At 41.6% G+C, this 144,179-nt stretch overlaps 1 protein-coding gene and 1 long non-coding RNA gene across 7 annotated transcripts; one reads left to right on the plus strand and one right to left on the minus strand.

Moving 5' to 3' along the window:
* Nucleotides 1-59,833: 59,833 nt before the first annotated feature.
* Nucleotides 59,834-67,393, minus strand: Lgalsl (galectin like). Its single transcript, XM_015479608.2, has 5 exons — nt 66,882-67,393; nt 66,017-66,088; nt 65,766-65,854; nt 64,942-65,119; nt 59,834-62,968 (listed from the first exon to the last, which is right to left on the minus strand). The coding sequence occupies exons 1-5, from the start codon at nt 66,915-66,917 to the stop codon at nt 62,825-62,827; spliced, it is 519 nt and encodes a 172-aa protein (XP_015335094.1). The 5' UTR covers nt 66,918-67,393; the 3' UTR covers nt 59,834-62,824.
* Nucleotides 66,604-101,511, plus strand: LOC125617159. 6 transcript variants are annotated; one of them, XR_007348048.1, is made up of 5 exons: nt 66,605-66,743; nt 69,653-74,721; nt 95,584-95,695; nt 98,705-98,760; nt 101,194-101,511. It is a non-coding gene; the product is annotated as an uncharacterized LOC125617159 (long non-coding RNA). The 6 variants fall into 6 exon arrangements; XR_007348043.1 differs by lacking the exon at nt 101,194-101,511 and having other exon boundaries at nt 98,705-98,892; XR_007348046.1 differs by lacking the exons at nt 95,584-95,695; nt 98,705-98,760; nt 101,194-101,511 and adding an exon at nt 81,239-81,531 and having other exon boundaries at nt 66,604-66,743; nt 69,653-76,683.
* Nucleotides 101,512-144,179: the final 42,668 nt, after the last annotated feature.

Genomic DNA, 144,179 nt, shown 5'->3' on the forward strand with positions numbered 1-144,179 from the left:
AAATGAACTTATTTTAGACAAACACATACTTGTTTTCATTTGATGACGCTAATAAATACACTGGAATAAGAAATACATTGGATAGACAAGATCCTACAGCGACTATTTGCTAAGAAATGTTTCAATAGTGAACTTTAAATAATTTAGTGAATTTTAAAAGTTTAATGAATTTAAGTATCAGAACGTTAATTGCCTGATGTAGTGGCACACACTTGTAATCCCAGCTATTCGGGAAGCTAAGGTAGGAGGATCTCAAGTTTGAGGCCAGTTTGGGTAACTTAGAAAGACCCAGTCTCAAAAATAAAAAAGGGTTGTGGATGTAGCTCAGTGGGAAACTGCTCTTGGGTAATTCCCAGTAACCCTCCCCACACCACATACACACACACAAAGGGGGGGGGGACCTAGAAAAATTAAAAAGAAAACCCTGCTGCTAGGAAAATATCTTCCTGATTTCATATGTAACATGTGATTATAAAATGATGATTTTTATCAGGTAAATGTAGAAACCAGTTCTAGCCTCTTAAAAGCAACAATTAAAAAGATCAACTTCCAACTTTGTCTATGGATTTGAGTAGCTATTTGGCCAACTGACTTATGAGTACAATCAACCAAACTGTAACTGATACTCTTAAATGAAATTCTGAAGATAGCATTTTAATACTTACAAAATTGTACTTAAAAAAGGAAAGTCTGTGACTGTTTTTAAGATGATCAACCTGTGGGAAATATGCTTATTAAAATTCATTGCATTTGGAGGCAATGATAGTATTGTTTTTGTTTACTTAAGAATGACCTTAATTGTATTATCTGAGATTTGTTATCAAGAAAGGAAATAAAATGGCCAATTATCATTTCTTGTATTTATTTCTAGTTTTTCTCCTGCGTACACTTTTTACAAGGCTATAATCACAAAATAATTAGGTTTTGTATTCCTTTTTTCACCTAATGGTATGTTGTAAGTATTTCTTCCTATTAACATCTTATATAAGTTCAATTTTAGTTGTCTACACAATAATTGATGGAGTAGAAATACCATGATATATCTAGTTCCCTATAAATGAATAAATTCCACTATTGCAATCAATACTTTGATGAATATTTTGTGTATGTGGCTTTCTCCAATTTTCAGAATTTTTCTTAATATAAAAATTACTGAACCAACCCAGCAGCTCTGGAGGCTGAGGCAAGAGAATCACGAGTTCAAAGCCAGTTCAGCAAAAGCGAGGTGCTAAGCTACTAAAGTGAGACCCTGTCTCTAAAGAAAATACAAAAAATAGGGCTAAGGATGTGGCTCAGTAGTTGAATGTCCCTGAGTTCAATCCCGAGTACCATAAATAAATAAATAAACAAGCAAACAAATAAATAAATAACTGAACCAAAAGGCTATGAATGTATTATCTTCATATTATTTTCCAAAAAAAATCTATGTTAAGTTACATTGCCACCAGTACCAGAGGTGTGCTGATTTTAACATCTCCTCACCATAATGGATATAATTAAAAGGAAAAAAAATCGACTACACTTAAAATAAAACAAATGTAATTCAGTATATTATTTAAGAAATCAACAAATAAGCAAGCTGAAACCCCAGCAATGTAATGTTATGGAATAGGTCTATGAAGAGTCTCTATTATCATGATTTTCTAAAAGTTACCTAACTTTTGCTCAGTTTTCTTGTGTGTCAAATGAGAGAATGGAACTTGATCACAGGTTCTCACAGGTTTTTAGCACATGTATCTCTTTAAGAATATAGTGAAAGCTTTGGCCTGTTCTGTAGAAAACATCCCCACAGACATTCAAATGTCTTATATCTCCTACAGTCATTCATGGAATAAGGTCTGTGAACCATACCTTAAGAAAACTACACCAAATGATCCCCAGAGTCCTTTTTGTTTCTAAATAATTACCTATGATATTATTTTATAATTCAGTTAAAAAAAATGGATAAATAAGTGCTTTTTTAAAAAAAATTTATCTTTAGTTGAGGATGGACATAGTATCTTATTTTTATGTGGTGCTGAGGACTGAACCTAGTGCCTCACACGTACAAGGCAAGTGTTCTACCTCTGAGCTACAATCCCAGCCATAAATAAGTACTTTTTAATGGATAAAATAAATTGTGATATATTCATAAATAGATAACTATTCAGTATTTAAATAAACCAGTATGGTTAGGTTGTAAAAATAATGAAAAGTGAACAAAGGTTAAAAATGAATAAAATATAATTTTTAAAGATAAGTCAGTATGTCATTGTTTATAGATATACTTTTTTATAGTAAAGTATAAAAATATAGATGAGATGCATACACACCAAATTTATTGGGATATGGTTTGGTCATGCAGTTCATTTATAACTGTATGATGCTTCTTATCTTAAAAAAAAAGAATTGAAGAAATATGTGAACCACATATGTGATTTATAATTTTCTGGTAATTGAATTTTTAAAGAAGAAAGGGAGGGGCTAGGGTTATGGCTCAGTGGTAGAGCATTTGTCTCACATGTGTGAGGCACTGGGTTTGATTCTCAGCACTGCATATAAATAAATGAATAAAATAAAAGTCCATCAACAACTCAAAATTATCCTTGGGGCTGGGGTTGTGGCTCAGCGGTAGAATGCTCACCTAGCACATTCAAGGCCCTGGGTTCGATCCTCAGCACCACATAAAAATAAATAAATAAAGATTTAAAAAAAAAGCTAGTTTCCCTTAAAAGAAAGAAAGAAAGAAATTTTCCAAAAAAAAAAAAAAATGGAAAGGAAACAAGTGAAACTAATTTTTATAATATATTTTAGTTAACCAAATATGTCTAAAATATTTAACATGCAATAAATATCATTATATTGTTAATGAGGCAATTTGTATTATTTACAATATACCTAAAGTGTCCTTTTTTTAACATGCAATAAATACCTTTAAATTATTAATGAGATAATTTACATTATTTTTGTACCAGGACTTCAAAATCCTATATATCATATTCTTAGCATATCTCACACATTCTGAGTGCTGGACAACCACACGTGGAGAGTGGCTACCATATTGCGTGTTATTTTTTAAAGTAGCATGTTAATAAGTGAATGAAACTGAGAATTTCTGTGACATATTACCAAGATCATTAATTAAACTTGGGAACAGGGAAACTTGGCAAGTTTGCAGCCAAAGCCTAAAACTTATTTGACTATCTGAAAATGTTAAATTCCATATTAATGTAAAGTGCAAATACAACAATAGCCTACTCTTTAAATTTAGTATGTGAGGAGGAATTTTTAAATCAATTTGCAGAAATACTAAACAGATAATTCCCAAATTAGTAAATACCTCTATAAACAAATACCTTCTCTCATATGGTCCTCTCTACTTAGATTAGAAAAATCTTGGAGAATGACTGATATTAGACTGGTCTATTCACTTGGATTGGAGGTGGTTGCGAAGTAAAACTTGCAGCTCCTAGTAGAAAAAGGTGGTAGCAGGCAAGTTCTAGCACAAAAAGGAAGATTAAGGTGTCAGATGTAAAAGCAATAAATGTAGTAAAAATTGGAGTAATATCAAATTTAGATAACTGACTTATTATGAATAGCAGAATATACAGAAAACCTGACCAGAAGAAATGAAATTATTGGCGAAACTGTTATGTCTGAAACTTTTGTATCTCTACTAATGTAACCAAGAATTTCCTGTAATTATAATATTTCATCTCATCTTCCTAGACATGATTTTTACAAGATTGATAGCATAAATAGAAATTTAAATTCAAAGTCTAGGTTTTGTTGGTGTGATAATAAAATGTAAGAAAATATTCTCTTTTCCCCTACCTCCAAATAGAGTAGTAGGGGGATCAGATGAGTTCATGATCCATCTTCTCGCTCAAGCCTCGCACTGGTCTAGGAAGCATTGCCCCTGGAGGTGGCAGGGTCTTGAATACTGCTTTTCAAGAGGCGCTGAAGGCTACCCTCATCACCTCGTCCACTACTGTTCACCAAGCAGAAGATGAGCCAGTCACTTCTATGATAATTATTTCAATGTGTTACTAAGGCCAACTAAAGAGGAGCCAAATTTAGGTATTAACCTCATGTCCCCTATGTTTAGGAAATATTTGGGGTTCTTTGTTTAAATAGTACATCTTGATGCCAATTCCTACCCTCAGTAGCCTATCCTTCAGATTTTACCCTTGGAATGGTCTATAGAATTTGATGGATCTTTATATATAGAATTTGAGCCTTTGGAAAATTTGCTGAACTACAGCTTTACCTTTGTGAAAGACCTGCATCTATATTTAACTTTTGTTTGGTAGCAGGATCCAGAGAAATACAACAGAAACAAGTTTTCATGCAACTTACAGTTACTGGAGGGCAGAGTTCTGTCTTACTTCAATGTTCCCAACTTCAAGAACATGGTCCATCACATGGTTGATATTTGTCCAATAAATGAAATTATCTTAAATCAGTGGAGTATTTTCAGAAAAATATTTAAATGTAGTTGTTAATATCTTTCTTGAGAGTTTTCTATTTATCATGTTTACGTTTTATGGCTTTATAGTTGTTATGGTTTAGCATGTGTCCCCAAAAAGCTCATGTGTGCAATAATGCAAGAGGGTTTAAAGGTGAAATGATTGGATTATGAGAGCCTTAACTCAATCAGTGAATTAACCCCCTGACAGGTATTAACCGAATTGTAAGGGTAGGCTGGTAGGGTATAGCTGGAGGAGGTGCACTGGGGTCATGCTTTGGGGGCATATATTTGGTGGCTGAACTTAGTCACTTTCTGCTTCTGTGTTGGAGTGTCCTGCATTGCTTCCCTCTGCCACACTCTTCTGCCTTGATTTTCATCTTCACCTAGAGCCTAGGGGAATAGGTTCAGCCTTCTACAGACTGAGACCTCTGGAACCGTGAGCCCCAAAATAAACTTTTCCTCTGGTAATGGTTCTTGGTAGGTCTTTTGGTCTTGATAATGAAAAAGCCGACCAAAACAATAGTTTCTAGATATAATGTCAATTTATGATCGATCCTATACTTGATTATTTTTGTAATTTATCTTTGAAATTTAATTAACATTTAATTGAACTCCTTGATGCCTTCAGCACTGTACTGAGGGACTAAAATAAAGAAGCTGGCTTTGATTCTTGCCCATAAATACAAATTTACAGTCAAGGAAGACAAGACCGATATAACTAAAACAATCACTACCTTGAAACCTGATTCTATCACAATACCTTTATTTTATTTATTTATATTTATGTGGTGCTGAAGATTGAATCCAGTGCCTCATACATACTAGGCAAGTGCTTTACCACTGAGCTACAACCCCAGCCCCCTGATTCTATCAAATGGAGAACAATCAAAGGATGAGCTGTGTAGGACTGACAAGAAGAGTACCTGGAGTTCAGAGAAGAGGGAGATCTCTTGGGGTAGCTGGGAAATGCTTCACTTCAGATATGTTGGGACAAACATGCCCAAAGCCCTCTCATAGCACCCATCCTCTCTCATTAGGGGTATTCAGGGTAAGCTTCTTTTGACTTTATGCTATTCTAGTGAACTATGGCTTATCCAAGGCACAGTTCTCATGCTGTAACTCCTGGAGTATCTCAGGCTTCCTTAGGGCTTAGAATCTTGTTCCTTACTTGAAGAACTTTGCCGCAGTCTGGCTGGGCACAAATCACGAGCCACTGAAGCAGGAACAAACTTTATTTTTAAACTGCAGGAAAACACTTCACACAGCTCCCGGGGAATCCTCCCAAACGCCACGAGGCTTCTCCAGGAAAAACCCCCAGCCGGAAATATCTCTCTCGGAAATCCCTCCTCCTGCACTTCCCCAACCAATGGGAACTCTCGGGGAATCCCCGGAAATCCCCAGGAGAACTCCAAAATAGTGCGAGAACTCAAAAGTTGCGGCAGAGGCGGATAGTAATGCCTCGCCTGTCAATCAATACTGTTGGCAAAATGCCAGGGGCCATACAGACTCGGCCGTGGCTCTCAGCAGAACTTAAGGACAGACTTCCCATGGTTATTTTCTTCAATATTTTTGGCATATTCCATGATCCCATCCCAACTGTGAAGCTAATCTCATGGCTGTCTTTCCTCTTGAGTTTTCACTGATGAAGCCTCATGAAGAATATCAGTGGAACTTCTGTGAGCCCCTTGGAAACTCCAACCAGATAAATACTGATGACCTGGAAGCTTTACCCTCCTGGAACTGATACTCCTTCAAGACTGTCCGCCACACTCCTCTGCTACAGGCAGGCCTGGGATGCCTGCATTCTGGCAACTGCTCCCTGCTGTCAGAAAGAGAAGCAGGTCAGTATATGAATAGAGAATTAGCTTTAAAGTGGGATAGATCCCAGATCTGAACCTCTGCAACAGCATTGAACCTTGCTAAGTTCTTCCCTCAATTGCAAAAATCAAGATAGTGCCCCTACCCGACAGAGCTGCTATTCAGATGAGATGAATATATAAAATATTCCAACATAGAGTCTGGTATTAGTCCTTTAGCAGACGACACTACTATCATGAATTAACTCTTCCCCCAGAACAGTGATTTCCAACTAGGGGTGTTTTTTAACACAACCATCCCACTCCCTGTCCCTGACCTATGACATTTAAGAATGTCTGGAGATATTTTTGGTTGTCATAATTGAGGTGGAGGTGCAACTGATTATCTAGTAAGTAGAGGCTAGGGATGCCTCTAAATACCTTACAATGCAGAGGACAGCTTTCAACGACAAGGAATTACCCAAGCCCCAAATGCCAGTAGTGCCAAGTTTGTGAAGCCCTGCTCCAGATCATCCTGATTTCTTCTGATTCTGTCTACTGAGGTTGCCAATCCTGGACCCCTGAACACTGGCTTTTCAGAGACTGTCTGTAAAACTCCTGCAGCCATTTTGGGCCTCTATTAGTGTCAGAGACAATACTTCCAATGCTGGGGACTCTAGACCAGACCTTAAATTCTTTGGCTCTGTAGGTCCCATGAAATAAATGTTCCTGTCAGAAAGAGAAGCAGGTTGGTATATGAATAGAGAATTAGCTTTAAAGTGGGATAGATCCAGGTCTGAACCTCTGCAACAGCATAGAACCTTGCTAAGTTCTTCCCTCAACTGCAAAAATCAAGATAGTGCCCCTAGGAAATAGGGCCAAACTTTGCCCAGATTTGGGCAGAAGAGACCTGTGCAGAGCTTACACTGGGAGTTTCCTTCTCTCTGGGGTAGAAGGGTTTGGTCCTCAGATTGGGCAGGCACTTCGCTATCCCTTCATTAATACCAAAAAAGTCTCTCCTCTTAGGTGAGGATTCAGCCTAAAGCTGGCTATGCTTCTCTCTGTACCTTTAGACCTGTTGTAATCCTATCTTAGATTATTTCACCTCACTTGAACTGATAATGCTATGAATTATTTTTGCTCTTCCCCCAGCCACAAACTAAAAGACAAAGACAATTGCACACACCGAGTCTCCTGATATGATGCAAAAGGAAGTATACAAATCACAGACGAAGAATGCCGATCACAGAAATAGACAGTATTCTTGCCAAATGTAATCTATTTAACGTGGATCTACATGTACTAGTCATTTGGTCACTGAGAAAAAAATTACTGAAGAAAAACGAGATTTATTTTGGTTGAGGGTTTCAGAAGTTTCAGTCCATGACTGGCCAGCTCCATCACTCTGGGCCTAAGACAAAACAGAACATCATGGCAGAGGGGCATGGGCAAGGAAAGCTGCTCAGTTCACAGCAGCCAGGAAGTGGAGAGGGGAATGGGCAGTGAAGAGATGTACCCTTTCCAGGAACACCCCTCGTGACCTACTTCCTCCAGGTTGGCCCTGCCCCTTCCAGTTTCCACTAACTCCCAACAATGCCATCAAATATGAATCCCTCAATCAATTAATCCATTATGAGGGTAGAGCCCCCATCATTCCATTACTTAGAAAAATCCCCACTTCTGAATATTGCTGTGTTGGGGACCAAGCCTTCAACTCACGAGTCTTTGGAGGTCATTTTAGGTCCACAGCACAATGCTACATAAGCCTTTAAATCTAGCTTCCAGTTTACAGGAAATACTGGAAAAACAAGTTAAACAATACTCTAAGAGAATGCAGTACATAAATAATTCTACAAGACAAATAACTCTGTCTCTTCCAAAGGGATATTCTAGATTAAAAGAGACTTAAAAGAAATAATCAAATGCAATGCATGGTTTTTGATAGGATCCTCATTTGAATAAGTCATTAAAAATATTTTGGCAGTAAAATGGAAATATGAATATGACATTAAATGCTCTCAGATTTATAATTAATTTTTTGAATATAATATTAATGAAATTATGGATATGTACAAAACATTCTTATTTTTTAGACATGCCTGAAAATATCATGTCCATCATTTATTTTTAATTAGTTTAGGAAAAAAGCCCAATATTACTATTCCATTTTCCTGGTACTTTGAATATTTTCATAATGAGAAATAAAAGAAAAGACTATTAGAAAAATACCTGAGTGTAGAGATGAGGTATGGCTTTATTTATTTCCAAATTACTGCATTGCCCAGGCAATCATTGTCAAATACACATTTCCCACCCTGAAGCAACTCTTGTAGAGAATGATCTTGAAAAGGGTTTTAAAGATGTAGAAAGGAGAAAACAAACAAGGCCTGCAACTTCAGAATCAATTGTAATTAGTTTAAACCCCCTAATGTGCACAAATACAGTAGAATTACAACTCTGTTCAACAAGGAGCAGTTCTAATGCAGTGTTAGCAAGAGAACAGCAGGACTTATATTATCATAAATAGTGCACCACTCAAATCCTCTCTCTGACTTTCCAGTACTGTTCCCTCTAGTTGGAATATTCTTCTTTCTGCTTCTGACAGATGATGATCTGAACCCCTTTCCTCTGTTTGAAAAAATAAAATCTCCAACTTAGGAGTTTAGGTGGGAGGCAAGGCCTGACTCCTAGTATAAAAGCTGAAAATGCCAGTTAAGAAAATTAAAGATAGCTTCAGTCTTTTTTTTTCCCCCCCCATACTGGGCATTGAGCCCAGGGGTATTTACCACTGAGCTACATTCCCAGCCACTTTTTTTTTTTTCCATTTTGAGACAGGGTCTTGCCAAGTTGTTTGGCTGGCCTTGAACATGCAAATCCTCCTGCCTCAGCCTCCTGAGTCAGTGGGAATACTGGTGTATACCACCATGCCCAGCTAGCTTCAATTTTTTTTGTTTTGTTATTATTTATGTTGCAAGATGGAGCTTCTTATCTCTCTCTTTTATGAGTGTGTGCTCTCCGGTGGCGAGGTTTAACTAATAAAGTGAGTAGAAGTGATGCTATATTACTTCAGGAATTATCATTAAGAGAGATGAAACGTCTGTCTTCATTACTTGGAATTTTCTTTCTTGAAAGGGAGGCACTATGCAAAAGCATGGTGCTGTGGAAACCCAAGCTGTATGCAGAAGCCCCATGAAGAAGAACCTACCTGCTCTGCCTGAGTTCCCAGCCAACAGCTAGCCATGTCAGTGAGCCATCTTGGACATCTCAGGCACATGAGCCTTCAGCTGCTTTGAGACCCAGCTGATGCTACTTGGAGCAGAAGAACTGTCCAGATGAGACCAGTCAATCTACAGAATGTTGAGATTATACTAATGGTTATTGATAGTTTAAGCCATGGAAGTGGCTTGTTATGCAGCAATAGATAATAAAAACTGACAGATACCTGCTTTTTCTAGCTTTCCTGCGTTAGTCAGTTTTTTTGTTGCGGACAAAGTACTGACAAAAACAACTTAGAAAAAAAGTTTATTTGGGCTCACAGTTTTAGAGGTCTCAGCCCATGGTCAACTGGCCCCATTGCTCTGGACCTGCAGCAAGGCGGAACATCATGGTGGAAAGGGGTGGCAGAGGAAAGCTGTTTACCTCCTGGTGGTGGGGAAGAGGGGTGAGGGAGAAGGAGCTTCAGGGAAGGTGAACCCTTCCAGTGACCCACTTCCTTTAGCCACACCTCATTTGCCTATAGTTACCACCCACTCAGTTCATTTACATTAGATAGACAGCTTAGGTTTTGGCTATCATAATCTGATGATTTCACCTCTGAATATTCCTGCATTATTAATACAGGAGTTTTTGGGGGACACCTTATATCCAAACCATAATGCTTCCTTTTAATCTAGGTGTAGGTATGTTACCTCTGCTGGGCCAAGCCAAATGTCTCTGCCCCAGACTTTGATTTAGGAGCTATGACACAAAGAAGCAAGAACCACAGAGAATTTTTCTCTGATAGTACTATTTGTATTTGCAGCAAGACTGAACTCCTGAGGCAGCTGGGGCTGGTGGTAGTTTAATGTCCAGGGCTGGTGGGTACTGACTGACCATATCAGCTTCAGCAGCAGCCCCACAAGACCAGATCTCTGGCATGATTTGGGGAGATGTTTCTGGCTGTGTGCTTTCAGAGCCTGATTTTTGAGTTATCCAGGAAATTTAGTGAACTATCTAACGTCATTTTAATACACTTCTTTTCTACTTAATCAGCCTCTGTTGATTTCTGTTGCTTACGACTAAGAACTCTGGCACATACTTCTCTTGAATTAGCTGCCTCGTATTTTTTCCTTAAGATAAAATCCAGAGCTCAAGAATCATTCCTTCTCAAAGCCTTCAGTAACTTTCTACCCTCAAATGTGTTGCTCCTCTTCTAAGCCCATGTGTGATCTTGTGCATATCTATACCATTGGTCTTATATATACTGCAATTTCCTTTGCTTTTCTCGCTCTTTTTCTTTCATTCATTCATTCATTTTGTTTTTTTGTTTTGTAGTACCAGTGATGGAATCTAAGCCCTCACACATGATAGGCAAGTGCTCTAACCACTGAGCTACAACCAGAGCCCTATACATTGCAATTTTTAATTTCTAAACTCGGTTCCTCACTAACCTGATAACTTTAAAGGAAAAAAAAACTATATTTTTTATCTCTATATCTCTAGTGTCAAATATAGTGCTTATCTAACATTTGCTAGAGGAATAAGTAATTGAATGAACAAAATTGATGGTATGAAATTTATTATAACAGTAATGCAAATGGGCATCATTTCAAAGTTTTCATAATCATTTACATTCTTGTCATAATAGAACATCAGTAAGGTTCTACTGACAATAAAAATAGAGACAAATTTAAAACATCGCTTTTATAAAATACCGCAGTAAATTCTTTGGAAATTACCACTATCCATAATATTAATGGATTCCTTTTCAGACTAACAACAGTTCCCCTTTTAGGCACTGCCAGAAAATCTTTCATTGTTATTCCTACAATTACTTTTATTCTTTTTGATGTAAAAATGTTGAAAGTGCTAGCTTAAAAAATCCATTTAGATGATAGTCACTAGAGAACACTAATTATTTGGGTAGAAGAATTGTGTAAGAAAAATCACTTTAGAAGTAAAAAGATAAAATACTGGAGAATGATATTGGCTAAATTATATAGTTCTGTTATATGCATGTGCAAATATGTAATAACAAATCCCACCATTATGTACACCTATAATGCACCAATAAAAAATATGGGGAAAAAGAAGTAAAAAGATAACAGATACACATTATGATGCTTTTAAGCTTTATGATTTAGTGAAGTCCTGGCAAGCACATTCTCATTTGGGAAGAGCGTGGTATTAAAGATGAGTGAAAATATTTGTATGATCAAACATACAGCTGGTAAATCTGTATTCATCTACTACTTCAGGATCTCCAGGATCTCCAGGCATGTGATGTTAACAGCTGGGTTGTTCAGAGTTCCGCGCGGGATGGTGACATGTACCAAACCCTGAGAATAATTACGACAATTGTCTTTTGGCTGTGAGCATATTTTTTAACCACTTGACAAATATTATCTGCTATGCCAATTCTTGATCTCAGATGCTTTGGGAGCATAAAGATGAATAAGATACTACGTGTTCTCCAGGAGTTTGGGGTTACTATTAGGTACATGCAATTTTTTTTATCTGTGTTTTGTCCACTATACTCTAATAAAACAATTATTAAAACATAATTGTCTCTACCACATGAATCTGTATGAGACCTAGGTGAAATTCTATAAGTGAAACTCTGGACACAAGGGTTAGGACATAGTAAGTATCAGCAGATGTTACTGCTGCTGGTGCTGCTGGTGCTGCTGTGGTTATTTCATGGCATTGTACCCCTATCAGATGGGAAATAGACCCAATTAGCTGCATAGAGTTTTAGACACACAAGTCATGCTAAGAGAAAATGGCATATCTCTGAATACCGGAGTCCTCAGGATTCCGAGCATCAGGTGGATCAGTGTTCTAGGTATTACAGGACCCTTCCTCCCTGTGGTCCATAAAGCAGTTCCTATGGTACAGCGAGGCAGGGTTGAATCTTGGGTGTGTTACTGCAGCTCAGTCTTACCGGTTCCACCACAGATCAGCAATCCAGATCTGTAGTCATGCAGACTCTAAATCTTTCAGCCAAGTAAGGCAACCACTTTCTGGTGGAACATTCCTCAAATCCCTTTGTGAGAGGAGGTCTGTGGATTGCTGCTGTATGCATCACCTCCGGGCATGATGGTCACTTTTCCTTCTTTTGGTTTATTTATTTTTGCCAGTCCAGCCTCCTCCAAATTCAACCTTGAAATTGCTTCCAGAGTAATTATCTAATATTACAAATCTAATTGTGTCATTTATTACCAAAAATACTTCACTGGTTTCTTCCAGCCTGTCTGTGTGATAAAAACAGAATTCTTTTGCTTAGTAAACAAGATCTTTCATAATTTGCCATCAGCTTCCTCTTGTGTTGCTGCTTCATATGCATTCAATTGCTTAGATTTCCCTAAACAATTGTCAAGCATGCATTTCCCTACTTGATTCCCTCTGTCTAGAACACCCTTCCCTTTCTACTGGCTAATGACTACAAGTACTGTACGATTTGCTCAGATATCACCTACTTTGACTCACTGGTCTGAGATTGTCCTTTTTCTTTGCCTGGAACACACTGGTACCCAACATGTTGCCATAATAGGTAAGGTTCTTGAGAGCAAATAAAGGTAGGAAATACAGTATATTGATCTTAAGATGATCAAAATTAAGCACATATGTTACTAAGGGCCAGGGAATCGTTTATGACACTCAATTTTTAACAAGATACCTGAGTATCTAGAAGAAACCCATTCATTAGGTCTGGAGAAGGAGTTAAGATTCTGCATTTCTAGAAAGCACTCAGGAGATGCCAACAGTGCTGGTTTGAGGTGCACACTGAAGAGCAAGAGGTTACACTATATAAAGGTCACTGTCCTAGGTGGTGGAAATTGTAATTCCAACATATAGTCACTCTGGACAAGAGGCTTCTGGCTCAGCTGGGGAGTTGGATACACACTTTGAAAGGCAAACAAAGGTCAGATAATACTATAAAATTCTACTCCTCTTTCTAAGATGCAGAGGATTATTATCTCTGATTTTGCAGTCTCTTTCATTTTAGGTTAACATAGCTGAAGTTACCAAACCATATATACCTAGAAATGTTCAAGACTACATACATTCATAAACAATGAAGACATTCATTTAAATGTTTCAGAGTTCATTATACAGTATGAGGAAGTTCAGAAAATATTTGTCAATAGCTCTCAGGAACAATTCCAACACTTGTGCACAAGAAGTAAGTCCAAAAATAATAACTGCTGCTCTATAACAGCAAAATAGTGAATGTGATCTAACTGTTCACCTATAGCAGGGTGGATAAAAATGAAATGTGGTGTTTAACACTTAACATGAATGAATCTTCATGGATTAATCCAGATAAATCTCACACAAAAAAAGTTAACTGAAAAAGAAAGCAAGTAGCCAGGCACAGTAGCACGAGTCCATAGTCCCAGCTACTCAGGATACTGAAGCAGGAGCATCACTTCAGTCCTGGAGTTAGAAGGCACCCTGGGCAACATAGCAAGACTCTATCTCAAAAAAAAAAAAAAAAAAAAAGAAAGCAAGTGGCTAAAGGGTACACATAGCATAAAATTGCCTGTGTAAATTTAAACATAAAACAAAATGGAAGCTATTTTACAATATAAAAGCATGCACAGGAAATATTACATGATAAATATCAAGGTAATAGTGGTTGCTAGAAGAAGGTAGGGCTTGAGAAGTTGGGCTTATCTCCGGGATGCAAGATAAGGGGAAGAGCAGAGGCTTAGTAGGTAAGGGTCCCCTGTCTGTTAATGCTGAGTATGGGTGGAGGAGGGCTCTGCTATCCCAAGACTACACTCCAGACTGGGCATTTGCCAAAGATGGATAACTTGATATTTCCCCAAAAGGTGCTTTGGGCCAGTGTTTCAGGATTCCTGATGTTCTTCCTCCCCTGTGGTCTGCAAAGTAGTTCCTAGTCTGGGATGAAGAGGGTTGAATCTTGAGCTATACTCAGGTGTGAAAGAGAAACTATAATCTTCACATACTCAGGAACAGGGGTGGGTGGTCCCCAGCCCCTGGCTGGTGAGCCCTCTCCTTCTTTTTGGCAGTAAAGTTATTAGGAACAGCAAAGGCTTGCTTTTAAATTCCAAAGTTGACATCTTTTTTATCTTTGCAAAACGTATTTGTAATTTTCATATTATATAATTAAAAATAAAAATTAAGTTCTTACAAAGCCCAAAGTCAAGAAATATTTCATGTCAGATAATACGTTATAATAGAACACAAAACAGACAAAGGTAAGTGTCTTACCTCAACTTTGTGACTCCTGTCCTGAGCAATTGCCAATGTTAGTACCTCATATATATGTATGTGCATGTTCATGGACTTTTTAAAAAGCATTTTTTTTAGTTGTAGACGGACACAATACCTTTATTTATTTATTTATTATGTGGTGCTGAGGATCGAACCCAGTGCCTTACACATGCCAGGCAAGCACTCTACCACTGAGCCACAACCCCAGCCCCTAGTGTTTTTTCCTATACAAATGCACATAAACATTTTTAACAATAAAAGGAGAATAAAGCTGTCTTTTTTCTATTGGAAATATGTTGAGTACCTTTTCCCACAAAATTATATAAAAATTTATTCTAGACTCTATAGTGTTGTATTTCATTCAATACAAACACCCAATCAATTAACCAGTCCCCTTTTGGGGTATATTTATGTGTCAATTTTAGATAATACAAAGAGTACTGCAACATTTCTCATAGTGAAACTTTGAGGACTTGTGCTGCTGCTACTTCCTAGAATTGGAACTGCAAGATCAAAGTGTATGTTCCTTTTGGATGATCTGCACTCCAACTTCTTAAAATTAGGTGCAACAAAAATGTCTTATGAGTGTCAAACTATGTAATTGACATACTATGGATCAAAGCAGGAAAACATTAAGTTAATTGTCAAAAGAGTCATAGTAGATCTTATTATAATAAAGATATAAACATGCTACAGAATATTTCACTCAGAAAAAAAGGGTCGGCTGCAATTGACATATGGAAAACAATAGAAATAAACAAAGCATTATTATCTTGTTTGTGAGAAAGGAAACTTGGCTTACAATCGTGAAAGTAAACTGGTCTTTTGCTATGGTGGAAAACTAAACATTGATCTGTTACAGCTTGATGACAGCCCAACTAACCCCATACTAAACTACCTTCTAGGAATGATCTCGTTTCTCAGAAAAGTTTGTCCACAGAAAGTGCTGAGCAGAAGACGCCCAAATCTGGACCACTTGATACTTTGTTCCTCTAAAGTAATTGGCACTCTAGTCAATCTTTCATAAATGTGGTCAGCATAAGTCAGTTTACTGAGATCTGGTCCCCACTAAGTGTCCATGAAAAGGCATAAGGATGTAAAACCCCTCTCTGAAAAAAATATGGAGTCAAGTTATCACAAAAACTTACTGCAAATGTTAAATGTAGCAGTAATATTTCAGAAGCACTTTCTTTGAAATCAAGGCTAAGACAAAGATGCTTGCTATCACCTGGAGGTCCTAGCCAGCATGGTATGGTAAGAAAAAAAATTATACAGATTAGGAGCCAGGAACAGCAGTGTGTGCTTATACTCCCAGTCACATGGGAGGCTAAAGCAGGAGGCTCCAGAGTTCAAGACCCACAGGACTCCTCCTCACACACACTCACAAAGGGAACATAGTCAGAAACTGAGGATGTAGGTCACTGGTGGTGCTGATGTAGCATGTGTAATGCCCTATATTTGAGCCCCGGCACTGCAAAAACAGCAACGAATGTCAGACAATATGAATGGTCATATAGAAAACCCCAGATACTCTGCAGATAACTTGCTGGAGCTCAGCAAGTTTTCTGTATAAGATTAACATGTAAAAATCTTACCATAAAAAGCACAGTGAGAAAATCATAATTTAAATATGTATGACATTTACAATGGCAACAAAAATATAAAAATTTGTTAGGATTCAATGCTCAAGAGCCTATGGAGAAAAATCATAGATCTTTATTGGAATGCATTAAAGCCACCCTAAATAAAGAGACATACTGTATTCACAAAAAGGAAAACTCAATATGGTAGAGATTTCAATATGATAAAGATTTTTTCCATGAATAAATTTATAAGTTTTGTGAATTTCCAATAAAAACCCAAATAGTTTCTTTCTTTCATAGTTTTTATTATTATTATTTGTATCAGGGATTGAACTCAGGGGCACATAACCACTGACCCACATCCTTAGCCTTTTTAATTTTTTCTTTTGAAAACAGGCTTTCACTAAGTTGCTCAGGGCTTTGCTAAGTTGCTGAGGCTGACTTTGGATTTGGGATCCTCCTGCCTCAGCTTCCCGAGCTGCTGGGATTACAGGCATGTGCCATGACAATTGGCTCTTTCTTTTTTTGGAGTAAAATTTAACAAGCAGGTTTAAAAATTTATCTGGAAGAGCAAAGCGAGCCAAGAAAAAGTACAAATTTGAAGAACAAGGAGGGGAATCTAATTAAACCCTAATATAAAGCTATAATTTTTAAGACAATATGTATTAATTAGCTCAGGGACATGCAAGTAAACCAGCAGAATGGATTAATGCACCCAGAAACAGTCACACAAATAGTAAAACTTCACATATAATGCAGCTATCATTGCAGATCAGTGGTGAAAGAACAGACAATGGGATAAATGGTGCTGGCAAAATTAGTTATTTGAATTTTTCATTCAGACATAAAATTAGAATCACATTTCATAATAGATGAGAAATAGATTCCAGATAGATTAAAAATCTGTCTGTTAAAAACAAAAATTTTTAACTTTTGGGAAATATAGAATATTTTTATAATTTTATAAGAAAGTATTACTTAAATAAAATACAGAAAGCACAAACCTCAAAAGATTGATAAAATTGACTATATTAAAATTTAAAGATTAATACTTCAATAACTTAAAAGACACCATATTTTAAAAGTGCTAAGATGTACCTAAAACCAAAAGGAGAAATTTGCAATGCATATGACAAAGTATTAATATCCAGAATATATGAAGAATTCCTACAGACAAATAAGAAAAAAAGTAAACATCTCACTATGGAATGAATAAAAAATATTAACAAGTAATTGAAAGAAAATTGAAATGGCCATAGACATGAAAGGATTTCTAACTTTGCTGATGGGGAAAAAAATTGAACCATAATAAGATACAATTTTAAGGTCTCTCAGCTCAGTACATATGCACACACACCCCAAACCTATAAGGACTGAATGTTAATAAGAATGTGAAGTAACAGGAATTCTCATTTTCCTGTTGGTGGGAATGTAAGTTAGTAAGTAGTCCCCTTTTTTCCAAGGCAGAGACATCCCAAGACCTCCAATAGATGTCTGAAACCAAGGAAAGTACTGGGCTCTCTATGTGCTATGTTTTGTTCTTACGTAGATCTTAGCAACTTCAGCAGATTTCTTTTTTCTTATTAAGTCTGGAACTCTTACCTTTTCACTTGAAAGGAAGCCATTTATGGCTTCTCTCTGGCATCTCCAAATTGTCAGTGACAATACTCTTGTGCTTTGGGCCGTTATTAAATAAAATAAAGGTTACTGGAACAGAAACCCTATGATGTCATGATAGTCAAACTGATAACCGAGATATTACTTATTAGTGCATGGGTAACATATACAGCATGGATACACTGGATAAAGGTGATTCATGACCTGGACAGAGCTGGATTGCAAAAGATTTCATCATACTAGTTAGAGTGACATGCAGTTTCAATTTATGAATTGTTTATTTCTGAAAATTTCCATTTAATATTTTCAGATAGTGGTTGACTGTAACTAAAACCACAAAAGTAAACTGAAGATGAAGTATGTGTGAGGGAATTATGGTACACCCATCCTAGAAAGCAATTTGCCAATATCCAATAAAGCAACTAGCACAACTGCAGCTCAAATTTAGATGTACATTCCAGAGAAAACCTTCCAAGTGGGCATAATAAGACAAGAACATGAATGTTACTGGTAGCATCATTTGTAGAGATAAAAAATTTGGAAACACAAAGGGGAATGAATGGAAAGGAGGGGGGATGGGAATAGGAAAGACAGTAGAATGAATTGGATATAACTTTCCTATGTTCATATATGAATACACCACCAGTCAAACTCCACATCATGTACAGCCACAAGAACGGGATCCTAAAAAGAATAAGTTATACTCCATGTATGTATAATATGTAAAAATACACCCTACTGTCATGTGTACCTAAAAAGAACAAATAAAAATGTTGCAAAAGTAAAAAGAAAAAATTGGAAACAACTTGTATCACTGACCAGAATAGACTGGTTATAAAGTTATATAGTATTTAGAACAACTAAAATAAATGATAGAGCTACCTGTATAAATGGGTATATATATCTGAGATGCAATGTTGAAGAAGTTGCCAAAGGACACATATAATATTATACCATATATATAATGTCTGAAAGTCTACAATATCATCTATCACTTAGAAATACTTACATATATAATAAAAGCATGATGATACACTTGGAAATGAAGCACATCAAATTCAGGATGATGATTTTCATTAGCTGTGGATCCAAGAGGGTGCAGTAATCATGAGAAGGTCAGACAAAAACCTTCTGCTGTGTTTATACAGTTTTACAACCTTAGACTTCATGGGGAGTGGGTTCATTATACCATTCTTCATGCATTTTAGAAATTTTTATCAAGAACAAAATACGAAGGTTTGGTTTGGCAGGAGCATAGAAACGGAGATAGCTTTTGGGAGAGGTAAATTTGGGAGTGGTGGTGGGGTCAGATCAGGACTGTGTAGTCACCCATGCAGCCACTGTGGAGTGTAGGCAGTAGCATGGAGACCTGCATGGAGGCTGGTGATGAGTTAGGTGGATGTTACACAGTTCAAGGGCATACAATAGTGAGCAGATTAAGCAGGAATGCAGAAGAAGGGACAGAGTCGATATTAAAGCATCATGATGCTTCCATGGGCCCTTACTTTACTCCACAGCCTCCTTTGTCAAGTGGTCTGGAGAGCTTCCATTATGGGAGGTGCTGGTAAGAGGTCAGAGGTGGAAGGGAGAAGCCTGGGTATCTCTCCCACACTGTTTCTCTGCTTTGAGTGGACTCTCCAACAGGGACATTGCTTCCTCTATGCCCATCTCCCATGATAGCCCCTTTCTAGATGGAGCCAGCTCTCCCCAGGTAGCTCTGCTTCTAGGTCCTGGTAATAATGGGTCCCTGCAGCCTAGGGGAGGAGATGGCTTCCAGCTATCAGAACACAGAGTAACTGGTCCTCTGTGTTAAATCTCCCCTATGGATCTCTGCCTGGACACTGATTGGCCCAGATACTTCTTGGATATTTCGCATTGTTTTTTATGGGAAATGGAGGTATAATGACCAATGAGCAGGACTGTAGCTTCAGTTGGCAGAGCAGGAGCTACTGGCAGCTTGAGGCAACAGAAGCTCTGACTAGTGTACTTTTCATCCACAAATTGTAGTAACTGTATTTTCCTCCAGGAAGATCAATAAGATCCCCAGCCCAGGTAGGCACACCCAATGATCAGAAGTGACCCCTCCATTAAACCAGCTTTCTTGTTTGAGGAGACACCCTGATTCTTCTCTGGGAACATACAGCACATCAGCATGGAATCGAACTGTGGAACTGAATCTTTTTAAAAGCCTTCTCGTTTAATTATTGGTCTGCATTATGTTTTAAAATCATTTTTGTGGTTATAAATTAAAATAATCTATTATAAACAGTTTAGACAAAGACAATATTTAAATTTGAAATGATAACAATAGAAAAAAAAATAACAACCCAGAAATCTATTTCCTCTTAGGAAGGGAATCAGTTTATATTAGGTGGAATCTGGGAAACAAGTATCTTATAGCTGAAGTATTTTGTTTACTCAGTATTGTGTAGTAAATGTTCTGCTGTTTGCTGATAAGGAAGTTAATTCTAGTTTACCTAATGAAGTAAACTATAATCTTTTGTTAGCTGTACTGGAATGGTGGTGAAGGTCTCAAAATAGAATAAATTTGTCTGTGCTCTGATATCCATCATGGGTCAGATTTCTCTGTTGTCATTAGTTACAAAGGGATGGGATGCTTTTGTTGTCAAATGGCTTTTCTATAGAGCCTTACCCATGTGAAATACAAACTTATAACACCCGTATGGACATAAAGACGTGTGCAAAGGCTTAGTTGTGGAAGGCAATACCACAAATGTGGCCAACAGCGATGCTGTATTGGGGATTGAATTCAGGGTCTTAGGCTTCTTAGCAAGCCCAAGATAATTTGGCTTCACAAATTATCTGTTATCCATCAGGGTAATCTCTGGTTTGGAAGGCCACACATATCAGCTTCATTATCTTCTTTCTGCAGTGATTTAAAAGTAAATAAATTAAAGTTCTTCTGACAGTTTATAGTCCTAAAACTCAGTAAGCAGTTTTGTTGTTTCTACAGTATGCCAAAAATATTCTGAACTGAGACACTGGCTCTAGAAAGTGGTGATCATGTCACAACCCCACAATGACAAATCATCCACAAAGTAGTTCCTCTCCATCTGGCATCTGCTCTTTCTGTCTTGCTCAAAATCTGCCTCCTTCCACCCACTCTGCCCCTCCCCCAGGCTGGCCCTGGTTCTCTTCCTTCTTGATTTCCACATCTAGACCAGCTCAGTGTGTATTCTCAACCTTACCTATCAAGACCTGGGCCTTGGGCCTCTGCAATGCCGCACAATCTGTTGTTCCCCAAGTAAACCCTTGGGGAAGGGTTTGATCTTAAGGCACCTACGTAGTTTCTGTTGTACCTATTTTTCAAAATTGCCTTATTACTGCTGAGTGCAGTGGTGCACATCTGTAATCTCAGCAACTCAGGAGGCTGAGGCAAGAGGATCGCAAGTTCAAAGCCAACCTGGGCAACTTAGCCAGAATCTGTTTCTAAATAAATAAAAAAAGGCTGAGGATAGGGGTAGCTCAACAGTAGAGCACCCCCAGTTTCAATCCCTGGTGCCACATATATACAAAAAATATGTTATGAACATTTCCTCCTACCCACTCATACAGCGCTTTTCCTTTTTTTTTTTATGACTACATAGTATTCCCTAACATGGTTGACTATAACTTTTATTTTCAAGCCAGTTTCCATGCTGATTAACTATAAGGAATCTCTATGGTGTTATGTTCTAACAAACAATGCTATGATTTCCTTATTGCATAATTTGTTTTGGGAGTGGGGTAGAAGTGGAAGGAAAGGAGAATAATATGTTTGGAGCAGGTCACAGGGTAGGCAAGCCTGGTTCAGGCTGTGAAGGTCATTTGGGTTAGTCAGAGAGTACTTTCAGAGTGAAACTGAATTCCTGGAGATGGACTGGGAGCAAAGACAACCAGTTTTAGGTGACCACTGGTTGTTAGGCAACCAGTAATATCTATCAGTTATTGAGGTGGGGTAAATGGGGCCCAGTATTTTCCTTAATGCTGTACTGGGGATTGAATTCAGGGTCTTGGGCTTCCTACCACTGAAGTACACCTTCAGCCCTGAGGTCCAAGGTTAGCACATCTCTTCCTGATCTAATGCTGTAACTACTGACTCTTCTCTGCCTTCATTTGGAAAGGCAGCCTGAGACCGCCTCGTGGAGGATCTTTAGTTTCATACCACGTTCACAGCAATGGGGGGCTGCTAGTAGATATGTTCGAGTTCAGACTTCATTTCTCACCTCAAAAGTTGGCTTTGAAGCTACTCAAGGGTTCTTGGGAGATAAACAGCACAATTAAAGAAAAACAAAACTGTCCTTGGGGGGAAAAAAAAAACATAATGTATCACCTTCTGGTTGTGTTAAACCTAATTGTTTACCTTTATCTTACAAGAGTACCAACCCCCGCCCCATTCATTTAACTCCATATCCTTTGTACTCTTTAACTGTTCACAACCATATCCCCCTAGCATTTCCATCTGCTGATCAGCTGTGCTGATCTCTTCCCCTCCTGTTTTCCATGACAGATTCATAATGCACACTTATAGCATCCAGCAGAACTTCTAAAGGTAAATGTGACTTGTCCCCAAGCGTGACTTTTTCTAAATCGTTTAACTTTATGGCTATTTTATTTTTTATTTATTTATTTTTAAAATATACATTTATTTTTAGTTGTAGTTGAACACAATATCTTTATTTGATTTATTTATTTTATATGGTGCTAAGGATTGAACCCAGGGCCTTGCACATGTTAGGTAAATGCTTTACCGCTGAGCCACAACACCAGTCCCTGGCTATTTTATTTTTTAAAGAAAAGCTTTTTTTTTTTTTTTTTTAAACAGAATCACCCCTTCAGTTATTATTTATTTAGAGGTGGTTGTTTCCTACAAGGGATGTTGTGCAAACAATAAAGTAATTTCAACAATCATAGCAAAATGTAATATGATGTGCATATATTAGAACTACACAGCTAATTTCAACCTAACACCAGCCCCCAAATAATAGAATGCTGCAAATTCTTAATTTTTGTAGAGTACATTTGAGTCTCTTAATATAATGAATTCTAACTTCTCTGCAGGGATGACCATGGAGGAAGGATTTCATTCCTGTTTGTTCCTTCTATTGCTGCACACCTAAGGTCAAAGCATGGCTCCAAACTTTTGCTAACCTCCACTCTGTTCTTGGGTTCCCCTTTCAGCAACGTGCCACAGGGCTTCTGGGGCTTCCCAGGCTGCATTCTTCAATCTCTGTTCTCAGGATCAATTGAGGGTAACTCTCCTCACTGCTTCCCATCTGCTGCCATTTTCGGAAAACTTGAACCCACGGAGAAACACTTCGGTACCTGGAAGGAGACGCCATCAACGCTGGTGCCTTCTCTCTGGCATCAGTACCTTCCCTTGCCAACATTTTCCTTCCCCTTTCTGGAGAACCATATCATTCCTTATGAGTGCTTTCAGCCTTTGTTACCCGAGAAATGATGTTCTCAGTCTCTCCACAACATCCCAGGAGGAAGAAACTGGCATTTCATTTACAATTGGGCACAGTGTGATATGAGAAGGCAGTGGGGGTGTGAGTAAATGCGTCTTCCAACAAAAGCCAGCTGCTGCTATCACTGGAATGGGTAGAAAGTCGACTTTGTTTGGATCAATCAATATAGGATTACCAGAAAGTCAACGTGTCCAAGAGTGACTTAGGGTATTGTGATGGATGGGGAAATGCAGATCGATTTGTTTTATTCATGGTGTGTATGAATGGGTACTCATGTGTGTGATTTCTTTCCTTTGTAAAGGAGCTAGTTTCTGAAATTGAGAGGGCTAGGCTCCAAGGGGATAATTAGGATTTTAACAGCTTGCTGTGAGTGGAAAATTTCATTTCTCTAAGTATTGAAAAGTGCATGCTAATAGTTATCCCAGCCATTAGTCACTCTGCCAGAGATTTCTATCAGACTTAGACATTCAGATAGATGTTCCAACAAGCACTGCAATCAGCAGAGACCTGTAAAGGCTTTTGGAGCCAATCAATGTAGACCCAATGCATTATCTAGGCACTTTTGTTTTTCAGATTCATAAGTCATTTTTGTTGTCAGAGCCGAGCCATTTCTCTTGAGTTTCTGTTGAATTCTTCAAGGTGATTTGTCCAAACCCCTCTCAATTTTCTTGAAGAAGCTCTGATCTACCCCATCCTTGCCAGATGACCTCCACACCTAATTTACCAAGTCAAAACCTCAGCTCACCTCACTACTGTCTCAATTCTGTCTGGATCATCATCCACCCTTTGCTTTTTCATTCATTCTTTCTCCTATTTCCAGAGAAATCATACCCTATTTTTATTTCCAAAACTCACCTTATCTTGTTGATAAGGTTCATGATTTTACCAATAATTTTCCACCTCTTCCTACACCTACCATTATCTCCCTTTTTCTGGCATCTCTGGGTGGTTGTTCTCTAGCTCCTTGAAATCCACCTTAATGTTCCAACTGCAAAAGCCTGTGCCATGTGTGACCCTGCTCTTCTGTCAGATTGTAACGTGTCTTTCTCTTTTTTTCTACAAGCGTATTAGTGCACAGTGTAGGTTACAATCATTTGTTCTAATTTCCTTACCTGCTTTATACTACTCAACTCCCTGAAACCTGGAACCATCACACTGTTTATTAAAAGTGACTTCTTAAAAGTTACCAATGAACTACTTAAACACCAGAGCTAAACACCTCATCCTGCTGATCTTTGTAACACTCAATGCCCCAGACTGTGAACCATGCTTAGAAAAGAGGGAGAGTGAGATTAAGGAGGAGGAGGTTGGTAAATGGATTCCAGCAGGGAAGTTTCTGTAAGCAGCCATCAAAGAAGTAAAGTTGAATTAAATACACCAGGGCCTTGGGCGTTGTTGCATTTTATGATGACAGGTAGAGGGGACCGATTGGGCTCCCAGGCTCTGCTGTCAAAACCAGATCAGTGTATCCTGTACATTCAGATGGGTTTGGGTGCAGTACTGCCTGTGCAGATAAACAGCCATGTGGATTTTGTTTGGGGGAAAGGCATTAAACAGATATCCCAGAGCCCACAGAGGTAGCCCCTTACTTTATGGATATAGGTATGTTGATAAAGTTCAACCCAAGTTTTTCTAGTCTTCAGAACCCAATTATTCTAGATCCAAGATTATGTCCAGGAATGGAAGACTGCATTGGATACTCTCTTTCTTCAGACTTCTTTTTATTTATCTATTTATTTATTTATTTATTTTGACTGGGGATTGAACCCAGAGGCACTTAACCACTGAGCCACATCCCCAGGTCTTTTTATTTTTTATTTTGAGACAGGATCTTACTAAGTTGTTTAGAGCTTTGCTAAGTTGCTGAGGCTGGCTTTGAGCTTTCAATCCTTCTGCTTCAGCCTTCTGAGCAGCTGTTTGTGTGTGTGTGTGTGTGTGTGTGTGTGTGTTTGTATGGTGCTGAGATCAAAACCAGGGCCTGAGCATGCTAGCCAAGTATTATACTACTGAGGTACACCCTGGGCCTTTATATCTTATATTTGGGATAAATTGCCCAGGCTGGCAATTTGTGACCCTCTTGCCTGAGTTTCCTGAGCAGCTGGGATTACAGACATGTGTCACCAAGCCTGATTTGAATAAGGTTTGTAGATTAGACAATACTATTTTTCAGTATCAGTTTCTTTTTTAACAATTTTATTTTTCTATAAGAGAATGTTCTTGTTTTTAGAAAATGCACACTGAAATATTTAGAGGTGAAGAGCCACGGTTTCTGCAATTTATTCACAAATCTCTCCCAAAAATTGTGTATCTAGAGAGAATTAAAAAAAAAAAAAGGCAAGTGTGGTAAAGTATTAACACCTAAGGAATTTAGAAAGAATATATGGGATTTTTTGGGGGGACTGGTTTTGCAACTTGTTAGTCTGAAATTATTTCATAACACAGTTCAAAAACATCTCATACATCTCATAATAATAACACTAATATTTACTGAAGTCAATGGATACTTACCAAGATTCTAAAGAGATTTCACTTTTGGGCATGAAAATAACAACAATGGCTAACATTTTCAAAGCATTTTGTATGTATACTATCTTTTAATCTTCACATATGTTATGTTGATGTGTGTGAAGGAAACTCTTATCTTCAAATTATAGCTGAGGAAGCAGGTTTAGAGAGGTTGAAAAAACTTGGCCAAAGTCATACTGTTAGCAATGGAAGAACCATAATTGAAACAGAGCCTGTCTGATTCCAGGGCTCATGTACTTAACCTCTGTGTCACATATATAATGACTGAATATTACTTAGATAAATCAGCCACCTAACTGGGAAGTTCAGTTCTCTGGAAAGTTTTTCAATGCTATCACATCATACAGATATCCCCAGATGACTCTAGCTGAGACTCTATGCATAGATTCTAAAAAAAGTTTTAAACCAGGGTAGGGAAGAGACTAATACTTCTTACTTTTTCTGTCCTTTCTAGATACAAGGGAAGACTATACTGCCCGGCTTTTACAGTTGGACAAGGCCATGTGACTAGTTCTAGTCCATAAAATATGAGCTTAAGTGATGGGAATCACATCCAAGGTATAGCACTCAAGGGCCAGAGTCACCCCTCCAAGCTTTCTCTTCCTCTTCTAAAGTGACTATGAAGTCCATAGGTTTAAATGGCAGAGCCACAAGATGGAACTAACCTGCATTCTGGGAATCATTGTGTGGAGGAGAGATGCAAGGAGAGGGTTGCAATTCACCCCACACCTGTGGGATTGGTATAGATGAAAAGTAAACTGACTTTTAATATAGGGTAGAAAGCTATGTAATTTTCTTTAAATCATAATAAAACTGAACTCTGAGTCCCCATATGGCAGGACTGGAGGAAAATTCAATCTCAGTCACTATTAGGAATTCCTCCATTCAGAGTTAAACAAAGTCCTGAGGATCTTATCCAGAGCCAAATATTTAGAGGGGCCCCTGCAGTTCAGGGCATGCTGGTTACTGTGGATATAATCATTTTTCGAGCCCACATGGCTAGGGAAATGTCTCCCAGGCCCAGATAGAGGCTGGGCCACTTTTGGGCATGAAAATTACAACAATGACTAACATTTTTGCAACATTACTAAGGTGCCAGAAACTAGTGCTTTACACAAATAGTTTGGCGTGAGTCAACTACTCTTTGATCTAGAACATTCTTTTCTCAGATAACTAACAGTTTTCCCTCATCTCCTTCAGATATGTTCCTTCTCAGTAAGGCCTCTTCTGATGGCTGGTAACTGTTTTTTGTCCCCCACAACTTCCCTTTTCTCTGTTCCAGTTTTGTCCTTATTGCACTTTCTATCTTCTAACACATGATGCTGTGTCATTTATTTAATAATAGGCATTTACGGGTCAGCATTTTTCATAGCAAGAGGATTCCATGGTTTCTGTCTGCCTGTTCCCACTAGAATGTAAGATCTGTAAGGGTAGGGTTTTTTTGTTTTTTTTTTTGCACTTCTGTCTCTCAACCACTTGAACAGTACCTTGCAATATACAGTTCAATAAATATTGATGGAATAAATAAATAATCATCATTTTATAGATGAGGAAACTGACACAATAAAGGGAAGTAATTACCATGTCACTGAGCCAGCAAGTGACAGAGCTTGGAGTCAAATCCAAGTCATTTAATTTCTTTTCACCATTATTGTGCCACCTGAGTATCCACACACTCAGATCTGAGCTCCCTAGGCATATTCCCCAGTCTCTCTTCCCAGAGCCCTTGCCATATATCTGGGGCACTGGGAAAGCCCAGAATGTGGATCCCAATTCTCAGTGAGCCCATGAATCTTCTTCTCCCTTCAGCTTAATCTCTCTTCTTTCCCTACACAAACCTCATTTCCGGAATTCCTAATATTATATCTTCATTGAAATTAATCTTTAATTTAGATGAGGAAAACAGTTTATCTTTTAGAAACATTAACTTTCCACTCCTCCTGAGGTCAAGAAACAGAAGGGCTGGACACTCTCTTGGAATGAGGAAGTGGTGTGTCCAGAAAACAAAATACAAGTAGCTCTTGAGTGTCTGAATGTGTGTGTGGGCGAGGGGGTGGGGGCGACACTGTTTTTGTACCCCAACCAGCTGCAAGATCCTGTCCTTCTCTTATTTTAATTCTGCTTCCAAAATCCAGCCATGTTACCAGTAGCTGCCAAAGCCCCCCTGAATGGAACAGGCCTGCCCAAACCCACCTCTCCAGAGGGCAGGTGTGAAAGGAACATCTTTTTTAAAATTATGGATTATTTCCTCCAGTGCTTCCTGAATCCATCCAGCTGCAGCACTGAATTAGAGACTCCCCCACACTGGCTGAGAAAGTGTAATTTTCCCCTTGAGCTCCCCCACTTCCACCCCCTGGTTTAGAAAAGTATGGGAACATGTGTGGTGATGTTTTGAAACAAAAGAACATTGAACCTGTTGCAAAAAATAAGTAGAGAGGCAAAGAAAGACCTTCCCTGGCTGAGTTAGCACCTGGTAGTGTGATTCCATAGACAGTGCTTGCACTGTGAGTCCCTCATTTCTCTGCTCTGACACAAAGCTGTGTCTTCAAATTATAACCTCCTGCTGGGTGTGGTGGTACACGCCTATAATCCCAGGTAGTAAGGAGGCAGAGGCAGGAGAATCACAAGTTGAAAATCAGCCTCAGTAATTTAGTGAGGCTCTAAGCAACTCAGTGAGTCCCTATATTAAAATGAAAAATAAAAAGAGCTGGGGATGTAGCTCAGTGATCAAGCACCCCTGGATTCAATCCCCAGTACCAGAAAAAGAAAAAGTATAGTATCCTTTTTGGGATCCAATGCTTTGATGATGGTCACAAACAGTATACTAACACCATAAAGACACTATTTCCCCCTCTTTTTCTTCCCCCTCTCACCTCCTCTCTAGAAAATCAACCTTTGTAAATACCATGGGGCTGGAGAGGCAGGGCCATGTCTTCTTTGCAACCTGCTAAAAAGACCCTGGTGAGTGTCTGAAAAGACACCTGTGCCATTGGACCAGGTGCAGGGGGCTGTGTTTCCCATCTTTCCAGTGACTTCCTATCTCTTTATGATTGACAAGTACTTTTAGATACTGGAGATTGGCTTTAAAAAGACAAACCCTGTTGTGATCTCTTCACAGCTGGACCCTTCACATTCCATCTCTGAGTGAGTGGCAGCTAGGACAGTTGTGAGCAAAGGGGAACAAGGTGAATGGGACATTCAGCACCTGAGGGCAGAAAGACAAGGCAAGGGACTGCAGAAACTGTGATGGGCTAGAGCTCCGCAATGACCCAGGACTGAGCAGCTATGCAGAGCCCTGAAAACCAGAGTGGGCAGCTCAGAGGACTCTTTTGTTGTCCTCCTTTTTCCTCTCATGTAATTTGGGAAGATTGGGGGTAAATTCCCTGCCCAAATTGCCTTGGGCAAACCTCAGAGTTCTCTTCTGGGGAATGCAATAGATAGCTCTGAAATGCTGTGGTTTGAGGCTGATTGAAGCAGGAGAAGCCAAGTCTTCTGAAGCCATGCTATTTAGTAGGGCTCCCTGGGTGGCCACGCTGCTTTCTGGATCAGTGCTTCTCAGACTCAAGGGTGCCTCAGGCCCTCCTGCAGGGCTTGCTAAAGCACAGATTGCAAGGCCCACCCCAGAGCTGTCTTTTAACTCCGTTAAGTTCCCAGATGATGCTATTGCTTCTAGTGTGGGGTTCACATGCTGAGAAACACAGGTTGAGTCATCCCTGGCCAGTGGATGTAGCTCACCTGGGCAGAGAACAGCCAATCAGGGTGGCAGTCTTTGGGATACCTGGCTTTCTGTCCTCCTGTAGGGGTCAGCCTGGTCAGCCCAACCAGGATAACTACAGAATTAACACTTGCTAAGGTCCACCCATTTCCTGAAGGGACCTGGGTCTGGGGGTTCCCAGCCTTGGCTGGTGAGGGTTTTACTACTGGAAAGAGAGCAGCTCCACTTAGGGCTGGCCTCCCAAAGAAACAATAAGCATGTCCCATTCACTTCGGTGAATCCCCAGTCCTGGTCTCTGGCTTAGTGTCAGGGTCCAACCAATGTTCCACAAGTGAACAAACCAGGAGCCTGAATATTTGTGCAAGAGATAGTGAAATAGAAGGGCAGAAAATGATGGAATGAGTTTAAAGCTTTGTCAGTCTAACAGACACACTGACCATTAGTTCTGAAAGCAAGAGTACCTTCTGAAGCTTGGTAAAACTACCTAGGACCTCAAAGGGCTAAAGCATTGGGAGGGGCAGAGGCTGTAGGAGCAAAAGTCAGCCAGCAGGGGGCGCCTCCACCACCTTCACACCTTAGCTCTTTAGGAAGGCACCCCTGGTCTCTCTCTTTGTATAAAAAAAAAAAAAAAAAAAAAATTAAACTGCCTCAATCATTTTGAATCAAGATTAGAGTGAATATTCAATACACAAAAAATTCCTAAGCTAAACAAAAATTTTCTGTTTGTGAAGTACTCAGATAGTCTACCAAGTCCAGGATAGACTGCTCTGGCAGATAATAGCTCCCCACCAGGAAGCTGTGGGCAAATAGACCTGCCCACTGAGGAAGAGGAAGACATTCCAGGAACAAAAAAGGTACAACAGAGGCTCTGAGAAAAGATGAAGCTGATTGGAAGGAGGATGTCTCTCCCTACTCCATCCTTAAACTGTGAAGTCATATTTGGACAGAGTACTGAGGAGGAAGGAGCTGAGGACACTCACCCCACAGTTAGACCATCTGTCCTGGCATACTCAGTTTTCCACTACCAAGAGATTTCCATGCAGCCTCTAAATATTTAGAAGATGTGAAAGTACCACATGGATCCCACTATCAGTAGCAGGTATTGGTTGGATCTCTAAGGGTAGCCCTGGGCTTATGCTGCTTCATTCTCATACTCTCTTAAAATTTCTTTGGTAACCATGGGGCACAATCAGGATGCAAGATAAGCTATGGATGTAAGGCAGACAACTTCAATTTAAGCCGCTGGGGATCAACCTGCAATGGACCATTAGCAATGTATCCTGTTGCCTGTCCTGGTAACTGGACACAGAATTGAAATCTTAGCATCATCATTTGGCATTTTTCACCAAATAGTTCTTCAAGCTTTCTTTTTCTTTTTTTTTTTAATCACCATTTCTCCTAAACTGGATCTCTGTCTGTATTATCATTTGCTTTGAAGTGTCATCATTCACAAAGTCATCAAAATAAGAAACTTTCTAGTCATTTTTCTGAAGCTGGGTGATTATAATATTCTTCAGTGAAACTACCTAGGACCTTCAAGGGCTAAAGCATTGGGAGGGGCAGAGGCTGTAGGAGCAAAAATCAACCAGCAGAGGGAGCCTCCACCTTCACACCTTAGTTCTTTAGGAAGGCACCCCTGGTCTCTGTATTTAAAAAACAAATAAATAACCCACTTGAATCAAAGTGTGAAATATGATATATCAAGAAATATGTAATGTTTTGAACAACCAACAATAAAAAATTAAAAAAAAAATAAAAAACAAACAAATAAATAAATAAATAATGACACTGCCTCAATCATTTTGAATTAAGCTGAGAGTGAATATTCAATACATAAAAATATTACTACCCACATTCAACTAGTCAATAAATCTTGCTTAATTAATCCTGCTTAATTAATTAATTAATCTTAATTAATCTCTATCCTTTCTCCTCCAAAGGATCTAATCAGGACTCATGTAGATGGCGACCAGCCTCTGTGTTCTCTAAATTCATCCTCATTCCATATCTCATCATGGAGCCTGCTGCTTAAAAGTCATTGATGGCTTCCTAGTCCTGTTAGAGGAGAAGACTACAATATTTCCAGGGCTGAGGCAGGGTATGAATGAGTGAATGAATGAAAACAATCAAATGGGGAAGAGATATTAGGGTAAGAGAGGGTATTATTATTATTATTATTAATCTCATTTATTTGGTAGCCCATGTGCTGTGATCCTGTAAGCCCTACCATGCCCTATAATTTAATTCCAATCAGCACAGGAGAATAAAAATTGTATTTAAAATATTTATTTCACTATTAACTTTGAAAACTTTGTATCATCAAGTACATATCTCATTTTCTTCCCCACTCTCCACAGAGGTTTCAAAAGCCCTTGCACTGTTTCCCTAAGATTTATACTAATAAGAAATGAGGTACCACATGGTCTGCCCCGCTTGGCTTAGCACAGAAGTCCTTTCTGTAGTCAGTCAGGTGGGTACCTCCAGTGATCTCTTCTAGCTCTACCCAGTCTCTAGAATGTGAAAAGACTGTGGATTCAGAAGTGGGGAAATGTTTCCTCTTTGGATGCAATCCTTGTTTTATACTCACCTTAGAAAGGAGTCTTTTTCTGAATGCTTGCTTGCCTAATTTGCTTTTTTTTCTTGTTGGGCCTCATGCATACTCTGCAAATGCTCTACCTCCAACCCACACTCCCACTCCCTTGTTTAACTTTTTGTAAAACTTTAGTTACTGTATTTTGTCCTTGATATCTGGACATATATCTTGGGTGGGGTGGTAGGCCTTTGCTGCTGTACTTGACAGGATTTGACAAGTAGCCACTTGTGGTGACCTTGATGCCCATGACTTAAGTGTCTCAGAGATGAGGTGGGGAGGAACTGGTTGTGTTTATGCACCCAGGCAACTGTCATGTTTACTGTCTCTGGTCAGCTTCCAAACCAGCAGCACCGCACCCGTTAATACGGGCTCCATGGCTGGTTGCTGATGGGTTGGCTTACCAGTTGTGAGCAGTTGTTTTAGCTTGAGCAATTGGTGGTTTCATCTGAGGAGTAGCTTTACAATCATACATCAGAGTTTCGCCTGACAAAAGTCCCTAATGCTCAATGAAGCTGTAAAACTGAAATGTGTGGCGTGTACTAATCAGACCATCTGCTCTTCTTCTTGAGACACTGTTTGCTCAATACACTTAGAGTTCTTGAGCTCCTCTGTGTTTGACATAGATCTAGGCTTCAGGAACCCAAGATAAGATATGGTGAGCCAGGAGTGATGTATATGTGAGGGGGTAAATGAGATATAGGGTCATCAGGCTGGGAAGCTAGAAGGCAGGAATAAAGTCTTTCAGGGGACAGAGGATATAGGGGGTGGCTGGGGAAGATTTGCTGGATAGTTGATATTTGAGCTGGGTGTAAAAGGCAAGGAAAGACATTTTAAGAAAGCATGTGCCAGGTACTGTGCTTGGTGTTTACCTGCATTGACTCATTGCATCCTCACAATAGCCCTGTGAGAAAGGAACTATTATTACCCCTGTTTCATAGGTGAGGAGGCAAAGGCTTATGGTGGTTAAGTTGCTTCCCTATGGTCATGCAACTATTAAGTAAGGAAGTGGGTCTTGAGACATTGCCAGGTACATCATAAACACTCAGTGAACACATAGGTATTTTATAATGATAATCATTGCATCCAGGGTTGCTGCCTTTTAGAACCTGCACCCTTAACTTCTGTGTTACTGTGATTGTGATAGCATATGTTTGGACTCTCTGGAATCACGAGAGGAGTGAATCTTTTTTGGTGGCATTCGTACAATCCTAAGTTAAAAGGAAGAGCCTTATAGAAATTCTGAAGAACCAGGAGTGATCCTTTTCTGCACTTCTCTTCTATCAGGACACTCCCTCTTGCTTTTTACTCACTTTTGTAAAATCTGTTTCTTAGTAAAGGAGACTTAGAATTTGAAATACAGGGGAAGAAAACATGGAGATCATTTAATTCAGTTTCTTGGTTTTACAGATGCTAAAATGGCAGCTAAATTAATCAAGATTCTTTCTGCTACAGATAACACAATCCAATTTAAACTATCTCAAGTGAAAAACAGAGATATATTAGCTTGGGGAGCCGGTAGACCTAGCCTCTTAGATTAAAATATGTTACTAGATGTTATTTATGCCTTCTCTTTAATCGCAAATTGTCTCTGCTTCAGAATGTGATGGCCTCAGTTGTTCCTGGTGTAGTTGGAATTCCTTTACACAATTGGAAGAAGACTGGCCCCAGGAAACCCTAGACTTATATCATTCTATGTTAGTGATTTCAGACTAAAGAGAAAACTTCTCTCTCCTTATTTCAGTATATATAAATCCCAGGGAAAGTCTCTGATTGGCCAAGCTTGGGTCACATGTCTACTTTTTGAGCCAATCACCATGCCAAGAGAATATGTTATGATGATTCATCCACCTGGACTGAAGCCATACTGTATTGGGATGCAGTGAGAGTGGTGAGTATTATGGAGGACAGCCTCACCAGAATCATGTGTATCTTTAAAGAGAAAGAATTGGTTGTCCTTACCAAAAAGAAGGACTCTGAGGTAGTAAGCTTCTAAGATTGTCCCCAGTGATCACTGCCTTGTGATATGCTGGTCTTCATGTAATCTTCCCTTGAAGATTCTCCCCTAATTGTGGACTAGACCTAGTTAACTCACTTCTAATGAGTGAAATATGGGAAATGTCAATGGCACGTCCCTTCTGAAGTTATTTCATTAAAGTCTGTAATCTCTTTAGCACTATTCTAATGAAGCCAGCTCCCATGTTGTAAATTGCTCTATGGAAATGCCCATATGACAGAAACTAAGATTTTCTTCTAGCCAACAGGCAGCAAGAAACTGAGACCCTCAATCCAGTATTCCATGAGGAGGTGAGTTCTGCCAATGACCACTGAGGGAGTTTGAAAGCAGATCTTTCTCCAACCAAGCTTAGAGATGAAGGCAACCCTGGCTGACATGTTGATTGCAGCCTTGTGAGAGACCCTAAACCAGATGACCCAGCTAAGCCACACCCAAATTCCTAACCCAGAGATACTATCAGAGAATAAATGTGTATTGCTTCAGGTTGCTAAACTCTGGGGTAATTTGTTATAGGGCAACAGAAAACCAATACAGGGAGAGACATTGGGCAGACAGGAAAAAAAAAAGATAGAAAAAGAACTTATAATGATACAAAATGCCATAATTGTTTTGGTTTCTGAATATCCTAAAGCTTTCTTTTTCAGACTTATCCTTCCAGTACCATGTTCCTCCCTGCATAGATTGTCTTTTTTTCCTTCTTACTTTTTATTTTTTCCCATTCTCTATGATTTCATAAGAACCACCAGGAGAGGGAGATGTACAGAGAAGGTAATAGGTTAAAGAAGTAGGTTGGGCATAATGGCACATTCCTTTAATCCCAGCAACTCAAGAGGCTGAGACAGGAGGATCACAAGTTCAAGGACCAGCCTCAGCAATTTTGCCCTCAGCAACTTAGTGAGGCCTTAAGCAACTTAGTGAAGCCTGTTTCAAGATAAAAAGACAGGGGATGTGGCTCAGTGATGAAGTACTCCTGGGTTTAATCCCCAGAAAAAAAGAACAAGAAGGAGAAGGAGGAGAAGAAAGTAATAATGTGGGCCTACTGTGTGTCCAGCACTTTGAAGGTCAGGTTCCATGCTTGATCTCATTTAATCATTCCCCTCAACTCTATACATGGAGTTTTATTTGTCTTCTTCTATAGATAGGAACACTGAAGCCTGGAGAGCTAACACAGGGGGCTCAGGATTACTCACCTTGGAAGTGTCAGAGTTGGGACACAAGCAAAGCACATTCATTCCACGGCAGCATGCTGTTTGTCTCCTGCAGGAAGGTAATTGTTTTTATCCAGTGATGGCCTGCTGGTGATACAGGGCTAATTCCAACATCAGGCCTTCATTCAGAGAGGGCTGACCTATTTGTAGAACGTTCACTAGATTACTCTGTGCTTTTCTTTCTGTGCTAAGAGGTAAATTTCTAACCAGACCTACTATCAGTTGAACAAGTCCCCTGGGAAGGAATCCCTTTTTCACTCTCCAAGTCCCGCTGTTCAGGAGCCTGTGACAGTCCTTGTTTATTGAGGAGGGCAGCCCATCCTAGTGAAGAGGCCAGGAAGGAACTTCAGAGCCCAGACAGAGTGCCCTGGGCCTCCACACCAAGAAGTAGGAAACCCCAGTGTTGCCTTCTGCAACATCAACCAAGACATGCAATTGAGGGGAGAAGCCTAGTTTGCAGATATAACTCTGATTCTTTCATCAAGACGGCTGAACAAGAGAGCAAGCAGAATTCTCATCCACAAGAACAAGAACAAGAGAAACCACAACAGAGACTAGAGATGAAGAAAGTAATTTCCCTGAAATGTTATCCTGTGTCATGTGGCTCGTAGAAGTGTTGAAACCAGCTTTAGAACATGGTGTTGGAGACAGCCAGAGATCTAAGGCTTTACAGACTACATTTTTTTAAAGGTCAACTGCTTTTTCCCCTCCAGGTCCTTTCTAATAGGGACCTCAAGATGGATAATTACTGCTTATGATATTAAGAATGTGGCATGAAAGGTGGGGTGGTGAGACTAATTTCTCATCTAAGACCTGCCTCTCTTCTTGCTTTGTCCTCATCTAGGGACCCAATGCTGCTTTGCTCAGGTTTTCAGACCCTGGCTCTCAGTCCTGATGATCTTGCTGTTGTATTTCAATATAAATCCAATTTATAGAGCTAGGAGTGATATTTTATCAGAGACCACTATCGTGGCCATGTCTCCCAGATTATTTTTCCTCCCAATTATATTTTCAATATTCTTTCTTAATTGCCACATTCTTTTCCACACCACAAACATGTGATGTATTTGTGTATACAATTTTGAGCATTTACCCTGTGTGTACTGGTAGCCCAATTAAAAAAAAAAAATCAGGGGAAGGAAATGAATATGTGACATTTGAAGGCAACCATTTTGCTTTCCCGTTTCTGAGACAAGTCACCTGTTTTTAAATTTCTATTCTCACTCTAATGGTTTCTCCTAGGTTTTGCTTCAATCTCTACTGCCCCTGAATCCTAATGTCTTGTCTCCATAACTTGGAGTGTTCTGCCTCCAACCAGACTCCCCAAGGTTTTTTGTCTGCTGAGACTATGTATGAGCTACAGAGGCCACAACTTCCCCACGTTATAGCTCGGCCTCAGAATGGATCAGTGCTTCTTGCTCAGGATGGAATGTGATCTTAGAAGGCTTACTCCACTCCAGGAGTGGTTTATAATAATACCTGACCCTTACTAAGGACTTGGTACAATCATCCCTAGTGTCTGCAGAGGATTACTTCTGGAACTCTCTCCTTTCTATAAAACATTGTGGTATTTGCATGTAACTTATGCGCATCCTCTTCCATACTGCAAATCATCTCTAAATTATTTATGATACTTAATATAATGTAAATGCTATGTAAATGGTTGTTCTACTGTTTTGTTTAGGGAATAATGATAAGAAAAGTTTGTACATGTTTAATACAGATGCAATTTTTTTTCCTCAAAGATTTTTGATCCATGGTTGTTTGAATCCATGGAGGGCCACCTGTATATGCTAGGCATGCACTAAACTCTGTATGGGCATCATCTTATTTTTTTTTCTTTTAGTACTGAGGATTGAATACCAGGGACACTCAACCACTGAGCTATCCCCAGCCCTTTTTTATTTTGAGACAGGGTTTCACTAAGTTGCCTAGGCTGGCCTTGAACTTGAGGCCTCTTGACTCAGCCTACTGAATGGCTGGGACTAAAGCATGCACCACCAAGCTCAGCATATAAGCATCATCTTGATTAATCTCACAATAAGTTTTTCTCTCTTGTCATCACTGCCTTGCAGATGAGGACACTGAGGAAGAGAGTCTAAGTATGAAGCGCAGAGCTGTAAATCTAGAGGTGGTGCTGGATTTTTGAACCCATTTAACCTGGCTCCAGAACCTGTGCTCTTAATCATGAGACAATTGGCTGCTCCAGAATTTAGTCCTTTTCCTTTGAGTCACAGTTAATTGGGTCAAATATGGCAATATTATAAAATAAAATAGGTGGCCAATAAATTCTATCCAAGTATCATTTGTTGAACATCTACTGGGAGCAAGGCACTTTATACATTCATAAACCTGGCATGTGGGTTTAGTGTGGAGATGAAGCGTGTTAATCATTCACCAAACAAGGAGGCAGGGAATCCTGTTTTTTGAGAGGATAGCAGATTTGACCTGAGGCAAGATTGTGATGTCTCTATGTCTCATTGTCTGGTCCTCTTGAATCCTGCCTCTGTTCCTCCTTTAGCTTGGGAAGTTTCCCCTCCTCCACCCAGGCCCTCATCTCCCTCCTTCTGTGCTCAGCACTGGACTCAGAAATAGGTTACCTTCACTCAGAGAATTTTTGAAAATAAGCTTTGCCTTCAGATTATCCAGATGTGCATATATCAACATTCATTTAGTTGCCTAACTCTAGAGAAGCCATGAGAGGACATGGTACCCCCAACCTCACTGAGCTTATACTTTGGTTGAGGAAGGTGGACAAGAGTTCTTATCACAGGGTGAAAATGAAGTAAGAATACTAGAGGGGAATAACTGAGTAAGTCTCCAAGGTGACTAATAAAAGGCATTTTTTTTTCAGTAGTGATGGAAATATTATAATTTTTTTTTTTTTGGTATCAAGGATTGAACCCAAAGGTGCTCAACCATTGAGCTACATTCCCATCCTTTAAAATTTTTTTTTAAAATTTAGAGACAGGGTCTCACTAGGTGCTTATTCTTGCTATCTTCCTGCTTCAGCTTCCCAAGACGTTGGGATTATAGGCATGTACCATTGTACCTGGCTCAATATTATAAATCTTGAGTGGAGTATTGGTTGCACAGGTAATACATTTGTCAAAGCTTATTAAATTGTGCTAACAAAGACCTGAACATTTCTCTGTGCATACATCTTACCTAAAAAGAAACATTTTTTTTGTCTAGTAAATTTAAAAAGGCACAGTTCTATAAGGACACCAGTAAGTACAGAGAGAGGTGTGCCCAAGTGCATATAGGTAAATCATCTATCCGTGAGCCATTCATTTAGCATGAATGACCCAATTCAACATTGAGAACCTGATCAGGATTGGCAACAGTTCTAGGACCCATCGGTGAAGAAGACAAAGACCTCTGTCTCCAAGAGCTTACATACTAGCAGGACAGTTGAAGTGCGAGTGGGGGGGGGGCAACTTTTGCTATTGCAGCAGGAGCAACTGTAAGCTTTGGCCTTAGAGGGGCCAGTAATCCATGGAAAGGTGAGGCTGGTTTAAAAGGCTTGGAAAGCTGGAAGCAAAACTTCTTGACATGCTTCAGAGATGAGAACTGCTTTCAGGTGGTGCCCTGAAAGTGGAGAACCTTTGAGTCTTCCAGCCCTAACCCCAGCATCTCCCTGAGGCTTGGGAGGGCAGCGTCTATACCACCTTACCATCGCCGACTGTGTGGGTGCTTCAGCAAGTACCCCGCCAGAGGTGCTGGCTCTTTTTAAGCACATCTGCCAACAGGTGTGGGCTGTGGCCAAAGCTAGTGAACCAGAAGGTTGGAAACTCAGTTTCTGAGAGCTGGGAGGGGTGGGGAGGTGTCAGTTATTTTAGAAACCAAATCTAAGTACTTAGAAACACAGCAGAAGGGCTTGGCAGAGTCCTGGGGAGTTGGATGGTGCTGCTGTGAATCATAGGGACGCCAGGTGAGAAGAGGCCATCTGAGAGGGGATGGAGGTTCTTAAGTCTTTAATTTTTTTTTTTTTTTAAGAATCCAGGAAGACTTGATCGTACAGCAAAATTTAACACATTATACATATAATAAAGGACAATGAAGCAACATATAGTCATTGTTTAGAAAAGGATCTAAGTTACATATAGTCTCTGAATTTTCAAAGATAGCATAATTTATGCATTAAATCTTATTTACAGGTGTTCCCCCCGCCATTAACAATGATAGGATATTGGAGAGGTAGGCTGGGGCTGCAAAATGTGAGACTTGTTGCAATTTCTCATCTCTCTTCCCAATTTTTGCTCTTTCTACAACCCTGTTTTTAATCCTTTGATGTTTACATTGATATTGTTTGCTTTCTGTTCCATAAGTTGAGAACACAAACAGCACTTCCATGTGAATTTAAGAATTTCATCTGGAGGCTGAATAAGATCCCGGAATTACATTTAGAAAGAGTTTTCTTAAACTTCAAAACATGAAAAAAATTTAGCAATGTTAAGAAAATAACCAAAATCCCCCAGTGAAGTTCAGGAATAAATAAGCATTTGAGTTCTTTTGTAGCAGACTGGAACCTTACTTTAGAGACTGTCTCATCTAGTGGTTTACCCAGTCCAGCATGGTGACCTGTAGGAAGAAGAAAACAGGAGAGGAAAAGACAGTCAAGAGAGATCAAGTGCCAGGTGGGTGGCATACACCTGTGATCCCAGCAGCTTGGGAGGCTGAGGCAGGAGGATCGAGAGTTCAAAGCCAGCCTCAGCAAAAGTGAGGCACTAAGCAACTCAGTGAGACCCTGTCTCTAAATAAAATACAAAATAGGGCTGGAGATGAGGCTCAGTGGTCGAGTGTCCCTGAGTTCAATCCCCAGTAGCCCCCCTCAAAAAAAAAAAAAAAAAAAAGGAAAAAAAATGTCAGCTTTGAGNAAAAAAAAAAAAAAAAAAAAGAAAAAGAAAAAAAAGAGAGAGAGATCATGTACTTTGGGAATTTAGAAAGCTAGTGCATTTTTGCAGGAATTGGACATTTTTTTTTCTATAAAGTTCCAGAAAGTAAATAGTTTAGGTTTTGCTGGCCCATGGTCTGTTAAAAATGCTCAAGTCTAACATGAGAGCACGGAAACAGCCAGAGGCAGTGAGAGAGCAAGTGGGTGGGGCAGTGTCTCAATAAAATTTTATTTACCAAACCAGCCACTGGGCTGGATTTGCCCCCTGGCTGTTTGTCAATCCCAATATTATTGGTTAAATGATGGCCAGAGACAAATGAAAAAAAATAGGATTAGGGGAAATAGGGAGAAAAAATGGAGTCCAGGGCCACTGTACCTTCACTAGTCCTCCCTTTCTGCTTCCTTCTGCATATGTGCATACATTATATTTTTCAGTCTCTCTCACAGTTAGGTGGGACTATGCAACTAAGTCTAGATAGTGCAATGTGGGCAGAAATGAGGCGTGCCTGGCCTCTCACACACATCCTTGCAGATCTCTGTGTGCTCACTTGGCCTACCTTTGTGGACTGAGCACAGAGGATATCCAGGATCACCCTGAAGCCCTGGAAATGGCAAATCCGGGTTCCCAGATAACTATGTTGAGCAGAGCTTCCCTTCCAGCATTAGTAGACTTTGATGTGAGCTAGACACTAACTTTTTCTTTTGTGACGTCACTGAGAACTGGAGACTTGTTTGTTACAGCAGCCAGCTTCACTGTGACCGTATAAAAATTCAAGTATCAAGTTGCTTGGTGCCATGGGATCCTGAAAGCCAAGGAATTGGGAGCATTTATTTTTTTTTTAAATTTTCATTTATTTATTTTTTATTGTATATATTTAGGGGGTACAAAATGATGTTTTGATAGACATATTTATAATGAAATGATTACTATAATCCAGCAAACTAGTGTGGCCATCACTTCACAGAGTAATTGTGTGTGTGAGTGTGTATATGTGGTAACAGCACCTAAAATCTATTAGCAAATTTCCATGGTATGATATGATATGATATTAGTGACTTCAGTCTTCATGCTGTATATTAGATCTCCAGATGTTATAGTTTAGATATGAGGTGTCCTCCAAAAGCTCATATGTGTGACAATGCAAGAAGGTTCAGAGGAGAAATGATTGGATTGTGAGAGTCTTAACCCAACCAGTGAATTAATCCCCTGATAGGAATTAACTGAGTGGTGACTAGAGGCAAGTGGGGTGTGGCTGAAGGAAGTGGTTAATTGGGGGCATGGCTATGGGGTCTGGAGCTGGAGTCTCTGCTTCTTCTTTTTTTTTTTTTTAATTTTTTAGTTGTAGATGGACACACTTTATTATTTATTTATTTTTATTATTTGAGGATTGAACCCAGTGCTTCACACATGCTAGGCAAGCACTCTACCATTGAGCTACAGCCCCAGCCCCTCTCTCTGCTTCTTGATCACCGTGATGTGAGCTGCTTTCCTCTGCCATCCTCTCCAGCCATGATGTTCAGCCTCACCTCCAGACCCGAGGAATGGAGCTGGCCTTCTCTGGACTAAGACCTCTGAAACCATGAGCCCTCAAATAAACTTTTCCTCCCCTACAGTTGTGCTGGTCAGATCCTTTAGTCACAGCAGCAAAAGACACCAGACTTATCCATGCTACATAATTGTCACGTTGTACCCTTGGCCCTGACATCCCCATTTCCTTCCCTAACAATCTACTTTCTATTTCTATGTATTCAACTTTTTAAAGATTCCCATGGGTAAGATCAGGAAGTATTCTTCTGTCTGTGTCTGGTGTATTTCACTCAGCGTAATGTCCTCGGGGTCCATCCACGTTGTTGCAAACAGCAGCAGGTATTTCTGAACATGGGTGAAGGTTGGGTTGAAATCGACAGACGTGTTTGTGTCAGTCAGCTTTTTGTTGCTGTGACAATACTTGAGGAGGAAAATAAAGACTGAGAGGAGGAAAGATTTACTTTGGCTCATGGTTTCAGTCCATAGTTGGCTGGCTCCATTGTTCTGGGCCTGAGGTGAGGGAGATCATCATGGTGGAAGGGTGTGGCAGTGGAAAGAAAGCTGCTCAGCTCAGGGCAGCCAGGAGCTGGGGATGGAGGGGGTGGACAGGGACAAGAAATACATTTCCAGGGCATATCCCCAGTGAACTACTTCCTGCAACTAGGCCCCAGCTCCTATAGGTCCATCACCCCCCAATAATCCATTCAAATTATTAATCAAATTAATAAAAAATCCATTTGATGGATTAATCCATTGAGAGGTTGGAGCCCTCACAATCCAATCATTTCCCAAAAGACCCACTTCTGAATATTGCTGCATTTGGACCTTGAGTCTCTGGGGAACATCTCATATCCGAACCATGACATGTTGGATTTGAAGTTAAAAAATCAGTCAGACCCTGAGATGCTACCCTAACTGTAGCTAGGGGAGTCCTTGAAAAGGATTTTTTCAAATGTCTCATTTAAAATTGGTTCATTTCGGGAGGCTGAGGCAGGAGAATTGCAAGTTCAAAGCCAGCCTCAGCAACTTAGCCAGGACATAAGCAAATCAACAAGACCCTCTCTCTAAATAAAAGATATAAAAAGGGCTGGGATGTGGTTTAGTGGTTAAGTTCCCCTGGGTTCAATCCTTAGTAGCACAGTGGGGGGAAAATTGGTCCACTTCATTTTCACAAAAGCATTAGGATTGTTTAGTCATATTAGATATGGAAAATGACAAACCCCAAAATAGTATGGCCTGGGAAAAGGGAGTGAAAAGGAAACCCACATTGATAGCATTGATCCTTTCCCAATACATTCTTTCCCGGTGACAAAACAAGTCCTGGGGAGAAGGTGTCCATCAAACTTAGAATGAGAGTCTCTGGGAAGAGACTTAAGCATTGATCTCTCCCACAATAAATCCTTTCCAGATGCTGGCTGCTGACCCCGACTCTCCATCTTGTGCAGTAAAAACAAATCCCAGATACTGACCGCTGACCCCAGACCCTCCATTGCCCAGTAAAAAAAAACAAAAGTAAATTCCTGAGTGCCCAAACTGGCATGCTCATTATTTAAGTCACCTCTCCGGTTAACCTCCATAAGCCCAGACTCCCCCTTTGGCTGGTGGCTTACTTTCTACCAGGTAAGTGGGTCCATCAGAGGTTTGATTCCATTTCTGAATAAAGGCTTTGGCTGATCCGCGAAGTTTGCATCCAGCCCAGTCCTTTTGTGCTAACAAGTTATGAAAACAGAGACTAAATTAGGTTAAGTAAAATTGGGGAATTTATGATGCAAAGATAGAGGCCTTCTCCAAGTCTTGAAGATAAGCATGTAGCTCAGCCTGAGAGCCTGCTGGGCTGGGCTGGGCTTGCCACCCAGTGACACCAACTCTTTCAGCACTGCCTGTCTCAGCCAGTGCCTCTGTTCTTTTGTAATCCAGCTTTTTCTACCAAAAAAATTGGCTACTATGGTTTTAATATGGTTTGTGTCACTCCAAATATCCATTGTGATTAAACATTTGGTCCCAGGATAGTGCTGTTGGGAGGTCCTTTGGGAGGTGGGACCTAGTGGAAGGTCCTTAGGTCTTTGGAGGTATGCCCTCAGAAGGGAGAGAGATAGGGAGGGTCGGTATAAAAGCCTGAGTTTGACTCCGCTAAGTCCTCTCTGCTTTTTGGTTTGAGGTGTAATCTCCTGCTTTTGCATGCATTCCTGCCATTACCATCACCATGAGGTGATGCAGCCAACAACGGAGCCAGTTTTAGTACTATGCCTTTGAACTTCCAAAACTGAAAGCTAAAGAAACTTCTTTCTACTTCATAAGTATCCTGTCTCAGGGATTTTGCTGTAGTAACGTAAACTGACTAATATAATGGTCATGCCCAGCAAACAAAGTTTTTCATTTCTTCTGTTCATAACACCAGACTGAACCTCACTTAGTCTCCCGGTGCTCATTCTGAAATCGGAGGAGAATAAGCCTGATTAGCCTTGCATGAGGCTCATATCTGCTCCTGGTCCAATTGGCTGCAGCCAAGGAGTCATGATCATAGCATAAGAACATGGCTGCAGAGACACCTCTTGGGACAAGGGGGGGGGGGCTCATAAAATGGTCATTTTGAGAGGGGGTAGGCAGACATTGTTTCCTCATTTCATACAAGTAACACCCTTTGAAGGTAGATGTTATTTTCTCTCTCTTTTGCATAACGAACATGTGGTGGCACAGAGAGCTTAGTGGGTTCCTGAAAGTCACTCAAACTTTATCAGCCGGGGTTGTACAGCATCTACCCTGCCTCTTCATCCAGTTGCTCCATCCCTCATGACAGGCATCCTTGTTTCCAGAATAATCAGCAATTGCATTTGGTATCTAATAAAAGTTTAGCCATCACTAACAAGGCCGGGCTTTCCCTACCACCCCTCCAAAGATTTTTCTTGATTTGCCATGGCAAGAAGGACTGGTTTGAGGAAAAGAGAGTCAGGAGATCCGTGGGTTTTTAGCACTAGTAAGGTAGTTTGAGGACTAGAACTATTTGAAAGTTCCTATTATAATTTACCTTCCTGGACTGGAGCCTGAAAAATACCTCAGTGGTATGCTGGAGAAACCAGTTGAATTGAATGTGCAACATTAGACTGAAAAGTTCTACAGGACAGGGAATCTTTTTGCTCAGAACTGACCTAGCACAGCACACGATACCCAGAGGTTACTCTATAAATATTTGTTGAAAGATTGAATTAATTCATATGAATTCAATTTCCTGCAGTAAAAGGAAGGACGGAGAAGAAAAAGAAAGACAATAAGATTCCTACACAGCACCTCTTAAAATATAGCCTTCATACAGTTTCATAAAAAGATTTAAGCTGGGGATGCAGAATTAGTGATAGGGCAATGGCTTGGCATGTATGAGGCTCTGGGTTCACTCCCTAACACCACAAACTGAACCAAACCAAACCAAAACAATACACATGGCTGCTGGTATGGCTCAGTAGTTGCAAACTTGCCCTCCCCAAATAATTTTATTTTTTAAAAATTTGTTCTAATTAGTTATACATGACAGTAGAGTACATTTTGACAAATCATACATAAATGGAGTATAACTTCTCATTCTTCTGGTTTTATATAACGTCGAATTAAACCAGTCGTGTAGTCATATATGCCATAGGGTAATAATGTCCAATTCATTCTGCTATCCTTCCTACCTGCAAACTCTCTCCCCTCCCTTCACTACTCTCTGTCTAATCCAAAGTACCTCTATTCTTCTCTAGCCCACCTCCCTTATTGTGAATTGGCATCTGCCAATCAGAGAAAACATTTGGCCTTTGGTTCTTTGGGATTGGGGTATTTCATTTAGCATGATATCCCCCAGCTCCATCCACTTACCAGCAAGAGCCATAATTCCATTCTCTAGGGCTGAGTAATATTCCATTGTGTATATACATCACATTTCTTTATCCATTCATCTAGGTTGGTTCCATAGCTCAGCTACTGTGAATTGAGCTGTTATAAATATTGACATGGCTGCATTACTGTAATATGCAGATTTTAAGTCCTTTGGGTATATGCCAAGGAGTAGGATAACTGGATCAAATGGTGGTTCCATTCCAAGTTTTTGAGGAATCCCCATATTGCTTTCCATGGTGGTTGCACCAATTTGCAGTCCCACCCCCTACATAATTTTATTGTACATACAATTTTGTTTCCTTCCTTGCTTCATTCTTTTTTTTGATTTCTGCCCCCACCCCACCCCCCTTTATAATATTCTGGGAACATCATTGTAGTGGCAGCCTAGGATTCCGTCTTATGATCACACTAATTTATTGAAGCTACTCTCTTCTTTTAGGTGGTTTCTAGTTTTTTCCCTGTTCTAAACGGGGCCATGATGAATTCCTTGGCATCTCAATCCTTGAGCATATCAGACTATTTTCATAGGGGAAGTTCCTAGAAATGGAATTGCTGGCTCAAATGGCATATGCATTTTTAATGCTTTTGATGCATTTTGCCAAATGGCCTGTCAGCAAGGCTGCACCAATGAACACTTCTATCTGCACTGCTGGAGAATTCTTATTTCCAAAGGTGTGATTTTTTTTTTAAATTCTCTTCTCCTATATCAAATGCTTTTAGGAAAGCTTGTCAGTTCTTCATGTCCAGGTGAGACTCCTGCCTGCCATCTTAGTGCTTCAGGAGGTGGCGTGCTGGTAGGTACATGGGAAGCCTGTCAGGAAGGTTTTGATCTAGAATAGCCTTTTAGAACCATGAGCTGCCCTTTGCAATTCAGACAAGGAGCAGGAGAAAGGAAGTCTCCGTGTCTGCACTTTCTAAAGCTCTCAATGTGTTGTTTGACAAGCAGAATGACTTTTTAACAATGTTTATCCCAGAACTGGGCCCTTTTGAGGTTGGGGTCACATGATAGAATGGCTGTAGAAGAACTTATACCAAGTGAGATTCAGGGTGAGTCTGATGACCACAGAAGGTTATTGCTTGGATTCTCCCTGTTTGGGGATGAGAGGGTCCTATCTTACTTGGGCCAAATCTCTGGATGACTGACTCTCTATCAATAACTGAAAAAAACCAATGAATTGAGAACCAAAATTTATTGTGCCTGATGGCAAGAGGCTGCATCTTAAAGCACATTCACAATGCCCCAAATCCAGGCTACTAATTTTATAGATGAGGCCACAGAAACTGTTAATAACAGATATGCATTATCCTAGGTCCCACAAATGGTAAGTGGCAGTTTTAAAATTGGAAATCAGTTTATCATTAGGTCTTTCCACTGCCCTGTAATGAATATTCTCTTCCTTTCTATTGGTGCCTATACAGTCTTCAACAGAACCATATCATAGAAGTAAATGACACACATCAGGTCCATTTATGAAATGCTTCTTGCCCGCGTGACTGGTGCAGATGATGGCGATGCCACCTGCCTGGATGGACCTTTGGGTGAGCATAATGAACTTTTCCCAGCTGGAGAAGGACATGAAGTAGCACAGGGGATGTGACTGCATCTAAAGTGAAGTGGGTGGAGAAGCCAGTGGGGCGGGGAGGTGGAGAGAAAGTTTCTAGTAGTAGAGCTGGACCATTCTTAGCACTTTTCCCCCTCAAGACCCAAGTTACACTTGGCCTTGGTGCCTATTACCTTTGTCACTCCCACATCATTATTGGAAAGTGAAATGCTCATCTTCTGGGATTGGGTGGCAAAGAAAGGCCCAGAAACTGGAAGATCTGGCTGTGAGGACAAATGTCACATGATTCAAAGAGCCACAGATGCCTAGTAGAAATTATGTAGACTGGCAGAATCCACATAATTCTGTTCTTCTTAGCCTCAGTGACATGTAGATGCACAGGTGTGGCACTGCAGTGGGCACTGCTATTTGGCCTCCTGCCCACCATGGGGACAAATACATGTGCTGCCTTTCTCCAACATGGACTGCTCTGGGCTCTATTCAGGGTTTGAGTAGGAGCCCTGTTGGACTTAGGGAAACTTGGAGACCAGCACCCCACATCCTCCTCATTATTCCACCCCATACCCTTTCAGGATCCATAGTCCTATTTGCCAACCTAACTTAGAAGGTATCTTAGGAAAAATTTCCCTTCCCCATTTCATACAGATGAACAACCTGTATTCATAACGTGGAGAATCTCAGGTCCCACAAATAAGCAATCCCTTCAAGCCGGTGCCTTTTTGCAGTGTGGGCAGTGAGTATACCTGGCAAAATGGACACTTGGCACCTGCCTTAGGATAGTTATGGCATTCTTAGATACCACAAATAAGGCTATCTCTATTCTCTTTCAATGGCTGGAAACATCTCTATGGAGCAGAACCGTCTAGATGCTTCTAGACTTTTGTATTTGCATAAGCTTCCATGTTTGCCTGCAAATGCTTCATCTCAGTTCTTCTCTTTTGTAGGGCATCTAACTAAACGGAATAGGGCTCTTCTCTGTCTGGATCTGTTTTCCTTACTCTTGAAGTAATATTCAATTTCTTAGGGGGTCATCTTCACTATTCTGTAAATTAGGATAGTATTTGGAAAACAAGGGATATATTTGGAACACCCAACTCCTTTCCCATAGCACCACTTCAGTGATCTTGGACCCTCTCCTCTAACCCTAGTTTCTCATGCTGTTTCCTTCTCCTCCTAGTTTTTCCCCTCAAAGAGTCTTGGCCTAGGAAGCGGGAGATTTGGATTCCATCTGGACATCTACTTTTAGCAAGCTGTGATTTTAAGCAGTTGGCTTCATCTCCCTGGGCCTCGTCTTTCTCATCCGTAAAATGGCAATAGTAAGTCACCTCTAGGATGAACTCTATGCTTCCTGCCAGTTCTCTCCTCCACTTTAGACCTGGCTCATGTCCTAGTCCCTCAGGGCCAATATGTTGCTCTTCCAGATACTTTCCGTGCATTCTTCACAGGTGCCTTCCAGAGACAGGGCTTCTTCTCTGGAGTGTCACCATACTGGTGGGAACAACATTTTTTGCATAAGGTGGGAGGTGATATGTTGGAGCATGATTTTGTGGTGTCCACCACCCATGTAATCAGCTGCCCAGAACTTGCTGGCCTATTAAGTAATCTGCTGCATCCAAACATCTCCCTTGTACACATTTAGCATGTAAGTAGGAGCTTTCCTTCCTTTAGGCCATGAGGTGGGTGAGGTGGTGTGTACTTTGAACCTATTGCAGTGTGAACACTGAACAACTTTCAATTTTACATTCATGATGGAGCAGCAGATAATGTCTCACATACTCAGTTTTCATAAAAGCTTGTGACAAGACACGACTTTCCACCCTCATAACCTAAAAAAGGCTCTTGTGCTTTGTTCATTGCTCAACTAGGGAGTTACTTGTAGAAAAGAGAAAATCCAGCCTGTTTCCCCTCTGGAGACTTGGATAGGTTTTAATAGGTTCTAGAATGAATTTTTTAAAAAGTGTGCTCTTTGGATAAAGATGAAAGTCATTATAGTGAATTAAGGAGAACTTGAAATGAGGCAAATACAAATACCATCCCATAATCTTGCATTTGCAAATGACTTCAAATCTACCAGAAAGGAGGATGTGACTGAGACAAGCTCAATCAGAGCAAGAGCCTGTCCAGTGAGGAAAACCTGAAATAAACTAACATAAAACAAAGTAAAGCAAAAAACCCCAAAAGTTCAAACCACCACCACAACAAAACAAAAATGGGATAATTAGCAAGACTCTTGGGTCTCCCCAGAATTACAGATGAATCAGCTCATTAAGGCCTAAGTGGTTGTTTTCCATCTGGTTCTATCTGCTGGATGCACTCGGGTGGCTTATTGGGATAAGGATTCCCTGTCACTGCTATTTTCTCGGCCACTAATTAATCCCTTCTAACCATCACTAGGAGGTGGGTCAGGCACATGAGTCTCCCCTGTAGAATCAGCCAAGGCAATAATCAGAGTCCCAACTCACCACTCATTGCCCCAAGGGAGCCCAGAGAGATCAGTGCCACCTTGGGCCACTCATCCCAAGCCCTGACCAGGGTCCCAACAAGTAGTGAGTAACAAAGTCATAGCACATGTGTCACCTAAGCTTTCTTGTTTTTCCTCATCTGCAACAGGAGAGCCTATGAACTGAAAAGTACAGGTCCAGAATATAAGATGTGAGAGAGCTGGCGATGTAGCTCAGTGGGAGAGTGCTTGCCTCACATATGCAAGGCCCTGAGTTCAATGCCAGCACAAGGTGGTGGGGTGGAAGAATACAAAATATCAGATAAAATCCCAAGGGATGCTTACTGAGCTCTCCTGTGTACCAAGCACTGTGCTAAGTACCTTGAGAACTTCTTACCCTTAAAATAATCTAAAGAAGATTTGTGTGTGTGTGTGTGTGTGTGTGTGTGTGGTGCTGGGATTAAATCCAGGGATTTGTGCATACAAGGCATGCACTCAACCAACTGAGTTATGTCTCCAGCCCCTAAAGAAGATTTTGCAACTCCCTATCACAGATGAGAAAATGAGGCTCAAACTGGTCAAAACTAATCCAAGGAGGCTACATGACCCTTTGCACTCAAGAGACACTGACTCCTCTCAAAAAATGTTGCCAGATACAGAGGAAGAACCCCAAACAGAGTGCTTTAGTACATTGTTTCTTTCAGCTTCTATGCCCCAGTAGGCTGCCAGCCTCTCTTACCCACCCTTGACATAATTGCCTCAGGGCTTTCCAAGGATAAGCAGAGAATACCTGTGGGAAGGAGAATAAAAGACTTTGTGGGTTGAAGAACCCAAAGGCGGAGTAGCTCTCTCAAAAACTCCTCCCTCCTTTCCCCAAGCAGCAGCCAGCACCCAATCAGATGTGTAGTCACTCTCCATCTGCTGTTTAATCCATGGGAGAGGTTGTCAAATGGCAGCTTGCTGGCCAGATCCAGGTTCCAGGCCCATGTTGGTTTACAGAGTTGGAAGTCTTTTCACTTACTTGCAACATTTAGTATATTGGTTTTTATTTTTTTACAAATGCAAAAACTGGCAATAAATGCCTTATATTCTTTCATGGTGATAAGGTCTAGATCTAGGTGGCAGCTGCTTACCTGGCCCATTTCACTCATTGATATTTCCTATTGGCCTCTTGTAGGCTTTGAGTTTGAGACCTTTGGTTTATTCTAGCAGTAAATCCTCTCCCCACATGCTTCCTGTTCAATTATTGTAAAATAATAAAACATCAAACTTGAAGATAAATAAGAAAGATTTATAAATTTCTCAGGAGTATTTATATTTTTCTCTAGTCTGAAAAAAATGAGTACTTTGTTCAAATAGAATTATGTTTATTTGTGGTTTCCAATAGGAAACAATTTCCTATTCTCTATCTGTTATTTTAAATTTTTGTCATATTTTTTTATAAACCAGAAATTTGCTATATTTGGTTCTTTAGGGATTCCTGGGCTTTCTGTGCTTTCTCTGTTATAGTTTACTCTGAGGATCTGGATGTATGAGATTCAGAGGAAAGACACTCTATAGGGAACACAAATTTCCCAGGCAACAGCAGTGTGGGGGTTATACTAGGGAAGCATAATGGTCATAAACAACATTTCTTTGGCAAGGAACTCTAGAACTTTGGATAATTTTGAGGATTTATAAAGGATGTATCAAGCATTGATCATTTGTGGTAGCCAGTCTCCAAGGTGACCCTCAGTGATCCCTGAATCCTGGTATTCACTTTTGTGTGTTTCCCTCTCACATTGGATAGGGCTGACCTAGGTAGATGATGGGACATCCTGGAAGTGTGTCTTTTGAGGCTAGATCAAAAAGACATTACAGTTTCTGCTTGGCTTACTCTTGGGTCAGTCTCTATGGGGGAACCCAGCTGCCATATTGTGAAGTCACTGAAGCAACACTATGGAGAAGTCCATGGGGCCAAATAACCATGTGAAGGAGCCACGTTGGCAGTGGACCATTTATTCCCAGCTAAACCTCAGATGGCTGCAATCTTGGGCAACAATTTCACTGTAACATCATAGAGACTCCAAGTTAGTCCCACCAGCTAAGCTGCCCTCAAATTCCTGACCTACAGAAATGGAGTGGAATAATAAATATTTCTTATTATTTGAAGCATCTAAATTTTTGGAATTGGCTACCATTCATTCCTTCATCCATTCACCAAAAATATTTATTGATTTTTTTTTTATGTCTCTAGCACCATGCTGGGTGCTCAGGATGCAGTAGTAAACAAAACTAGTATGGTACCTGATGAAAATTATTATCTCTTGGCAGAGATGGACCTTAAGCAATGCAATACACAAACAAGAGAACATTGAGAGGGAAGGGACAATGTCTTTAGAATAAATTTTTTGGGGAAGTTGAAGAGGAGAAACTAAACCCGAGTCTTGAGAATAGAAAGCATAAGAGGTACCTAGCATTTTTCTTCTTACCTGAGCTGATATTGTCACTTTTTGCTGCCCTGAGTACTTTTGGAAATGAGGCAGGGTGTTAAAGAAATTAGCCAATCAATCAGATGATAGAGAAATCTTACTTTTCTTGGGGTCAGACTCTCTCTGGTGGAGAAAATGACTTTTGCTAGATGAATGCTTAAAAAACTACAATAGCCCCACTCAGTGTCACATGTCTACAATCCCAACTGAGGCAGGAAAAGCTGGAGTCCAAAGCCAGCCTCAGAACAGTGAGGCGCTGAGCAAGTCAGTGAGACCCTGTCTCTAAATAAAATACAAAATAGGGCTGGGGGTGTGGCTCAGTGGTCAAGTGCCCCTGAGTTCAATTCCTAGTACCCAAACAACAACAATAATCCTGGGAGGTCTTGTACAGGCCTAAGAGCTATGGATAGGAGGGGAATTGGAAGATGGGTAGAAGCTGCATAGAGAAGGTGTTGGGAGGGGCTAAAGACTACAGAGGGACTTGGGGGGAGAAAAAAAATTTTATTTCCTTATTTTTGGAGGAGTGAGTGATAAATGTTTTTCTTTCCAAATGGTCAGTAAAATTTCTTGCTGCCTAATGCTTTCTGGAGTAGGTTAGCTTTTTAGCAAAGCACTCCATTTTTCTTTAAGTTTGGCTTCAGGTAAACCTAAGGTTGTTCACAGGAGACCAGCCACTTATGGTTTAGACAAACACATAAAAGTAAAGAGTGCTAGTCGTAAAAATAAATAAATGCTTCTGATCATTCCTGCAATTCCCAATGGACAACTATGCTCTGGATGCTCTGTGGTGGCCTCAGTATGCTGACAACTGTGCAGAGGTTGCTGATGACAGAGACGCAGGTAGGTGCTGCAGCAGCTGCCAATAAGACTGCTAGCACCTAGCACCTTACCTGGCACTTAGGAATGCTCATGAGGTGCTGGCTGGAGGCACACCTGGGTGCTGATTACTGCCTATGCTGCTTCTGCCTTATCCTTCAGTGCTCTGGGAAGTGGGTTTCACAGAGGGGCAATGGCTGAGGGCCATCCCTTGTAAAATTCAGATGTGACTCTGTTGATTCTGAAATTGCAGTTGCTTTTTCCTTTTTTAGCTTGCCCTTCTTTCTGATACCAATTGCCCTAAGGACTTATAATTTTCCAGAAGCATCTGATGTCTGTTTAAACAGATCTCCACTAGCCTTTAGAAAGTACCTACACTTCCCCCAAAATTGAGGGCAAATTTGGCTTATGTTTAAATAGGAACTTCTGCTGCTCTAATATCATCAGAGGGTCTAGACTAAAACATAAGCTCAGCAGCCCTCATGATCAGCATCTGCACTGTCCAATAGGATCACCACTAACCACCTGTGGCCATTTAAAATTTAAATTAATTTAAATGAAATAAAATGGAAAATTCAGATCCTTCATCGCACTAGCCACATTTTAAGGGACCAATAGCCACAGTGAAGATTATAGAAACTTTTCCATTAACACAGAACGTTTTATTGGACAAGGCTGTGTCTAGAACCAGGGCTTATGGAGCTATCAAGGAACTGGTTATAATATATTAACAAGAAAATTATTCACTCAGAATAAACTGGAAGTCTATGTTGCCCATGGGTTAAGTACAAAAGTCAGCATATATATGGTAAATATAAGGCAAAGTCAGTGTATATATAAAGGAAAAATAGCTTAATGTCCATATTCCATTGAGACATTTCTTAGAAAGGGGTCATTTTAGGGCTAGTGTGGTGGGGCATGCTTGTAATCTCAGGGGCTCCGGAGACTGAGGCAGGAGGATCATAAGTTCAAAGCCTGGCTTTAGTAAAATCGAGGCACTTAGCAATTCAGTGAGACCCTGTTCTCTAAATAAAATACAAAAAAGGGCTGGGGATATAGCTCAGCGGTCGAGTGCCCCTGAATTCAGTCCCCTGTACCCACCTCCTCCAAAAAGAAAGGGTCATTTTGGAGACTAGATTTCACTCTACTACTGTGTTTTTCATCCAGCATTGAAACAGATCTTTTTTTTTTTCTTTTTTGGTTTAAGCACCAGATGAAGGATTTGGTTTGTAGTTAGAGGTAATGCATACAAAATACTAATGATTCCTTAAAACCCTTCCATAACACCACAGGGAGTCAGAGGAATAAATTGTGTGACACCCAGGTCACAAAAGCAACCAAAGGCACATTTGAATCATGTCCCCATTCTTAGATTATAGGATCTTGCCATGGGATGGCAGGTGGAATTGCCCACAGCATTCAAGTGGTTCTTTTTTTAAAAAATATTTTTATTTAGTTGTAGATGGACACAATGACTTTATTTTACTTATTTATTTTTATATGGTGTTGAGGATTAAACCCAGGGCCTCACATGCGTTAGGGGAGTGTTCTACCACTGAGCCACATCCCCAACTAGGATTCAAGTGTTCTTTATCTATGTACAGCATATTTTGTTTTGTTTTGTGGTTTGATGCCAAATGTGTGCAGCCTAAATTTGAATATGTTAAATGCATTTACTGTATGATTCCTCACAGTCTCTCAAGCGGCCTTTTCTTTGCTCAGGGCTTACTTAAAAGAAAGGTCTTCTCTTCAGCTAGACCTATGTATTTTGTAATTAACCACCCCCCCCTACACACACACACACACACACAGAGAGAGAGAGAGAGAGAGAGAGAGAGAGAGAGAGAGAGATCCTCCTAAACTCTTTCTTGGAGAGGCCAGAAATTCAACTCTACACTGAGCTTTAGGGAATACACTTTGGCCCCACAGATCAAACCTGAAGTTTGTAGGTCCTGGTGAGTTTTGTGACCACAAAAACACAAAGGACATTAAAGCCCCTGGAAGCCCAGCCGAGCTCCTTCAGACCCAGACACCTTCCAAGATCACCCCAGCAAACAGCAAGCTGTGACATACCAAGACTCCTGTCGCAAGTGATGTTCTGCCCAGTCTGGCTCTAAGTATTTATGGACATTTATCTTTACATACACTTTATATGCACTCATTCTGTCTTTCCAGTTAAGTAAAATTCTCCAAGGGCAGATGGTATATGTCTTTTATCATTTTTTTTTAAATCCACAGTGTCTAATATGGTGCCTTCTTATAGAAGTGTGCCTTTCATATCCAGCTTAATTAACATCAGTTGTAAATTATTCTCTTATAAGAGGAATTGTGAACATGAATTAATTATATAGACATACTTTAAAAGCCCAAACTATATAAAAGGCTGGTATTTGCCCTTTCAACTTAGGAGACTGAATTTTTTACAATCATTTACATCACTTTGAAGTTATTGAGGATTCCAAGGAGAGCCCCAAGTCAGGAATTTATATCATTTACAAATACAAAGAGAATGTTAGGTGTCCTAAACAAATCTGTGAGGTAACCCTATATCTAACTTTACTAAGTCATATGAGAACAGGCCTATATCCAATCTCCTTAAATAAAAGGCTGATTTTGTGCTCCATAGAGTGTATGACTTTCTTTTTAACTTGATGACTTTTAAAAAACGTGTGATAAATGAAAGTTAATTAGAATCTTAACAGACCACACTATTCCATGAAGATTCTCATCTTTAAAAAATTGTGTTTTTTTTTTCAAGCGGTTCTTCATCATTTTGTGCATATCTTCCTTGTTCACTTTCTATTATAACATTAAATGTCATTTTATGCTGAGAAAAAGGTCATTAATTGCATTAAAAGAAACCCCTGCTTTCTAATATTGGAAAAACTGTAATAATCCAGAGTTTAAACAATTCCCAAAGTTTATTTTACAAACACCATTCTAAATATTGCCTAATTTGGAGTAGGTATTTTACATAAAACTCCAATGAACTTATATGAAAAACATATTCTGATGAATTAGAAGTCTTGAGGATTAGAACTTTTTAAACCATTTTCTTTATAATACTGGAGGAGGATTATTATAGATATCGGTGTCAATATTATTTTATCTTATTTTTCCTTTTGGGGGGAGAGTACTGGGAATTGAACTCAGGGGCACTCAACCACTGAGCCCCATTCCCAGACCTATTCTGTATTTTATTTACCAATAAATAAAATACTGAGTTGCTTAGCACCTCGTTAAGTCGCTAAGACTGGCTTTGAGCTCTCGATCCTTCTGCCTCAGCCTCCCGAGCCGCTGGGATTATAGGTGTGCATCACCGCTCCTAGCTGTCATGATTATTTTAAGCTCTGGCTTTATCAGCTGTAAGAAACATTTTATTGCTGTACAAATTGTCGTTGCCTCTGGCTTTCCAGACATGTCATGGTGCCACTGCAATCCTTGAACCCACAGGAGGTTCAGTGAGGCTGGAGGTGTAAAGCATACTCCACAAAACCAGGGGACATAGGCACGGGGTTCCCAGTTCCCTGTCCTCACCACAGACTGACCCTCCACTTCCTTTTCTTCCCAGAATCACTGTTTAAGTAAGTTTCTATTATTGGCATGTGTCATTTTAGAGTTAATGACAGCTGGGCATGCCTGTAGTCCCAGCTACGGGGGAGGCTGAGGCAGGAGGATCACTGAAATTCAAGATCGCAAGATGGGCCTGGGAAACATAGTGAGATTCCCCAACTCAGAAACAAAAACAGAAAAAGAATTAATGACAGAGTACTGACAGAAAGGGAGGTGCTGGGTTATTAGCCATGTGTTATCATTCTGACTCATAGAAGCTTGGAAGGCTCCAAAACTCCACATTATTTCCACAGTCTGTGGCTGGCTTGTCTTTTCCCAGGGTCTATTATTGAGGGACCATCTGTGTTGCCCTATCAGGCTCCTTACCCTCTGTTTGCTCACCTCCTCACCCTCTTCTCTGGAGAGATGGAAGGGTGTATCAAAGCGAGAGAAAGCGTCCCCTGCTCTCTAGGTTGGTATTGTTTCGGCACCTTAGATACACCCATTTTAATTAATTATGAAGTATATGTTTCACAAGATAGTTCTGTCTCATGCAGGAGGCCCTCTCTTTTTTTAAGGAAAAATTGTGAAATTAACATGGTGATCAGGACGCCAGGGGCGAGAGGCAACCTTGCAGCATTGTATGCATACTCAGTTGCATTAAAAAAAAAGATTAATAAAAGGAAGACCTTAAATTCATTTCCAAAGTGCCATGAACACTCACCTGGGCCACCGCCACTTGCACTGTGCCTCTTTATAAACTATAAATCACCATGTGGATCTGCTTCATGGGAGAATTGGGCTGCATCCTGGAGATTCTCCAGTGAACAACCAACAGAAATGCTTACTGAGAAGGAAGATAGACCTCCCCCAGAATCTGAGTCTTTCTAGGAGCATTCACTATTAAAATGGTGTCAGAGCCCTGCCTAGGTCCTAAACCAAACAGGAGGATTTTACAAGAGTTGTTTAAGATAAACTTATTTGGCTACAGTGTATCTTAGAGTTAGAGGCAGGAGCCAGGGAGAGAGAAAGTTAAGTCAGGGACAAGGACACACATTTGTACTGCTTAATGACAGTTGCAGGGCAGGATGCCCATGTTGAAAAACAGTTTTCACAAAACAACATCCACAGATTGGAATCTCAAGGCCCAGGCACCCCCACAGTTTGATTCAGCAACTGTTCAGAGTTTCTACTGTCAGAGGTGGTTTTATGAAATGCAGGACCATCTACATCCAGGAGGCTTCTTAAAACATAAACTCCTGGGCCCTACTCCAGGCCTACTGAAACAGAATCTCCCAGGGGTCAGTCGGTCTGTCTGTCTGTCTCTCTCCCTCCCTCTTTATGTTTTAATTTCGTACTGGGGATTGAACCCAGGGTCACTTTAACACTGAACTATATCCCCAGACCTTTTATTTTTTGAGACACGGCCTACACTAAATCGCTGAGGCTGGCCTTGAACTTGCTATCCTCCTGCCTCAGCCTCCCATGTCACTGGGATTATAGGCATGTGTCACCACGCCAGACTTGAACTTCTGACTTGTAAGCAGGTTTTTCTAGGTGATTCTTAAGCACACTGAAATTTAAAACCACCAGAGTCCTTTGTATTTTTACTCATTGATGGATCTGAGAGCCTAGAACAGCCATCCACACAGCTCAATAAATACCTGTTGAATGAATGGAGGCCCTCAGGGTTTGTGGCACTCAGAGGCTCTAATTACGGATCTCTTCCAGACCATCTAATTCAAAATGCTATCATAAAACAACTATAATGTCATATCCTCCAAAATACCTTCTTAGCTGGGTTATGGGGGAAGGGGGAGCTCTCCTATCTCTTCTGAACAGTCTTAGCAAATTGTCTTCACCTTAACAGGCCTCTCCTTGCCTGCACTGAACTACAAAAGCTGTGTCATAGAAAGCAGCAAACCAGCCTCCATAGCTCTGCCACCTTTAAAGAAAGGAAAAAAGAAAAATAAAAAGGGGGGGGGGAGAGGTACTAATAAAACTAATTAAGACAAATCGGAACCTAGATTCAGCATGACTTTGTCATCTATTGATAACTGAATAACTGAAGCTGGGCAAACTTCTATAAATCATCCTCTATGTTTGTAGATTGCATAGCCAAAGGATCAAATTTCTTCTATAATCATTCAAACCACAGGAAAGAGAAGGCAAATACAATCCTGCTATTTTATATATATACTGTGCTAAGACTATATTTAATGATGTATTATATTAACAACTTTCTGTATCCTTCAATAGGTGAAAAGATAAAGAAATGGTGGCACATCTACCCAAGGGAATACTACACAGCAATATAAAGGAAAAACTATTGACACATATTACATCAATGCATATGCACTTACGTATTATTGCAAATGCATTATGCAAATTAAAAGCCAACCTCAAGAAGTTACAAATATGTGACTATTTTTTATAACATTCAGGAAAATTAAAAATTATAGGGTGGGAGAATAATTCCTTAGTTGCCTGATCAAAGTTAGAAGGTGGGAGATTAATTAACTACAAAGGGATAGCACAAAGGAATTGGGGGAATGATGCAATGATTCTGTTTCCTGATAAAATGGGAGTTACGGTCTCAATGTGTTAAAATACCTAGAACTATCCACCAACATAAGTAAATTTACTGCATGTAAATTGTTTTTAGAAAGTACATGTATGAAGACATGAATTGATGTGAACATACTTTGTATACAACCAGAGATATGAAAAATTGTGCTGTATGTGTAATAAGAATTGTAATGCATTCTGCTGTCATTTATTTTTTAAAAATCAATTAAAAATTTTTAAAAAAGTAAAAGAAAGAACTCACTGCTGGGTGCATTGGCACATGCGTATAATTCCAGAGTGTCAGGAGATAGAGGCAGGAGATTGCAAGTTTGAGGCCAGCCTCAGCAATCTAGTCAGGCCCTAAACTACTTAGCAAGACCCTATCTTAGGAGAGAGAGAGAGAGAGAGAGAGAGAGAGAGAGAGAGAGAGAGAAGCTAAGTAGCAGAGTACTCCTAGGTTCAATCTCTAGTACTGCAAAACATAAATAAATAAAAAAACAAGCACCCACTTAATCCACAATATAAGCTCATTCAGGCTCTGGGGGCCCCCTGAGTCACTTTCTCTTCCTTAATCAATGTGAGAAACACAAGACAAAGTGGTTTGGAGTGTGTGTGTGTGTGTGAAAGAGAGGGGTGCTGCACCTCAGGGTCTAAGCTAAGTGCTAAGTATGATTTAACTGGGACCAAATGCGGCATGTAATAAACTGGAAAACATTTTGTAGAAAACTCCTTTATTATAGTGCAAATAACTTTCAGCAGTGACATAATGTAACAATACATATAGCAACATTTTACACCACGCAGTAAATAAGAAAGTGTTTCTTTGAAAATATGTCATCATAGGAACATTTTTCCTACCTTAATGCTGGAAAATGCCAAGGCTGCTTCTCTCAAGGCAACAGGGCTCATGCCCTCTTTTTGGATATTTTCTTTTAAAGACAAATGGAAAGACTTGCCATTTAGCAAATAAATCATCAATCCTAAGAGTGATCTCTTAGGAGGGTCTGAACTGAGGCTGGTAAGATTTGAAATGGGGTTTCAAAATTTATAAAAATAATTTAAAAACAATTCTGGGACCACCCAGAGAGCAGAAATCACTTCCATTAGGTTTTAAGTAGATATACATTTTCACTTTAATTTTGCTGCAGAAACAGATTGTCTAAAGCCTGCCTTTTATTTCCCCAGAGCCTGATTGTTATTCCTTGGTTTGGGTTATTGCAAAACTAGGGCTCTGGTCAGAAATATCTCCTTACATACGCAAATACTTTCCTGTGAAGCTTTAAATTGCACTTTCAATCCTGAAATTCCCACCTTAGACCTCACAGGCAGAGGAGAGGGTGTGAACATGTTCCAGTTTCCAGCTAACCATTAGGATGGCGGGATTAGCCCTGAACTCATTTAGCTATACCTAAATCAAGTCATCACATCACTGAGATTAATCCCAGTAGATTTATCCAAGAAGTTCCCATTGACCTCATAGGAAAAGGAAGGGTTAACACGCATTTTCACACTAAGCTGCCTAAGGGCTTGGTTGTTAATGAGTTAGCTGATAGGCAGAGAGAACACAGCCACTTCTAATCAGTTATACTCCCTGCTCCTCTGGTTTCTGCTGAATTATGCAGTGGGTAGGAAAAGTTGACCACTCAAAAGCATCCTCCCCTGGGATTGTCCAGCATAAGTTGGATCAAAATCCCTACAAAAATATTTCAGGGTGCCCTCTAAGTCTCTCTATAGATACTCCTTAAAAATGGCTTTATAAGCCATGAGAAGTTAATCAAAGGCCTGAAAATATCTGGAGCCACCCGAACAGCTCTCCTGGCTGAATATGGCTAAGTCAGCTGGTACATAAAGCTTTTTAATGTGCAGCCAGTGTTGTTGGATAAAATATCTTCTATAACACCATAGAACTGTGCTAAACAGTTTCAAAGTTGAGAAAAATCCAAATATATCACCTATAAAAATTCACGATTTTAGTTTGCTTTGTTTATCTTAGACTTTGGTACTGAAACACTGTCTACCTTTTCAGCAAGTGAAAAATGACATAGCCACTTCCGTGCCTCTGCATGTCGTGTAAAAAAAAACAAACTCAAAAGCCAAGCAGGACAAGGACGTGTCATAACAAGACACAGTATGCTGTACAAACAAAACCTAAATTATATATAAATACACCCCCACCCCAGCACCCCTTTCTTCCCCCACTACCTGGCCAAAGCAATGCCAAGGGTCCTTCTCTCCAGAGCCAATGCACTTTGTGAGGTCCAGCATCCAACCATCCCTGGCCCTGTGGTGGCATTTGCAGTCTGCAGCCTCCTGCTGGAGCTGCTCCCAGGCTTGATCAGTTTTGCAAGCGCAGGGCAACTCCTAAGTCTTCACTGGAAGCACTCACAGTATTGGCTGGACTCAAAGACCTGGAGTCCTGGGAGTTAACCTTTCAGATAAATTAACTGGATTCTTTCCTAATCTGGATTCCATCTTATCCTACTATCTCCTCCAAGTCACTAGCTCCTCCCAGCCACAGAGCCAACACAGTAGGAAGCATCTTCTACTCTGAAGCTCCAAAGGCATTGCTTTGGGATACTGGTGAGGGTCATATAAGAAAAGTTATATAATGAGCTAACAGCTTAAGTTGACATAAATTATTTCCAAGTAGGTCATTCGGGGCCATTTGTCTGCTTTACACTACATTCCAAAATCATTTTCATATACTTTTAAAAGTTTATGTAATAATCATTCAAAAATTATCTATGCAATCCCCCTCTCTTGTATCTTCAATGAATTTAATAACAACTTAATGAGCTATTATGTAAAGCTAGGGAGAAGTATTTAATTAGTCTTAAGGAAGCCAATAGTGTGCTAATGCAGTTAGGAGAAAAAGCAATATAAATAGAATTTTACATAATCGACAACATGAATAGCAATTTTATCGAAATGTTGCAAATTTTTTTCCCAAAAGCACTTATGACAATTTATATTAAGAGATCCTATGGTCAGGAGTATGGAGGATACAACCCAACTCTTTAAGATATAAATTCACCTGTTTTATGATTGTAATACGTAATTTCCCCTCTCAGACCCAAGATATTTGTACATTCAAAAGTTCATAATTCGCTGTTCTTGAGACATTGCTCATTCTCTAATACATACATTGAATATAAATAAATAACTATAAGAAAGCTTCAAAAATCTGAACTGACATTATGCTGTGCAAAAAAAGGAAGAAAGAAAAAATAATAAATCTTGAGCAACCTACATTCTATGTAAATACCCTGACTAAAATGTTGGTTGTGCTACACAATTCTACTTCAGTGCAGAAAAGTGTTGATTTCGGTGTACCGTTGTTGTTTTTGATGTCTTTAGCACTTTGTTTCTAAACATCACCTTGCTTTGAAATAACAAATAATTTGCTATCCAATCACAAATCATCACAAATCCATTTTAGTTTTGTCTGAATAAATCCAGCATACATGTATTACTTCGTTTTGGGAATAATGGCTCGGTGTCTTTGTCCGACAGCTTTCTTCCTATGGGCAAACCATAGTTGAAGTTGTCATTTTGGGTTTAAACTGCACAGAAAGAAGAGACAGTGAAGCTTGCCTTTTGTTTTCTTTGTAAGTCTCCAGATCTTGCTGGGACATTTATTCCAGACCGACAGTCATATGGTTGTGGCACCTGATCCTATTTGAAATAGAAGTGGTTTAAATGCTGTCAGCCAAGTTTGGTGATCTGGAGGTCCCCATTTATCTTTATGGTGTCAATCGCAGATAACGTTTGAATGCGATGGTAAAAATCAAAGAGTTGATGTCCATCCACAAACACTCTGAAACGTGGGTGCTCACAAAGAATTTCCACCTGGAAGAAACAAAGTAATAATCTGAATTCACAATTTCAACAAGCCTGCAAGGGAAGACAAACAAACATAACTTTATTTTAGAGGAAAAAAATGGCAACATCTTCAGTGATTCTCAAATATCAGAATGCACTGGAAAGAACAATAGAGGGGGTTAGTTAGAACAAATTGCAGGCCTTCACTCTCCAAATTCCCAATTCAGAAGGACTAGGGTGAGGCCTAAAAATTGACATTTCTACCAAGTTCCAAGGTAACAGTGATAAGGCTGAAACAGGGAACATACTTTGAGAACCACTACTCTACACTATTCAATATCCTTTAAAGGTTTTAAATTGCTCAGGCTTCGACATTTGTCTCTGCACCCCAGAAGTCAGTAACTAGCATAGATTAAGTTACATGGCATTTAATATCTCCATTACTATCCCTCAAACCCACTTTTAGAGGAGCCCCTCACAAGGCCAAACTGGTACCCATTACTATCATGTAATAATAGTCTAGACACTCAAACATGGTAACACTAAAGCAGAGAGAAGGTTATATAGTAATTACCTACAATGTGTAATTAACAAAGCTTTGTAAGCCAAACAGAAATACAAATTCCACATGGTAAAAAAAAGCTTTGTCTTCTCCTTTTTCTTAACATAAGTAATTCGCCATAAGTTTAATTATTGGTTCTGTGCTATGATGTATTTATTAAAAGCTCTGGTATTCACCATGCAAGGGGAGACTCCATATGTGATATTAGTCACATTTAATTCATATTATTATTAAACTTGTATTACCAAGAAGGGTCTATTTCACTTTAATTTTGTTGTTGGGGAGCATTATATCCCTACTAGAAGTTCTGGTTGATCATACTCATGAGTGTGAAGATTCATCATTAGGAAACTTATAACAATCAAGAGGAGCCTAAGAGGACAAAACCATCCTACAGAAGAGGGTGGAGTGCCTTCCCCAGTCTAGGATTAGAAAGGCAATGATTTTAATTCTATCACAGATATGAAAGTCCTGGCTTCTTACTTCCCACCCAGTCTATAAAGCCTTTGAAAATTTCTAGATGAAGAGCAACATGTTAAAGGTTGATCAGGCAAATGGGAGTTTTTAATGAAGCTGCCTTTATTGGGATGTGTGTGAACAAGATCTGATGAAGGAACTTCATCACTGCACTAAGTCCTTTTCTCCACATTACTGACATGCATCTCTTATTTGGCATTGTCCTTTCTAGAGGAAGGTACTGCTAATGCTGCTTGATTAGGTGGCAAGTTTGGGTTGTGTTTCCTGCCCACTAGATAGTGGGGAGCAAATCTATATTCTTCCAGGCCCAAGGGAAGAAATCTGTCAGCCACACAGCCTGTGACCATGAAATAGACAGAGGCTTGATTAATGCAGAGGGGGAAACAAGGACATGGACATGGCTTCATTAGCAAAGGAAACAAGAGAACATAAATGATTAACCACCAAATTCTTTAAAATGTCTTAATGAATAAGGTTTCAAACTACTTAAAGGCTAAGGGAAAAAATGAGGAAAATTCTGGATACTTATTAATATGTATTAATCAGATATTTTGGGACAGATATTTATTATACGCCTAACACTATGTTGGGTACTATATACAAAAGTATTTGCTAAATTAATACTTACCATAGTAGCTAAGTGTAGTAGTAGTTTTTTTTCCTTAACAATCTGAGTATGTAAATATGGGTGTAATAACTAAATATATGGGCTGAATAGAGAGATCCAAGTGCTACTCTGGGAGCATTAATTTCTATCAGCAAACAGAGCTCTTTTGATTCCTTTTCTTTTCCTTTTTCTTTATATATATATATATATATATTTTTTTTTTTTTTTTAACCATCGGGTGACAAATTTCCTGGACATGCAGAAATTCTGGCTACTTCAATATTCTTGGCACACATGAGATTAGAACACCACCACCCTGCCAGTGGTTGTAGCTGAGGCGCTTGAGATACTTACCCTGAATGGCTGGTCTGGGATGAATGGAAAGTAAGGGATGGCTGATTGTTCTTCACCCCTTTCTCCAGATATACAAGAATTTCTAAGTAGCTGTCGGTCTGTGAACACAGCTTTGAGTTCAATTGCCACGTCAGCAGGAGGATCTTCAGAGTCACCACAGGTCAAGCTGATAGCAAAGCTGAAAACAAAGTGGTTTCATTTATTTGGGGCTGGATATTATAAAATGATCCAAGTTCTCCTCCTCTGGGTTTGTCTGTTTTTAATGGGCAACTACTCTTTTCATAAGAGATTAGACTATGGTGAAGAAGGACTACACTCAAACCAATTAATTTTGTTACCTAAAGTAGACTCTGGAGAAAACTTTGGTGGATGACTGAAATTACAAAAATCAAATACTAAATGCCCTAAGCCACTCACACATCAGTGTATTAATCCATCAAAATTCTCAAAAACAGTCCCAGCAGTTGACTAGGGGAAATAATATCTTGTCAAGTTTGGTTCTTATTTATACTAATAGTTCTTGCTCCAAACACCATGTTTCAAAACCATAAAAAAGGGGGAAAAATCCTTTGGCCTTTCTAAGGGTCAAAGAGAAAATGTGGGTCTATATTTATCATCTCTGATATAAATAGCTGTCTGGAGAAATGATGGCTGGGATTCATACACATTCTTTTCATGGGAACATGGTACTTTCTTGGCACTCCCAACTAGCAACACTGTCCACAAGGAGAGGAAGAAGAGGAAACTAAACCACAACAGGAGTGGGCAGGGCCCTGCCACTGCCTGATAGTTCTGCTGGTGAAGAGGACTCTGTCTTGACTTACCTTTCTGGGTTGAGATCTACAATGCCCATCACTAACACCTTCTTTCCTGGTCTCATGCCACCTTTAATGTGCCCACAAAATGGAACTATCTGCAAAGGAGGAGAGGAGAAACAGGAACTTTACAGGCTGTTAGAGAAGAGCCAAGCCCTCAGATCCTGAGAACCTGACCTAATAGAAAATGCAAGGAAAATGCAATTAAGAAAGGAAGGGGGTACAGGCAGAGACACGGAAAACAGAACAAAACCATTTACCAGTCGTGGGAAGTACACGTCTGCTTGAACCGGAGAGCCCAAGGAGTTGTTTAAATGCCCATCATCTAGTTTCTAAAAATAGAAGCATACAGATTGGCTTTCCACAGACCCTTTTTTTCTTAGAAGATGGGGGTGGGGGCACCTACAGAAATCTAGCAGAATCCAGCAGTCCTCCATAGACACACAAGCAGTGTCTGCAGATGATGCCTCTTTATAGCCCATTAATAACCGCATAAACCCTCAGAACAAAACCCATCCTTTCCGTCCGGTAGCTAAGACTCCAAACATCCCCAGACCCCTTCAAATCCAGATCAAATTCAAGGTCGGGGCCCACCAGGGAGCCAGAACCTGGTGCAGGGGAAGGGCAGGCCCTCTCCAACCACAAACGTTTTTGGAACCGCTGTCTGGCAGGCCTGTCCTCGGGGACGTGGCTGAAGTGGAGTGGCAGTGCTCAACTTGTCTCTGGAGCCCGGGGCGAGGACCCATTTTCAAGGGGGAATCCCGGGGACGTCTGGAGCCCGTCGCGGGGCGCGCGCCCCGACACACTCACCCTCGCGCACACTCACACGTGCAAAAGTGCACACACCTGGTCGGCGGTTGTACAGACACCGAACCGGCTGTCGGGCACCTCAACCCTGCAATCTCCCCCAAACCCTCCCCCAGTCCAGCGCCCTCTGTCCGGGAAAGCTCCTTTTGGCCGGAGTGCACGGCCGGCTCCTGCTAACAGGTACCCGGCGCCTTCCCACGCGGGGTACGCGGGGCTGGGCCTGCAGCTTCTATCCGCCCCAGCTCCGGCTGGAGCAGGCGGCAGCGGCATGCGGGGCGGCGGGAAGGGGGCGCCTCGCGTGCACCCCGCCACACTCACCACCACGGCATCACTGTCGGCCACCGATCCCGCCATGTTCTTGCACGGCGCGGTGGGGTACACCGCTGGCGGCCAGGCAGCGGGGGTCGCGGGACGCTGCGCGCGGGCGGGGATCCCGGGCCGGTCCTGCGCTGAGTGGGGGCGCGGGTCCGAGGCTGGCGCGGGCGCGCACACACTCGCGGGAGCGCGCGCGCGCACGCCCGGGGGGCCCGGCGCCGACCCGGCAGGCAGGGCCCGAGAGCAGGGGGGAGGGGAGGGAGAGGCGGCGCGGGCCAGGAGGTCTAAGGTGGCCGCTGCTGTTGGGACCTGGACTGCGGCTGACGAGTCGCGGTTGGCGCTGCTGCCGTTGCCGGTGCCGGTGCCCAAGAAAGAAAGGTGGCGAAGGCCGCGCCGTGCCGGTCTTGGGTGGCATTTAAAGGCCACCGGCCCCGCTCGGGAACCGGGAACAGGGCGGGGACCCGGCTGGGCTGCCGCGGCTTGCTCAGCTTGCCCTGCCCCTCGGTCATTGGACAGTGGCGGGAGGCCGGGGCAGGAGGGACGGGCCAGTCCAGGTCGGGGCGTGCGGGAGGGCGGGGCCCGTGTCGGCGATCCGGGGCGGGAAGGTGGGTGGGGCTGGGGGACTGGGAAAGGGAGGGCCGGGACCTGCCAGGTGACAGGTGCTTAGGACACCCCTGCCGCTCCCGTCCTGCCTTCTAATCACTAACCCCCCTTGCTACTGCCGCATCCTGGGGGCCGGTGAGATGGTGAGAGGCGAGGTCGAGGGAAGATCGGGGAGAAGGGGAGCATCCCAGAGCGGGAGATCAGTTTGATTTCTTTCAGAGATTGCCAATCAAGTGAGAGAAAGATTCATTGGGCTGTCTAGGGTAGAAAGAGAACGAAAGATCTCAAGGCTTGCAGAAGTAAATATTTGACCCTAAAGAAAGAGACAAGGAGACCTCAAGGTAGGGTGTTTTCTGTCCCGTGGGGCCAGACACCGGCTAGGCCTCGTTTCCCTGTGGAAACATGGGCGGTCTGGGCGGTCCCTTGAGGCTCTTTCCAGCAGGCCTCTGGCTAAGTCGTTGCAAATACAACTGGACTCCGAGACCCCCTCAGAGAGCCTCCACAGGGCCCTGTTTTTTTTGTTTTTTTTTTTACAAATCAGTTGCCCAGTTTGGGGGTTGTAAATTTCTCTCTGAAAATCTCTAACGACCTTTGTGGAGTAATTCCTAGGAGATACACCCCTCTTTTATTCTACAGCACAAATTCCAAATGGCATTTCCACATCAGGATGGTTATGTAACTTCTCAGATAAAGCTGTATTGACGTACCCTTTATTAGGTGACGTCTTGGCTTACACATTCCATTGTGTGAATCACTGGGGTGTTCTACACTAATAAGCAGGGAACATATGTGACCTACTGCAGTCCCAGAGGACCTCAGAAGCTCCCTTCCAGCCACTGCTACTGGCTGCATGGCCCAAAACATCACTGCAGCTTTGTGTCTTAGTTTTCCTTTTATGGACCAGAGCTAATCAGGTAATCTCAGTTGCACAGTAAGAATTACCTGCACACACCTGTAAGCCACAGTCCTTTGTGGAAGTGGTTCCCTCATTAGAGGCTGAAGTGCAGTTGTAGCTCACATTTTTACTCCTGTTTAACAGTCTTAGCTCAAATCACACCTATTATTCTAAAATTGTAGGCAGTTAAAGGAAGCTTGATGTTTGAAAATACTTTGATATATCTCAATTTCTAAGAGTCTGGAATAGGGGAAAGAGCATTAAAGTTGCTCTTTGTCATTAGCTAAACATACATCTTGGTGATTAAAGAGCTGGTGCTTTGGGTTCAAATCCTTCCTCTACTATTGACTAGCTGGGTGATTACATGAGTTACTTCATCTGTATCTTCTCTGGACCTTAGTTTCTTCACCAGAGATGATGATGATAATGATGATGATGATGACAACTAGGATGATAATGCCTATCTTGGGTTAGCTGTGATGATTAAGTAAATTGGTTCCGTAACCTTCTTTAAAATAGCACCCGGCACATTGTAAGCACTTACTCTACCAAAGTTCAGGCAGATGGCAAGCACTGGGGTTCGCAGAGACTTTTTTGTCAAGGTTAAATTCCAGTGAGGAAAGGCAAACAATGGACAAATATGTAATATGTCAGGTGGGGAAAATGTTAGGAAAAAATAATACGACAGGTAAGGAGGGCGAGAGAAGTAGCATGATGCTGTTTAAGTAGGGTGGTCAGGGAACCATCTCTGATAAAGTGACATTTGAGAAAATCCCTGAAGAAAGGAAGGGAGGGAGGGAGTCATCTGGACCTCTGGAGGAAAAGGTTGCTGGCAGAGGGAACTGCAAGGGTGATGTCCCCAAGGTGGAGTGAATGGAGAAAACATTGGGGCAAGGGTCCAGAGGCTGGTGGGTAGTTAGGTGTAGATAGGCCTTGGGAACTGTGGTGAGGACTGGCTTTTACTGTAGGGAGATGGGAAGACATCAGAAGCTGTGTAGAAAAGAGGGACAGTTTGCCTTCTGTTGTAGATGCCTCCCTCTGGCTGCTGTGTGAAGTGACCTTTGGGGAAAAGGTATTATATAGGAGAGAGGGGAAAACTTTTATTCTAAAAATGCTTGATTACTTCTCAGTCTACAGAATGGTTAATTTTGCACATGGTGAGCATAGAGAAAGCCTAAAAGAAAAAAGCCATTATCGAATTAATGAACTATAGAGCTTAAAAAACGTTTTGCTTTTTTGAGTTGTAAAGTGAAGGCAAACTATGCTTTGATTACAGGCATTTGTATCTAAAAACATTAATGAAGATTGTGACCCACGTATGAACTACAACTGAAATTTCATGATGAACTATATTTCTACTGGAAAACCACTAAAACAGCTATCAAAGGGGAGAGGGCAGTCAACCATGATTAACAGTGAAAGAAGAATAAACAGGTATTTGATGATGGACTTTGCTAAATGATCTTCCCTGTTAAAAATAGTAGCTCACTTCCTTCTTTCCTTCTCATGTTATATGTTTTATTTAAATGAATGTGCACAGAATTTCTAATATTGAGAAGAGAATGAAGCACTGATGAATGAATCATTTTATCAGCATTTCTGTGTGCAGTGTTACCATGGACCAAGAAGAAACACTTGCAAATGTTTCCATCAAGAACTTCTAACATGAAGAACAACCTATCAGGGCCCATGTGGGTGTAGCTACCAGCTCAAAATGTCCTTGTAATATTGAATATAATATTCTATGCATTTCAGACATTCCATTATAATGCCATGTTTATTTATATACAAATAAACATAATGTACTCCTCACAACTAAACCTTTAGTAAAATTGAAGCATCCCAAATGTTTATTTCTGACCGGAAGACATTGACTCCTTCCCTGCCCTAAGCCCCAAAGGGTGGTTGTAGCCCACTTTGAGAAATAAGACCCCGCACAGTGTTAACTTCCATTGAGTCTTTCAGATCTCCACAATTGTGTTTGCTGAGCTGGTCTCACGATCAATATTTATGTAGGAAGTAAAATACATAGAATCAGCATTCTTTTGTTTACTTAAGTAGGAGGGCAATCATTTAGCAAGCTATTTTTCTATACTTCAAAATATGATTACAGTTCTTAATTATTTTCGGAACTGCAGTCATACTTATCAAATAATTATTTAGACACACAAATTTGTGTTCTACCAAAGTAATTAGGGGCCAGCCATAAAACTTGGCAGTCAATGACAGTTCCCAACATTTCATTATTTTCGGTTTATTTACGAGGAAACTAGAACCAGCCTCCCTGTGTGTATTTTAATTACTCAGTCCAGGAAGGATTGACTTTAGAAAACCTCTTGGTTAAGAAGATAATCAGGAGCCCATTCCCAGAAGGAGCTCAGAGCTTCAAAGGTGCCCGCAGCTCCAGGTCCCGGGGGTGTCACCGTGGGACCTTCAGCATGCCTGAGAAGTCCTCGCTGGAGCCACCCGCTTCCCGGAGACAGCTCTCTTCTGTGAGAGGTAACAAAAGCCCCGACGACCACAGCGAGCAGAATGGGTTCTGCTGAGAGAAACAGAGAGCCCTGCATCCAGCGCTCAGACCTGGCAGCATGAATGAAAGATATTTTAAGACTCTTTTCAGCGGGGTTTGTGCGTATACTGAGTCAACAATGTGCTTCTGCACGGTCTTCGCAGCCTCACCTTCCAGCGATTCCAAGAGGCGGATCTGTCCATCAGCCAGTCTTTTACCCAAGAAGAATGTGACAGGCCTGTGAGGCGGGGCCCGGGGCCTAATTACGCTTTTCTCATTGTTGCTTTGACGCTTCTGTTTTCACTTGCTGGCGTATAGTCCTCCCTTTCATTGCCTCTGTGATTTTATTTTCTTGTTGTCAAGTGGCATAAAGGGCTCCTTAGTTTTGGAGTTTCATGGAAACTTGCCTGGCTTGGCTGGGTGGAAGGAGACCAAGATTCCGATTCAGCAGTGATCTGAAAGCCCTGACTGACTGGGAGGAAAATAGGAGGCAGGCTGCCAGGTGGGCAGTTGCATTTTAGAGGAAACATTTAGTGACACGGATTTTTGGCCTTCTTAAAAGGTGAACTACACAGAACGGGAGTTAATGCAGCACAGCTTTGGAACAAACTACCATCCAGAAGGGGCCTGGGAATTTAAGTTTGGCATCCAAATTTGACTACCAAAATAATTCAGAGAAGAAGACATGCTTCGTGTATTCAATTTAACAACTATTCATTGAGCTGAAGCTCTTAGTTGCCATTTTTATAATTTTTTTTTAACTTTCTTTAAAAAAAAGTTACCTACATACTTGCACTTATAGCATGTCGATATGTATTTCTTAAGGGTCTCTCTACTATGCTAATGTTAGGGTTGAGGACACACCATCCCAAAATATGGCTGTAGGACAGAATAATATGATGCCCCAAAATACATACCTTTGACGTAATTTGAGCTGATTATTCTGAGAAATTTCAAGAAGTAGTAGCTCTGAAAAGCTGTCCCTTTGTAAAGGAGATTTACATCTATAAAGGAACTCTGTATCAGTAAAGTATCTGTCTGGACGAAGATGCTCTAGACAACTTTTGTCACCGTAGAGTCACATTTGCATGCCTGGAGAACCTTTATTTACAGTGCATATCCTGCATCACCTTCCTGTAACTTGTGTGGCTACAATTTTCCAGGAGCCACAAGTTTCCCTAGTTTGGGATGCTACGTAAACATCACTCAGTTGCACTTTCTTTGAGCCTCAGATTTTTGTGGGACTCTTGTGGGTATGTACCTAATTAAATATGGGTTTTATTCTTTTAAGTTGTTTTATGTCAGTTTAATTCATAGCCCAGACTAGGAAGGTAGAGGGAAGCCATTTCCCCCTCACCTACATTCATGTTATAGATTCCTCTTGTGCACACTGACTCTTCTAGGTGACAATAATCAGAATGGATCTAAAAGCTTCCTTGGCAACATAGCCCAGAAAAAAAAGATATTATTAGAATTCAGGGATTGGTTTCAACCCATTTCCAATCAGGTTACATGTTTTCTGTCATGTTATTTGATGTTATTCATGTTATTTGATGCATGTTGATTTTCATCCTGAATTGTTCCAGTGATTTATGTATTTCATAGAGAAAAATTAAGAGGTAAAGAAAATATTATCATCATTATTATTTTGTGGTCCTGGGGGTCTAATTGAGGACCCTGTGCATGATAAATACATGCTTTTATCAATTAGCCATACCCCCAGCCCCCAAATATTTAAACTTATGATAGAAGTTCACATTGGCAGTCTATATTGATTAAACTCACCGTATGCCATTCATTCACAGATGTTGGCCTTTGTTGGCTCAGTGTTGCTCTTAAACCTAAGATTGGTTGGAACTCTGTAAATTCAGCAAGCTTTGGACTGAGAACCACGTTTTAAAATTGCTTGGGGTGTGTATGTGTGAGTGTGTGTGTGTGTGTATGTGTGTGTGTAAGTAAGTTCTGGTCTTTCAGAAGGCCAATATTCATCCTTTTTTTTTTTCTTTTTAATGCTATAGCCAGGACAGGTAGAAAAATGTATATCATCCTACTTCAAGCCAAAGTAGCAGAGCTAATTATTGTTCTAGAGAACTTACAACTGAGGATTGACATTGGATGATTTATATAGATTATCTAATACCAGCTGATATGCTATAAATGGAAATGAGAAGGAATGAGCTTAGTGAGAAAAGAGGATGAGTAGAATTTCTGAGGATGGGGAGGATGTGCGTGCTTTCAGGTCTAGCGCTGATTTTAATCTAGAGTGTTGTTCATTCTTGGTGTTACAAGAGAAGCTCATAAAACAGCCTTGGGCTCACCCAAAAGCCCTTAGTAATTATGACACAGGGCTAAAATAGAGCATCACCCAGGAATGGAAGCATGCCCGCACCTTTTAGTAAATTGTTATTCATTTTCCTTCTTTAGTGTTGAGTTTGCATTTAGTCAGTGTGATTTTTAAAAACATCAATCGTGAACCCTCCTGAAAATCATCAGGGAAATGGGGAGGAGGGTCCTCTTGGTGTTTAGAATGAAATTCTAATTCCTGTCCATGCCTTCAAGGCCCTGCAGGGTCTGGCTTGCCTCTCCAACTTCACCTGGGGGCCGTGCTCTGTCCTGCTCACACTCTCCAGCCAAAACTGGCTTCCCTGGCATTCTCCCAACAGACAGGTGCTGTCTTTCCTCCAGTGCTTGGCATTGGCTCTTCCTTGGGCCTGGAATGTGCTGCCTCAGGCACTTTTTTTGTTTTTGCATACTTAAATTATTAGCTCAAATGTCACCTCTTGTGGGAGGCCTTCCCTAATACACTCCAGCCCAGACTTCACTGTGTCCCCGTGGAATATTTATCTCCATCTGCAATTGTCTTTTTTTATTACTTGGTGTGGCCTTTCCACCCCACAGGGTAAGAGCCTTGAGAGCAGGATGGCTGTGAGAACTGGCATGAAGTTCTATCGTTTGAACAAATGAACTGATGAATAATGGATAGCCACGGTCGGTCTGTAGATGAAATCCAACCTCATGACTGTGAAGACTCCAGGGTCCCCAGGCTGGAGTCTACTCATTTACTTCCTGTTTCACAGCCTAAGAACAATTCTCCTTGAATTGCCCCTGCACTCAGGTGTCCTTCCCACCCCAAGGAGACTGAACCCAGCCAAGGGGTTCTCCATTAAGTCCACATTAAACATTAGCCAAAGTTGTTGGACCTAAATTTAAAATGTCTGAAAATAGCCTTGTCAGCAATGAATAGTTATATTCATGGTATTATAATTCTCTCATTTTGATTGGCTAGATCTCAGGCTCTTTAGAGTACCCTGATATGATCACAAGCATCTTCTCCAAAGAGAGATGAGCAGTGAAGATGTTGCCTTTCCAGATTGCTTCTTTAATTTTATTTAACAAACACTTGCACAGTGTTCGCTGTGTGGCATGCCCTTCTCTCAATACCTGACATAGGCTGCCACAGGTGGGGTTCTCTGGAAGCAGCAGTGGAGACAGGGCTTGGGTGTGAAGTGCTTATAGGGATTAACACCTTTGAGGGGAAGTTAGAGCAACCTCAGCCAACCAGCTGGGAACTGGAGGCAAGGGTTGCAGGACCAGGCTAAAGGGCCCAGCTTCTCCCCACCCATGTCACTCAGTCACCAAATTGCTTCCCCAGGAAGGGTGTGGCCTCGGGCAAGGCAACTGTCTGCAGCTGGGACAGATAAGTTGCTGAGAGCTGGAGGAGCTTGCTGACCACGCTCTGGAGCTGAGCGGCAAGTCCCTTCTTGAAGCAGGATGGGGACATCGCATGTCTGTCTGCTCAAATAGGAACTCTTTTGACCCTCGTAAAAACCTCTGAGGTAGGGCCTTTCATTATTCTCATTTATAGACGAGAAGACTGAGGTGTGGAGAAATTAGGTAGGAGAAATTAGGCAGAACTATGACTTGGCCCAGGCAGTGCGGCTTAGGAATCAGCCCTGTCTTCCACTGAGAGATGCTGTCTTGTTACTTCATAGGGATTAAGAATAGCCCAATAAGAACAATACAACATTGACTGTGCTTTGACATTGTGAAGGGCACTCACTTGAGTGCTTTCGTTTTTGATTTAGTTCTTTATAAGGTTCTGTGAATGTGTGTGTGTGTGTGTGTGTGTGTGTGTGTCTGTCTGTCTGTCTAGTCTGGTGCATTTATTAAAAATGACATCAAAAGGTGATAATTTAGGGTTGTCTATTGCATTCAAATATTAAACCCTACCAATAAAAATCAAAGAATTGAGGCTAGAGGCTTTAGAGACAATGACTGAGCTTGAATCCCAGGACAGGAAGGCATGCGCTGGGGTTCTTAGGTGGGCCTGGGAAGAGAAAAGGTCCACCTTGAAGTTCAGGACCACAGAGAGAGTAGGTGGAAGGAAGGCTGTAAAATGCAGGGTGAGGCTCTGCCAATCACAGGAGTGGAGCGTTAGCAAAAAAAAAAAAAAGAGCCAGAGGGAAAGGCAGGTAGCACTCTGAGGAGCGGGTAAAGGAGGGGGCAACAGAGCAGAGTACTCTTCAGAAGAGGCTGAAGACAATTCAACACTGTGAAAGGACCAAGAGGCCTGAAGAGGAGGAGGACAAAGTGGCATCGGGCTGCTCCTCAGAGTGGAGATGTGTGGGCCTGGGCTGAAGAGGGGAGGAAAGAGGAAATCCAGTGGCAGTAGAACATGTTTCCATCACCATGGAATTCGATTTCTGTTCTCAACACTGGGCTTAGGTAAAGGAGAGATCGAACATGGCAAGTTTTACTAGCATGATTCAGGAAACACATTTCCGCTTAATCTACCATTTCTTTTTACTTAGAAGAGTTTATGCAATAAAAGTTATTATCCTTAAGCCTTTTTACTCCCACAGGGTTAACTGGTTTCACATTCTTTTTTCCGGAGTTTGGTGAAATTCCCTCTTAGAGCTCAATAGAGAAATTCTGTTTTAATCCTTTCCTACTTTTATTTGTATATAAAATATGGTCCAAAAGGCTGGAACAAAGTCTCGGTAGTAAGTGCTCTTTGTAAAAATAGTCAGCAGGGATAAAGTTCAGCAACATGACATATAAACAGGCCAAACTCTGAGCCAGGGGGATTAAAGGACTCTTCATGGGATCTGAATAAAGGTTATTCTTGCTACTGAACTGATTATGTCACTGTGGTTGACCCTTATATTAACAGGTTTTTTTCTTCCTTGTGACATCTTCTTTCACATCCTCTTATGGATATTCTAACATGATTTATTTATTTGCCTATTTTTGTAACACATAAAGCCATTTGATAAACTTGCTCATGGCTCACAGTATAACACTACTCTAAATAATTCACAAGGCAAAGCAAGGTCGGGGGTGTTTAAAAAGTAATGTACAGCAACTGCAGGAGAATACAGGATGCCAAATGTTCATCTTGCTTAGAGTAATTGCTCAAACTCATTTATTATACTAAACCAAACTGGGAGAATGTGAAGAGACGCAGCGCCTCTGGAGCATAGTATATTTCTAGTTCCATCCGCTTGAAGACCAGCTTGGTTTCAGAGAAGCAGGGTTGCTTCTTAGTTTATATTTGGGGTGGGGACAAATAACTTCTTTCTGGACTCTGGCATTTCAGAAATCTGACAGATCTTATGAAGGCAGAAATGAAGTAAGTGTGGAGGAGGAGATGGCTGCGGGGATTGCGGCAATGGTGGGCTTGAAGTCTGATGCTGACCCTTCGATGATTCTGATTTGCCTTTCTGCAGTCACTTTTCAGCTGCACATGGTTTGTGGGAGCCAATGAAAGTAACCCGTATCTGGGGAACACAAAAAAGGTAGCTATGTCAGGACTTTGAAGGGCTTCTATTCAATCACTGGCCACTGCATTCAGAAGCCACACCTGCTTCCAAGACACACTTCTCTTCAAGGAGCTAGATTCAATATCAAAAAGTGAACTAGTTCATAAAATGCTTCACTCACCAATGTCAAAATATGAAATGTCAAAGCATTTGTGAAAGTGCAGGGGTCACAGGGTATGGCTAGTTTCTTTCCAGCATGGCTATACCAACTTAATATTCCCATGTGTGTTCTGTACTCAGCTGAAACAACCTTAGGACAAATTCATTTTCCCTCTTTAAAACACAAAAACAAAAATGTAATAGCCATGCCACCAAAATTTAATCTCTAAAAACTTTTCTATAGAAATTTCTAGAGAAATTCTAAAAAACAAATTTCTCTAAAAAATTTCCATAGAGGGGTGTGTTTACTTGGTCATAGATGGATCTTAAATTAATTTGATGGGCAACCAATGTGGACCCTCCTGTATCTGTGTCCTGTGATGCAGCGACACATACTCTTCAGCTCGGCATTGTTCTAGAATTAACTGTACGGTTCTTTCATGAGATGACATTCAATCCACACAAAGAACGCAAGGTCAAAAAGGGCTGGAAGGGAAAGTGAGTGTGGCCCATAAAACCAAGAGGTACTTAAGATTTAACAAGATTAACATGTGCTGTTGAAAAGAGCTACCTGGCCTGAGTCACGGGGAAGTGGGGGAATGCCAGCTCACTGTTCAGTTCTCTGGGTTTTGCTGTCACACCACACAAATGGAAAGCTCCAGAGAGCCTTGCATGGAGCTGTAATAAAAACTCTTTGGAAAATAATCAAATGATCGTAGCTTTAATAGTTATTTTTCTTGGACCTTTTTGAGTCATTCTTTTTCACTGACTTGGTTATTTGCTGTTAACATTCTTTTGTCTGCCTTGTAGGGAAGCTTATATCTGAAGCTTGCCCAGTTTCTTAAGTCCAAATCATTCAGAAAACAGAAAATTCAAACTGGACTCTTTTGCAACAATTTCCACTAAAAAAATCTATAGTGGATTCATCAACAGGAAGTGGAGGGAACAATCCTTGCCCTTCTGGGGCTGTGTCTAACTGCATGAATGAGTGGAACTCACTAAATTATATGCAAAACTCATCACTCAAATGCCTACTAATCTTTTTGTCCCTGGGCAAAGCAGTTTTTCCACATCATTTTAGCTTTCATGGCAACTACCATTTTTAGAACACCATATTTTATATGTTGAAAGTCAGCTTTAAATGCTGTATAACTGGATGATCCCAGGAATGTCGAGTAATCTGGGTATAAGCAATTTTTTAAATGCTACATATAGAAGAAACTTTCAAAGATATGCTAGGTGCATATGTGCATTACAATACAGGCAGGTAAACAGGCCATGGATGCTTATTTAGATGCCTATTTAGGTCCTTGATTTGGGGTTCTATCCATATAGAAAACATAAGTGCTCTGCCTGCCAGGGTCAGTATCTTGGTACTTTCGTTGTTCTTTTTTTTTTTCCTTGCAAACAGGACTTATTCAGGAATCAGTGGCAATTTGTCTCCTAAAAAGCTCTATTCTCCAGACTTCCTGATGTTCAGGGAGTTCTGTAATTTAATTCTGGTCAATGAAATTTACATGGAAGCCTAATTGATGAGCTTTCAGAAAAGCCCCATAAAAAGTTGACATGTGCCTTTTGCTCTTTGTTCCTCCTTTTTCTGTCTTCCTGAGATATGGACCTGGGGAGGATAGAAGCTGTGTGCTAATAATGGCTGAGCAGAAAGGTAGGAGGACTCTAGTCCTTGGTGGTGTCAAAGACCATTGAACGGCCAGACCTGGAGCCACCTTCCAGACTTCTTATTCAAGAGAAATAAGCCACTTATTTTAGGCATCACAGACAAATTTCTATTTCAAGTCACTGAAACAATGATACATGATACCTAATTTCCACAGAGTGGGGTGTTTACCTATAGTGTCCTGGTTCTGAATAAGAGTGACTCAATTGTTCCCCAGAAGTAACCGCACTTAGAGTCTGAGGAAGACTGATTTTCAAACATCCCAGTGGTTTGGTTAACCAAAGAAAGAAAGAAAGCTCTGAAATTCCCCTCTTAATCCTCTTAAACCTTGAGTTGCTTTCAGTGGTCACTGTGACCCAAATGGCAAGAAGTGCCTGCCATATTTATTTCATAGGTTTCCCCACCCCCAGCACTCCAATCTTGTAACTTTCTTCAGTAAGCAAATGAGATCACCAAGAACCAAAATCAGTTTCTTAACCTGCAATGCCAAATACAACTACTTACTGTGTGCACCCTGTGAGCATGCATGTGAATGTGTGGGCACATCTGTTCTTCATACCTTTCTTTAGCTTTGGAGGAGAACCTAGACTTTCTTTTAAAGTTAAAGTTCTAGTCCAAATCATTTTAGTTTGGTAAATTGAAGTGGACATGTGGTTGGAGAGCACAAGTATCCAGAGTGGCGGGCCCTTTCCATCTCCACACAGAAAAGAACAAGACCTGTTGGTAGAATAGTGAGTAGTTCCATCTGGATGGGGCCCATGCATGACAGGTGAAAGGCAGACTGGGGCCTGATTGTTGGTTGCCTTGAGGTCAGGTTTGGAGTTTGAAATTAATTCTGGAGCTAGCTTTTCCCAAAGGCTTCCTCAGAACTCTAGGACAATGAGATGTTAAACAAAGAAGGTTCCATGGTCAGATAAATTTGGAAGCTGTCCATGGTATCTCTCCCTCTTGAAATTCACACTGTATAATTGCATGCTAAAGGCTGAGAATATCTTCATTAAAGAAAATGGTTAAACTTAATCCAAGATTCCTCCCCCAGATAATACCTGTTAGCAGGTACAGTTACAGGCTTAACTCAATTTCTATTAAGATCTCAGAATTAAGTTTTGTGTATATAGGTAAGTATTCAAAATTTTATGTCAGAAGGCTAAGAAATAGTTAAAACAATTTTGAAAAAAAAATTAGTAGGAAGAATTAGTTACTGGATTTCAAGATGTATTATACAGCTAATGTAATCAAGATTATGTGGGATTTGGTGGAGGGATGTAAGCATATATCCACAGGACAAAACAGAGAATCCAGAAAGAAACCCACACAAATATGCCTAATTGATTTTAAAAAAATGTAGTTGTAGATGGACAGAATGGCTTTATTTTATTTGTTTATTTTTATGGATTGCTAAGATCAAACCCAGTGCTTCACAAATGCTAGGCAGGTGCTCTGCTACTGAACTATAGCCCTAGCCTTGCCCTGTTGATTTTTGACAAAGGTACAAAAACAGTTCAATGATGGAAAGACGGACTTTGATAAATGGTGCTGTAGCAACTGAATATCCACAGGCAGAACACAAGAAAGACAAACAAAAAAAACACAATGAACTTCCACCAAAGTTGAGTGCATTACAAAAAAAATTAAGTTGAAATGAACCACAGACCTAAAGATAAAATGAAAAACTATTAAACTTTTAGAAAGAAACATAGGAGGAAGTTTTTAGGATCTGGCATTAGGCAGAGAGTTCTTAGGCCAGAGAGTTCTTAGGCCTGATAATAAAAGCACAGCCCATAAAATTAAAAAATTAGTAAACTAGACTTTTTTTTAAAAAAAAATATTTTGGTAGCTGTAGATGGACAGGAGAATGCCTTTAGTTTGTTTATGTGGTGCTAAGGATTGGACCCAGTGCGTCACATATGCTAGGCAGGTGCACTGCCACTGAACTAAAGCCCCAGCCTTAAACTAGACTTATCAAATGAAAACATTTTGGTTTGCAAAAGGTCCTGTTAAGAGAATAAAAAGATGGGAGGGGGAGTAAAAGAGGATTAGATGAACTCTAGAAAGGGCAAAGGGGTGAGAGAGGAAGGGAGCAGGCAAGGGGGTAGGAAAGATGGTGGAATGAGATGGACATCATTACCCTAAGTACATGTATGAAGACACGAATGGTGTGAATATACATTATATACAACCAGAGATATGAAAAATTGTGCTCTATATGTGTAACATGAACTGTAATGCATTCTGCTGTCATACATAACAAATCAGAATAAAAAATAAAATTAAAGAATGAAAAGACAAAAATATAGAGTTGAAGAAATCATTTGCAACTGCCTGTATGAGAAAGGACTAGTATCTAGAATACATAAAGGGTCAAATTTAACAGAAAAGCTTCAATTATAAGATGGGTAAAAGACAAAAAGGGACATTTCACCAAAGAAGACATTCAGATGGCAAATAAACACCTGAAAAGATGTTTGACATCATTAGCTATTAGGAAAAGGCAAATTAAAGCCACAGATATTATTATACACCTATCGGAATGGCTAAAATAAAATAGCATCACCACCATCAAGTTGGCGAGGATATACAGGCTGGTGGGAAGATCAAGTGGTTTAGCCTCTCTGGAAAATATGCAATTTCTTCAAAAGCTAACCATGGCAACTACCATACAACCTGGCTATTTAACTCCTGAGCATTTATCCCAGAGAAATCAAGACTTACTTTCACATAAAAGCATGTATTTACAGCAACTATATTTTATTGTAGATGCAACTTCAAGTCTCCTGGGATAATCCTCTTTTTAATGCAATAGACAGCTCCTCTATGGAAATTCTGGAGTCACCACTTTTGATTTCATAGGCTGAAACAGAAAAAGTATTGAAAATAGATATTTGATTTGATTTGAAGACCAACACTAAGCCTTCTATGGAAAAGGGAAAAGTTACACATTGTATAACCTCCAGAGAATGACAGTGCTGCTCTTGTAATCATTGATCTGAACATAGATACTACTGGACATAATTCATACTCCTGCAAAAATAAAGTGATCATTTACTGAATATCTATTATGTGCAAGTGAATATTTATTGAATATCTACTATGTGCAAGTCATAAAATTACTATGTGAAATTTGCTTGCATACCAAATGATTATCTACATTTCACAGATGAACAAACTGAGGTGCAGAGAGATTTAGAATCTACTCTGTGCTGGGTGTTCTGATACTTGACCTCATCCAATTTCATTCTCATAGCTGGCCTTGGTCAGATTTCCTGCTTCCTGATTGCTCAAGCTTTGGGTCATCATTAACAAGAGTTGTATGAGGGTGCTCTGTGATTATACCCTAAAATTAGGGTAACAGGTGTCTGAAGAGCTCATTAAAATTTGCAAAGAAAAGAGGTCTTGAAATATTTATCTTTGTGCTGTTCACTTCTCCTCCTATGTTCTGGGTCCTGCCTTTAGTGCCTTGTTATTTTAAGAGTACAGAGAATCAAAGAAACAAACAAACAAACATTGAGATCTTTAAAACTTCCAAACCAGGCTCTTGAGAATTCAAAGATTAGACTGTGAAGGTCCCAGGCACACACCGTATGCCCATACAAAGACAGAAAAATGACAATCAAGAGAAGCCATTGAGGGGCTTGGGTACCACGCAGAGGGGTGACATGACAGATCTTCCTCCATCAACCACAGAAAATATACCTCCCCATGCCTATTAACTTTGTGGGGCTCCATCCATGCCACCCCTAAACAGACTCCTCCAACCCTCTGTTGTGAAGGGGTGTCCAAGTGCCCTGACCTGTAAAGAGTCCTTGGCCCCAAGAGGAGTGGGGTGGTGTGGGAGTGAAGGCCCAGCAGAGGAACTCGGGTGAGGCTGGACCCTGGGGAGAGCCTTCCCAGTTAGAGGTACAGACTCCTCAGCATGGAGCTCAGGGCAGAGCTGCATCTCTGTAGAATGAGTAACATGATTTGAAGCTGCCTGAGGCCCCAGGAGACCAGGGCAAGGAGAAACCAGTTTTCCTTCTCTCACTGGGCCCCAGCATTCCAAAGCACTCTCAGTTGAGTGGGCAGGGACTGGGCCTGTCTAACCACATTCAGGGTGGACTGGCAAGGGAGGGCATCCACAGCCTGTATAGGCCTATCATGAACCGATCATTGACCCCCACAGCTCCTGGCATCCACAGTCCCTAACCATGGCTTTGCATTGCTGAGGAGTCCCAGACAGCCAAAGGAAGAGGAGTCGGGGAAAGGCCAGCTTCTGGAGACTGGGGGTCAAGGGCTCCCACCATGTCTTGTGAGCACCAAGGGCAACCTCTGAGTGCGGGGAAGTGAGGGACATCTGTGTGACAACAGAGGCGTAGTTGTGTCCTACATTTCCTCACCTTGCTCTGATCCTCAGCCAGCGCAGCACCTTCATCCTCACAATTTTCAGGTTTGGACTTGGTGCCCAAATGACAATAGAAAGGATAAACTTGCATATATTGGAGTAAAAGAAAGCCCATGGCTTAGGCGTGGGTAACGAGAGAGAGAAATGAATTCCTTTGAAGCTCCCTCTCTCCCTCCTCTCCACATTTTTTTTTTAAACTCAAGACAGCAATTAGTTGCACAGGCAAGGAAGGGTGTGTATGAGTGTGTGTGTGTGTGTGTGTGTGTGTGTGTGTGATGTGTAGTGTGTGGCATAGCTATAGTGAGGTATAGTGCACTGTGCAGGGTGCGTTTGGTGTGTGCAGTGTGTATCTGCGTGGTATGTCAGACACAGTTTGTCCTTGCTGTCCAAAGCATCCTCCCACATTGCCCCATCTATGGCAGATTTCCGGATCCTTCGGAAATCCTCTCTCCCACACCCAGCCAAATAAGCAAGAACACATGTGAAAAGCCTTTTTTACCCCAGAGCCTCTTGAGATGCAGCCAAACAGCTGGAATTACATGCTTTACAGAGAACCAGGGACGTGGCATGGCAATGGGATATTCGGTTTGTATTTGGATGCCAGGTTCCTATTTCCAGAACCTGAGAGGGTGAGAGGCGGGGAGAGGTGGAGCTGTCTCTGACCAGCAGCTAGGGGTGTGATTGTGAGTCTGTGTGTTTAGAGGTGCCTTTCATTAAAAAGCTGCCTCCTCTGGCTTTCCCCATTCACATGTGCATTTGCCTGTCAGACTCCAGTTTGAAAATCAGCCTCTCTTTCTCTTCATTCATCTCCCCAGTCCCCTGCTTTCTCTTTTATTTGTTTCAGACAGTAAATCAAGCTCCTTCTGCACAGTAGCTCAGGGTTCTTAATCCGTTGCATGGGGCAGGCGCCCAGATTAAAGCAGGGGAGATTAGAATGCTGTGCACTTGTAAGAGTGCTGGGCCCTGGAGGCTTTCTCTGCTTCTACCTTCCTGGTTATGGGAGGGCTTGGCTTCCTCTTGATTCTGGGGGAAATCCAGAACTGCCAGCGTCTAGCTTGCATTCCACATCTGTTCCAGTCATGTGCAGCTGTTTAACAAACCACCTCAAACCAAATGGCTTAAAATCACAATCATTTATTTTGCTCAAGTATCTATACTGTTAAGCAGGATTCAAAAGGGACAGCTCATCTCTGCTTCCACATGGCACTTGCCTGGGGTGGCTGGAAGGTGTGGGGATTCACCAGCTGGGGCCTGAAGTCCTCTCAAGCTGCTTTACTCACATATCTGGCAGATGATGCTGGCTTTGCCTGGGACCTTCTCTGGGACTGTCAGCTCTTGAACCTCCATGTGACTTCTGTGACTGCCTGGTGTTCTCACACTGCATGCAGGCAGGGTTCCAAAGCAAATGCCTCAAGAATAGAAATGGAAGTGTGTGACATTTTTATGCCACCAGTCACAGAAGTCATTTAGTGTCACTTCTGCCATCCTTCCTTGGTGAGGCACTTACATAGTTGTGTCTAAGTCCAAGAGAGGGTGATATAGATGCCATCATTCAATGGGAAGAGGGTTCAATGTCACGTTGTAAAAATAGCATGTATGTGTGAGTGTGTGTAAAGTGTGCTTTGCACTTTATTGTAGTAATACAAAGCACACATATAGAGGGTCGTGAACACACACTATATTGTGGTAGCTCTGTTTGAAAATACAATCTGCCACATCTTTTTCTATCTCACCATCCCTATCTTTGAGTCTTTGGTGCTATTGGTCTAAATTTGTACACAGAGTTGGAATTTTTAGTAAGAATTATGTTCTCACATGGATTATAAAGCTTACACTTTTTCTTAAATCATGTGGTAGGCAAAATGGCCCCGTGGTGGACCCCCAGATTCCTGCCCCTGGATCATATATCTCCATCCTCCCAGGACTCTGCTTGAGTGTGTGTGTGTGTGTGTGTGTGTGTGTGTGTGTGTGGTGGGGGGTGATTAGGGAAATACCATCTTGCAAAAGTGAAGGGATGTTGCAGATGTAACTAAGGATTCCCCTCAGTTACCTTGGATTAATCAAAAGGGAGATTACCCTGATTATGTCAGATGGGCCTGACACAATCAGGCAAGTCCTAAAAAAAAGAGAGTTCAGGGGCTGGGGACATAGCTCAGTTGGTAGAGTGCTTGCCTCACATGTACAAGGCTCTGGGTTCAATCTCTGGCACCAAAAAAAAAAAATTATTATGTTTGTATACAATCAGAGATATGAAAAATTGAGCTCTATGTGTGTAATATGAATTGTAATGCATTCTGCTGTCATATATAAAAAATTAGAATAATTTTTTTAAAAAGAGAGAGAGAGAGAGAGTTCAGACCTTCCTTGAAGAGAAAAACATTCCCACTGGCTTTGAAGGAGTAAGTGGCCTGTGAGGGAGGGCCCCACAGCTAACATGTAAGGGTACCCTCTAGCTGCTGAGAGCAACCCCTGGCCAACAGCCTGCAAGAAAACAGGGACCTCAGTCCTACAAACGCAAGGAAAGAAATTCTACCTGAATGGACTTGGAAGAACTCCAGATGAGAACACAACCCAGTGCACATCTTGATTTCAGAGTTGTGAGACCTTGAACAGAGAAGCCAGCTACTCCATGTCCAGGTTCCTGACCCACAGAAATTATGAGAAAATACCAATGTGGGTTTCAAGCTACCAAGTTTGTGGTAACATGTGATGCAGCTAGAAAACTAACAGGCATAACTATGAACTCCACTTTAGAACTTTACTGGATGTGTAACTGGAGAAACACAAGGCAGATCCAATAGCGAGACTGCGCATGCTGAGAGATGCAGCTCAAATGTCACTTCTGTGCCATCTTCATGGGTTCCCTTCAGCCAGAAGTATAATCTCTTGCATCTGAAATCCTATAGCTTTGTTTGTCCCTCTTTTGTGGCACTTCTCATATTCTACTTATATTTACCAGTGTTCAGTTCTTGTCTTCCTGACTGGATTATAGAATCCTTCTGAAGGAGATGGCATCCTATTTACTTTGGTGGTGCCAAGATGCTTAACATAATTCTTTGCGTATCAACAAAGGTTTACTGACAATTCATTAAATATTTTTCTCAATGACAGAACTTCAACTTTTACTGATTGAGGCGGATGGAGAACACTTTTGATATGAGGACAATCAAGACATGTCTTCATGATTATTTTCACATGATAGCTTAAAATATCAAAAGTAGCCAAGCATTCTGCTCCTCATTTGTAGTCAGTGAGAATGTTTCTGTCATCTGAGATTCTGAAATTAAGCCCGTGAATGTGCATCCAATGGATTCTGGTTCTCTGAAACTCTCTGCCAAGACGAAATTGCAGATCTATCTGAGTAATCTTTATTTTTATCTTGAGAATGGAGAAAAGACTTTCTTTCATAAGCCACTGGGTCAGGGCCACCTCTAGAATCAGGGCCACTGTCTTTAGGAGAGGTAGGGCTGAAATTTCTTCTTGGAGCATGAAATACAAATCTATTTACAGAAATGAGTAGCCTTTAGCTCCTCTTGGAATTAAGTTTTGGGACACTAAACAAGGAGAAAGCAGAAAAGTGGAAGAATAGAAAACACCCATGCTTTTAGGATGATAAACCTTTTATAACAAAAGAAGCCAGGAGCCCCTGGGCGCTGGTTGGTTGGGGCCCCGCGGGATCAGTAAGTCTCTCTCAGAGGCCCCAGGCATTCCTGTCCCTGGGAACCCCAGGTGGAGCTATGCCTGAGGACCTACACCACAGGGAGCTGTTTGTAGCAAACTTGATTATTAATAACAAAACCATCATAATGAAGCTCATCTAAAAATAGAATTGCAGTTTTGTGAGGGATTCTTACTGGGCCAATTATTAGTTAGGTCCACATTCGTGTGTTCTTGAGGAGCATCAGCTGATTATGTTGGTCTTAAGAACACCTTTTGGGGACGTCCATATCTGGACATTAAAAAAAAAAAAACAGTGAGTAGAAACACTATGTTTATATAGCTCCTAGGAATTTGCAGAGTTTCACATATATTCTCCCTGTGTACCCAGGGACAGACAAAGCCATCTCCTCCTTACTTAAGTTAATATGGGTGGTGAAGTTCAAGGATCATGTTAAGGCCTCAAGTGGCATCCACTTTGCTTCGAAATTAGGAGCGTGTGTCCAAATTCTCATTGTCAAATCTCTCAAAGCTCCAGACATCTGGAGCCAACAGATCAGAACGCTACTAGTTAGCATCCAGATGGTGTTAAAGCCCCGAGTCAAAATTAGTCACACTGGTTTTCCCTGTGGTTAGCCCCATGGTCACTAATGAAATTGGATGTGACAAGGTCCAGATTTTACATTTCATATGGAGGACCAATAAGCATTTCAGAGATCCAGAAATTCTTTTTAAATAATCCCAGCATGGTTTCTGTGGTCTACTTGTTGTTTGGACTCTAGAAAATCCTCGGAGCTTAATGGGTATTTCCCCTTATCAGCAGCTGGCAAGAAAATGTGTTGGGGGAAATACTGCAGTAGAGTGTGTGCATATTTGGATAGTAAGAAATTAGTGAAGGAGCTGGTATCTGGTGCTTCCTTCCCCCATTGTAATGGGAGGTGGTGGTGGGGGGAGAAGGCATTAGGGTTTGAGGAATAAGAAGGTTGGGATAAGTGGGCTAGCCTTTACCATGTTCTGCCTTAGCAACACTGGAGAGCTTCATAATCATCTAGACTTCTAGTCCAGCATGAAGGAAACACAGTCTCTCAGGGTAGGGCCTAGAGGTCTGCATTCAAACCACCAGGTGATATTGATGCTCCTGGGGGCTTGCTGGTTTGAACCCTTGGAGGCCTCCTCAAAAGTCTTTCTTGGAAGAATCTGGGGACATGGTAGTATAGCACTTGCATAGCTGGGTTCCATTCCTAGCACAGAAAAAAAAAATCTCTTGAAGTCCTAGACATTCATGTCTCAAGGAACTCTGGATAGAATGGTTCCTGAGGACCTTCACAACACAGGAAACTGTTCCTCGCCGCTCAGTTATTAATAATAAAGTTTGCAGTTCACTGGTTAACCCATGATAGACAGTGTTTAAAAAGCACCAGACTAGGAGTCAGGGTCCTGAGTTCAAGTTATGCCACCAACTTGCTCTGGGCTCTTGTACAAATTGCTTTGCTTCTCTGGGCTTCAATTTCTTCACCAGTAAAATGGACTGAGGGTGTTCCAAATAAGTATTGGCATTCCACCCAGCATCCACACTCTGAGTACAAGACTGTCTATGACACAAATGCCTGGAGTCGCTCAGAGGTACTGTGAGGACTCCTGTGTAGGCGAAGGGGAAGGGAGTATGGTTTTGACAAGACCAAGGATGTGATGGTCAGCTTTTCATCAATGTGACAAATACCTGGGTAAAACAAAGGAGGAAAGATTTCTTTCAGAGCTTTCAGTTCATGGTTGGTTGACTCCATTGCTGTGGTCCTGAGTGAGGGAGACATCGTGATGGAAGGGCGTGGGAGGAAAGCTTCTCAGTTATGGCAGCCAGGGGCGGGGGTGGGGGGGGAGAGAGAGAGAGAGGAGAGAGAGAGAGAGAGGAGGGGAGGTGCAGGGACAAGGATATGAGTCATGACCAAGGCNAGAGAGAGAGAGAGAGAGAGAGAGAGAGAGAGAGAGAGTGGGGGAGGTGCCAGGGACAAGATATAGTCTCCAAGAACAGGCCCCTAAGGACCCATTCCTTCAACTGGGTCTCACCTCCCACAGTTTCCACCACCTCCTAATAATGCCATCAAATTATTAATCCACTGATGAGATCAGAGCCATTATGATCCAGTCACTTTCTCAAAACCCCATTTCTAAATATTGCTGCCTTGTGGACTAAGCCTTACACACACGAACCTTTGGAGAACATTCCAGATCCAAACCATAACAAATAGGAAGCCAAAGTTGGCTGTCAGAAGAGTCCCCTTCTTTTCCAGAACAAACCGGATTCGTTATTCCTACGGTGCTCAGTCATTGGCCAGAAACCAGATGTGGGAAGGTGGCCTGACTGCATACACAGTGAGGGATTTCAGGGCACAGAGGCTAGGGCCTTTGGTTAGTTACACTCCCTGTGAGGCACATCGTCATGGCTACCAAGAAGGAGAAAGAGAGCTTACTAAGAATAGATGTGGTCAGCTCCCAGGCTGTGCTGGGCATCCATTGGAAATTTGCAATTATGAATTTAAAGTGAAAGTCATGTTTCTGTGGAAACTGTGATGCTCAAATTTAAATACTTTCAATGCAGGATTGAGTTCTATGGCTCTGGGGGACAGATGGTTAATGCCCAGTATGAACAAATTTCAGACCAATCTCAGTGTGACCAATAATCTATGGAGTGAAGGTTTGGAAACTTGACCTTTCATTTGCCTGTGCTCTGAATTGGATCAAGAAGTATTTTCTGAGAAGAAGTTTATTTTTTCCAGAGTTCTGCTCCCCTCCACCTTTTGACAGAGATCAGATCCTTAGGTGACAGTCATGCTTCGGATGAGAATCATGGGTAGGTCCTAAATTCTCATAACTGGTGCCAACAGATAGTTTCTAAAAATTTGATTTTTATGAATATTATTTTCCTGATATCAACAGTGATATATGCAAAAAATAGGAAAATACGTTATTGGTGATCTGCCCGTATTCCTTCACCCACCCCAGAGTTCATCTGCAGTTAGTGAATAGTTCTTATATATCAATGGCTTTCTTTCTCAAGCACCTCCATCTACATCTTGAGGATCTTCTCTGGCCACAGGAGCTTTCCTGGCCTGCACACAGGGTGATTAATAGTGCTGGGTACTACCAGTCCGAATGGCAGTCAATCAAGAATACAAACAATAATAAATGCTGGAGAAGATGTAGGGGAAAAGGAACACTTGAACACTGTTGGTCAGATTGTACATTCACAACCACTATGGAAATCGGTATGGAGATTCCTCAAAAATCTAGGCATGGAGCAATTGTATGACCCAGCTATACCACTTCTTGATATTTATTCTACAGAATTAGTCATCATACCATAGTGATACATGCATACACATGTTTATTTTTTTAATTATTTTTATTTAGGGGGTACCCAGGATTAAACTCAGGGGCACTCGACCAGCCCTATATTTTGTATTTTATTTAGAAACAGGGTCTCACTGAGTTGCTTACTACCTTGCTTTTGCTGAGGCTGGCTTTGAACTAGCGATCCTCCTGCCTCAGCCTCCCAAGCCGCTGGGATTACAGGCATGAACCACCATGCTGAGCACATACCGTGTTTATAGCATCACAATTCATAGTAGCTGAACTTCAGTGGCAGAACGTTTGCCTAGTATGTGTGAGGTGCTGAGTTCAATCCTCAGCACCACATAAAAAATAAATAAATAAGCAATTGATCAAATAAATAAATAAATAGATAGATAGATAGATAAATAAACAAATAAAACAAAAACATAGTAGCCAAACTATGGAGCCAAACTAGGTGTCCATTAATGGATAAAGAAAATGTGGTATGTACATATAATGGAATTTTATTCAGCCATAAAGAAAAACAAAATTATGTCATTTGCGGGAAAATGGATGGAACTTAAGACACTATGTTAAGCATAAGGAGCTAAACTCAGAAGGTCAAGGACAAAAAAATAATGTTTTCTCTCATATGTGAAATTAGAGAGGAAAAAGGTATCCAGGCAGTGAAGGGAGTGGTTCATGAAAATCTAAGGAAAATTAGAAGAGCAGAAGAAAGAGACCAGGAAGAGAAGGGAAGAGAGGGAACGGGGAAATACTGGGGAATGACATTGGCCAAATTCTATTATTATGTTGTGTGCATGTACAAAAATGTAACAACGGATCCCACTGTCATGTACAACTGCTAAGCACCAATAAAAATACAGAGAAAGTGCATTATAGTTGTACATAACGGTAGAATAAATTGCCTAGTTAACTTAGTGAGACTCTGTCTCAAAATTTAAAAATTAAAAAGGGACAATGTTTGTAGCTCAATAATAGAATGCTTTCTACATGCCTAAGTCCCTGGGTTCATTCCCCACCCCACCCCCACACCCCATTTGTCAGGTTATGGAAATTACAATATAGAAAGTAGTTGTTAATGACTGTTTAGTATTTCTTTGGATGTGTTCTATATCAATTTTTAAGATTACTGATCTGCCTTTACTCAGTAATAGAAAACTACTCCAGTTGAGTTCTTTCCAAGCAATATATCTTCCTTCAAAGTATGCATGCATGTCTCAACTTTTAGTAAACATTTATAGAAGATTGCCTGAAGGATTTCAGTCCATCCTTTAGCTAGTGTGGGTCGTGTTTTCCAATCCAAATCAGGTAGATCTTCTCCCATGGGCTGATGACATATTTGGCCTTCTTCTCTTGTCAGCTTATAGAATTGTACTTCCTAAAATGGGTTTTGGGATATCACCTATAGGAACCCAATGGAAGTGTCCATAGAAAACACAGTGTATTTATTTCTGATAAGCTATTGAGAACACTGGAGGAAGAGGTTCACTTAATGCCTAGAATGAGGAAAAGAACTATCAATTAGCAAAAAGCTTTGCCTTATCTTTTATACATTGTCAGTTTTGTGACTTTCATATCCCCACTTCTGCATTGTTTCGTTGGAAGCTCAGAGCCTATTTAAATTACTTAAAACCAAAACAAACAAATCACTGGGTTCTGGGCTTTTTTTTTTTTTTTTTTTTTTGGTACTAGGGATTGAACCTAAGGACATAAGAACACTTTATCACTGAGCTACATCCACGGTCCTTTTATTTATTATTTTTGAGACAGGATCTCACTAAGTTGCTGAGGCTGGTCTCAAACTTGCCATCCTCCTGCCTCAGTCTCCTGAGTCACTGAAATTACAGGTAGGCACCACCAACCTTCCTTTTACATTATTCTTTTTCTATCTCTCCTTTATTTTCTCTTTACATTTTGCTTCTTTTATTATTATTATTTTTCATTGTGGATGGACACAATATCTTTATTTGATTTATTTATTTTTATGGGGTGCTGAAGATCGAACCCACTGCCTCAAATGTGCTAGGCAAGTGCTCTGCCACTGAGCTACAACCCCAAGCCCCTTATATTTTAGTCTTTTCAAATTTTTAAAAATCTTACATTGGGCAGATTAAGTCACGGAAAAATATTTTAATAATATCCATCTCGTATATCACTGCCCCCCCATTCCTTCTGCCTGTTCTGCAGGCCCTTTTGTTCATTTTTCAGAAACAGAGGAACAAAAGCTGTGTTGGCCTTTGACTCAGGCAGATTGGATGGGTCTTGCATTGTGAACAACAGCAGCACTCTGCCAGCTGTTGATGGGCAACTTTGTCACACAGAGATGTGAACCGCTTCTGCCTACGTGTTGGATGAAAAATGGGCTGCAAGTGTGGGCATCATTTCTGTACTGCCCCCTGGTACTCAGCACTGAGGGGCTGGCAGCCTTTCCAAAGAGCCTCCCTTTCCCTGCCAGGCCCCATCTCCAGCCCCCATCTGTGACAGTCCCATCCTCACAGAAGGAGGAGGTCACCTGCCTGCCCCTTTCCTTGTGTTCTCTTCTGAGTCCTCTTCATCTCCTAGAGTTCTCTGCCTGCTCATTCTCCAGAGCATCTCTTGGAAGTAAGGGGTAACACAATAGCTCTCTGTTTCTCTCTTCATCTTTCTGCTAAGAGAATCACAATGCTACTGGGCAGCACATAGGCCTCGACTGCCGAGAGGAGAGGGAATAGGGGAAGAAAAACACAATAACGAATTTATCCTAGTTTGTATGGGTGAGACACATACATTGATGTATTTAAAGCATGTATATATTTAGACAATTTAGGTATTTGCATGTATTTAGTGTCTATGCGTGTGCCTTCCAGATCTGATTATATTATGTCTAGTTCAAAACCCTTCCATAAGTTTTACTCAGCCATAAAGAAGAGTGAAATTATGCCATTTGCAGGAAAATGGATGGTACTGGAGAGCATTACGTCCAGAGAGATTAGCCAGACTCAGAAAGTCAAGGATCATGTTTCCTCCCATAAGTGGAAGCTAGAGAGAAAAAAAGGAAAGAAAGGGACCCCAGGAACATAGACGAGAGATCAGTTCACAGTGGGGATGGGAGAGGAAGAAAGGAGAGAATAGACCAAGGGGACCAACATATGCTATGTGCAAGTGTGAATATATCACAGTGAATCCCGCTATTATGTATAATTATAATACAGCAATAATTTTTTTTAAAAGAAGCAGTATACTAAAAAACATGGCGTTTTTATTAAAAAAAGGAAATTCTTCCATAGTTTCTGCTTGTTTACTCCAGGATAAAGTCCAAATTCTCCTTGGCATGGTCTCCATATCCTGCACCCTTTGCAACCCCCAGTGCCAAGCCACCAGTCACCTCCTGCCCATGCACTCAGGCTCCCTCGGACCTAACCCTTTCCCAATTTTCTGTCTTTGCAGGTTGCTAACTGCCCATAAAACTCCCTCACTCCCTCCCTATAAGCTGCCTGCCTCGGAAAGTTCTATTTATTGTCTCAATTGAACTTACTGTTCCTTCTGAGCTAAGCCTTCTTGAGGTGTCAGTGCTAGCACCATGCAACCAACACTGAATGAATGCTTAGTACCATTGGCCCACCCAGCAGTGTCCCTGCCATCTGCCCCCAGAGTTCTTGGCTTGCTGGTCCCTCTTGAGAGCACCCCCTAGATGTGTGCTGTGCAAGATGGTTCCCACCTCTCCCATTGCACCCCCTCAAGCCAGCACCTGAAAAAGGCCATTTTCAGCACTATGCACAGGGCCAGGAACATGGTTGCCACTCAGTGTATGTTCGTTGCATAAATAAATGAATATTGATAGATCCTATGCACTGGACAGATAAGTTGGGAGAGAGACACTGGAAGTAAAATGTTGGAGGCATTTCCCAAAAAACAATCATCAGAGCCAGGGATAAGGAACACTGATGGAGGGAATTGGAATTTCTTTTGCAAAGACATGGGCGTCCCCATAATTCTTGAAGAGGGATGTGGTTGTTTCTTTTGGGGTCCTCTACTGTCATCGTGGGAGACATGTGGTTGTAATGGTGTCACAGCCCATAAAATAATCAGAGCTGAGGCACCAGGCAAGGAGGTCAAGGGCCCCTCCCCCAGGCTAAAAAGATTCATGACTGCTGCTGCCCCCAGACCTGAGCAGAAAGGGATGGCCCACCTCCCTCCCCTCCATATTATGGGTTGCAGCAGAAAATCCAAAGTCATGTTTCAAATTTCCCATTCTCCTTAGCTGTTTTTCACCCTTGGCTGATTTTCTGCTGTTCCTAATCTCCAGGCCTGGTGAGCCTGGATGCCCCTTTACAACAGTGATGGGGTAAAGCTATTGTCCTAATACACTAAGCAGCCTTCAGATTACCCTCTTAATATTTCCAATGACTTCCTCTTCCTTCCTTGTATGGCATTCCTAACATCTATCAGTGCATTAGATCCATAAGGACAGGTAATTTTGCCTGTTGTATTTGCTGCCGTGGCCCCAGCACCTGCAACAACAGCTGGTAGAGACTAGATGCCTTGTTGAATAGGAAAAGAATGAATGAAAGTATGAATAAGTGAATGAAAAGCCACTTATTAGAACTAAATGGATGAAGGGCATTGTCTTCTTTCGGTTGTTTTCTATCTCTGTGATCTGTGATGGCTCAACTCTGGCCCTGTCTTGAGAAAGGGACTCCCCAGAATAGCTGCTAGAATCCTTTTGCCCCAAGGATTCCAGAACAGGGAGGCAGGAGGAGAGAGAAATGGGAGGGGCTTCAGGAAGAGGTGCCTGAAAGGTCTTTGGGAGCCTTGTTGCCCAGTGCAGTTTCCTCTGGCAGCTGTCATCTGGCCTGGAGCCTGTGCTGGCCAACAGGAGACTGGCGTGGATTGTGGTCAGGTGCCAGATCCAAGCTAGTAGTGGGGGAGGGTTGCTCCACAGGGTCGAGGGTTGGACAGGGGCAAAGGGCAAGGAACCTGGCTCTGTGGCAGCATCCGGTTTTGAACAACTCTGTTTAGAAATAGAAGAGAAGCTCTCAGGGAAATGGGCGGGCTCTGGCAGGCCTCCCAGGCCAGGAACTACAAGTTCCTGCCAACTTGAGCCGGAAGTGGGGGATTTATGGAGAGGGAGGAGGGAAGAGGGCACCAGAGGGAGCTGACACCATCAGCCACATTTTCCCTGGTAAATCCCTTCTCGGGAGTAAACATGGTCCTAAAAACCAGGGGGGTTTTCTTCTTCCAGGAGGTTGTGCACATGGCTGGCCTACTTCCTGTGAGCACAATTATTCCCAGGTGCCTGTGTTTATTTTCAGAGCAGGAATACTAGAAGCTATTCATAATCCTGCTTAAAAATTCTTTGGAATAATGGGATGGAAAAATCGGCTCCACCTCTTCGTGTTTCTGAGGCAGGAACAGCCTCCGGGCTTTCTCCAGAATGGGCCTGGAACTCTTTTTCTCCTTAGTAGCTCCCCTTCAGCATCAGAGCCACAGGGCCACCAAGGCCCTCATGGAGCTTTTTAAGCTGGAGGGTGTAAAGATCTAGATGTGCAGAAAATCTGCTCTCACTGACTGATGAGGAGGTGAGCTCAAAGGAGGGTTTAAGGGGAAGAGATTGGGGCCTTAGGGAAGAGGGGGAAGCAGTGATGAATTTTTAACTACAAAAAGGTATAAAATCAACTTTGTCTAAAGGAGACTAAACAGACCATCAGTCTGCAATCATTCATTCTCTTTCCAGGACCTGGAGTCTCCACTGTCCCTGGGGGAATCATGGCAGTTCACAACCCCTTTGACTTCAGAATATCCCTCACCTTGGCTGCCAGAAACAAAGAGCCTCCTTAGCAGAAAAAGTAGGCTGTGAATCTTGGACACTTGAAAAGCCCACCTGGAAAACATGTATCTGGGAGGGGGAGACAGGGAGAAGCAAGTGCCTTATAAGGCCACCCCCCTCTTTCTGAGAAGGGTGGATTGTGTTTGCTACTGTAGCAACACTCATACATTGGTGGTTGAAGGATGAATGGGTATAACCACTTGGGAAAACTTACTGCTTTATATAGGAAAGTTAAAGATGTGTAAAATTTACCACTCAAAAATTCCCTTTCTAGTTTCATATCTTAGAATGGAAGTCCTTAAAGCCTTTGGTTTCAGGATTCTTTACACTCTTACATATTATTGAGGACTCCAAATAACTTTGCGTAGGTGAGTTATACCATGTTAGAAATTGAAACTAAGAATTACAAAAATCAGTTCATTTAAAACTAACGATAATAAGCCCATTATGCACAAATAAGTTTACAAAATTAATTATATTTTCCAAAACAAACAAACAAATCTTAGTGAGGAGAGTGCATTGTTTTGCATATGGCAAGTCTGGCTTCATGGAAGGCAGCTGTATTCTCATATCTGCTTCTGCATCAATCTGCTGGGATGACACTGTAGATTGTCATCCCATGCAGCTGCTGGAAAACTCCAGAGGGGATGAGAGTGACAAAGATAAATTGCATCTTAGTATTAATAGTTTTAACTTCACAAACCCCCAAGAAAACCTCAGGGGGTCCCCAGAGGTCCCTGGACCATACTTCAAAATTGCTAATCCAACATAGCTCCATTCTAGTGGAGGAATGTATAAGTGTATATTATATTAGGATAAAGTTATGTAGAAGAACAGGAATGGAAATGCAAGGTCAAGGAGAAAAAAAGCAACATTGTAAAATTTCTGAGTGTTAAAAGAACTTGTTCAGGATTTATTTTTTAAAAAGGATGACTGAGAAGCTGGACGTGGTGGTGCATATCTCAATCCCAACTACTCAGGAGACTGATACAGGAAGACCACAAGTTCAAGGCCAGCCAGGGCAACTTAGCAAAATCCTGTCTCAAAATTAAAAATAAAAAAGGAGCTGAGGCTATAGCTCAGCGGTAGAGTGCTTGTCTAACATGTGCAAGGCCCTGCACTGGGGAAACAAACAAACATCAAGCATATCAAATTGCTGTGACATTAAAATTTTCTTTGGATATATTTAAATTAGAAATATACAGTTATTTAAAAAACTGTTAAAACATAAAAATATTTCAAAATTTTTAATAGAGGTAATCTTTTTTCAATGGTTTTTTTTATTATTTTAAAATTTGTTTTAATTAGTTACATGATACTAGAATGCATTTATGCACTTTGATATATCATACATAGATAGATCCTTTGCAGCTATTTAAACTCAAGATGAAAATTATTAAATACCAATGCAACGCTGTTGAAGGGGCAGTACATAAAGGTACAAAATTCTTTTAGAGAATATGCAAGCAAAAAAGGAATAATTTGTTATTCCTTTCAATTATTTGGATTTTGTGGATATGGTCTAAGAGGTCACTCTAGTGAATAGACACTGCAATTAGCAGGACACATATCCCCAAATGTAAAAAGGCCCATTACAAGCAAGCATCTTAACAAGACATAACTGCAACAAACAAAACTGAAACAAAAAATATGTCCCGCCTCTTAGATGCTCATGAGTATATGTGTACACACACACACACACACACACACAGAGTACCCCAACAGGCTCCTACTCCTACAATGGCAATTCTGGTGCAGGTTGTTTATGAACCACACCATAGAGAAGCACAAGCTTGGTTAGCAATGTGGGCTGATCTGGCTATTGGGAAATCTCCAGAGATGAAGGTAGCTTCCAAGAAAATCATTAAAGATCAAAAGTCCTATTTAAAGTTTGTATTGCTACAGTGTAAATCCTCTTGGCTTAAGCAACCCTTGGCAGAGTAGGCTATGTGTACCAAAAGACTCGGACAGATGTTTGGTTTGGTTTGGTGGAAATCAAGGCAAGGGCCTGAGTGCCACATCTGGATGTAGACATGGACAATGCACACAGGATGGCAGAGTGACTCAAACTGAAAGAATCCAGTGGGAGCAGACAGTAGGAGCCAGAAGAAAACCTCAACCACCCCACCCCCACCTGGGAATATGCAGATGTCCTGGGGGCCAGGAATTTCCAAGGGAGTAGACCAGAGGCTAGGGTCTTTCAGCTCTGTATTTCACAGTGCATGATAAACCCCGCTTGCTGTACTCACTCCAGCATGGGTGCCTTGTGGCATTGCTCACCTCTTGGTTCAGGGATAGCTGGGCAGTTCCCAGTGACAGCAAGAGGGCAGGAGGGACAGAGGAGACTAGGCAGTCAGACTTCTGAATGACTTCACCACAGCGCCCAACCTACTCTGCTGCTGGAGGAAATGGGACAGTAATTCCTTGATCCAGTAAGTGTTCCCCAAAAAAGGGAGCACTGACAGTGGGGGAGGCGCAGGGGCGATCACCTTGGCAAGTAAGTGGAGAGGAAAGCATGCGACATGCAGGGTTGCTGGGATTCTGGCTTGGCAGCCCTGTGTCATCCTGACTGGGAGGCCAGGCCTCCCTTTCCTAAGGGCTTCCAACCTCAGCTGGGCCCTGCCCAGGTCAGGTAGACAGGAGGGGTACCCTGGGACCAGCTCCCAGGGCGTGGCAGTGGGACCCAAGCAACCTTGGCACCATTTCAAAGACAGCATCAGATGCTTATCAGCTGGTTTTTTATGCAAGACCCTAGCTGAGGGTGCATAAGAGAACATGAAAAAAAGTCAGGGAAGCCAAAACAGCTTTCTTGCAGTAGGGTTCAGACCCTGGGTGATTACACCTCCATTTGGCCTGGGTGAAAGAAAGTACAAACATTACCCCAGAGTGGGAGCCAGAAACAAATGCCTCTGCAGGAATATGGAGGACTGACTCCAAAAAATTCTAAAAGATAGAGGTGCAAAAGAAAAGGGGGTCTGCATTTTATTTTATTTTACTTTTAATATTCTGCTGTGTTTCATCTCTGAAGGCCTCAGAGCTTGCTGTCCCATTGCATGGTGAATGCCAGTGACAAGCTAAGGAGAGGTAAGAGCCAGCAATGTTGATGGCCACAACAGGAGAATTCTGAAGATTTTATACTATAATGAGGAAGAGGGAGACATTCATGTATTTAACACATGTTGAAAACCCTGATTAAAAAAAATCTATAGAAATGAATAATTCTCAGCCTTTATGATAATGTAACTTATATGACCTTTATTTGCATAAATTTCCTTTAGGGACATATTGTCAGATTTTGACACAATTCTCAAATTTGTGTGCAGATCCTGGCTCCCCATGAAAGTATGGAAGAATATAGTCACCCTTTATACCTACAGGTTCCACATTTGCAGATTCAACCAACCACAAATTAAAAATAATCAAATCAGCATGGTGGCACATTCCTGTAATTCCAGCAGCTCAGGAGGCTGAGGCAGGAGGATTGTGAGTTCCAAGCCAGCATCAGCAACTCAGCAAGGCCCTAAGCAACTCAGGGAGACTCTGCCTCAAAATAAAATATAAAAGAGGGCTGGGGATGTGGCTAAGTGGTTAAATGCCCATGGGTTCAATCCCCAGTTCAAAAAAAAAATTAATCCCCAAATTGTGTCTGTATTGAGCACAGGTACAGACTTTCTTCCTTGTCACTAGTTTCTAAACAATACAACAATTATTTGCATAGTATTTATATTGTCTTAGGTATTGTGAGTGATCTAGAGATGATTTAAAGTATGGAAAAGATGTGTATATAGATTTTATGCAAATACTACACCATCTCATATAAGGGACTTGAGCCTCCATGGATTTTGGTATTCTCATGGGGGAATATCAGAACCAAATCCCCCTTAGGTACTAAGGGTAACTGTTTTGCTGTTATGTTTATGAGCCATTTAAATTCACTGAAACAGTAAATTCTTTGCAAAATTGAGGAAAGAAATGAGGCTACCTCTCTTACCTGTTCCATTGGTTTGGCTCTTGCCTCTCCTCCCACTTGTAAGAATGGCCTCAGCCTTTTCTCTTTCCTAGGGTCACTCCCCTGTAGTGCAAGCACAAGAAGTCCAGGTTCCCAGGCTGCTTATCTGAAGTCCAAGGGTCAATCCCAGTCTCTTGGGTCACTGGTGCCATCTCAGACACATGCCTGGAGACTATGGCTCACTGCCACACTGAAGGTGCCTGAAGGCTGCCAAACCCAGAGCTATCCAGAGCATGGTCAGCCAGAAAAGGTCTTCACTGTTGATATTGATAATTTGTAATTTATAACCCCATCTGATTCCCAAGCCTGTACTAAGAGTCTCCTCTACATCCTGGTGCAGGAACTGTCATGGTTACTGATCCTGGAATTTGTAGATGGCTTCAGTCCCAGCCTGCAGTCATAGTTGAGTTCCAACAGGGCCTTTTCCTTTCAGCACAAGACAGGATGGTCCCTGCCTGCTTCCTACGCTATGGGCAACTATGAGGCTGCCACTCAAATGGGACCACAGAGCCACTTCCCCAGAGCATGGTTTACCTAGGAAGGCACATGGGGACAGTTTCCACGTCTGCCCCTAACAGAGGGTCTGTAGGAAGCCAACTCCAAGGGGTTCCTTAGAAACAGAATGCCTCGAATCAGTTTTGTAGCCACTGAGTGGTTCAATCTTGAGAACTGCTGAACTTGAAGGTGGGAACTCAGCACAAATGTCCAAACCAATGCAAGTTCTGAAACTACCCAACTCCATCTCTTTCTCAGGGGACCCGTCGTAGTGCAAAGTCAGCCATGAGTATCAGCTGCCAGTTGTGTAGTAGGGTCATACTAGATGCTGAAAATGAAAGCCCAGTTCCAGGGATTTAGCCTGTTAGAAGTCTACTCACCACTCAAAGCAGAGTCTGATTTGATTCCTAGTGAGTAAGTGGCTTTTTGTCAGGGGCACAGGGCTCCTTCCATCCTGTGGCTCTTTAATCCTACAACCTAAAAGTTCTCTGTATCTAACTAGCAGACAGAGAAGTCACAAAACCTTCTTCTCTTTCTCCTCTCCTTATTGTGGTAAGATATACTTAACATAAAAATTTACCATTTTAACCATTTTTGAGTGGACAGTACAGTGGCATTAAGAACAGTGATGTTGCATGACCCTTATCACCATCCCTCTTGAGAATTCTTCCATGTTTTTAACTGAAACTCTTGTACTCATTAAACACTAACTCCGTACTCCCTGCTTTCTGTAGCCCCTGGCAAATGCTATTTTACTCTATCTCTATGAGTTTGACTACTGCAACTACCTCATTTAAGTGGAATCATATGTCTGTCCTTTGTTAACTAGTTTACTAAATTTATCTATGTTGTACCAGGTATCAGAATTTCTTTCCATAGTATGTATTCACTATATTTGTTTACCGATTCATCTATTGATAGACACTTGAATTGCTTTTACCTTTCAACTATTCACACCCTCTTAACCATCTTGACCTGCAAATGACACTGTCATTTCCAATCACATCCCACAGGAAAGCATATTGCAAAGCCCCACCTATGTGTAAGGGGAGCCAGGAAATGCAATCCCTGCCAATTCAACCTATGGAAGGTAAGGCACGATTTGTTGGATAACTAAGTAGCGTCTCCACTAGCCCTTCACCTATGCACTTCCTGTACTTACAGTGGCCTGGCACAGGGGTGGAGGGACAGGGCTGGGGAGTTTTTCTCTTTACAGTTTCAATTCCCAACAGGACAAAGATTTCAAGGTCTAAGTGCATTTTCAGTAAATAGATGCAGCTAACATTGTACAATCTTTTTTTTTTTTTGTACCTGGGATTGAACCCAGCCATATATTTTGCAGTTTTCAATGTCCTTTTCTTATACTGATTCAGATTCTGATTCCATCTCTTTCACTTTTTCACTTCTCATTGGGAGATATTTATAGAGCCCTTAGCTCTTCAATAAAAAAATCAATAAATAGTAGTCATTAATCTTCATAGCAACATGAAGTATGCATTGTTTTCCCACTATTTATATGAAGATATTGTACCTCAGAGAGATTAGGCAATTTGCCAAAAGTTACCCAAATCATAATTGGCAACCCCATCTCTGTCTCTACTCCCTTCATGGAGACCACTATCATCATGGACTTGAAAAGTAGTCTTGATATCCTTCAAAGGAAATGTTTTGCCCTCATGATAAACTCTGCCCTCTAAATGACCTTCAGAGCTGGTGGTCCTGAGCTGAGCCCCACTAGAGTGGCAAGGAAGGAGAAGAGGTTCTGTCACCTATTCCCAGCCTCAGGAAGCTGCGCAGGTCCCCCTTGAAACACAATGAATGTCTTCCACTGTGGCTGTCACTTCCCCAGAACATTCATGGAGCCCTTCCTCTGGAGATATATATATATATCTCCAGAATAAGAAGTGATTCCTCCCCTCCAAGAAGTGCATCATCCAACCAATGAGATGGAGTTTTTGAACAGACAGCTCTCATACAATGTGATGCTCCAAATAGAGAGAACTATACAATGCTATGGGAATTTGGGTGAAGGGCAATTAATTTTGACATGTGTGGCAAGTGACAACAAGAATGTGACCACCAAGGTAGGTGTAGATAGCTAAGAGGGGATGGGAGAGGGCACCTATTTCAGGAAGAAGGTAAAACAAAATAAGGGAGTCAAAGAGCATGGTGTGTTTGAAGATGAAGAGAACTTACAGCATGGCTAAGTATGGTGGAGAGGCAGGCACAGAGAGAGACTGGAAGGGTAGATGAGGTGGGACAAGGAGCAAAGGACCATGATTCTCTAGATGAGGCAAGAAGATTATTAGCTGGGGACTAATAGGATCAGGCCATCTTTTACAAAGCTTCCTCTGGCTGGGGTGAATAATGGGAAGATAAACGAATTAACACATTCATTCCAATACCATCATTCCCAGAGGACAGAACCATCCAAGCCTTGGGGTCATCCCTGATACCAACTGACAGGCTCACCCTAGGCAAAGGCCAGAGGAGATACCACCTGAGGACACCCATTTTCCCATGATGATATTTCCCTGTAGTCTATAGATGATAAAAGACTTCTCATAGACTTTCTTTCCTCTTTTTGGCTGATAGACCAAGTCAAACTCCAAATTGGGTGTCATGAAGCCAGGGATTTGTTTGTTTGTTTGTTTGGTACTAGGGATTGAACCCAGGGGCACTTAACCACTGAGCCATATCCCCAGGCCTTTTATGTATTTTATTTAGAGAACAGCGTCTCACTGAGTTGATTAGAACCTCACTAAGTTGCTGAGGCTGGTTTTGAATTCAGGATTCTCTTGCCTCAGACTCCCAAGCCGCTGGGATTACAGGAAGTGTCGCTGCGCCCAGTGAAGCCAGAGTTTGTATCTGACCCCTGCAAGTTCAAAATTAGAGCCTGGGGATGACAGGGCCACTGTGGCCTGTTTCTCCTCCTGTGGATCAAGTGTGCAAAAGGAGACAGGAAAGGCAGGTAGGAGATGGGATAGCAGATGGTGTCAGACCCAGTCGGCCATATGCAACATGTCCTCCTGGCACTCCACTCACATGACAGCTGGATTCCCCTGTGTCCTGAGAGCAGCATGAGATTCCCAGGCATGGTTCCTTCCTTCCTTCCTTCTTTCCTTCCTCTAACCAACCTATCTTCCTTCCTTCCTTCCTTCCTTCCTTCCTTCCTTCCTTCCTCCATTTCTTTCTTTCTTTGAACTCAGGGGCATTCGTCCACTGAGCCACATCCCCAGCCTTATTTTGTATTGTATTTAGAGACAGGGTCTTACTGAGTTTCTTAGCACCTTGCTTTTACTGAGGTTAGCTTTGAACTCATAATCCTCCTGCCTCAGCCTCCAGAGTCACTGGAATTATAGGCATGCACCACCATGCACCAGGCATGTTTTTCTAAGAAATTTACAAACAGGCAGAAAGCAAAGGCTTTCTGAGTTGATAGTGATGTGTGGTGAGAAATCAAAACCTGAAAACAACAGTTGCCTTTCCCAAGAAGCCAGAGGCCTTCTCTGAGGGTTGCTTGATCTGGGAAGGTCCTTGGAAGTGCCAATCCTCCTGTGGATACAGATAAGTCTGGATTGAAGCCACACTCTGAGTAACTTTGGGAGGCATTAATCTCTCTAAGCTTCAGCTCTGTTATTTGAAAAATGCCTCATTGGATGGCTGCCATGACTAAATAGCAGTATTTAAATGTCGGTCCCCTTCCTTTGACTCTAGAGGCCATAGGGATTTGCATTACTGAGGTTTCTGTGCTCCAAGGGAGATGGGACTTTCATGCCTGCATTCACCAGGTTTTGCTTAGGGTTCAAGAATATGAAAAGCAGCTTACCTCAAACTGCTCAAGTCCTTCTTACTTTTTCTCCAGGCCCCTTGACGTGATGACATATGCCAGCAGAAATGTACAAAGGATTAAAATGATCCTGAATTTGTCAGGGCTGAACTCAAACATGTCATTGACCACATTCCCGGTATGTCTCCAGGAGCTACAGAGAGCATCCTTCCCTTGTGATAAATGCACTCACTCAGCAGCTGACAAAAGCTTTGTAAATTGAATTGTTGGAAATAGTAGAGGAGAGTTCATTGTTTAGAGTGGCTGTGGGGCAAACCTTTTTTAAAGTAAGTTATTCAGGAGTATATATCACCTCCTGATCTGTATATTGGAGTTTGCTGTCCAGGGTGTGTTCACTTATGCACACTGCTGTGCTGAGATACACAGTACAAGAAGGCCAAAGTACACCAGCCGTCAATTCCTGTGCACTGCTAAGCCAGGGAATGGGCACCTCTGCTGAATCAATTTATCCAACAAACATTTGCTGGAAACCCACCTTCTGCTAAATCCCAAGGGCACAGTGCTGGATAGCACACACATCCTGCCTCCAAGGGCCCCACAGTCTAGTGACCAGAACAGGAAGGTGCACAGCTGCCCACAGCACAGCATCATAGGTGCCTTGACTTGTGTAGATGGTGATTAGTTCTAGTCTCCGGATGTTGGACATCCCATCAAGACAGTGGGTATGTGGTTTCCCCTTCCCCAAACTGGCCTTCACTAGGATCTGTGTCTAATGTTAGAAGGGTTGCACAATAGCATTATGAACTAGTCATAAATTGTGCTGTCTGGTGATTAAACAAAATTCATTCAGCTGGGTATGGTGGTACATGCCTATAATCCCAGCGACTTGGGAGGCTGAGGCAGGAGGATTGCAAGTTCAAAACCAGCCTTAGAAACTTGACCCTAAGCAACTTAGCGAGACCCTGTCTCAAAATTAAAAAAATAAAAAGGAAGGGCTGGGGATGTAGCTCAGTGGTTAAGGGCCCCTGGGCTCAATCTCCAGTATACACATATTAAAAAAAAAAAAAAAAAAAAAAACTGTTCAGAAAAAAAATGCAGATGCAGGTTCTCCTGTTGACATATGTCACTATAATGGTAAAAGCTCTTATTAAAATACTTAGTTCATTTTCCTCTCCAGTTTTGTGCTAGTGTCAAAATAATTTCATACAACAAGGCACAGATGGGGTTCCCTAGTTCCACTGACCTCTGTTGGATCTGTAGCTGGGAGAGTATTCAAAAGTCAGGCAGGGTCATGATTGGTCTCATAATTATCTGAGCTTCTAATCAGCATACTTTGGTAGAGGAAGCTTCATGGGACCCAGAATTATTTTCAGGGAATGAAGTTGGGGAAGTTAAGAAATGGCATTGGAGGACTAAGGGATAAAAGAACTTTGAATGAAAGTCTGGGAAAAGTAGATTTGGGAAGAGCCTTCCTGATGGGATTCATCCACTGCTGGGGGAGGCAGTGGACTTGCTATTATTAACAGAGGCCAAGCATCGGTGTGACAACAGTCATGGGTTCCTAAAGTGGGTGGAAGGTTGGATCAGATGGGCTCTATGACCCTTTGTGCAAGAAAGTCATAGCTCTACTTTCAGTTGATGGACCCAACCTGGGCTAGCCATTTTATCACTAAGTTGGAAAGAAGGACCAGTTCTCGGAGTTCTGGCGGCCCACCGAAGAGGAATCCCAGACCCATAGCACTGAGTCTTACAAGTGAATGAGCATAGTCTTGGGAGTTGGACCTTTAGATCCACCAACTCTGATGACTCGGAAGTTCCTTCAACCTCCAACAGTGGAGACTAGTGAGGCTGGTTTGTCTTGTTCTAATTATTATTTAGATTACTATTAGGCTCATTCCTGGGCAAGGCTTGAATCAAGTCAAACCTGATAATTAATTGAATTAAGGTTATATAATCATATTTGGGCATTTAAATACAAAGCAATTATGTCGGAGCCCAAGCATCTAGTACACAAGGAGGGAGTTCTAAGTGTCAGGAATGTATGCTAACGCCCAGAGCCTAACCCCCAAAGTGGAGGGTGGAGCCCTGCAGGGTAGTCCTGTTTCGGGGAGGTTGTTGTAATCATTACTGCTCTGGGCACATTCTCAGAAGATGCTGGGAACATCTCAAACAAAAATGATATCCACTTTATCCCGGAAGGTGGAACCCCTTATATTTGAAACATGTCTCTCTGTATTCTTCGGCTTGGCTTATAAATATACTGTCAGAATCAGCAGGAGACATCGCAAGAGGCCTCCTGACCTTTCCAGTTATCACTTTTCCCATATTTTCTCTCTCCATAGACATACACCATAAGGTCTGCTTAGTTATGTTTTTTCACTTGGACCTCTTTCTAGTTACCAGTCTTGACCCCAGTGTCTCCTAATCTCAAATGTTAGCCCTCTGTACATCATGAAAGGAAAACAGGGAAGACAGTGGAAAAGTTAGTGACAAGTTTATCCAGGACAGGCAATGTACAGCAATCATCAGGAAGAGGGAACTGGGCTTGAGTTTGAAGTGTTTGCCACTAAACTGTCAATACTTAGCCAGGCTTGGGCTGGGTCTATGGCTCAGTGGTAGAGCGCTCGCCTACCATACATGAGGCACTGGGTTCAATCCTCAGCACCATGGAAAAATAAAAAATAAAGATATTGTGTCCATCTAAAGCTAAAAAAATAAATATTAAAAAGGAAAAAGACTTAGCCAGGCTCAATAACCTCAAAGGGCCCATTGGCTCCCCTTTCTGCCCTTTTCACTTGAGAGACCAGATGCTCAGGCTATTTTTTTTTTTCAGTGTTAAGAGCTGGCATGGTGATGCACACCTGCAATCCCACTGACTTGGGAGGCTGAGGCAGGAGAAGTTCAAGGCCAGCCTGGATGATTTATCAAGACTGTGTCAAAATTAAAAACCAAAAAACAAACAGCTGAGGCTGTAGCTCAGTGGTAAAGCACTCCTGGATTCAATCCCCAGTACTGAGAAAGAAAGAAAGAAAGAAAGAAAGAAAGAAAGAAAGAAAGAAAGAAAGGAAGGAAGGAAGGAAGGAAGGAAGGAAGGAAGGAAGGAAGGAAGGAAGGAAGGAAGGAAGGAAGGAAGGAAGGAAGGAAGGAAGGAAGGAAGGAAGGAAGGAAGGAAGGAAGAGAAAGGAAGAACGAACTTACCTTGAAAGCCTCACAGGTAGATGCCATCACAGCCAGATGCTATCTCATCTTGTCTGTGTCCTCCCTGTCCTTGCCCCCCACCCCATGTTGGGATCAAACCCAGGCCCTGGGGAAAGTTAGGCCTGCACTCTGCCACTGAGCTATGCTCCAGCCCCACTGTCTGTATCTCTTACCTGAAATCGTCAGTCTACCTCTGAACAGGAACATTCTAGGAGGAATTTCATCCTCATCACCCTCCTGGGGGGTGAACCTGAGCAGACTCAGAGTTATAAAAGTCAGAAAGAGGCCACTTGTGCAGCAGGTGGGGTCCTTGAGGCTGGTTTCATTGTAAATGCATGGCTGAAATCTGTTGCTGTGCTTAATGGCCCCGCATACAGCTTCTGGCCAAAGGACACTGACTTCAGCAAGGCCAAATGAGCGAATTTTTTTCAAATAGGCTTTGCTAGACCCATGGAAGGCTGACTCTAAGCCTGACTTTGGATTACCCTTTTCTAGCCAGGACTTATATTAAATGATTCTATTTGGAACCAGTGGTTCTGATAGCCACATTTTTTCTTCATGTGGCTTCTCATGTTTTGAAACTCAGCTATCAGGGACTCCTATTTATTTCAGAAAGACCTTTCACCTGCTTCCTCCCAGGGCATCTGTGGGGAAGATAAACCCACGACATCTGGCAAGCCTGGCAGGAGTTTTAAGTTCAGGTAGAATGTGGGTGTTAGCACAGCAGGGTAGAGCCGAGAAAACATTCCAAACCAACCCTTTCACATCAGGGACTCAACCCCTAGGGAATCACCAAATATAAGGGAACAGTCTCCCCTCTCAGAGGGAAGTTCAGGGCAAAGGCTCCTGTGAGCCAGAGATCAAGGAAGGCAGAGGCTCAGCCTGGTCCAGCTCATTCACTTGATGAACTTCCATAAACAATGCTCTGGGACACCTTATCTGGGAGTGATAAGGCCACTGTGTCACTGTGACCAAAATATCTGACAAGAACAACTTAGAGAATAAAAAGTATTTTGAGCTCACAGTTTCAGAGATGTAGTCCATGGTGGGTCAACTCCATCGTTCTGGGCCTTAGGTGAGATAGAACATCATGGTGGAACAATGTGGTAGAGGAGCACTGCTCCATTACTGGCAACCAGAAGCAGAGAGGGGACAGAGAAAGGGCCATAGGGAAGATGAAGATGACATTTTCAAGGTCATCCTCCCAGGGACCCCCTGCCAAACCATGACACATCTGCCTATAGTTACCACCCAGTCAGGATAGATTGATTAGGTTACAGCTCTAGTAATCTAATCTTTTCACCTCGAATACTCCTGAATTAACACAGGAGCTTTTGGGCAAGACCTCAGATCCAAACCATAAGAGATGGGGACTGTAAGCTCCCAAAGGATGCCTGCAGATCTGAATGGTGGACTGCAACTGTGGCTGAAGGATAATGGTCTCCAGCTTAAACTTATTTGTATCCTTTAGGACTCTGACCACAAGCTATTTTCAGATGATACAGATCCCCAAGGTGCACTTGCCTTCTACCTATGTCCCCTCCGAGAGTGGCTCCTGACACAGGACCATACAGGGAAGTGAAGCTTTTCTCTAGGGATGTCATTGGGAAATCCAAACTTCCCAGAAGGGAGAGGCCGTGCCTGGAACTACAGACTTCCTAGTGTATCCTGTTCATTATTCTCTCAGATCTTTGGGCAGAGAAAAAAAGCCTTTATAATGGTGGGTATCCTACCAGTAAGAAGAAACGTGCTTTTCCAGTTATGAAATCTGGCTCTTGTCATTGCTAGTTTAAAGTACACAGTGCCGTTTCAGTTTCTGAAACTGGAGGTGGCTAGATCCAGAGTTCAAAATGTCTAAGTGATTGGCAACAGATGTTTAGAAACAAATGAGAGAAGAGTATTAGGGCCATGGGTCTGTCATTGCTCTCCCAGCAGTGCTTGGAGGTCTTGGGTTTCATAAAAGGTAACCATAGTTCCTACTTTTAAGGGAAGTTGAGTCTGATGGTACTTTTTCCAGCTTGGTGTTCCTGCATCTCCTTATTTCCTAATCTAATATGTCTTTCAAGACCCTGCTCAAATACCACCTCTTTCCATAAACTTCCCATGCTTTGCAATAGCTGTAATTTTCTTATTCCTCCCCTAACTCCCAAAGCACCTCTCTGATGGCCACTTTCCACTTTATATAAAATAGATCACACACGTGTTTTATAAACAAAAAAAAAAAAAAAGAAAAACTTCAAAAGATTGAAATTTAATAGAGTTTGTTCTCTGATTACAATGGAATTAAATTAACCATCAATAAAATAATTGGGTAATTGTATATCCTTGGAAATTAAATAACATGCTTATATATACTATATATCAAAGAATAAATTTTAAGGGAAGTTAGAAAATACTCTAATTGATAATGAAAATTTAATACTACATTTCAACATTTGTAAAAGAGTGTTTAGAGGAAAATCAATAGCTTTATTTTATAATATTAGAAAGGAAGACAGTTTTAAAATGAGTTATCCAAATTTCCACCTTAAAAAATGTAGAAAAAGATAAGAAAATTAAATCCCCAAACTAGAAGGAAATAATAAATATAAAATGAGAAATCAAAATTTTGGAAAACAAGCTATAAAGATTATTTAACAAAGTAAAAAATTGGTTCTTATAACATTTCATAAAACTGATAAACCCTCTAGAAAAATTGATCAATTAAAAAGAAGGGAGAAAATACAAATTATTAATATAGGAATGAAAGGGGATAGCATTATCAACCTATAGGTATTATAATGATAGTAGGAAAATGATATGAACAACTTTATGATAATAAAGTCCATAACTTAGGTGAAATGAGAAATTCTTTAAAGAACACAAATTATCAAAATAGACACAAGAAGAAATAGAAAATTTAAATAACCCAAATTTTATAGAGAATTTAACTTATCAAAAACTGTCTACAAAGAAAACTCCATATTACATGATTTCACTTGTGAATTCTACTGAACATTTAAGTGGGGGAAATACAAATCTTGCATAAATTCTTTCAAAAAGAGAGAAGAGAAATTTTTTAATTCACTTTATGAGGTCAGAATAACTCTAATACAAAAATCTGATAAAGCGGCTTAAAAAAATGAAAATGACAGATGAATATACCTGTGAGCATAGACACAAACATCCTTAACACAATATTAGCAAATGGAATTCAGCAATTCATAAAAATGATAATGCATCATAACCAAGTGGGTTTATCTCAGGATTGTAAGATTGAGTTGTAATTTACCCTATTAACAGAAGAGAAAAACTGTACAAATATCTCAGCAAAAACAGAAAAGGAAAATAAAAAAATTCAATGCCTATTCATGATAAAAACTCTCAGAAATCTAGGAGTAGAAAAAAAATTTCCCCATCTGCCACAGTCTGGCTGGGCAAAATAACCGGGAGCTGACAAGCAACTTGAAGGTTGAAGTGGGAACTGCTTTATTGCGCGGGAACTCAGCGGGAACTGAGCGGGAACTCAAGGTAGTGGGAACCTAAGGTAACAGGAACCGCTTTATTGCGGGACAGCAGAGGTATATATACCTAACTGATTACACACAGCTTGACTCAATTAGCATCATCTAGATACAGCAGTCAGCCAATAAGGAATCCTCACCATCTTAATGGCTTGGTGGTGTTGCCTCACAAACCACTCCTCCTGGCAAACTGCCAGGTGCCATCTTGACTTGATTTGCGGTCCCCAACACCCATCTAGTAGAATATATCTATGAAACTCCTACATATAAACAATAGTGAAATATTGAATATTTGTATCCTAAAACTAGGAAAAAGGAAACGTTGTCCACAGCTAATATTAGTACTCAATCTATCTCTTAATAGATTAATAGATGGAGGTCTTAGCCAGTGCAATAAGAGAAGAAAATAAAAGAATTAAAGATTGGAAATAAATAATAAACTGTCTTTATTTGCAGATGACAGAATTCTTTGCATAGATGATCCTAAAGATAGAGGGGTAATATTGGAAAATAAATTGCATTTCTACAAATAATTGGAAAATAAAATTCAAAATGTAAAACATTGAGTAATTAATTTAGTAAAAGATCTGTGATATCTTCATATTAAAAAAGAGAAAGAAGACCTACAAAATGGAAAGATGCAAGTCATGGGTTGGAAAATTCAATATTGTTATGATGTCAAGTTTACTTAAAGTGACCTTAGGATTCAACACAATCTTAATTGCAATCCTAACAGGCTTTTGTAGAAATCAACAGGTTGATCCTATAATTTATATGAAAATACAAAGGGCTTAGAATAGCCAAAAAATTCTGGGGGAGGGGAAGACAAAGTTGGAGGACACACATCACCTGATCTCAGTACTTACTATGAAGCTACTATAATCACAGTAGGGTGTTATTTAGGTAAGGATATACAAATAGGTCAGTTGAACAAAATAAAGAATGCAAAAATAGACCCATAAATATATAATTTATTGATTTTTTATGGAGACATCAAGGATTTTCAATGAAAAAAGAAAATCTTTTCAACAAGTAGTTCTAGGATAACTGAGTACACTAAATTGTATAAAATGAATCCCTACTTATACAACACAAAATTTGATTCAAGATGGAATATTGCCCTATATGTAAAAGCTAAAATTTTAGTTTCAAGAGAAAACAGAATATCTTCTTGAAGTTAAGAAACTTTTTATATCAAACAATTCAACTAAATATAATAGGAAAAAAGTAGACTTCATCCAAATTAAAATCTTTAGCTCACTAAAACCAACAAACAAGAATGTTTGGAAAAAATAGGAAAAATAGATATGGGCCCAATGGCACATTGTCTGTAATTCCAGCAACTCAGGAGACCGAGGAAAGAAGATTACAAGTTCAAGGACAGCCTGGGAAACTTGGTGAGATCCTGTCTCAAAAATAAATAATAATTAAAAAAAAAAAAAAAAGCCCTGGGAACGTAGCTCAGTGGTAGAGTGCCCCTGGCTTCAATTCCCAGTATTGGGGGAAGAAAATGGGTAAGCTAAAGAATAGGAAAATATCCATAGTGCATTTTTCTGGCAGAGGACTTATAGCTGGAATATACAAAGGACTCTTATAAATCAATAACAAAAATAACAAACAGCTCAATTTTTAAAATGTGGTCAAAAGACTTGAACAGTTCATGAAATAAGATATATAGCTAGGCACGGTGGTGTAAGCCTATAATCCCAGAGGCTCAGGGGGCTGAGGCAGAAGGATTGCTAGTTTGAAGTCAGCCTCAGTAATTTAGCAAGGCCCTAACCAACTCAGCGAGACCCTGTCTCTAAATAAAACACAAAAAAGGGATGGGGATGTGGCTCATGGTTAAGTACCTCTGAGTTCAATCCTCGGTACCAAAAAAAAAAAAAAGATATAAAAATGGCAAAAAGCACATGATAATATGCTCAATATCATCATCATCTGGGAAATACATATTGAAAGCCCCAAATATGGAGCAACTAGATCTCCTGCACATTGGTGATTGTAAAAATGGGTATGACCACCTCAGAAAATCTTTTGATGATGATCTCATTTAATGTAAACAAGACATACCCTTTAACTCAATAAATCTACTTGTGGGTATTTACTTGAGAGAATTAAAAACATCCAAAAGAAATTATGTAAAGATGTTCATGGAAACTTTATTTATAATGGCCATTAGACTGGAAATAACCCAAATGTCTATTAACAGGATGGGTAAATAATAGTAGTATAATCATACAATGAAATACTACTTAGCAATCTCCACCCCTTCACTCACATATATACACACATTTATATTTGTTTTTATTCCTAAATTTCTATCTATGGAAAACTGTGCATTCACACTGATGTCTATAATTCCAATCCAGTCGCCACAAGTGTCATTTTTCTCTCTTTCCATTCTCACAACTCCTTGCTCCAACAGGAGCTACTCTTAATATACTTATTTAGTTGATCAGCCCTCCCGTGTATACTTGATCTCCCATCTGTACCACCATCTGGATGCTCAGGCTCTGACACTGCACACTGAGCTGTTCCCCCAATATGGACACTCTGCTTACCCCACCATATTGAACACACTGCTCCTGGCCACTGCAAGTCTCCCACTGTGGACACCTGCCTTGCCCTGTCCCTCTTAATGACTATAGAATGAAATGATTCTCAAAGGAAAGGGAAGAGACTAGACAAGGAAAGGAAGGCATGGCTCTTATTTATTATTTTATAACTTAAGCTCATTCTTTTTTTTTCTAAATCACATGCTAGAACCCTCAACTTTTATAATAAAGTGGGGTAGACAGAAAGACAGTTCTCTAAGATAAATATTCTTGTTCTCAGGACATTTAGTCAAACAACTGCTGATTTTTAAAATAACAATATTTGTTTGTTTTCCTGTCAGTGCTATCAATAGTCTTTCTTTGGGCCAAATGCTTTATTCACTGTAGCTCCTCTGAACTAGGTTATCCTTGGTTTCCTTGATAGGGCAGGTGATGAGGCCATTAGTGGAGTTCGGGAGTTGAGTGTCTTTGGGGACACGGGGCACTTTGTATGGCCAGTGTGGAAAATGAAAAAGAAGGAGAAAAGGAAAGGGGTCCCTGAGTGGAGCTAGATCCACATTCTTCAAGAATATATTTTAAGACTTTAGCCATCTTATGCATTCCTAATAACTCCACAAAGTCCCTGCCCCCAGCCTGCCTATCTATTCCTGGCCCATCTCACCTGCTTAAGCAGTTTAGGCATCACTTTTGACTCGTCAGGTGGGGCTAGTGAAAAGGTGAGTTTGATTTCTTTCTCCTGAAGGTGATTAGAAAAGAGTGCAGGCTCTAGATTCAGAAGGCCCGATCCTGGATCTCTACTCCAATTCACACTAGCTGTGTGAATTTATCTGTTCCTCCACTGCCTCCAGAGGAGAATCACAGTGCCTGTAGGGCTGTGGTGAGGGTTAAACAGAATGGTGTATAAGAAGCATCTTAGAACTGCACCCAACACATAAGTGCTCAGAAATGTTCCTTGTTATTATGAGATCTTACATTTTGATCAATTGACCTTGAAAGAGGCAGAGAAAGTTCTGGCTGAAGCTATGATTGGCCAGTAGCTCATGGCAAGGCTCTAATGTCACTCATTTTTTCAACCTGCCAATGTGTTTTTTTTTCTCCCCATTATTCTGCCAAATATAAAGAAGGAAAGGCTTAAACTCACTTCTAAGGATGGATCCTGTTGCCTTGGCAACATTTAAGATGCTCATAGCCACTCCTCAAGGCTCCAGAAAGTTGGATCTGAGCAGCATAAGAGCAGTTGACATTACTCCCAGCTCCTTCAGCCAGCGCTCGTGACCTTAAGGTTTCGCAAGTTCATATTTGTATTAGTCAGGACTTTTCCAGGGTCAACAGACAGAAAAATCAACGAAAATTGTTTCAGCCAAATCGGAAAAGTCAAAGGGTGGATTTGGTAAGTTTGCAGCCACAGCTGGCTCTAGTGGCTCCATCCTCAGTTTCTTTGTACCCTTGACTCTTTTTGCTTTTTTTCTGCTGCTTTTCTTTGGTCTCCCCCATTTCAATTCGTATAGAGGATTCTTTCCCGGTCATTTGCATAGACATTCTAGGATTAACTCTGAATTATACTAATTTGGGCCACAAGCCTATCCCTGAATTGCCGTTTTGGATTAGGAATGAAATACACTGATTGGACAGGCCAGGCTTAGGTTTCTACCCTGCAGGGAAAGAAATCATACAGGTGTGTCCCACACCTGTGACCATCCCCATGCACTCTCTGATCATGGTCATTGAATTTGGCCCAACACTACAAGTGGGTTTCCTGGATGAAAACAACAGATTTTTAGTTAAAGGTCTCCCTTTGCCCATCCTGTAAAAGCTATTATTGCATGAGCCTCAGTCCCATTAACACTAAGAGGGAACACAAGGTTCTTGTTCACTTGCAGTTAGATATAAAGATAGAGGCCTCTTATAGCTGTCTGTCCCTTGGGAATATAAGCATGTGTGCATCAGGTGCTGCCAGAGGCCCAACAATATTTTGCTGGTCCTAGCCACAGTGTAAAGAGTAGTTGACTGCTGACTGCATGTGGCTTCTCTGACCCTGGAGTCTGTACCATCTGTGTGCACGATAGGCAGGAGTTCCAAAAAGTTAACACCTCGGCATCCCTGGAGTGGCCCTCCACCTATGATTGATGCAGTTAGTGAAGAAACAGCTCCTTTGATGGGAAAACTCTGGGGCAACTATACTGCATTGGCTTCCAGAGTTCTACAGAGGAAATAACACCATTTTTCCTTGATGGTAATTGGCTTGTGCATGTTCCCATCACTGCCAGCTTTCCCCTCCCTATTTTGGCCTGCCCTTGAGTCTCTGTCTCAGGTCTCTTTCTGGGTAACCAAAGTTAAACCTGAGTCTGCCTTCCCATGTGCGTGTGCATGCATGTGTCCATATGTGTTCACATTTCCATAAAGATTTGTCTGTCCAACTCCTCTCTTTCCCCTGGAGAAAATGCTACTTCATTTTGAGGGTGCTTCTTTCCCTTTCCCAAGAGCCATGTGGTCCAAATGGAAGTTGTCCCTTACATGATTCCACTATTTCAGCCTCAGTGATGGATCTAGGAGATAAAAAGATAGCCTTAAAAGGGCTAATTAGAATCTTCCCTGAGAATTTTCCAATTGGAATGAGGAGGAAAGGGGAAGAGCCTTTTAGGACTCATTTGCCAAGAAGTAACTCATCCCAGAGTGATGCTTGTGAGTCTAGACTCCTCTTGAGTTTAGTACATCTTCTCTAGAGATGGCAGCTGAAGATTCTCTCATCCGTGAAGGTCATTCTGCCATTATGTGCCATCATGTCACATCACTGGTTATGCACCTTTGCTACACCATCCCAGCACACAGCAGATGCCAGGAGGACATGTCATACCTATGTAATGCATGCATGTGGAAAATGACATGTTTGAGAAGCATCATCACCTTCGGGAAACTTTTCCTTCAGATCCCTGACCCAAGAGTAGCCAGGCCAATGCCCTTGGGACTAGACTTTTCTCCTGGTCCACATGCCAAAGAGAACTAATTGTTGGGTGTGTGCAGAAATAAATGCCTCGAGTGTTGTGAATGAATATAGCCATCTTACAAAAGCAAAGTGGCCATGTGAATAAGAAGTCATAAGGGCGGGCTGTCACTCCTGAAAGTCCACCCCAAAGAAAACACATACACATGAAGGAGAATTATAATAAGGAGTGAAAAAATGGAACAGATTTGTAGATAAGCTTGATAAGTACAAGGACTAGAAGAAATGGAGATAGGGGCTGGGGTTGTGGCTCAGTAGTAGAGTGGTTCCCTAGCATGCACGAGGCATTGGGTTTGATCCTCAGCACCACATAAATGTAAAATAAAGATATTGTGTCCACCTAAAACTTAAGAATAAATATTAAAAAAAAGAAATGGAGATAGATAATAGGTAGGTAAAAACTTAAAAAATAATTCTGTCAATGATTAGTGAAAATCTGGAGCACAAAATTCTTCTACTATTATTTTAATTTTTCAATGAAAAAATTATTTGAAAAACCACTTTAAATCCTTCTTTATACCTTCCAAACTATCATGTTCAAAACTTTTGACTCAGTTTCGGCCTCCTTCAGCTCTGCCTCCTTTTCTCTTTCCCAGCCTTCAGATCACGTTAGATTACCCATCAAGTTTCTCCTAAGATCTTACATTCTCCCGATACATACACACCCTGTTTTGTGAGATGAGGCCTCTTTTTGGGTTGTCAGCTCTTTGCTTAGCAAGCTTTTCTCTGGTTTGATAATTTTCTGCTTTATGTTCATAAAAACTACTGGAGCATTTATTATTCTACACAAATAAAAACATCACCACCTTGTCATGGAGACAGGCTCCTCCCCACCTCCAGCCTGTGAGTCTGGTTTGTGCAGCTTGGTGAAGTAGTTTTTAGAAAGTTTCAACCTCACAGAGATAGAACTGGCCTTTTGACATGCCAACACTGAAGACAAAGCTTCTGAGATGGGGACAGATGCTGCAGGAAGATCTCGGCTGTCCAGATTGACTTTGCTCACTGCATCATTATAGATTGATCCAGCTGTTGGAAAACCCAAAATAATAGCAGCTCTAATCAAGCAGAATTTGATTTCATTCTCTGCTAAGCAGTCTGGGACTGATGGTGGGGTTCCGTCATTTTGAGGATCCAAGTTTCTTCTACTTTTAAAAAGATTTGTTAAATTTTGGATATTGGCCTCATCTGCTTTGTCCACAATGGCTCACCACCATATCCATATGCCAGCCAGAGGGATAGAGAAAAGGGGTATTTAAGGGCATGTTCCTCCCTTTAACATCCTACCAGGTACTGTGCCCATCAATCCTGGAACTTTAGGGAGGGCTGCCTTTCAGGGCCACAAAGTGTAGTAGTATGCAAATTCCAGGACCAGAAACACCCTGGCTTTATCACTTACTAAATAGTTAACTTTAGACAAATTATTCATCTATTTCATGCCTCAGATTCATTATCTGTAAAAAGGGAGCTATGATCATAATAATAATACTTTCACCTCATTGTTTGAGTCTTATATGAGCTATTATGGACAGTGCTAAGAATAGGGTCATTAAATAAGTATTTAATATGTATTAATCTATATTAATTAGCAGAAGTTTTTGCTGCAACATGAGGCAGTGGTGATGGTGGTAATAGGGTGGTAGTGGTAATAGTGGTGATGGTGGTAGTGTGGTGGCAATTATAGTGATGGTGGTGATAGTGATGGTGATCATGGTGGTGGTGGTGGTGATGATGGTGGTCAGAATGATGGTGGCCACTATAAGAACTCAGAAGGACCAGGTCATAGCACATTTAGAAATTTTATTTCCATGATGTATGACCTTGCATTCCAGAGTTAGCTCACTTGGGGCACCCAGGAGACCCTGAAGATGCCCACCTCTGATGAATCCCTCTTGGCTATAGTGGGTTCCTCAACAGAGCCAAGTCAGGGCTGGTAGTTTCAATTCCTGACTGATATGACCCTGAATTGAGCCCAGTGAAGTCACTTCTGAGTCAAGGAAGATGTCACACACCCACTTTGGGATGAGACATTTGGCCCCCAGACCAAGAACAATAGTGTCTACCCAAATCACAAACACAGATGAATAGGACCTGGGATTGTGCCAAACTCTAAATGAACTTCCCTCCTGGGAGAAAAACTCTCTGTATCTTAAGTGAGAAGAAGATAGGGTTGGAATGAAACATTTCAATCCTGTTTCATAGTAACAAGTGAATCAGTTCTGAAAAGCCTCCTGCCTCTAGAAATTTAGATAGAGTATTACAATCCAGTTGACCTTCCTTGAGTGCCTCATTTTATACTACATTTTTTGTGTCCCATGGAGCTTTAGACCCTAGTGAATGCTCCCTTAAAGGCTGACCTAATTTTGCAACAGGGTTCAAGGATAAATTGGCAGACATTTATCACATCCCGGCTCACGTCCCTTGGCTCAGATTTTGCTCTGATCACTGCTGCAACCAGAACCTCACCTTTGCTGTCTCTGCATCTGTGGCATTCTACCACAGGACTCCCTGTCCTTGATGAATGGGAAGCCAGGGAGCAACCACCCAGCCTCCTGGCATAGGCACACATCTGGGAGTTGAAGGGAATAATATCCCTAGAGCAATGGCTATTAATATCCAATGGAATATGGGAAAGAGCCAATAAATTGTCCCCTCTCCCAAGTCTCAGGTAGATGATTCTAAGGTGCCTTCTACATGGTTCCCCAGAAAGTTCTAGTGGGATTAAGCTGCCCACCGTGGTGACTAGCATCATTAAGGACCCTTCAACTGGCTTTCGTTCCGCCCTCATTTCATCATTCAATTCTCTCCACTCCGACTGTTTTGATTGACTTCTCCAAATTAATGACTTGGTTTAAAGTCCTTGTCCCAGGCTTTACTTGTTGAAGGAAACCTAGTTCGGACAGGTACACAGAAGGCTCTGGAGCAGGCAAGAGAACAACATTGAGAAGTACAAGATCCTTCTGTTCTTCCCCTCTGCTTTCGGCAGCATGCTAGAAAGAGGGGGAAAGGAGTGCCTGCTTCCACAGCAGTCGAGCCATCTCAGTGCCGAGGATCTCCAAATTTATAAATTCACCTCTTATCTCATCCAAGCTCCAGTGTCATATATGGAAGTTCAGTTGAAGGAGCCTCCTTACAGCTCCACCTAGACTCTAACAGGCAGCTTGAACATAACATAGTCAGACTAAACCCCACACTCCCCTGCCCTTTCTCCAGGTCTCCAGAACTGTGCCTCCTTCAGTTTTCCCATTCCCATCAATAGCACCATTGTTCAGCCATTTGCTGAGGCCCCAAACCTAGGCAACTATTCTATTCCTCTTTTTTCCTTGCTCCTATACGTCTGATCTGTCAGCAAGGCTTTTGGGTTCTACCTGTATATTGTCTTTCATTGATTCTAAGACGCATTTTTCCCACATGATACTGTCTATGAATTCAGAATGCATCTTGCAATCTACAGCATGCCATAGTTTAATTAATGGTGTTTCCTTCCAGAGTGAAATTGGACCGCCCTCTCCATCTTCTCCATTAGCATTCTGATCCAAGCCAGTGGCTCTTCCCTGCACCCCAGCAGCAGCCTGATGACTAATCCCCCTGCTTCCACTCCTGGTCCACTTTATTCTATTCAGCACACAGCAGCCGGAGGACTCTTTTCAAATTATAAATCCATTCAGCCCACTCTCTTGCTCACAGGATTTCAACAGCTTCCCATTATGTTCAGAGTAAGTCCTGACTCTTTCCCATGGTGTATGAGGCTCTGCGTGATCAGGCTTCTCATTTTCTACCATTCTCCCCCACTCCGCTTACATGCCATGCTCCAGCCAAATTCTGGAGCTTTCTTAACTATTCTCAGAATGGGTCAAGCATATTCTTTCTATCTGGAACTCTCTCCCTCTGGCTCATCCTCTTCCCTTTATTCATGGTTTTGTTCAAATACCCACTTCCCCCAGAGAGTCTCCCCTGACCATGCCCACTAGAAGGGTAATCATCTTCCCTTCACTTATTTTCTTTATTGCACTTATTTGAAAGTATGTGGTTTATTGATTTGTTCAATTGTTTATTTTCTGTTTTCCCTACTACAGTGTAGATTCTTTAAAAGAAGATAACTTGCTTATGTTCCCAGCCCCTAACAGATATTGGGTGCTTCATAGATAATGCGTGAATGAATGAACAAACAGAAATCCAAAGTAGTGATGAGAAGGTTGGATCGTACAACCCCAGAGGCAGCTTTACACCCCTGTTTGCCCACTCTTTTCTGCAGGAAGAAGGAACCATTGTATCAGCTGCCCCTGCTGGGCGGGGGTATACAGAAGGCGTGGGTTGTTTCAATTTCTCTCCGAGGTCAACTTAATGACTTATTTATTTATTCATACCCTACCTCATTCCACAAAGGATCAGATGAGGCTCACAGGAAATGTACAGTGCATTAGTGAAATTTAAGTACAGAATAAAATTAGGACAAAGAAAGACTAGGCAGAATAGATTGTCCAGTCTACTGTGTCTTATACACCCAAGAAGTTTGGGGGACAAATGCATCTCTGAGTTTACTGGTGGCAAAAAGCAGAAGACATGAAACTTCCTATGAAAGGAGATGAGAACACAAAAAGGAAAGAGGGACTGTGGCTGATGGGAGGATGCAGGTGGTTACTGTGGGTCCCTTCAAAGAGTTGTGTTGATGGACCCCAACTTCCATTTCTTCTTAGTTCAACATTGATTAGGGAAGGTAGAGAGAAACTTTCTTCTAAGAGGGAAGACTCATGTTGAAAATTCAATTCTGCGAATGGTCACATCTCCTGTGGTGTCCAGCTCTCCAAGCCAGGCCTCAGCAACCCCCGTTGATGGATCCACCTTGGGAAGCCCAGCCTGGGTCTTCTCTCTCACCTCCTCTTTATAGGAGCTGCAGCACTTACACACCACTTTGCAGGTGGATGGAAAGTGGGAGACCCTCCAGGCAGTTCACCTTTGTTTTCTTCCTTAGTATTTACATGTCTGGCATAAACTTCAGCTGAAGCTGAGATTCCCACTCCATCTTCATTTGGTTCATCATTTTGGAACGTGGCAGCTGGCAAGAGTTCAATTCATTTTTTGATCTTTGTTAATTACAGAAGGGCCATTGTTCTAGGAACAGAGTTACTCACCAGAGTGAGGTGAAGTGGCATATCTGGACAGGTCTACCTGGCAGCCCGTCGTCAGGCAGCTGTGACTGGGCTTTGTCTACTGGTTTCTGACTTACCCATGTTGACTCTCCCTTAACGCAACGCTGCACCAAAGGATGAACAGGTCAAGAGAATCCCAACCCTTTACAGAGCGAATCCTTTCCAGCCAGGCAGAACAGAGTAGTTTGAGCTCTCCTTGAGCAACTAATCCAATTCCACAGAAATCCCAAGATGTAAATAAAATAAATAGAAGAGGGGGGAGGCCAAAGATCCCCCACTGTGGCTCCAAGGCACCTTAGAAACAGTTTAAAATCATAGGTAATAGAAACTACTCAAAGTCCATCAAAAAAGGAATCAAATAAAATAAACTACACTCGCCATATATTGGAATATATAAATAATAAGTTCAGCAATAAAAAAATAAACTCTGATATTTGCTGCAGCATGGATGAATCTAAAAAAAAACATGTTTGATGCAAGAAGACAGTCGTTAAAGAGTAACTAATATATGGTTCCATTTATGTTAAGTTATAAAACCAATTCACGGTGACTGAAGTCAGAATAGTGGTTGCTGTGAGGATGGGCTTAACTGGAGGGAGCATGAGAGAACTTTCAGGGTATCTATGCCTTGCAGGGGTAGTGGTTACACAGTTGTATATATCTGTCCAAACATCAGCTGATACATTTGTGATCTATGCATGATACCCAATGCAAATTTTGCCTTCAAATTTTAAAAAATAGATTGAAGAAGGAATTATTAATATCAAAAGTGAATCCTGATTTGCTGTTTGATTAAAAAAATTGAAACAGCTGAGCGCAGTAATCCCAGAAGCTCAAGAGGCTGAGGCTGGAGGATTGTAAGTTTCAAAACCAGCCTCAGGAACTTAGTGAGGCTCTAAGAAACTTAGTGAGACCCTGTCTTAAAAAAATAAAATGGGCTGGGGATGTAGCTCAGTGATAAAGCACCTCTGAGTTCAATCCTCAGTACCCCAAAATAAATAAAAATTTTTAAAAAGTGTACAACATCTCTTGCTGTGTAAATACTTGTATAAATATATATATGAATATTTATAGCAAGTAAAGTTTTTAAAAATCAGCTAACAGAATTTGTAGGCCCCACCACTTCTGAGTATAAAATGAGATCAAATTTTTCTTTTTCTAAATTAATTAATTAATTTCATACATGACAATAGTGGAATGCATTACATTCATAATTATCCATTCACAGCACAATTTTTTATAACTCTGTATATAAAGCATGTTCACGGCAAATTATGCCATTATACATGAGCTCTCTTATTGATTTCTTTTTGTATTACAATTCTTAATACACCTTTATATCACAATTTATCATATCTCTGTTTGTATATAAGGTATGTTGACACCAAATTCACATCTTCATACATGTATTTTGTATAATGATGAACATCTCCTTCTACATCCATGCTATTCTCCTTCAATTTTCCAAATGAAGGGGGATTTCTGGACTCCAGCTCCTTACCTGCCCCCCATCACTTCTGCCTACCCCAAAGTGTCTTCCAAGAATTTCTGGAAGTCTTTAAATAGATACCACTATTGCCAGCTGGCGACCTGAGCTGGGTTCCCAAAAGCTGGCTATGTCAATAGCTGATAAAACAGCAAAAGAAGTATGCAACACACAGAAATACCTTTTCAAAATCCGGGATGGCTCTCGACCTTAGGGGTCGGTTGGAAAGACAGAGCTTGCACCTGGCTTTTTTTACTTTTATGGGGGGGGGGTGCACACAAAGGGAAGTTTGATGGAATATTCTTTCCAAATAAGGCAAGGGGTCAGGTTTCAGGGGGTTGAGTCTAGCTTTGTGATGTCTTGTGGTCAATAGATTGATTGACATCTTGGCAAGTCACACCCATCTCAGGTGCTGTGTGGGAACACAGGGAGAGTGAGAGGAAAGTGCACACGTGTGTTGCATGGCCCAAAGAGCACGCAACAACAGGCCAGTCCTCCCATATGCTCAAATGCCCAGAGCTCACACACACAACCCATCGATGGCCCGTGACAAACCACCATGATGAGCATGGTGATGCACACCTGTAATCCCAGCTACTCAGGAGGCTGAGGCAGGAGAACCACAAGTTCAAGGCAAGCCCAGGCAACTTAGTGAGACCCTGTCTCAAAATAAAAAAAAATTAAAAAGTGCTGGGGATGTATCTCAGTGATAAAGCACTTGCCTAAGATGCACCAGGCCCCGAGTTCAATTCCCCGTATCACAAAAACAAAACAAAAACTTAAAAACCACCATACCAGATACCCACAATTCACTTGTGACTGTTACCATACAAAGTCCACAGGACTTCCTGCTCCCTTTCAGCTACTTCTGGCTATAGTTCCTACCCTTCAAGCCACAAAAGGGAGGAGGAACATGTTTCCCAGTGCCACTGGGACCACAGGGGCCAGTTCCCAGAGGTTTCCAGTTCTAGGCAGGGGCAAGGAGAGAGCTTTCCTGTCATCCTCAGATCCAGACAGGTGGATCTGCCCTTCACAGGACTGCTCTGCTTTGGAACACCATTCTGGAAATTTGGGGTAGTTCCTGATATCTGTGGCTGGGGCCTTGCTTCCAAAAGGAAGTCTTCCTTTGGTGAATGGACTGCTCCTCTTGTCTGGTGTAGAACTGTCATCAAGGATCCTGGGAGACTGAGTCTCTGTAAAGGTGCAGACACACTTACTTGGAGCGATCCTTATTTGCATTGGACTAAGCACAAGGTCAGGCTTTTGGGGAGCCCGTGCTCAACTGCTGGCTTGCATTGAAACTATATGCTGATTCTTTCCCACATGTGTTTCCCCTGTAGTGACACTTCCAGCACACAGCACCTGAGGGCAGCAGAGTTAGAGCCTGGTACCTTATGTGCACCCCCATGATAGAACCCAGGTTCCACAGGAACTTGGCCACATGTCAAGCTGACCTCCCCTGGGTGGTCTTGCCTATCTCCTTGAGGAATTTAAGGCAAATCATGATGTCATGCTCTCCCAGGTCAACTTCAAGGCTTCTAGGACAGGATGGCCTTTGTTGCACATATGGGGACAGTCTTTTGGTTCTGCCCCAGGCTTCTGCTGGTGGTAGTATTTGGAAGGCAGGGGTACAGTGGACATTGAGAAAGATCACATTCTAGGAACACAGCATTTAAGGACTAATGAGTTTAAGAGAAAACAAGATTGGAAAATGTTTTTCTATGCTTTTTCTATGAAATTCTTATCAGTAAATTTAAGGTGATTAGAAAACAAATAACAATTCACATTCTCTGCACACTCTGGGTAGAATCCCATCAGTGATCAAGGAAGCCCAGGACAGCCTTTGAGTGTGTGACTGGCAGCCAGGCAGCAGAATGTATGCGGCAGAGTCATGAGTATCATAAACAGAACTGTAGAAACAGCACACAGGGAACTGCAGAGGTCAGAAGATCTACACCATTTAAATATGAGTGGGTTCCAAAGGGCCATGAAACTGAGGGCAACAATAATTGCTTCCTGTTAGTCCATTATAGAGGTTCTTCAGGAGCCCTGGCTGAACAATAACCACATACAGAAATAGCTCTTTTCTATCCTTTCTTCTGAATATTCATTAATATATATGTAACTCAGACCCATGAGTCTTGTAATCTATTTTATTTATTTATTTTTTAAATGTTACAGTTATAGATGAACACAAGATCTTTATTTTGTTTATTTATTTTTATGTGGTGCTGAGGATCGAACTCAGTGCCTCAACGTGCAAGGCAAGCGCTCTGCCACTGAATCACAACCCCAGCCCTTGTAATCTATTTTATAATCAAGTGGTTTATATACAGAGACCCCATAAAAATTTTTCCTGGAATCCTCACATCCTTAGGGTAGCCCTGGTATCTTTCATCTGTGCCAAACTTTCTCTCTTGGCTCTAAAAGAAGCCACCCATGGTCCAGGCCCTTAGTCTCTCCTAAAACCATTCCTCACCTTCTGCAAGCAATTTTCAGCACCAAAAAGCCCACTCTGGGGGAGATGGTCTCTAAACCAAGAAGAATCCTCCCCAAAGATGAATAGAAATTTCCTCCTCCCGAGGTTAAAAACTGCTGGCGCCTTTAAACAATGGTCCTTTTCCAGGCTTTCAGTCCCCACTGTGTACCCGCCTGCCTCCTTTATTTTCATTTCAGTCCTTAACCTGTTACATCCAGGCTAGGCCTAGCCATTGTGTGTATGAGGAATGGGTACCGACAGGCTTTGGAGTCAAAACTTATTTCAAAAACCAATCACAATATTTTAAGATATGTAACCTCAGACATGGTACTCAACTGAAGCTTCAATTTCCTCTTGCAAAACACAAGGACAATTCTCTTTCTTCTGTGCACAGTTTTGAGAATTAAATGTTTCACATTAAAGCACTTAGTACAGAGCCTGGTGTGTGATGCTAGACATGCAGTTTCTACAGGTTTCTTCTCTTTCTTCTCTTTAGCAGCAGCAGCAGCAGCAGCAGAAGTTTGAATTGATCATCTGCAGGTGATGTTTACATGTTTGGACCATGAAAAACACACTTTTCCCAAAGGTGCATTATGTTTCCTGGGACCCCCTGAACTAGATGCTAGAACAAGAGCCAGGTTGCAAGATCGAGGACCCAGACAAATCTTTGTTGTCAAAACCTCCTGAGACAGAAGCAGAAAAACCACAGCCAGTTTAGAAAGTTCAAACCAAAGTTCATGAAACATTCAAACGACTGCTAATGAAGGCCCAATGAAGAGAAAGTAATTACAATTTGGGGAGATAGACTTTTCCTGCAACATGGAGTTCTCTGATCTAGTCATGCAATATTTCCCTGTGACTGGACAGAAGACAGAATGTTGAGATCTAAAGTCCCAGCAACTCTCATTAGCTTGGCACTTGGAGACTTGCAAAGTGCTTCCACAATACTTGGTCCTGCACTCTATGGGTCAAGCCGACAGCGTGTTACCCTCACCCCTGGGACCACCTCCACCCTGGGGTCAAAGTGCCATTCTTACTGCTCCAGCCTCTGCCCAGCATCCAGTCCCTGCTCTTACCTTAGCTATGAGCCAGCCCAGGAGAATAAGGAGACAAAACAGCCCTGAAGCTACAGGGCTACAATAGGAAAGCAGAGGCCCAGGAGGACACGGCTAAAGAGATAATAGTGCTTTGAAGACTTCATAAGAAAGATGCTCTCTGTGCTATTGAAAATAAATTAGGGGGTCGTGATAGGTACAGAGAGCAACCAACTCGCTTCTTCCTGAGCCTGGCTGCAAACTGGGTCACAGAAAAGTTAGTGAATCTTGGCCTTGGAAGGAGCACTCCAATCTCCCTGCCATGGAAGAATGAGTAATAAATGAGTAATGGGGTGCCGCAGTCCAGCTGCAGCAAAATAACCGGGGGGGTGACGAACAACTTGTGTACGTTGATACAGCAGGAGTGGGAGCCGTTTATTGCAGGACAGAAGCAGTATTTATACATTCCACACAGCTTATCTAATTAGCATAAACTAGATACATCAGTCAACCAATCTCCATACTTAATGGCTCGCTTTTGTTACTTCTCAAACCACTCCCTCTGGCATTTTGCCAGGTACCATCCAGACTTGTTTACGAACTCTAACATTCCCCTGGCAAAATGCCAGGTGTTATTTTGACTTGTTTACAGACTCTAACAATGGGGGATGTCCCTCTGGTCACTCATTTATATGCCCCTTGATGCTCACCACTCCCGATCCATGGAGGACCAGCTCCAGTCACCAGCTGGGTCAGACAGCTGCATGGGACACCTCTTTATATCTTCCATGGTGGTCCTACTCTTGTCTGCTATGGCAGTGAAAGGAAAGAAATTCCCCTTCATATAACAGCTCTGGGAGGTGACCATTACAATCTCCTAATTTGTTTTTTAGTCTAAACACACAGCTCTTTCCACCATCCTTAATATTATACAATATCCTCATCCCTTAGCATCCTAATTGTGTTTTTCTGGACATGTTTTGGTTTGTCAGTGTCCATCTGTGGCAGATACCATCATTGGATAGCCCAGCAGACATTTGCAATCTTTTCTCCTTGGCCACCCACTACCCCATGGAAAGAATGGAAAACTAAACACCTCCTTTCCCAATTTTCCCTGTAACTAGGGGTGGTCCTGGGAAACTGTTCTAGCCAATGACACATAAAAGAGACCTAATGGGGGTATATGGAAAAGGTTTGGCTTTTTAAATGGAAAATGAAGATGCTACTAACACAATTCCTCCGCCCTATCTTGCCTCCTTGAAAATGGATTTGATGCCTGGAGGTGGGGGAGCCATTTCACGACCATGAGAGAAGGTTAACTATAAGATAAATCAATATGGTGGCACACACCTGTAATCCCAGCTACTCAGGAGGCCAAGGCACAGGGTCACAAGTTTGAGGCCAGCCTGAGCAATTTAGCAAGACCCTGTTTAAAAAAAAAAAGCTTAGAATAATAAAATTGTTGAGGTGCAGAATTGGTACCACCAACTGCTGTCCTACAGACTTGCAGCTTCAATGAGAAAATTAAATCTTCCTTTAGTTGAGACATTATAAATCAAGTGTTCTGTTATTCACAGCTGAAACTAATTATAATATATATGCCTTAAAAATGTTGCATTCAGAACTGGGTATGATTTTCTAGTTTGGCATGACCACTATGGCATGTGTTTGAGCTGGTATCTATCATGAACCAGGCCAGGACCAATATTTTGGCAGCCCCTCGTGGTTGCTTTACATTCTTGCAAGTCACAATTTCAATTAAAATTACCATTTATTGAGGGCTTATTATTTGCCACATATTATTCATTTAACAATCATTTAACATTCAACAAATACTTGTTAATGCCAGACATTGTACCGAGAAGACTGTAATACATAAAACTTGTCCCATGTAGTCTAATGTGATTATTCTTAATTGGATTAGCATTTCAAGCTATATATTATCATTGCCATTTTTATGTTTTTCACATGGATATGTTGGGTTTATATCTAAATTAAACCCCCAACTTCTTTACACTTAAACACTTTTGAGAAAATAGTTCTATCCATCCTGAAATGGATTGTAGGTTCAGAATTTCCTTTAATTTTCTTAAAAAATCAAATGATCTTATATTTGCCACAGTATTGTTTTACCCTGAAACCATTGAGCATACATTTGTAGCATGATGCCCCATTACCCATGAATACCTTCTTGTATATTTCCTTCAAACAAGGATAATCTTTCATATAATCACCAAAAAAAAATCATTGAAACCAGTAAGTTATGATTGACATATTACTACCATCTCACTCCGATACCATACTGGTGTTTTGCCAATTGTGCCTGTAAAGGGATATAGTTGTCAAATCTCTTTAATTCCTTAATGTATCAGGAACAGTTCTTCCAACTTTTCCCTGATTTTCATGACCTGGAAACTTTTAAAAATTGCAAGCAATTCATTTTAAAGAATTTGGCTATGTCTTCTGTTTACACACAAATAGAGTCATGTTCTACCTCTTGGGAAGTCCACCATAGCAATGATATTGGGCTCTAGGCACTGCCTCTTATCAGGTGGCACATCATTTTAATTTGTCCCATTACTGGTGATGTTTGCTTTGATTACTTTACTAAGATGCTGTCTGCCAATTTCTCTATTGCTTCATTTATTTATATCAGTGTGAACTCAAAGATCACTGACTTATAATAATTCTTGTCTTATAATCCATTATTATTATCATCATTACTGTTATTATTGTTTTGATTAAATTGTCCCAGACATGGCTAATGGGCACTCACTAAAGCTATCTTCTATGTCCTTTTCACATGACTCTATCAGTCTTTGAGAACCACCTGGCTCTCTGTCAAAAGATAGTTCAGGCTGGTGTACTTCCTCCACTCTCATCCTAGAATGGGATCTTTTTCTAAGGGCCTTGATTCCTCCTAGTGGAGAATGGTATTCACACACTGGGATCAGAATCATTCTGAGTTCTGACTCCCACCTTGCCAAGCTATGCTCAGCTCTCTGACATGACACAGGAACAGCCTCAGCCCTGGCCATGAACTTGGCAGAGCCTCGCCCATGGTACACATGCTTTCAGTCACACTGAGGAGGAGCTCTCCTATGCTTGGGGTGGGCCTACCTGTGAACAATTGAGGAGGAAAACTGAAAAAGAGAAACATAGGGAATGGAGCAGGGAAGGGAGCATCTGCCTGCAGCCCGCAGCAAGTGCTCCCAGCGTTGGGGACTGAGGCTGGCAGGGGACCTCTACCATAGGGGGCATGTTCCACAAACTTTGTTAAACTCCTCTCTTCTATCATGGCCCCCCACTGGGATGCTTAGTTCCAGCTCCAAGCCTGGCAGAAGAAGACCCAGCTCTGCAAGCAAAGAGGTGAAACTATTTCATAGCAAAGGAGGAACAAGGCCTGGCCCCAAGCTCCACCTGCTGTTTTCTAAAGCAAGGGCTGGGGCCATGCAGGTGCAATTCAGGGCAAGTGAGGTCTCAGGTTGGTGCTCTTCACCTCCCAGACCCTCCCCAGGAGGAAGCTTCATGAGAGATGACCTTGCTGGACACTGTAGGAGGACAAGAAGGGAGACAGACAGATTAGCAAAGACAAGGTTAAGTGGATTGTCAATTGCCTTGTCAACTCTGTCGTGTCAGCTCTTGTCCTCGGCGACAAGAACTTGAGAAGGCATGGGTGTTACTTTTTCAACAATGGAACACAGACTGTGAGTCTCTGGACCTATCAGACTGACCTCAGACAGAAGGAGGTGGGGTGGTGAATGAAAAGGGAAAGTTGTCACCTTGCAAGAACAGGCAAAGACAAAAACACCCCTAGGTAGAAGAAGCGGGGGGAGCAAGGTTACTGGGGCAGAGGCCAGCCTATGGTGAGCCTGTGTGTGTTAGGAAATGGTGCCCTTCTGGGGCACAGTGCCTCTGAGCCATGAGCATTTTGAAGCAGATTTAAAAAGGGTGCAGTCCCCCACCAGAGTACACAGTTTGGCAAATAAAGTTCTGGTTGAATTTCCCGCTCTACTCATGCCCTCAGTAGGGCATATTTGTGCAGTATACAATCCACACAAAGGTCCACAGTGACTCTAATGATTAATTGAATTATTACTGAGAGAATCTGAATTTATGCTTTTCTTTTTTTTAACTATTTATTTTTTTAGGTGTAGATGGACACAACACAACGCCTTTATTTTTATGTTGTGCTGAGGATCGAACCCGGGTCCCGCCTGTGCTAGGCGAGCGCTCTACCGCTGAGCCACAATCCCAGCCCCTGTGCTTTTCTTGATTGAAGGAAAATATCCCATAAGAACTCTACTTTCCTTGCCAAAGATTTCCCCAGACTGGTTTGAATTAGGCTGTGGGGAGACGTGTCAGTGGAAGTTCTGAGAAAGGGGGAGGAAGAGGAATTGTGGGCTATCTCAAGACCTTCCCATACTGAGAGGAGGAACCACATTCCTGGTTCATGATGGATTAGCACCCAGGAGTGGAGGATAAACTCTAGCAAGGACCACACCTGGCATCGCACAGGAAGAGAGAATTGCTATGGCCCTTGGAATGAGGAAGAAGGCAGGAGATGGCATCTATCTGAGGACATGGGAGAAACTGCTTCTCCCTAGAGGTGGAACAGCTGTGGAGGGAGGCACCTGCATTCCCCAGGCACACCTCACACTCTCTGGGCAGGGGCGGAGAGTATTGCGCTGATTGCAGAGCTCTGGGGGTGTGGCCTGCTGCTGTCAGGCAGGTCTCAAGGACCTGGGGTGCTTCACTTTTCCTTCTCCCAACCTTGTCACTTTTCCTGTGACCTGAGTGGGTAGCTGTTTGTCAAGCTACCAGCCAGGTCTTACTCAAGCAGGAAAACCCACGAGCCCCAGAGACGGGCTTTACAATACCTGCCTTGGCCCAGCAGGCCTTGGCTGCAGTCAGAGTGGATATGGACCCTGGAGGGTGTGTGTCCACATGCACATGTGGGGGACAGTGGATTCTTGGGTCATGTGGGTCTTCTTTGTCAAAGTATGTCAAAGTATGCTTCTTTTAGGGAACAAGGCTTCTTGGGTGAGCCATCCCCCCACAAAATCACCCTCACTAAAGGAAAGGCACAGATTCGAATTCTACTCTCACTTTCAGGGTTTGTAGGAGTAGGAGTGATTATGGGAGAAGAAGGAGCTCATATTTATTGGTTGCCCCAGCTACAAGGTGAAGACCCTATGGTGATTCTAGGGCTCCGACCTTTAGTGAGAGGGTCACAATGCTGTGTCCCCAGCTCTAGTTCCACTGAGGGACAGAGGAGCCCACTGGACTTCCTTTTTATTGCTCCTGCTCTGAATGTTCTATCTTCCCCTTTCACCTGACCTCAGGGCCCAGCTCTTGCCCCTCCTCCCACTTGCAAAGTACAAGCAGGCACAGCCAGCCAGGCCCAGGTCCCTCCGGGAGTGAAGACCGCACCCGCTTTCCCCTGACTGCCACCCCAGCCTAAGTGCAGTAGGTCCTCCATCCCTTGGGACAGTGAATGCCTGCTGCTCCATGCCCCCTGAAATCTCTCCCTCTTCCTTTGGGAGCTCCTTTCACCTGGTGGAGGCCCCAAGGTCTCAGGCTGGCATGGTGTCTGATCAGCTCCACTCCGTCTCCCCAGAGATGCCTGTGGAAGGAACCTCACAATTGTGACAACTGCTGGTTTGTCTTCAGTCTGCTTCTGAGGGCCCACCTGAGATGAGTGTTTGTACCCAAGGAGTAGGAGGGTGGGGCTCCCACCTGTGATGGCCAGGGGAGGGGACAGGGACAGGGGAGCAGAGGGGCAAGCAGGGTGAACTTCCTGTCCTGAAGGGTGGAAGCAGGTCCATGAGCCCAAGGATGGGCCTCCCCAGAAGCCATAGTGAAGGGTGTTTAAAGCAAAATTCTCACAGTGGCAGGAGATCTGAGAGGATCCGGCCAGAGCACTGTCCTGGTACACAGGGGCTGTAGCCCCTGGGGAGCCTGCTGAAGAGGGCAGAGGCTGGCAGGGGAAGACCAAGATTTCTGGCACTGGTGGTATAGATGGTCTGCCAGAGTGGAAAGATTGGATATGGTTTTGTTTTGCAGAAGTGTTGGTTATTAAACCCAGAGCTTTGAGCTTGCTGGGCAAGTGTTCTACCACTGAGCTACGTCTCCCGTCCTTTTTATATTTTATTTTGAGACAAAGTCTTGCTAAGTTGTCCAGGCTGGCCTCAAACTTTCGATCTTCCTGCCTCAACCTCCTGAGTAGCTGGGATAGAGTTTTGAGATTGCTATGGGCATCCCTTTTGAGCCCTTGCAGTATCGAGACTTCAGTGGAACCAACAGATTTTCAGGGCAGAGTTCAAGGTTTCTTTCCTCGTAGAGGTAGCTCATGACAGTTATGAGCACAGGCTTTGAAATGGAGTTGGATTTCACACTCCATTGCTCAGCTCAACCATTTACTTCCTAACCTAAACTTGATTAAGTTTAGTTTCTCTGAGCTTCATTCTCCTCTGGCTATATCATGTTAGCAGTACCTACCTCAGGTGTGCTGAGAGAACTAAAGTGGATGATTCACGTAAAGTACTTAGCAACGTATCTGGCATGGACTGTATTCAATAAATGTCAGCTAATGTTTTGAAATGACCTTATTCTGTGTGCAGACGGGGCTTCTATATTATGGATAGTTCTCTGAGGGCAGCATCAGCTCCGGTACCCACTGAACCTAACGATGAACCCAAATAGAGTGGGTGTGGGATTACACACAGAAAACTCTGAGCAAGGAAAGGACAGTGGTCTGGGCCCCCTCTGTTTAAAGCAAAGCCCAGCTGTCTGTCCTCCTCATACTGGGGCTTTCTCAAGTGTGCCCAGGGAAAAGTGTCCAGCACCAGCCTCCCTTTGTACCACTTCATCACCCAGAGCCTCATCACAGAGATGCCTGCTAGAAGAAGAAACTATCTCCAGGAGGAAACTCAAGACCATAAGGAAAAGGTGGTTAAAAAATCAGACTGGAAATTTCTCCATCAGGGAGGGGAGGGTCCCAGGAGGTCCGCTTTCTGCAGCACAGCTGCAGGCTGGGCCGAGGGCAAGCTGGTCTGACTGCATTTCCAGGCCAGCGCACTGACTTGGACATTACTCAGTCCTGGGCGTGGTCACTCTCGCTTCTCTATGAGTTGGCCTCCTTAGAGCCTCAGCAGTTCCCAAACTGGCTTTCCAGCTTAAAGGCCTTGCTCTACTGCCAGGGAGACGGGGCTGAGCATGCACTGGGGCTGCCCACTGCACAAGTTGCTGTCTCTCCTGGGTGGGCAGACAACCTGCACTTCACCTGCAGCAAATGCCCTGTGTGGGAGGCCTGGATGGGCTGGGCCCAGACATGGAGGGTGCTCTGGGAGCAGGAGAAAGAGGGTGCAACACTGCAGGCCTCTTGGGGAAAATAAACTGCACCCAACCTGGAGAAAGAAGTTCTGTAGAAGTATGTGTGAGTAGTTCAAGGTGGACAGAGTGGGAGTATTGGTGGCTGAAGGGTGAGCTCCCCAAGGCCATCTTGGCCTTTCTGAATAAGCATCACAAAACCCAGGAAAACTAGATCCTAATAACAGGGCTCACCCAGGAGAAATGAGACACAGCTGCCTGTCAGATGGTACACATGCGCTCAGTATGAGAACTACAAGTGGCCCCACACATATGTGCATTCTCACACAAACACATGTGTGCACACAGCATCAGTGCTCAAGATGGAGGATAAAAACAACCGTGAGTACCCTTCTTTACCTTCCAAGTGCTCAGAAAACCAAATAACTCATGAGCTCTTTCTATGTCCATGTCCATGTCTCATCAAATCTAGATAAGCCCATTCCAGACCTTTCTGCCAGATTGATGTTAGAACTCACCCTCTCAGGGCTTGCTAGGAACATCAGGAAGTTAAAACCAAGGAAGACAGCAAGAAATGGATGAGCCAAAACTCTCTCATGGACAGCTCTAAGAATCTGGTGGAAATTATAGAGTGCTCTCTTTAGAGAAATGTGCTTAGAGCATATTGATGCAATCCTGTGCATACAATCTCAGGGTGTCTATCCCAAGAGCCCTCGGCCCCATGTTTAAGACACCCCACTCTGAAGATTCAGTCATGAGGACTTAGAGCTGCACAAAGGCAAGGGTACAAACAATGCTGGCACCACCCACCACCACACCCAGAGTCCTAGCTAACTGATGTCATCCTGAGACTTGAGAATGACAGGTGACTCTGTCAAATGAGTGACACATACCAAAAAGAAACCATCTCTTATGGGATGCTTCCAAAGCCTCCTGGAGCTTTCTTAGAACCACCATTAAGTTCCAGACCTTCTGGTATTATGTACCATATTCCTAGGCCAGTGGGAGAGCAGGCTCTGAGTGGCTGCATGGAACATTGTGGGTAACAATGGGTTCCAGCCCCAGCTGTGGTGAGCTTCCTTGCCCTGATGGAGGAGGCAGCAGAAGAACCATAGAAGTATGGAGTTGAGGGGAGCAATCCCATGAGGGGTGCCCTGCATAGGAACCTCAGAGACTCCAGCTTGGAATATATTGTGATGCAAGGAGCACACCAGATGTAGGCTGAAGGTGAACTCAAGGGCAGGAGGGATTGCTAGCAATTATCTCATTCACCTTGCTTGGGCTGTTCATCCATTCACTGAACTATCATTTATTGAGCTCCCATGTACTAGACAGTGGAGAAACAGATGCAGTGACACAGTACCAGTCATCAAAGAACTCACAGTCTAGGGACACAGAGACCCACAATGGACACTATAGGACAGGTACAAACCCAGGGGCTCTGGAGCTGAACATACTGCTGGGAATCAGCTGGGCTAAAGAAAAACCTGGAGAAGCTGGTGCTCAGCATGGTATATAGGAGGTCTCTCAACCTTGGCTAGGTGTTTGAAAACCTGGGAAGTTTGAAAACCAATAACCACCTGGCCACACCTCTGAAACCAAGTCAATCAGAATCTCTGTGGGAGGTCCCAGCCATCAGCATGTTCTAAATCTCCCCAGATGATTCCAACATGAAGCATGATTGAGAACTACTGGCCAGAGAGTCACAGCCCCTCTCACGTGGCCCTATTCCAGAGAACTCCCTTGATGGAAGTCTTCGTGGTTGAAGAGTTCAGGATTTTAGGGGACAGCCAGGATAAGAATGGACTACGGAGTGAATTAACCTAAGCAAAAAGAGCTTCCAAATGTTGTATTATGTTCATAGAACTCAGAGACCAGTGCATTGCTAGCATCTTCTATTTTTCTGGGCCTTGATTGACCCCATGAATACAGAGAGGAATATGGTTTCCTTCACTTAGATCTAATGCCCAGAATCAGCTCTTCTGGGATTGAATGATGGTGAAAACAACTCTTTCTTTCAGGGGAAACCTTCATTTCACTCCTACCCAAAAGGCTCTGATTTGGCCCTGAGGTCCCCACAAAGCAATCATCATAGTTTATAGAACATTTCCCAGCATTCCAGGAAATGTGTGGGCTGAGGACTTTTGTTGGTATTGGAGTGGGGGGTAATGATTCAAAATATCATAGAACCAGTAGAAAAAGTCAGTCCAATAATAATAATCCAGGGGAAACAGTACACAGCTGCCTAACAGGTCACCATACACATGGTGAATGTGAGTAGAACTTGGTACCCCATGCCCCACACCCCACTTCATACATAAATTTTGCCAACAAGTATCATCATGTAGGATGGACCCAAGAATAAATTTCCTTACTTCCCAAGGGCTTAGAAATGTGTGTTATCCTGTGGCTTGGATGGATTAGACTTGGGACATCCATGAGATATTGGACATTGAGAAGCCACCGGTACAGTTCTGTGAGCTCTTCTAGGGCTGGAGGGGTTCTGGGTTGACAAGAGAACCATGGAAGTCAGCAGCAGAAAGAGGACATTTCAATCCCCGAGTGCTACTGAGCATGGCAAGAAGAGGGTGTAGGCAGAGGAGAGCAGAGGCTGCAAGCAAATCCTGAGCTGCCCCACTTTTGAAAGTCAGGGGAAGGAAATCCTGCAGACATGATTATGGAGGGAAGAGGAAAACCAGAGGTTTTCCTAGAAGAGAAAGAGGTTGACCCAGAAACTGAGCAAGGGTCTGGGAGGAGAGGGTGGTCAGGTCAAAAAAGATTAGGATAAAAGAATGACTGGATTAGATACCAGGGGGTCAGTGGAGACCTTGACAAGGGTTAATTTGTGATATGGTGAATGCAGAGGCTATGGCAGTGGGCAGAGGTCATTTTAAAAATGTGGGTATGATGCAGAGGAGAGAAGTGTTGCAATAGCAGCTAGATATGAGAAAGGAGAAACTTTTCTTTTCTGTGAAGGAGCTCAAATCCAGGACCTTATGCATCAGGCAAGTACTACCACTAAGCCACACTCCCAGCCCCAAAACAATAACAACAAAAAAATAAAGTTTGTGTATTTATTTACTTGTTTTTTACTTCTTTGTTTTTATGTTGTTTTTTTTTTTTTGAGATTCTTAAATTTTTTTCTTTTTTCTTACTTTTTTATTTATACAAAAATTTTAAGGTTTATTTTTTATGCAGATGGGAATGATTCAGGAGATAGGAGGGGGTAACTAGGGCAATAAAAAGGAGTAAAGGGGGGCAAGTGATAAAATCCTTAGAAGATGGAAGAATTTTCCCATAGGAGGGAGGAACTGGCTTTGGGAAGACAGATATTTAATTACAGTTCATGTGCTGAAGGAAGGAAGTTAAGGTTAACTTGACTTAGCTGGGAGAGAAAATACCCCCAGGTGGCTTGTGTGACCTGCCTCCAAGGTTTTCTCCTTTTTCAAAAAATATATTTATTAGATTATTATAGTTATACATAACAGTGGGGTTCATTTTGACATATTCATTCATGCATGGAATATCATTTACTCCATTTTAATCCACAGTACTTCCACTTTTCTTCCTCTTCTCCCTCCTTTTGCCTCCCTTCCTCTACTCTACCAGTCTTCCTTCTATTTATTTATTGCTTTTCAAAAAATTGGTACTTTAGCTGGGCACAGTGGCGCACACCTGTAATCCCAGCGGTTTGGGAGGCTGAGGCAGGAGGATGGCGAGTTCAAAGCCAGCCTCAGCAAAAGTGAGGCACTAAGCAACTCAGTGAGACCCTGTGTCTAAATAAAAAACACAAAAAATAGGGCTGGGGATGTGGCTCAGTGGTGAAGTGTCCCTGCGTTCAATCCCTGGTACCAAAAAAAAAAAAAAAAAAAAAGGTGCTTTATAGATGTACATAACGGTGAAATTCAAACATAGCATCGTTTGGTCAATTTCATTCTGCAGTTCCTCCCTTTTCCTGCCCCCTGCTCTTTCCTTCTCAAGTCAAAGGTCCAATGAAGAAGCTCATATGCAAAAGCTAGAGTGAAATTTTTTTTAAAAGGGGAGGGGTCCCATGAAAATGAAAGGGAAAGCAGTGGAGTAGGGGAGGGGAGAAGTGTTCTTTAACTGCAAGGTTCTTGGCAATAGATTATAAGAAACTCAAAATCCCAGGTCTTGAGCTGATCAGAATTTCAAAAGCATATTTAGATGTACTGTATTATATCAGAAATGGTTATGGGTGAAGTGTAGACTATTTACTATTATGTAGGTCATATTTATTAAAATATAAGCATAAGAAACCTGAGCTCTCTTTAATCCTAAGATGAAAGGAAGTGTAACCAGACAGCAGAAGACTACAAAGGAACATTCTGTCAGTGTGGCCTCCAAATCATAGAGCTTTAGAAAAAGTATAGCAGGTGTCCCCAACAGCACTGACAAAGCCAAAGCAGCCTCCTCTGCTGTTGTTCTGTCTCCTTCAGGAAGTGATGAACTAGTCTTCATCCCATGAGCAGAAGGAAGAGGCAGAACTATCAAGAATGCCAGCTACCATTATTGTGAAAATTTGTTAGATGAAGTGCTCCTTAGACACAGCCCACCAACGTCACCGTATTATAGCTCTGGAACCGTTAGTGGTAAAGTCAGTCTTCCAGAGGAAAAAAGGTTATTTGGAGTTTTATAACCCTATGTTTCTTCCAAATAAAATTGAGGAATCATGACTGAAGAATATAGAAAAATATGCAGAGGGAGATATTATTTTAACTGTTTCTTGAACACCCATGAGTCTGGTAAGTAGAAATATGCATTGATCAGATGAAGGAGGATAGAGGCCTCCACGGGTTTGAGGGAACAGGGAAAGTGCTTGGGACCAGGCTTTGTCTAGTGACCTTACAAGTCCCCTTCCTCCATGTGGATTTCCTTCAGCATTTATGCATTTGATCCTTGTTATGATTTCACAGAAGATCTTTCCAGAGGCTCTCTAGATACTTCCTGTTCTATGAGCATGGGCTACCACCCTTGGCCCCTCCTTCCCATCAGAGGATTCTTCCTCTTAATTTTCTTTCACCACCCTGCCCCCGACCCCAGCACACATTTATTAACGTTAATTGAATGGAACAAAACCCGTGTCCACTCTAGGCTGGGCTAGCAATGACATGCTGCCCTAGGGTGGAGCCACGAGCTCTGTTTGCCTTTGCCCTGTAGTCTCGATGTCTTCCAAAGTTCAAAGGACACCGACAGCTAAGAGAGGTCAGTGGGCAAGCAATCTGAGTCCCCCGACTACTGTGAATTGTCCATGTCATTTCAGGGCCCCATGGAGGGTGGGAAAGGGTTGGAGAAGTCTGAGAGAGGCCCTTAGCTGAAAGCCAGTAGGAGTGGGGAATGTGCCAGCAAGCCCTAGAGGGTGACTCAGTGGGAAACAGCTTTTGAAAGAAGAGTGAAGGGAAGGCATGTGGCCAAGAGAGGCCTGAGGAGAAGACATCTTTGACAAAAAGACGGATGAAAAAGCTAAAGTAGCATGGTGGTTCAGTCAAGCATTTCTCTCTCCAATTTGCACTGAGAGCTCTCTCAGCAGGGCTTTGGCCTACACTTTGGTTCTGAGCCAGTGGGGCACTCCCTTGAGAGGGGACTCTGACCCTCCCACTCTCCCACCCATCTCCTTAACCACAACCCAGGGAGCAAAGGAAATCAATGGATATCTTGAGGGTACATGGTGACCACAAAAACAAAGAGCTGTGCTTGTGGTTTGGAATATCATCCTGGTTGCGAGGAGGTGTGTAATCCCAAGTAAGCAGAAGTTCACTCATGGTGGAATGTGGGACAGATTACAAACTCTGTCATGCGTTTCTAGGAAACACAGATACCCTTTCCTTAGGGATTATTATTAGACCAAAGATATCACAGGAAGAGAACCTCAACCATGTGTACAGCCTCAGACATTCCGCTGGGCTTGGCTCTTGGGGTATCCAAAAGCATCAACACTAGACACTGCCAGTCTGCAAATGAAGCCTTGCTACCTCTGCCTGTGGGCTCTGGTGGCACCTGAGCATGAAACCAGTATTGCCACCATCAACCACACACAAAATACGAGAGCTCTGCTCAGTGCTTTGCACCAGCTAGTCTGTTCCAGAAAGAGATGGATGGGTGCCAACCTAATTCATAAAACCTATTTTAATACTATTTTTAAAGCAGACCCATTGCCAAGAAACTGCCAAATATTATCTACTTGTAGCAGAATAGAGAACAAAGATGAGAAAAAGGCATCCCATTTTTTTTAACTTTTTACATAATTATACACACACACACACACACATATATAATGTATTAATTTTAAATGACTCATTATCTCAAAAAGTTTCTTCTAGCCAAGAACTTCAAAACAATGTTGCTTTTGTGTACTTACAGTATTCAAGTCACAGGTTCTGTGACAGGAATGTTTGTTGGTCTCTGACTTAGGGTGATTTTTTTTCCTCTGGAAGGCCAGAGACTCCCACATGTCAGACAATAAGGTGGGATAATGTTGTTCCTAGTCTCCAGTAATCTCTTGGCCTCTGAGGAAGGTGTGAAATAGGGTTAGATGACTCCCTACATCCCATTTCTAAAAGGGACCCCATAGAGGCAGAAGGGACTTTTGACCCTTAAGTCTGAGATGAAGAGGAACTATCAGGAACCACTATGCTGGGAGCCATTACCCCTTGGAAACAGAGGTGCCCTGCTTTTAAGGGGATCATCTGATGTGTTTGATTTACCACCAAAGTCATGCTGAGCCATGGTGGAGCGTGAGGAGGAAGGAAAGCTATGTGCCCCATATAAATTTTTTTTAATGATTAATTATTTCTAGAACATTAAAATAGAAGAAAAATGGTGAAAATTTTTATTCTATTAAAATTCACATTATTTTAGGTTTAAATATTAAATTTAAGACAACATTGAATTCCTTATAATTTTCGTTCTGCTGGATAATTAAAAATTATTTAATATTGTAATAAGTCTAAAGGAACAATCCAAGCATGGCCAGTCTCTCCATTAAAGAAGAGAGAAACAGTGAAGTAGACATGGAAAATATGATGGTGGATTTGCTTTTGCTAAAGCCAGAGATGCACCTTTTTCTTTCTGCTTTAGGCTCCAATATGGCTCTGCCTGGCACTGGTCTTTATGTTAAATTTTGATGTTTTATTCTTCACGACTTCTTACTAATATGGCATTAAAATATACATTTTTTTCTGAATTACTGAACTTTTGGCATCCCCTTAAATTTTGCACCACAGTGTCCTGGAACTGACCTTTGCCCTGTGAATTGTTTCCTGAATGACTGTTGTCAGATTTTTTATCTTCATTTGAATCCTCTCCAACCACGGACAGTCCCCTCAATGCCACCACAGAAAAGCCACTTTCCCTCAGAGAATTTGTCTCTATACTACATTCTTATTCATCAAAACCTTAATCCCTGGAACTAGCTTCACTAACTCTGTAATTCCCCAGCAGTTGTCCTCCAGCCTTTGGCTAGAGGGAGCATACGCCTATAATTCTTTTAATCTCCTGCAAGGCCCTTAATCATTCATAACACACTCTGCCTGATGGGGCCTGCTAATGGAGTGGCAGCCTGACAAGAAGGCTAACGGAAAGAGTGACAACAACAACTTAGACCAACTCCTCCCAGCCCCCTTAGACTCTGACGGGTCCCATTCCTCCTCCAGAGCATACGGGGAGAAGGGGCATCAGTGACTCTTCATTTCCCCAGCTGATGTCCCCCCCTCCACACACACCAGATGTGTTACAGCTGGAGAAGAGGGGTGGGCGGTTGTTTCCTTTGTAAGGAGCTGCAGTCTGAATATAATTTTCCACATGCTGACTCATGTGACTGTTGGTGCCCTGGACTCCTTTGCTGACTTGGAGTGGGGGAGAAGCAACTTTGATCTAGTAATTTAAGTTCCTCCATGACTCGGTTTTCCCATAAGGAGAACACTTACTCTCTTCTGCAGGCAGGGGACAGACTCAGTGACCTCTCACCATTCCCTCCAACCCCAGCATTCCATCTGGCTATTATTAGAGTTATCTGGACAGAGCTGCAGTGTGACACGATGCTTCTGGGTGTGCCAAACCAAATAAAAAAATTTTCACGGGTGTTCTAACTCACCAAGCCATCTCTGACTGGATTTTTAGTGCCACTCAACTTTACTAGGGTTTTATATCTGGGCATTTCTTTCTCTTAAATGTTTCCACTTATTTTCTTCAATCTGTTCTTTTCCTTGTGTTTTCCATCTTGTCTAGTTTCCACTTCCATGAAAGCAGCAAATACCCGTCCCTTCGGGTTCCTGCTCCCATATCCAGCATGCAGTGTGGCAGGTGTGAGTATGGGCTTTGCAATCAGGTGGACCTGGTCAAATCTTAGCCCTGCTATTTGTTAGCCCAATGTACAGTTGGGCAGTCTACCTCACCAGTCTTTGGGCTCCAGATTCCTTTTGGGTAAAATGGGATCCTAATATGTGACTCACAGATTATAGGGATTATAGGAGATCAAGTGCACAGCACCCGTGTTCAGCAGCGAGTAAAGAGTCAAAAAATATTCGCTGTTGAATACATTGATGTATTCATGAAGTTTTGCATGATAAAAAATAGCGACACATGAGGTACATGGAGCATTCTTATTCACAAATTCAAATACAAGAAGTCGATAGAGTGAGAAATGAAAGAGCCCTTTCATTGTTTGCCTTTCCCCGTTTCCCTCCCTTTCTTGGCATTAATAATAGTTCTTTTTCTTTTTTCTTTTTTTTCTTTGTTTCTCTTTTTTTCTCTAGCTCTCTCTCTCTCTCATTTTTTTTTCGGGGTAAGAAGTTTATTATCTGATATGTGAATATAATCATGCACTGCCTAACAACACTTTGGTCAATAAGGAACCACGTGGACATTACTGACCCTGTAGGATTATTTTGCCTAGAGACATCGTAGCCTTCTTAGTTTAGGTAAGTCATTCTAGGATGACAAAATTGCCTAATGACGCATTTCTCAGAATGTGTCCCTGTAGTTAAGCGGCGCAGGACTGCATGTTCTTATTGTAAAGATCCAAGTGTTCAGAAGTGTACTGCTACCCCCAATAAGGAAAATCTCCCCTTCACCAGCTCTTTCAGACGGCCTCTGGAAGTTAGCACTTCAAGGAATCTGGATATTCTTCTCATTTCTAGCTTATTTATTTGCTTACATGTATCATATACATACATAAATATAAATGCACATGTATACATCTTTTAAAATATTTATTTTTAAAAATATTTTTATATCCCAAAATTAAATTATATTTGCTACTTGGATACTGATTTTTCTCACTTAGCCGCACATCTTTCCATGCCAATATACAGAGATCTGTTAGATTTTTTTTAATGGTAATATAGTTTTCAATAAAAATATATGTACTCCGGTTTACTTCTATGGGTAGGCATTTTAGGTTACTTCCACATTTTCACTATTATATAAATAAGTACCTTTAATCTCTAAAGGTCAAAGACCAATACTGTCTTTGCTGTCACCCAGATTGGTAATTATCCCTGTGCAACCTGCAGATGATCACCATCCTATCACAGAAGCACTGTCCAGTCTGAACAAGGACCTCTGGAAGGTCAAAGTCAAGCATATCCTTGCACTACCAATCCTAAAGTCATGTGTGCTTAGGGCTGCCATCAAGGTGCAGCTCCTCTGAGGCCAGATGGAAAGTCTGGTGCCCAGATGATCTAAAGGCTCCACAGTTAGAAAGCAGAAAGGGGCAAGAGGCCTCGAGGAGGTTGGTTGGCCTCCAGGTGGGTCTGCTTCCTTGAAAGACTGACTGAAGAATCCTAAGTGATGCACAGTCCGTACTTCTCAGGTATTGAAAAATTTTAAATGTGAGCAAATGTTCATTTTAAGTGCAAGCCATTGCCCAGGTGTGTAGACTATAAATCACACACACAAAAATAATATAACCCAGTAAAGTGCTGAATGTCCCCAGGTGGCAGAGCTGTGCATTCTGCATTCCATGTGCACAGCAGGTCCTCCTTCAATGAATGGATGCAGCTGTCTGACATGGAGTCAACTACATTTTAACTTCACCTTGGTATTCCTTATAAGTTTACCTTCTCACTCGATCCTCAAAACAGAGATTTGATAAGGAAATGTCCATTACATATGGAAATAGATCCAAAGCCTGAGATTCCTGCTCTTTTAGAAAGCCTATCTGGGTCAATATCACTAAAGGATATTCTGTCATCCTTTATGCTCTCAAGTTGGAATGAGTAGTCTCAATCATGTTAATTTAAATATGATTCTAAAACTGCTTTGGGGATATTGTTATGTAATGTACCATCAATATTATAGATGCCTCTGTAACAGGGATTGTCCCATTTTTAGCTCAAACAATCATTAAATATGTATGAATACACATTACATGGTCAGCACTACACTGTATCTAAGAGACATACGGAGGCTGTCCAGTAGAAGCTCACTGTCCTGTAGGAAGGAACTTCGTTCTCAT

The sequence above is a fragment of the Marmota marmota genome, unplaced genomic scaffold, assembly GCF_001458135.2.
Source record: "Marmota marmota marmota unplaced genomic scaffold, marMar, whole genome shotgun sequence".
Taxonomy (NCBI): Eukaryota; Metazoa; Chordata; class Mammalia; order Rodentia; family Sciuridae; genus Marmota; species Marmota marmota.

Bases quoted from the DNA above. Each gene is read 5' to 3' on its own strand.
- Lgalsl (XM_015479608.2), bottom strand. From the start codon at position 66,917: ATGGCGGGATCGGTGGCCGACAGTGATGCCGTGGTG. The intron at 65,855-66,016 runs GTAAATGGTTTT...CCTCCTTTGCAG, and splicing joins ACGTGTACTTCCCACGACTG to ATAGTTCCATTTTGTGGGCA. The intron at 65,120-65,765 runs GTAAGTCAAGAC...CTTTGTTTTCAG, and splicing joins GTAGATCTCAACCCAGAAAG to CTTTGCTATCAGCTTGACCT.